Consider the following 144,179-nt stretch of genomic DNA (forward strand, 5'->3'; position numbering starts at 1 on the left):
CCGAGATCAAGAATGAGAAAATTTTGGTCGTGTGAACAGTGCATTTTCTAGAGGCCGGTGAATCCAGAATATCTGATGAGCTCAGCACAGCGAGCGTAGCGAGAAAAAGAGTGTCGTCTGAACGGGCCTTTAGCCTTTGCTTAACTGAATTTTCTACTTTGATTTAAACATTAATTTTTCAAGCTAAGTATAATTTTTGTGATCTAAGTGAGACCATTTTTGTTCATAATATATTGTTTTACTAATAGCTCCTTGGAAGATTGCGTCAAGTGTTGTTTATTTACTACTTTAAGAGGAATTTTAGCTTGACCATTGCCGAGGGTCAAGCAAAACTGTATGAGGCCATCATTAGCCGATATTGTAAATTAACCGATGTCAATATCAAAGCTAAACCAGTATTTTTAACCCAATGAATCTAAAATAACAATATTAATCTTTAATATTCAAAAAATATTCAGGTAGTATTTATGAAATATTAATTAAAAGACGCAGTAATTGTCTCGATTAGTAAAATCAATTGTCGGTAAGTGTACTCGTACAAATGGGCAATTGATTTAAGTTCCTATTTAAAAACTAGTTCAAATAAAACGAAAATTATATATTTCTCCTTTAATATCAGAAAACGTTAAAATTTCCATTTTAGAGTTGAAAAAATTTCGCGAATTAAGCAAAGAATCTGGAAATTTTTGTGTCAGAAAAATGAGAAAATAATAAATTTTATCTTCTTTTAAATTTAAGATGATATATTAAAATTAAAGAATAGCTTGATATCTTTTCCAGTAGATAATTGTTTGATATTGATATTTTTGTTTCATTGATTTTAAATAAATTGGTATTGACATCGGTTAATTTACGATATAGGCCAATTGATCATCACTAATAGTTTAAATGATTTCAATTAAACGGTTCAAAACCTTTAGGATAAGCTTAGTTTTATAATGAGTAAAATTCTAATTTTAAATTAATTTAAATTTAGATAATTAATTTATCGCAGATATTTAATTTATCGCAGATATTTAATTTATCGTAGATAATTAATTTATCGTAGATAATTAATTTATCGTAGATAATTAATTTATCGTAGATAATTAATTTATCGTAGATAATAAATCATCGTAGATAATTAATTTATCGTAGATAATTAATTTATCGTAGATAATTAATTTATCGTAGATAATTAATTTATCGCAGATAATTAATTCATCGCAGATAATTAATTTATCGTAGATGATTAATTTAGTACCTTGGTGTAATTTATGCTGAAATAAAAATACGCAATGAAAGAGGAAGTGACGTACAATGAAAGAGGAAGTGACGTACATATGGGATGGGTAAATGTTTGGCGGGAGATTCAAATGTTGATTTGCATTTGGGTTAGAAAAGTGACTTGTTTGGGCTTCTTTTCGAAATACCGATTGGGGTTTTTTTGGGTTTGATTCTAATACATAGAGAACGGTGGGAAACTGGAAACCTCCACCTCGTATTTTCAGTTTGGTTTAGTAAGCAACGGCCTAGAGCCGATTGATGTCGATTTGGGTTAAAGAAATAAGAGAATAATTTGAGATGGTGAAATGTTTGGCGGGAGATTCAAATGTCGATTTGGATTTGGGTTAGAGAATAAGGTTTTAAGCTCTCTCTTCTTATGGACCAACCCTAATGTTTACATTTGGATTTGGGTATTTAATCATTGAAATTTTTAGAGAATAGTGTCCCTGGATACACTTCAAGTGTTCTGCTTATTTCCGCTCTCGCGAATTTCCAGGAGGCTCAAAGTATTTGACTTATTTCCGCCTCCTATCAACCTTTTCTTGCTGTGAGCATAGAGATACAAGAGGAACAGTTGAATTTTCAGCTTTGATTCCGGCTTAATGGAAGCACCCCTTCGCGTGTGTGATAGGGTGAGTTGGTTGTGGCGCCATCTACATGCGGCGAGGTAAACTAAAATAAAATATTACTAACCCCATGTTAACACTCGAAGTTAAGCAGCTTCGAGCGCGGACAGTACTTGTTAGGGAGACAACGCGGGTTCGAATCCCGCCGGGGGCGTTTTATATTTAATTAATTTTTATTAATTTTCGTATTAATTAATGGAGGGGAAAATGTTTGTAGAATAAAGATATGTTTATTAACAGAGAATTAAAACATTTGCAAGATGAAACATTACGGTATTTATTTTTTGTTCAAATTGAATAGCTCCTTCGCTCGCCGATAGAGGCGCCATGTATCAAAAACCCTATCACACACGTGAAGGGGTCGGATTGAAATTTTCGTAACAGAATGTTGCGACTTGCGAGACCCCCCTCGCAATAGTTTGTCTAGGTTCTTAATAGTGTTCTAAGGTCTATGGCTGTGAGTTATTATGTCGGTTTTATTTTGAGTAGGGACGGAAATAAGATAACTTTGAGACACCAATAGCGGTCACTTCCTCACTGGACCAATGTCCCCTAAATTTATTAGGTGTGCAAAAATGTTATGCTCCCTGGAGCACCTTGTTTTTTTATGAGGTGCTAAACGTGCGCCTGTTATAACGCTATACTATCCGTTTAAATTAACCTTGTTAACTAATGGTACAATCACAAATATAAATTTAAATTTCTTGATATTAATTTTATTTTTGCAAAAATAATTAATCTTAATATAGTCAAGGTTAATCGAAATTAAATTCTTTTTTGATTAAATTCTTGCTTTCAAATATGGTTTACGCGAAACTGTTGCGTGAAAATTTTCTTTTAGGGTTTTCTTTAAACAATTAATACACAATCGAAACTGTACGCCTCTATATCTATAGTCTGTCAAACGAAAGAAGAGCCCTGAGAAATTTGTCCAAATTGGTGTCGCCACCATCGACCCCATAGTACTTTATCAACTTGTTTTGTTTTGTCAATAGTCGTCTGTAATATAGTCTGCTATAAACAGATAGGCTTAATCGCAATAGAACCAATAAATTTTGCTATATATATTTAATATGTTTATGTTTCATGATTTTTTACGATCATCGAGTATTAAATAATAAAAAACAAAATTAACGACAAGACACCAGTTTTATCTTTGTTGAACTGGCCATATATTTTAAGGACATAAGTTTAAGTACTTGTCCATAAGTAGTTCAGCATCAAAGCGTCTTCAGTCCACGTCTTCATCAGAGTCTTCAGTCTTCACTGTCTTCTTGAATATTAATTTTAAGAGGTTCAATTGTGGTTTCGATGATGGGATCTTTTTCCCAATACTCAAGCATTATATTCTCGACGTGAACTTTATGAAATAATAAAGCGTCACAAGTCCAGAACCCTGAAGTACGAAATTGACGAGGTTGCTAAAAGTAGAGGTCACACGGTAGTGAGGATTCCACCGTACCATTGCCAGTTTAACCCGATTGAACTAATATGGGCACAAGTGAAGAACGGCGTTGCGAAGCAGAATTCTGGTTACGAACTCTCGACGGTCAAAGATGCAACATTGAGGGCCATTGAACGTGTGACACTAGAGAATTGGCGTAAGGCAATAGAGCACGTCGAGAATATAATGCATGAGTATTGGGAAAAAGATCCCATCATCGAAACCACAATTGAACATCTTAAAATTAATATGCAAGAAGACAGCGAAGACTCTGATGAAAACGTGGACTGAAGACGCTTTGATGCTGAACTACTTATGGACAAGTACTTTAACTTATGTCATTAAAATATATTGCAATGCTAGTTCAACAAAGGTAAAACTGGTGTCTTGTCGTTAATTTTGTTTTTTATTCTTTAATACTCGATGATAGTAAAAAATCATGAAACATAAACATATTAAATATATATAGCAAAATGTATTGGTTCTATTGCGATTAAGCCTATCTGTTTATAGCAGACTATATTACAGACGACTATTGACAAAACAAAACAAGTTGATAAAGTACTATGGGGTCGATGGTGGCGACACCAATTTGGACAAATTTCTCAGGGCTCTTCTTTCGTTTGACAGACTATAGTTCATATTTACTTTTGTACTATTTTTTGCTTAACTTGAAATCAATACTAACACAAACGAAAATTAATTACGCAAAATATTTCATTAATAAATTTATATCAATTTGAATCGTTTCTGACATTTATTTTCACGCTTTTTCTTGCAGCAGGTGTTACCACGCCAATGCATCAATTAAGGCATTCCGCCAAAATCGCGCGCGCTTTTTTTCCCGCTCAATTTTCTTCTGTTTTTGGCAAATATTTTCAAATTTTGTACCATTTGACGATTAACGGTTCTCGGAAAGGATACGATTAATCATTGTTCAGTATGTAACTAATAAGGGTAAGCTATAAAGTTTATTTTCTAGGTGACGGAAGGGACAGTCGGGTCAAGTCAACTCCGGGCAGTGGGCACCTACAGAGAGGTTCATTTTTGAATGCTATAGGCGTACATAGCCCCGACTCTGTGGTGGTACGCTTTAACGTTCAAATTTGAATAGTTTCTTTGCGTTCAAAATTGAGCAATTCAACAATACATGGTGAACAAGCGTTTGATGTAGCATTGAAATTTAACAGTTATAGCGTTGAATTTTGAATAGAGAAATTTGATTTCAAATTTCATTATTGAATGCCTTATGGCAGGCCATATTATATTAAATGTAGAGTCTGATAAGGAAGAAATCTAATGTGTTTAAAACTAGTACATCTTCTCGGGGCGGGTGAACTTGAAACACATATACATTAATCGTTGTGTTAAATAATAATTCAATTATATGAAGAGAGACTGCACTTTTAAGGGACGTTTTCATTATCAAGTTACCTCCAATTATAAAGGAGTATGTATTACATTATCAACCGATTTGAAGGCCTGTGTAAATATAAGGGAATGGTGAAATACGCCATAATCCGTAACCTTTACTTTAATATTATTATATATAATGATGTTTATACAGACAAATTTATATCTCATTCAGGGTAAAAAAGCAAGTCACAGTAAATTGTCTCGTTTTAAAGCCGAAAACTTTCTCGTATGATCGCCCATAACGCTCTCGTTTGAACGCCCCGATCACACTTGATTGAACGCCCATAACGCTCTCGTTTGAGTGTCATAAACAATCTCGTTTGAACGCCAAAAACATCCTCGTTTGATTGCCAAAAAGTTGTTATTTGAACGCCTAAAACGCTCTAGTTTGAATACTATTACAATCCTAGTAGAACGCCATAACGACCATAACTGAACGCTTCATTAGCACAAAGTGGTTATTCAAAATTGAATGGAATAAAAATTCCTTTTTGAATGGTAGTATATAAGCTGTTCAAAAATGAATGCTACAGTTAAGTTCTGATCGATATGACGGCAGTTTGTTAATTCAAAAATGAATGCTAATGGTTAGTTTTGAACAAGTTAAACACTCCTTGTTCAAAATTGAATGTCTCTGATTAAATCTGAATGCGTCAATAGAGGCTTAGTCAAAATTGAGCGGTCGCCAGCATTTTTGAATGCCAGAAGCACGCTCATTTTTTACACTGTAGGAACGCCGGCATTTTTAGTATTCCCTCAAACTTTGTAGCCCAGAAGTTTGGCTTACAAGAGTGTTCCGTACTATTTATTCAGAAGGTTGGCTTACAAGAGTGTTCCGTACTATTTATTCAGAAGGTTGGCTTCCACCAATTTGCCTCGAAAAAAGTAGAAAACTATAACTTTTATACAACCGGTCTCAGTCTGCCAGATATCTCTTGTCGATAAATACGGGAAAATTATATATGTTTTTCGTACACTGAACGAATATCAAGTGTCTATTCGTTTGAAGTCTTAAGTGCCAGTATGCCACTCACTTTCTATCGCCGAACGTCATCAGGGTTGGCAAGTTTTTGCCAGGGGTGGAAAAAACCGCGGTTTTTACCTGGTAAAAACCGGGTGGCAAAAACTAATTTTTCCGCGGTTTTTACCGCGCGGTTTAAACCAGGTTAAAACCGGTGGCAAAAACCATTTTTCCCGCGGTTTTTTCCACTTTTTAAGGTTTTTTCCAGTTGCTATATGAAGTATTTGACTAATTATTCGTTAAATATTCGCGAAAAACCTGGCAAATTTGAATACTAAAAATTTAATAGAGTAATAACCACCTCAAATTTAAAAATTAAAAATACTATTGTTATAACAATAACAAACATCACGAAAATGCACTTAAAACTCGCTAGTTTACCACTTTGTAACCATGAATTTAGTTTTTGCCGGTTTTTTCCGTTTTTGCCGGTTTTTACCGGTTTTTTCCACGTGTCCCGGCAAAAACTAGTTTTTTCCGGGTTTTTGCCAACCCTGAACGTCATCAGTTAACAAATCAATAACGAGTGACTAAAACAAATTTGCCGTTTCTGGTGTGGTTTTCATGGTTAGGAATACAAAAAAATTGTTTCTCATTTGAAATAACTATTTTTGCATTATTTCGAAGCTCTTCTCTAGGATTGCTGATAATTTTTTTTATTTAATTTTTTTTTTGACCCATGGGACGTAGCCACAAAGTCGATAATGGAAACACGGAGTAAATAAAAGGGATAAGATTTTTTCAAAAACCACAAAATAAACAAACTTTGCTTCTCTAGTTTAGAAATATGTTTTTAAATATTTTTTAACTGTTGCAGTTTTCCTTCCACCGTTAATGAAACGGAGTATTCTTTGTGCGTGTGTTAATGTCCTTACGCACTGTTGTTCCTTATGATTGCATGCGTTTTCAATTGACTTATCAATTTAGCGGTTAAATAATTGTCATAGTACGCTACGCAAAGCATGATCTAAAAATTTCAAAAAGAATAGGATTAAGTAAACGTAAACCCATAACACCTATTTAGTATTAAACAATAGGTAAGATAAGCTGTTTCTCGTAAAAAGTGTATAAATATTTCTAAAGCCCATTGGATAATTTTGTAAGACAATACCGTGATATTTCACTGTTAGATAATTTCTTTATCCAAAAAAAGGTAAAATAAATATTCGCGTGATAATTGTTCTTAACTGCTTCAATATATATATAAATATATATTTGTAGCAGACAGTCCTCTAGTGCGAATAGAAAATTGGACAACGTGTAATGAAAGTGCTTCGATAGAGTTTCAGAACCAATTTGGAAATAAATGATTGTCGACAGAAATCTAAAATTATACTATAATAAATATAGTACAAAATTGGAATTAGTAAAATGTAAATGCGCAAACTAAGCTTTAATACTTACGCTTATATGTAGTTGAAGTTTATAATTAAGAAATCTTACGGACAAATTGATACATGTCCAGGAAAAGAGATTTAATTTGTATTAATTGTGAAATGAGGATAACGTGGGATACAAAAAGAATTTTAGTGAAACTGACAAGATTCATCGACGTTCGAAAAGGGGTGCGATTTTCTTCTTCGACGAGTCAATATAGTAAATGATGATTTCGCAAAAAAGCACGGCTGATGACACAGCAAGTCCACAAGCAATGATCAGAAAAGCCTGGGTTAAAGATCCAACCGACAATGGTCCAATCTGCTGAAGCTGAGACCTTTCATAAAACAAAGCTTTCATTTCCAAGTTTAATTGATATATAGATCTTCTCCTTGGTTCTAATTGTCTCGTCTCAGCAAATCTTAAAACTCTAAAATAGTACGGAAATAGTTTTAGACAGACTTATTCTAAAGGAACGGTAGCTGTTTTAGATCAGCCCTGATGACGACTTCATTGTGTTTAGTCTAATGATTTCAAAACATGGGTTCTACCTTCTGGTTCTACCTAGAGTTCGACATTATTTATCCAAGTAGATGCTAAATCCTATCATATTCACAACGATTTTATAAATATTTGATGAATCAAATATATGCGGATAATAGATAGATAAAGCTAAAGTACAGTTCTACCATAGGATAAGTTCAAGGCATGTTAGTGAAATATTTTTTGAATAAGACCAGAAAACGACTAGTATTATATACTTCCAACAGGGATAGATTTAATTTTAGAAGTAGGAATGGAGAACGGTTTGTATTTACTTCAGTCCGACTCATAGCCCAACACGTAACGAAAAGTTTTAATTATCACATAAACTACGTTTTGATGACGTTCCTGGCGGGGACGGCGAAAAATACGTAATTCCTTTTTACCTCTGTCGCTATGACCCGCCTCTTCTTTCATGCCCCTCCGTCCCGTGGAAGGGGGTCCTGGACTTTGACGCGCGCCCAGATTACTCTTAGTACAGGAAAAATAGGTTTTAACCCGCAACAAATTGAAACAAAGCTGAAAATTTCAGATCTTATAGATTTTGGGCGCTCTTTAACGTGGTGTGGTCTCCCACACTCTCCCATTGGAGGAATTTCCGCCATATTGGAAAATGGCGGACAAATTCGAGAAAACGTTTAATAACTCCGGTTCTACTTAACCGATTAACACGTAATTAGGCTTCAATTGTAGATCGCCTTCAAACACATAATTCACCTATTAAGATATTTTGTCCTACAACTAATCGGAAGTTCACAATCTGACCCTGAAAATTAGCCTCATATAAAAAATGGGGATTTAAAGCATTTTTGGTTTCTATTTTCAGAATACGTTTCCAAAATTAAACATATAGTTTCTATTACTGACAAATTTTGTTTCTTTTCTGACAAGAGCTATATTGTATAGTACGAGAGAGGGTAAAACAGCCTTTTTACCATCATAAAATTTAATGTTTTAATATATACCATTGTTCGCCCACACTTGTCAATACGGCTAAAGTTGAGTTAAAGCGTGTGAAACAAAGTTGACATAACCAAGTGTATACTTTAAATGAAGATTATGGAATTGAGCTTTTGAATTAGCTTCTCTTCCACCAACAAGTGCGGCAGCAAAGCAACATTCAAATAGAGTTTATCACCAAGTTCAAACGTGGCTTGGAAGCAGCCTGAATGCTAGAGAATGGGGTTGGAGACAGGTAGGATCTAAACTAAAACCAATCGTTACCACTCTACAATCTGCTCCAGCTGAGCTTCTGCAGATGATCCCTCGTAAATGCAAGGAAGTCTGTGATTTGAAATGTGAATGCGGTAAAACTGGTCCAGTCTGTTCTTCAATTTGTAGACAATGCAAGGGAGTACCTTGTTCAAATGAACATAGAGATTTTGAGCCTCAACCTCAAGTAGAGGACTATGATTAAACTTAAGCTTAACCAATATTGATAAATATACTAATATACAAGTTGGTAAACCAAAATAAACCTCTCCGATACGAAACGCAATTAATAATATTAAGAAAATAATTAAGAAAATATAATTGATATTAATTACTTTAGTCGTCAGTAGTTTAACGTAATTCTACTGAAGTCGTTTTAAGAAACTTAATTCCTAAAATAATTTTAAACATAGCTATTGTTGACGTTTGAATTCTAGCGTATGCCTCTTTAACAATTTTTGGAAATTTAGGGTATATAAGGCGATTGATTCACAATAAATGATAAGAAATCCGCAATTGCATGAACCTTTGGTCGAAGCCCTGCAATTGGGAGGCTAGACGTTTCTCGTAACCCTAGCCGATCGCCACGCACTTCTTGATCCTAATGTTGGGAGTAGAAGCAAAACGTTTGCTCCGATTTGCCGACTGCGGACGCGGTGACCGACACACAGACAGACAGACAGACACCCCCCACACACACGTGCAGTATAATACCTCTCCGTGACGTCATCGTCACTTAAAGAGGTAAAAATATAGCGGGAATAATATATTTTAGGTTTAAAACCCTCTATGCATTTATTTCGCTTGAAACCATTTCGAAATACTCAAAAATTAGATTTGCCTTACCTTCCGGGCTGGATTGTGAACTTCCGGTTAGTTGTAGGACAACATATCTTTTGGATGAATTATGTGTTTGAAATTAATCTTCAATTGAAGCCTAATAACTTGTTAGAACCATAGTTAAACTTTTTTCTCGATTTTGGAAATGTATTCTGAATATAGAAACCATAAAATGCTTTAAATTCCCATTTTTATTTGAGGCTAATCTTCAGAGTCAGATTGTGAACTTCCGGTTAGTTGTAGGACAAAATATCTTAATAGGTGAATTATGTGTTTGAAGGTAATCTACAATTGAAGTATAATTACGTGTTAATCGGTAAAGTAGAACCGGAGTTATTAAACGTTTTCTCGATTTTGTCCGCCATTTTCCAATATGGCGGAAATTCCTCCAATGGGAGAGTGTGGGAGACCACACCACGTTAAAGAGCGCCCAAAAATCTATAAGATCTGAAATTTTCAGCTTTGTTTCAATTTGTTGCGGGTTCCCTCTATTTTTGGGCTAAAATGACTGTACTACTCCTCAAGTTAAATCTTTCCCTGCTTCTAATAAACCGAACGACAGCAACAAGTTTCCTAAAAAATGGGAAAATCCTGCAAGTACATGATTTCTTAGCCTTTTATCACACAAAACTGTGAAACATTGTAATATTTTCAGTCGAGAATCATTCCGTTTCTATTTAGAAGATAATGTTAGAATTTGAGCTCCATTTGGAAAGATTCTTTTGGTTTTTCAAGAATGAAAGAATAACATATGGTTATTTTTCTTGGATAAACAAAAGATCATATAAACCTTTCTTGATCGGGTCAGGTAAACGTTCAAGGTTTTTTGTTGAAAACTATATCACATTGGCTCTATACCATGGATGTGTTCCAATTTTTAAAGATTGAATGGCACATGTTTTGTTTTTAACTTACAAGAAATCCAGTCGTTCGAGAACCTTGAGAGGAAGCCGATTGTTGAATAGAAAATGTGCATATGCTTCTGCAACAACCTCTTTCCCAATGTATAATTTTCGGTTCAATCTTTTTATATCATCTTCATATACTTCCATAACCATGGGTATCTGTCCGTCGTCGAGAAACAGTACTCCAAGTCCACCGAGGCATTTGTGAATTATTTTGTCGTCGAGTTCGCTGTAGTAAATTCCGTTCTGCTTCATTCGTTTTGAAAGCCGGGAATATGTCATCGTTTTCTTTGCCTTGAGAAGCACAAAATGTATATTTTTTTTCGTTTCAATTAAGGTGGTAATAGTGTAAGATGATTCTGAAAATTCATTGGCCTGCAGTTCATTCTAACGTTAATAAAATCATTTAAGAGAGTCATGTAATGTCGTCAATGAAACAGTTCAGTCTTGAGAAATTTAGGGGTTCTCAAGGTTCTTAAAATGGATGTAGATATCGGTTTGGATAGTGTAACAAAATGAAAAGGGAGATTGCAAAATGACTTTAAAAAATACACGAACTTCTCATTGAAAACTGTAAAAGCAAGTTCTGTTGAAAAACCAGTTCCTTAAAGCATAAGCTATTATCAACCACAAAGTAGCTACAAGTTAATGGGATCTATAGAGGACTAATCTATATGCCTGCATGCAGCCTTCACTCCTACCTGATATTCTAGTTTTAGAAGCACTACCGCCGTGAGAACCCCATGATAAAAAGAAATATCCAAAAATAAAATTTCCGCACCCCTCTCTTGGCAACGAGGGGTGCCATTTTGTTAAATAAGAATTTCTCTTGTGTTTTAGGTGCATGTCTCTTGGAAGCGCCAGGGAGTAAGGAACGTTAGAGGGAGTATTAAAGTGAATAGGCGCGTTCGTTAGATTCGTGGCTAAAATCGTCTCTCTCTGGCGCTGACTCGGGGACTCAACGCGGTGTCCGCGCGCAAGCGTCAAATTTAAAAACCGTCGTGCATCTGTTTTTTAACGAGGTATTTTTCTGTTCTGGCCGTTACGGCAAGCCCGGCCGCCGGCGGCTCGAGATGCGCCGCTCGGCCCCAGCCGATGATATCTAACCAAGGCTTAGTGTAGTTTTCGTGTCTAATTTTATTCTCAGAGCTATATTTATGTTGAAATTTAAAGAAAATGTTATAATATTTAGTTGAAGACTTGGTAAATGTCTCAAAAAATTTCGAAACTTGAGCTTTAAAACGTAGAATATTTTATAACGCCTACCGAACGATACCGCAAATTCGCCTTCCGGGCTTCCCGGTTATCTCGACGGCGAGTCGAACAGAGTGGGCAGCAGTCGATGGAAGCGGAAGCTGGCGCTGGCTGCAGAGATAATTTTTAAATTCTCTCTGCTGGCGGTAGTAAACGACGTCACTCGCGCCTGCGCGTTAGCAAAAATTGAGGAACGGAGATAAAAATTCCTACCCCCCACTTTCTTTACCATTTGCCACTGTATGACGGTTTTTTTAGCATTAGATCAAAACTCCCTCTAACGTTCCTTACTCCTTGGAAGCGCTGAGGTAAAAGAAAAAGGGAGGAAACTTCTCTCTAAACACCCACCTTTTATGATAAAAGAGAAGATCTTTCTACTGAATAGTCGAATATGGTCGCCCATGCACTTACGACAAAATTAGCCTCGTCTAAACTATTCACGTGCGTAAAACCTTATTCGTTCTTACTAGTATTTCCTTGTGAAGTCCAAAACCTTCTGCCACCATCGGTATTAGTTTAGTTTGCCTTAAGACATCCTCAAGACTATCAACGTGTTTCGAATTGTCGATTAGCATTTCGGTTTTGAATGCGGAGGTATATAATTTAGAATAGAATAATTTTAAGAAAACAAAGGAAAAGAATAACCAGCCACATTTTAAAATGACAGACTGCTTGTTGAAGTTATTTGTATCTGTAAAGATTGACACTTAGTTAAAGGGCTATTCTCTCACCAAATTACTTCGCTTATTTTCCGTTTGAAAGTAGTTTATTTTATGTCCTTATGTACGTAGAATTTGAACATAATCTTTTTTTACCCACCATATATATAAATATAATTGTTATAAATAATTTTAATCGTCAGTAATTTACCTTAATTCTAGATAAGTCATTTTAAGAAACTATTCCTAAACTCGTCTTTAACATAGAGCCATTATGATGCAGAATTCATTTAGAAAGAAATTTTACCAGCATTTAATAACCGCGTTCTTACTTTAAAACTCTACCTGAAAACGCCTCGCAACGTCTAGGTAAGTTATTTAAAAACGAATATCACAAGCTCTTCAACTAGAGGAAAAGGTGGACTTAACAGTTTTTGAAGAAACAAGCGGTGAAATCCCAGAGATTTTCGTAGAACAATCTCAACTGAGAACGGAACCTCGTTCTGACGTTTTCTTGAAGAAGTGAGACAAATGCCACAGTCACGATGGATTCAATCATTATAAGCCAAATAGATGTAGTGAATCCTTGCATCAATAAACGTTCTTCATCCATATTCGTGTCGGCATTCACGGTCGTCACTATATTCTCTTGTGTAGCGTAAGAGACAGGTCCAACATGAATGGTTGGAAAAACCTCTGGATATAGCGAGAATGCTCTTATAACAGCGTCCGTAAGCTATTGTTAAAAAAATAACACACAAATTATAAGATCTTAAAAAATAATAAAATAATTCATGGTACATATAATCATCAGCTTTTTATTTTTATTCCTAATATCATTTTAATTATAGCTAATATTGACTTTTGAGTTCAAGAGTATGCATCTAACAATTTTCGGAAATTTTGGGTATACAGGGTGTTTCTGATAAGCATGACATAAATTAAAGGGTGTGTTCTTTGGGTAAAACCATAAGCATATCAAACCACCCGTAAGCGTGAATTCACAATAAGACCACGGGTAATCACCATTGTACAAGGGCGCCAGAGAGAAATTTGTGGTTCTACGCCACCTAGAGGGAGAACGAAGCAATTCTCTCCTTCCCGATTCCCCCTACCACCTTATAACCCGGAAATCTAAGCAGTCATCTGCTTCTGCAATAAATGGCAGCGGTAATCGGTTTAGTACGGGCTTTTAAGACTTAAATTGTTTGTTTAAGATTAGGAACAGCAAATTATCTCGAATTTTTAAAGAAAAACTGGTTTCTTATGAATAGGATAAGTACAAAAGAGAGTAGGTTGCCGCATGCCTTTATTACGCGAACTTCAAAATCCACGTTATAGCCCCACTAGCAGACGACAATGTTTGTTATGATTACAAGTATTAATAGAGGTAGAGCTTATAATAGGTAAGTTTAAGATAAATATTAATCCTTGTATTTATTCCCAAGCTTCCGGCAGCATCCCTTGCGCGATTTGAATAAAGTTTCCCTTTTGTGCCACCAGGAAGACTTGTGTCGCGAGTTTTACCTAGACAATGCCTGTGGCTAATTTCCCGCCGATTCACGCTTACGGGTAGTTTGATATGCTTATGGTAAAACTGAGTGACAAGTGTCAAAGAACATGGGGTCTACAACGCTTAGTTTCGGAGGTACGGGCTCCCAAACATTGACCCTCAAAAGGTGAAAAATGTCACAATTGTGATTAAGACATATCAGCTTGCTCATCTTGTTTAGACAATTCCAATACCCTCCCATCTTAGAATTCTAATGAGCCATTTTCTAGCAGAAGCGTATTATTAAAGGTAGAAGTGTGCAAGGACTGGTCAATTAAAGTTGGTTTATAGTGACAAACAAAGAAGAGTTTAGTGTAACTTAGTTAGCAGCAGTTTTAGAGGTATTGTTCTAATGCCCACCATTAGCATTGATGCAAACATGTGCCCGTCTAACGAACGATTCTTGGACATGTTGAAAGATGCCTGGTGTGTTTCTGATTGTTTCAAACCCTAAAACTATTCGTTGTCGCAAGTCGTCCACATCACAGACTTCACTCTTGTACACCAAGTCCTTGAGATGACCCCAAAGGTAGAAATCACACGGATTCAAATCTGGAGGTCTCGCCGGCCACGCAACTGGTCCTCCTCGTCCAATCCACCTCAAAGGAAATGTAGCATCGAGATGTTCTCGAACCATACGACTGAAGTGTGGTGGTTCCCCGTCGTGCATAAACCACATGTCACGTAGCAATGCTAACGGTATGTCCTCAAGTAGTTGCGGTAAAGTCTCTCTTAAAAACTCGAGATATGCCTCGCCATTTAGTCTGGGTGGTAGAAAATGAGGCCCTAATAAATGTGAGCCGACAATTCCGCACCACACATTTAAACTAAATTGAACTTGGTGACTCCTAACAGTTGTTGCACGTGGGTTTATCTGACGCCATTCATGGTCGTTGTGATAGATGTCCTCGATGCCTTCTTGAAGATCTCGTTCCCGATCATTTCGTGCTTGTAGTTGACCCGTGTCCCTCAAGCGCCGGTCCACAGCCTCGAATTTTAGTCTATCCGTTACGCGACGTTGCGGAAATTGTTCCTGATATTGTCTCTGTGCCTCCATAGGATTACCCCGCACAAGTCCATACATAAGATGCATATCCGCATATTCTGCATTAGTGTACGCCATTATGTCACTACCGGAGGTTTAAGCGACTCTGTGATTTTGTGAACAACAGCATCGTACTTTATACCAATCGACCGCAATTTTTACGATCTGAGTAAAATCTTTTTGTTTCTGATTGTTTTACGTTCACGTAAAATTCAAATCTGGCCTATGCTACATTTTCTTGGAGGCGGTTTGCACAAGGAAGAGTATTCAGAAAGTGCTAGCTCTTAACAATGCAGATTATCTTAGACACCTATTGTTTGGGGCTAGAATTGAAGACCATCACAATGACCATGAATGGCGTCAGATAAACCCACATGTAACAACAAATTCAATTTAGTTTAAATGTGTGGTGCGGAATTGTCGGCTCACATTTATTAGGGCCTCATTTTCTACCACCCGGACTAAATGGCGAGGCATATCTCGGGTTTTTAAGAGAGGCTTTACCGCAACTACTTGAGAACATACCGTTAGCATTGCTACGTGACATGTGGTTTTTGCACGACGGGGAACCACCACACTTCAGTCGTATGGTTCGAGAACATCTCGACGCTACATTTCCTTTGAGGTGGATTGGACGAGGAGGACCAGTTGCGTGGCCGGCGAGACCTCCAGATTTGAATCCGTGTGATTTCTATCTTTGGGGTCATCTCAAGGACTTGGTGTACAAGAGTGAAGTCCGTGATGTGGACGACTTGCGACAACGAATAGTTTTAGGGTTTGAAACAATCCGAAACACACCAGGCATCTTTCAACATGTTCAAGAATCGTTCGTTAGACGGGCACATGTTTGCATCAATGCTAATGGTGGGCATTTTGAACAATACCTCTAAAACTGCTGCTAACTTTTTACATGTACGAATAAATGATACACTAAACTCTTCTTTGTTTGTCACTTTAAACCAACTTTTATTGACCAGTCCTTGCACACTTCTACCTTTAATAATACGCTTCTGCTAGAAAATGGCTCATTAGAATTCTAAGATGGGAGGGTATTGGAATTGCCAAAACAAGATGAGCAAGCTGATATGTCTTAATCCACATTTGTGACATTTATCACGATTTTGGGTTCAATGTTTGGGGCGCCCGTACCTCCAATATCCTCCCATCTAAGAATTCTAATGAGCCATTTTCTAGCAGAAGTGTATTATTAAAGGTAGAAGTGTGCAAGGACTGGTCAATAAAAGGCAGTTAAAAGTGACAAACAAGGAAGGGTACTTGACTCTTGTACACCAAGTCCTTGAGATGACCCCAAAGGTAGAAATTACGTCAATTCAAATCGGGATACTAAATTTCCTTTCAGGTGGATTGGACGATGAGGACCAGTTGCGTGGCCGGCGAGATCTCCCGATTTGAATCTATGTGATTTCTACCTTTAGGGTCATCTCAAGGACTTGGTGTACAAGAGTGACGTCCGTGATGTGGACGACTTGCGACTACGATTTGAAGGGTGTAAAACCATCCGAAACCTGCAAGGCATCTTTCAAGATGTCCAAGAATCGTTCGTAAGACGGGCACATGTTTGTATTAATGCTAAAGGTGGGCATTTTGAACAATAATCCTAAAACTGCTGCTAACTTGGTGCATTTACTAATGAAAGATACATTAACTAGAAACTCTTCTTTGAACTACTTTTTATCGACCATGCAGTCCTTGCACACTTGCGCTTATTAGAATTCTTAGATGGGAGGATATTGGAATTGTTTAAACAAGATGATCTTCCCATTTCTGACATTTTTCACGTTTTGGGGGCCAATGTTTGAGGGCCAGTACCCCCGAAACTAAGCGTTGTAGACCCCATGTTCTTTGACACTTTTCACTCAGTTTGACCCAAAGAACACACCCTTTAATTTATGACATGCTTATCAGAAACACCCTGTATAAGACGACTGATTCACGATAAATGATAAGAAAACCCGCAACTGCGTGAATCCTTGGTAGAAGACCTGTCATTGGGAGGCTCGATCCTAACGAAGGGAGTAGAATCCAAAAATTGCTTTCTGCGAACACGTTTCCTCCGATTTGCCCACAACCAGGAGCAGATGACAAAGGAGTCTCGGACGCTAGCTTCCACAAATATAGAGGGCAATGGCACCCGCGTACGTCACAGCTGTAGCGGTATCGTTTGCCATAGAGGCGCTATCAGACATTATAGCAGACGATGCTTTTGGTGGATTATATCTAGCACCAAAGTCTGCTGGGAATGTTTTTGTAATAACGGAGTAACGGTGGCTACTGAGGTTCGTCTTATCCGATCGCGACATAAATATACACAATATAATTACTTTATTCAAACAGCTGTAACCGTTGGTATTAAGATAAAAGATAAGACTACATTTTGTGAATTTAAACCTACTAAATAGTCAAATTAAGTCCAAACTAGCAGAGAAACCCAGGTAAGGCTTAATTAACAATTTGTGCCCACTGGAATGATTGGGGTCGGGTTTTCAAAAGATAAAAGCAAGGTTTTAAAAGATGCCGAAACACAACGTTATATATGTGTTTTAGGGCCAAAATATTCCGTATTTCTTTTGAATTAATTGACTGCTACAAGAGGTTGGAAACGAAATCACTGTCTCTTACTTTTTGGGCTTTAAAAGATCGTGAGTGATTTCTTTTCCCAACCTCTTGTAGCTATCATTTAATTCAAGAAGAAATTTAGAAAAAATAACTGAAACACATTTTAGTTTTTTAATAATGTACATACGTTACTCGCTGGGCTTTTCATTATCAATTTTAGCCTAAAAAAAGATTAAAAAGCCGTTGAAATCCATTTTTAACTCTAATACTCGTTAAGCCTAGGCTAATTATAAGCAGACGATACGTAATTTTAAAGAGAGGCTCCAGACGCAATTTCCCAGATCTCCTTTCGAGACTTTGCAGCCACGCTATTGGTTGGAAAATAAAGCTCAAATTTCCTACGAGAGGTGGCACTGGCGTAATGATTTTCGTTAATAACCGTGACGTTCGCGGATCTCATTGTCCTCTACATTATGGAAGCTAGCGTCCGAGACTCCTTTGTCATCTGTTCCTGCCACAACGAACGCGGTGACAGTCTCAGACAGACTCACAAACACGTCCAGTTTAATACTACTCCGCGACGGAATCGTCAGGTTTATCAAATTGATTTACGTTACGCCGCATTTTTCGTTTATTTCCATCTCCGAGACCGTTTAACGAGTTACTTGCCCATTTATCTCAATAACATTCCCTGTTTCGCTTTTATTTTTCCCTGCTACAATCATATAAGAATCGAAAATTCTTACCCCATATTCCATAGCGTGATATGCAACGTATCCGTCGTTGTTTGTTGTAACTCCATGGACCTGACGTAGAACTGATTTCACCTCCTCAAACTTCAGAATTTTTAAACTGAAAATATTAAGTACATGAATCTAATAATTAGCATAGTAACATAACAAGAAAAATTAAGACACGGAGGTGTGCTTCCGAGAAAAACCTGCTTTAAAACCAAGCAAAGTCGTCAAAAGGTAGTGCAAGCAACAACGAACAAACCAGTGTCAAGGTAACTAATATTCGCCCTGAACTTTCCCATACTGTTTAAACTCCTAGTGCTAACTAAAGTTTCCCACAATTTCGGTTCTTATCGGTTTTGGTGTAAAATTCAACTGAACTGAAACATTTCAGTTTAGATTAGTGTGAGAACTGAAATATAACTGAAATTCTCACACTATACTACATATTGAAAACTTTTGTTCTGATTTTTACCGCTGATATACGAATATATAGATTGCAACACAAAAGCTAACCGTGCCTAACACCGTTTCATACACCATTTACTTAGCATAATAAGTCGCTTTAAAGTTCAAGTTAAATTGGTTTTAATTTGTTCTTAATGTGTTTTTGTCCAATTTGGAAAGAGAACCGTAAATATAACATCAGACCACCTAACCCATTGACGGGCAAAGTTATGTTAAACCCGCGTTAACAAATAGCAATTTATCGCCAAATGCATGGAAAGAAATAAGGCGGTGCCGGGTGGCACAGGGCAAATTTAAAAATTAAATTAGAGGGGGGTCAATGGTCCACGAGACCACAAATAAAATTCAAGGGTAGCCAGAGTCCAGACATTGAGCCAAATATTTTAATTATTATTTTCTTTAGTTTAGCAGACGACGTGCCCTGGTCAATGGTCATGGACCAGTTCATTTATTCCAGGCCAGGGGGTTGCTGGCCTAGTGTCCAGTTTAAAAAATATCCTTATTTTCCACCTTGGCCAAATGTCCCGTAAAGAAAAATTCGTCTGTAATGGTTCGGGATACTTTATAAACAATACCAGAGTGATATTTACAAGAACGAACTTCATAGATCGTTTATGAATCTTTAATGAGAGAGAGCTCCGGAGAGAGGCTAAAATAAATGAATAATAAAAATTCAAGTCACTTTTATAATTTTGTCAGATTTTCTCACCATATCGGTGACTGGAAACCTCTACTCCTCAAAAAACAATATAGCGCGAATTTTACTATAGGGTTTGGTGAAAAACTTCCAACATCCCCCGTCACAACGCTAGTGTCAGGCGTTGCTCTAAGCAAACCTAACTACCTGTCCATGTGTTAGGTGATCTGAGATATAATTTGAACGTTCTTAATTGTTGGACTTTTCTTTGTACTCAGTTTAGCAGGGATTTTCTTCTTCCTTGGTTTGGGAAGGAACATCAATTTGGGGATACAGTCTGTCAAGTGGAGAAATTTCTCCAATTTCGGGCGATATTTTCTATAAGTGGAGAAATCTTTACACAATTTTGGGGAGTAATGTTCTGTAAGCAGAGAAATTTGTCTCCAATTTTCAAGGAATTATTTTGCAAATGAGAGATTTTGCCTTATGCGCCAAAATGTTGATTATTCTCCTCGTGGCACTAGTGATCAACAGAATCCGGCCGGCCCTTTGTTCACCGAAAGATATAGCTCACATATTGTTCGGTGTCTTGAGAAATTAAGATGTGCACAGTTAAATTAAACAAAAGTAACTTAATTTTTATCAGTTTAATAACTCAAAAAAAAATATTTAAAGTCAGAAACAATTTTTCCTATTATGAGCCGAACGAACCTCTCTGAATAGATTGTAATTCTCAAGTGACGAAAATATGAAAGAGAGAACAATTTGACCAAAGGGATATGTATAGATGTGAAAGAGTCCAACAAAACCCGTTTTCTTACTCTTGCTGTTCTAGTGCTTGTTCCTAGATAGTTAGGAATTTTTACTTTTCAGCGAGGTCTGGATCGAACACATTATTAACAAAAAGTCCTGCGTTTAGGGCAATATGTGATTCTGTCGCATTGTCAACCTCTGGTAGGGTCAATATGGAAGAGCTCCTTGGTTTCACTGAAGCCTTAATTGCATTTTGATTTTATTGATTGTGCAAAAACAATTCCACTGTCTTGGACAATCTACGTACCCGAAAAATTGTCTACCGACTAATTATTGATTTTGAAGTGGTTTCCAGTTGTTCATTTTAGGCAATTTTATTTCTATTTTTTCAACATGTTTATATGATGCGCTACACATTTCATTTGGAAATATCTTTAATACCGTTCTCGAGAACCATTGTTCTTCCCAAAAGGCCAAAATAGATCCATTTGTAATAATGAAAACAAATGTTCATTCATTCATTCGGACAGGTTAGGTTTACATTGAAGAACTGGTCAGTATATAAGCGCGATTAAAGGCAATACATAAAATTATCCAAATTTTTATCAATATCAGAAGAAATATTCAATCGGAAATTTCATCAAAATCTTTGTAAGGTTTAACTAATTTTCCTTGTTCAGTTTAAAAATGTATGTAGTTTTATAATGAAATATCGCTTGTTTCTATCTCGAACTACATTTTTGTTTTGTACATTAGGCGTGTTTGAAGTACCTGATATTGGAAATTTAACTTAAATTTTTAGAACTGACAAGTAAGTCAAATCCAACTTACGTCACGTTTTGAATATTTTGGAAAAAGTAGCAACATTGAACGTAATAGTCATGATCGTAGGGGGAATAGGGCTCTTCAATAGATTCGTAAAACTCTTCATTTCCCTATTAATAAAAAATAAAATATTTCAAACTCAGTTCAATAATTTAGTTGGAAAGTTACGCCTGGAGCATTCGAATACACGCCAAGACCAATGAGAGTATTTAGCACATCTCTGTTCATAGAGATGTGGTTTATCTACATGTGTATATACACAAAAATAAATACGATAGGGATGTGTTATGTCGGTCCAGAAAAAGTGTGTTCGTAAATGAGTATTGAGTATGACGAAAAGCAAGTTTCTGGAAGGAACCCTTTCAGAAAGCAAATCTGTTATGACGATGACGTCATATATAAGGAAACGTGTTCGCAATATCTGGTCCGCGTTCTCAGTTACACAGAAAACCATATTGACTTCTACTCCACTATAATCGTTAGGGTTAAGAAATACGCGGCGAGTCTCGCCGAGTGTATCTTAAAGATTCTTAACGGTGATAATGGAGTTGAAGCCATCGTGACAGATTGTTGTCTATGTGGTTTAGAAGGAAGACTTGTACATTGTGGTGTTGTCAGAAACCAATAAGTACAGGTTGTGTCTATGTGGTATTGACAAAGACCAGAAGATGGTGGTGTTAGAAGCCAATTAGTAAGGATTCTTCAAGATTGAAGGTATATCAATAAGTGATAAGAAAAAGCGCATTCTTGTTAACCTTAGTGGAAACCCCGCTGTTGGGAGGCTAGACGTGTCTCGTAACCATAGCCGATCGCCGAGTGTATTTTAATCTTAACGATGATTATGAACTAGAAGTCAATGTGACAGATTGGTGTCTATGTGGTATAGACGGCAGACTATTAATTAGTGGTGCCTCTGTGGTATAGATTGAAGACTAGTACATAATGGTGTTGTTATAAGTCCATAAGTACAGATTTGTGTCCTTGTGGTAATGAGTATACGTATGCTCGCTAAAATTGCCTTGGCAAATATGCATTTTCTACTCGACTTATAGGATGAGTTCTTAGCGACAATAAATTTAAATAAACTTAACTTTTTCTTCCACTAATTTTTCTTTTAAAACTTAAATTTTATATCTTACTTACTGGTGACATTAGAATCCTGAATTCCATGTTCCCTGTAACGAATTTAGTAATTTTAATAAAATAACGCTAGAAGTTATAATAATTTGATCTATTTATTTTTAAACCAACATTGTCAACACAGATCGCTCAGATACATTAGCGATCCTAACTTAAGGGGGAGGACAACTGACCTAAAGTTCGAATCTTTTTCAAACGATGGCGCTCAGATCTGCGGGGAATAACACAATTCTATCCCCCGTGTAGTAGGTATTATAGTGGATATTTAGAAGTTTTCCTTCTATAAACCATCCCTGTAACGGAATTCAGTTAACTATTTATTATTATTCAACGCTATACTAACGCCGATAGAAATAACTGTCATGAAGGCTTTAATGTATTGACCATAAGGTGAGACGAACCTGATCTCGCATCTTTGAAAATGGGGAATTTTTTTTTTTTCCAAGCGCGGTTAAGATTACCAGTGAAAGGGAAAGGGCGTGCGTTACTGATCAGGGATAGATAGCGACCTGAACAAGAGGGGATGTTCACCTCGACATTTTTTATTAAGGGGGAAGATCACTGAAGACAACCCAAAAGAGTTCGATTCCAGTGTTCAAAATAATAGCCCCATACGGATAAAATTTTACTCACTTATAGTTTAAACCCTCTCGTAGCGATTAAAATAGTTTTCATTATTTTTAACTCAAAATTTAAGTCAGAATATTTTTTCCCGCTGGTGAAGTTTTGGCTCTTACAATTCAATACCTATTTTTTTGCCCAAAATGTCATTCGAAAGACAATTTTGAGCTGTATCGATTGAAATAAGTTTCAATTAAATCCGTCCACCTGACCTGCGAACACCTGAGAATGTTACGGGAATTTTATCTTTGCATAGCGCAATTTCATTCATTGACCACCATTACGCGAGTGGTTTGCCCCTCGCGTGACACCGTTACCCCTTTTTCAATAGAAACGCTTGTAATATCTGTAAAGTGTTTTTTATTGAAACTACAATACCTATAAAACTAGAGCTGTACTTCTCTTCCCTATTGAAATACATTTAGTATAGCTTTGAAGGCACTGAAGTATTCATCTGAAACATGGTGACATTTAACAGGGTCTGGACTAGGCCTAATGCACAATAAATGTAGCGCTATTCGAATGAAGGGATAATTTGAGTGTCAGATGAGGTGTGAGTCTTACTCCTAAAATGTACACGCAGTTTACGGTTAGTGAACCTTTGCATCATTTTAATACAGTAATTGCAGTGCGTATGCAAACGTCATACTCTTCTCTCTTAACTCAGTGTCATGACTGTCATCCCCCTACTAGGCGCGTACAGTATCCCCTCTTACAAGAGCGAGCCCAGATGGAGGGATACACAGTCTACGCCCCTCTCTACCGCCACTAGTAGTCAATTTTGTTACAACGAGATTAGTTTTTAATTTATTTAGCAAAACTTTTCCTGACCAACTTCGAAATTAAAATGCATATGGCAACAGAGTTAAGTCTTCCTTAATCACCCCTAAGAAAAAAATCAAGTTAATAGAAAACAAAAGACCACCAGGTAAAGTTCTTAGTCGCAATAAGCGCCAACGACATTATAGGAAGAAATATTACGGCAATACCAAGAATCAGACAACGACCACATCTCTTTTCGACGCCAGACCGTTTGTGAGCCAAACAAAATGTAGAGAGGAAGGCTAGCAATTCAGTTTCACTCGTTACTGGACAAAGTCGGCTAATTTCAGAGGACCTGACTGCACTGCAGTTAAAGCTGAGAGAGGGGGAGGAAATATCTCTAGCCCTTTTAGTGGAAGCTATCTATATTTAGAATAATAAAATAACATGAAAATTACTTTAAATTAATCTAAATCGATTAAAACTGGTTGTATGACCATTTCTGACTCCCTTTAATTATTAAAAATCCTTTAGTAAAGTAAATTTTATTTGAACACCCGTGAGAGGGTCAGTGAGGCCTAATTTCAAGAAGGATAAACTAGAATTTTGTTGGTGATAAGCGGGAATAGCCCCGAAATCCACGAGCAACAAAATTCTTTGACGAAGCGAATGAAGCCTTTGTAAATCGCATTCAGTCTCCCGTATTAACCCCTCCCCTCGGTAGTTCTGTACAACAAAAGAACTTCAAAATCTCGCTGTGGGGGCCAGCCGACCAGTTTTGCCTTTGCCCTTCGTTCCGCTAGTCTTTATACCAGCATAGAAGGAAAAATTCTACATAGTATGAGAAGTTCAGAGTTTAGCCTATACCCAGATAGGGTGCCCTCTAGGAATTAAGTATTGAAGCTGTCTAAATTTGAAGTTTTTCTGGTGCAGCTCTTTTATTAGTGGACGGATTTAATTGAAAATTATTTTAATCGATACAGCTCAAAATTGTCTTTCGAATGACATATTGGACAAAACATTAGGTATTGAATTGTAAGAGTTGGACTCGAATAACTACATCCAAAACTTCACCGGCGGGAAAAAATATTCTGACTTAAATATTGAGTTAAAAATAATGAAAAATATTTTAATCGTTAGGAGAAGGTTTGAACTATAAGTCAGTAAAATTTTATCCGTATAGGGCTATTATTTTGGGGACTGGACTCGAACTAAAACGGGCTATTTTGATTAGTCTTCAGTTGTCTTCCCCCTTAAAACTGGCGTATAGGCGGACCTTGTTTTAAAATGGAGCCGTGGTCTCTTACACGAGGTCATCGACAGAAACAATAATTAATACAAACACGAATAAAACTATTAGTATACCTATTTCCCTTCCCTTAATTTTAAAGGTCGACTTCCATCTAAAAAAGTTCTAGCGAACTGAAAACCGAGCATGAAGACTAACAATGGAGCGACCGTGCCGATTTTCGAATCCCCGCTGTGCTGAAAGTTGGATGGGTTCTGGCTAACTGAAAGCCGTGCAATGTGGTTCTAGCCAACTGAAGAGAATTTCCTTCAGAGGATAGCGACAATTCGAGAGGAAAAAAATTTGAAAGGCTTTCTATTGTACATCTTCAGTTAGATAGAACTCTTCCAGCTTTTGCCCCAGCGGGGATTCTAAAATCGGCACGGTCGCTCCATTGCTATAGTCTCGATGCTCGGTTTTCAGTTCCCTAGAACTCTTTTCGCTGGAAGTCGGCCTTTAAGCGTCAGTTGCACAAATTATTTTCTTCCACTTCTTTAAAAAATATCGAACTTCTAAACAATGGCAGCTTACAATATTGTATTAATCGTAATCAATATTAACAGATTACTGAAAAACGTTTCTACAAAGACAGAAAATCAACTTCATTTCATAGCAGACAGGCGGCAAAATGATGATCTCAGAAATCATAATTTTGTTTTCCTGTAGTAAACAAATAACGGCGTGGAAAAATACTACTACTTGTAACATTTTTGTGGACTGTCCCTTTAGAATTTTACAACGCTCACGTGGCTCCCTATATGGTTGACCGCCCTAAGGTAGTATTAAAAAAAAAAATAGTACAACTAAAAAATATTTCTGAAACACAATCGTATTTCCCCATAATCAGAAGTTAATGACTTCTTATCCTGGGAAGTATTGGACACTAAGGCTTTATATAGTATCCATCCCTGCTAGTCAAAATTGCCTATGGCAATCGTAAAAGAGTGTCTAAAGTTTCCTCCCCACTAGGAAAACTATCTACTCTACTGAAAAAAATCCCACGCCGAGAGGCTGTGGCACTCAAACTGTGGGGCGTGTTCAAAACTTCTTCAGCGCCAATCGTTGAAAAGCCGTCTGTCTAGAACTCTATGAAAATCCATTACAATCCGTGGGCCTAGGACCCCACACTAGTTTGACCGGAATTTCTAGTAAACTCTATTAACAGCTGTTCTTGTCACTGTTTCTGATTCGTTACCTCAAACCAAAGGACACACCTTAAAGTTTCGTTACTTTCCCGCTGCTGGCGCGCAAATCAGCCTACCAGCTCAAAATGAGAGAAGCGCCGTAGGTGGAGCGGTGATCGGACCTAATAAGAAGTTAGCTAACAGAGATGGTTCCGGATATGGTTAGAGTCCAATACTTCCCAGGATAAGAAGTCATAAACTTCTGCCATAATGTATTATTTCGTCACATGTCAAATGATATTGCTGAAACGAAATTGTACACCCCATTAAAGTATAATTTTTAAAAAAGTTAAAAGTCAAAAAATGTATCTAAAACCGAATCCTTGATCCCCTAGACCAGTAGGCACAATGACCGCAAACCGATCCCTCCATTGAACGAAACCTAACCTAACCTGGCTTGAAATCACAAAATATAGCATAATCTGATCGGAGCCTACGTTAATAAAGGCCCGCGCATACTGGCTTTCCAGGATTTTTTTTTTGCATTTTACTTCGCCGCGTGTCTCCGCTTGGTGCGCTCTTAAGAGTACGGTTTTAAATTTAAAATTGGTTTTCGCGGGCGATTGCAACGTGTGTCGTAATCCAAATCCCGTTTCGTACGGTGCAGAGAGCCGAGAGAGAGAATTATAAAATTTATCTTTCTAACTATAAATATAAAATTGATCTCTAACTATAATTATAATATTTATCTTTCTAACTATAATTATAATATTTATCTTTCTAACTATAATTATAATATTTATCTTTCTAACTATAATTATAATATTTATCTTTCTAACTATAATTATAATATTTATCTTTCTATAATATCTTTCTAATTATAATAATATATAATGAATATTTGCGACTCCAACATTAAAATAAAAATTTCAATCGGAGCCTACGTTATTATAAATTTTATATTTATAATAATAATTATTATAAATTTTATATTTATAATAATAATTATTATAAATTTTATATTTATAATAATAATTATTATAAATTTTATATTTATAATAATAATTATTATAAATTTTATCTTTCTAATAATAATTATTATAAATTTTATCTTTCAAATAATTGTTATTATAAATTTTATCCTTCTAATAATTATTATTATAAATTTTATCTTTTAAATAATAATTATTATAATGATATATAAGAAATGCATGCGTTTCCTTATATAAAAAATATTTTACTCAAAACAATTTTATGCATGATCCCTCTAATCTTCCCGCTCCACAAATTCAAATAAATGGAAGATCCCTTAACATTTACTATCTAAAAGCGCCACCATCCGAGAATCAAGCGCAAAAAACAAGCTGGCGCGTCCTTTCAATGCCGCCCATAGCCAGAAGGCATGCGCGGGCCTTGATTAACGTAGGCTACGATCTGATGTATCAGGCGCACAAAGTGTACGGAAATGTTATGTTGTTTCCTTCGCTGAAAAAGCCCGCGAAATTTCTCTCTCCAATTTATGTTGTCCAGCAGTTTTCTGATTAGCCATACTTGATGTAAAAAAGTTGAAACTAGTTCTGGCCTTCGTTTCACTCTTCAGTTCCAGCAGAAGTTTATGACTTCTTATCCTGGGAAGTATTGGACTCTAACCATATCCGGAACCATCTCTGTTAGCCAACTTCTTAATAGGTCCGATCACCGCTCCACCTACGGCGCTTCTCTCACTTTGAGCTGGCAGGCTGATTTGCGCGCCAGCAGCGGGAAAGTAACGAAACTTTAAGGTGTGTCCTGTGGTTTGAGGTAACGAATCAGAAACGGTGACAAGAACAGAATAGAGTTTGCTAGAAATTCCGGTCAAACTAGTGTGGGGTCCTAGGCCCACGGATTGTAATGGATTTTCATAGAGTTCTAGACAGACGGCTTTTCAACGATTGGCGCTGAAGAAGTTTTGAACACGCCCCACAGTTTGAGTGCCACAGCCTCTCGGCGTGGGATTTTTTTCAGTAGATTAGATAGTTTTCCTAGTGGGGAGGAAACTTTCGACCCTCTTTTACGATTGCCATAGGCAATTTTGACTAGCAGGGATGTAAAATAATGAGATATTTTAGGGGCGACCTAGAAGTTAGTTAATTTGTATAAAGTTTTTGATAATAATAATTGAATGATTTTGTTAAAATTTTAAGTGTTTTGATTTAGGAATATTTTGTTGTAAATTTGCTTGTAATCAATGCTTTAACTTGTAAATATTAAGTTTGTCAAGAGCTATGTTCATTGTTAATATTTTTTAAATTTGTCACGGTGCTATTTTTACCTCTCCGAGTGACGTATGTCACGTGAGAGGTATTACACCGGCCGTGTCTGTCTGTGTGTGTGTCTGTGTGTGTGTGTGTCTGTCTGTCTGTCTGTCAGACCCCACGTGACCGCGTTCGCAGTTTGCGTATCGGAGCAAACGTGTTCCCAATTTCCGGACTGCATTGACAGTTCACGGAAATTTGGGTTTGTCTCCTCTGGCTATTCTACTTGAGTTCCAACACCACCAGCTTTGGTTTTCGTCCACTCCACATGGACACTAGTCTGTACGTGCTTGCTTCCAAGCACCACCAACTTCTGTTCTTCGTCAATTTTACCTTGACTCCAGCTTCTATGCACCACCATCTTCTGTTCTTCGTCAATTCCACATTGACACCAGCTTCTATGCACTACCATCTTCTGTTCTTCGTCAATTTCACATTGACACCAGCTTCTATGCACCACTATCTTCTGTTCTTCGTCAATTCCACATTGACACCAGCTTCTATGCACCACCATCTTCAGGTCTTTGTCCATTCCACATGGACGCCAGTCAGTCCATTCTGGCTTCTCTTCCTTCGTCATCGTTTGGTTTCAAGATATACGCGGCGAGCGGCTAGGGTTACGAGAAACGTCTAGCCTCCCAATGGAAGGGCTTCCACCATCGGTTCACGCGAATGCGTTTTTATCTATTATTGGTTTCAAGATATACGCGGCGATCGGCTAGGGTTACGAGAAACGTCTAGCCTCCCAATGGCAGGGCTTCCACCAAAGGTTCACGCGAATGCGTTTTTATCTATTATTATAATGGAAACGGATCGTATATATACCCCAAAATTTGAAGAAAGCGGGCAAGAAGGGTACCCTTCACTTTAAACGTCAATATTAGCAAAGTTTCGAAAGATATTATGAACAACTTTATTTTAAACGATTTAACTATTTTTAAAGTTATTTACTGGCGATTAAAATAATTAAAAATAATTATATTTATTTAAATATTAAAGATAAACCCAAGTACCGAAGTCGTTAAATCATTGCCTCCTATATCTATCAAGGCCCGTGCATTGCGTTATATTTCGTACATTGTCTCTTATATCTTTTTAGGCCCGTGCATTGCGTTATATTTCCTACATTGCCTCCTGTATCTATCTAGGCCCGTGCATTCCGATATATTTTTGAGAACAACAACCAAAATGGGAAGCTCCTCTCAGAACCATAATAATTTGTTTTCTCTGTTATATGAAATGAAAATATGGATAATATTTTCGGCAATTCGATTTGAATGGCTCTTTCTGATGTATCTTTCTCTCAGCACTGTTCATAATGGACAGGAACGTAGAGATTCGAGACACTTGGAATTACGATAGTGTTTCAAATCCTCTGTAATGAGGGCTTAACGACTTGGAGTGACTGGAAAGATAGATACACATCCTATTTTTTAGTTGTACCATGCGTACCACAATGTTGCCAGGCGTTTATTGAAGGATGATTGGGTACTTGGTACAGACTGTTACGTCTACCAAGTTTCCTAGCATCCAAGAATAAATAGGATTCATAGAAGCCAGTGTTATGGGCATGTCATGGGTCAAGTCGTTAAATATATCGACGCAGTTAAATAGCTGATGGCATTATTTTATCCACTTTCTCATTGCGTTTCGAGTGGAAGTTCAACTTTGGCACGGACGACAGATGGCGCTCTTAACCTTCTACCCCCAAAAATCGCTGTTGTCTGCTCGTTTTCCCCTTCCGCGTTTTTTCGTTATAAACTTATGATTTAACGAACTGTTAAGATAAAATTTCATATTTCCTTAGACAGATAAGCTTCTACTCCTTTCATCTTACTCCCAGTTAGATTTAACCTTGTTAAAACATAATCAGATGAATTTGAGTTATAATGTCTAGGAGTGATAGAGACATTTTTACCGATGTCTAGAGATGTTAAGCTTAAGCGAAATTGTTTTACGTTTGAATAAAAATACCGCTTCCAGTAGTGGGTTTATAGTACTCCTTGTTTGTGTAAGATTAGTGTAGCTGTAGAGCGTTGTTGCTGTTTAGTTTATACGCCCCCTAGGCATATTTGTGAAAGACCTTTTTTACGCACTTTTATCATTCTTTATTTGAAAAAAAAAGTGTTGGCAATGTATATTTTTTAAATATGACGGAATTGCTGTTGGTATGCGCCCTATTCGCGAAAAAAACCTTTTTTTAAACAGTTGATTCATTCTTTGATAGAATTTCGAAGGAAGAAGTTAAGTGTTAAATTTGCTCGATTAATTTTGTTCGGCAAATAATATAATTAAGCCTTACGTATTACTGAAGGAGATTGATTTTGCCAACCTGTGTGAGTATTTAAGGAGATTGATTTTGCCAACCTTTGTGAGTATTTAACTGATTAATAAGTAAATGGAGGAAGATAATAATTTAAGTAAAGAGGAAATCAGAAAACGAAAGGCAAGGGAAAGAATGAGGGCAAAAAGGTCAGATCCTGAATTTAGGAAACGAGAAAATGAAAGGAGAAGGCTGTTTCTGGAACAGGTTCTAGCACGCAAAATGTTGGTCCTACCACGAGGCCAGTTGGCCATGATCGTACGAAAGATAATGCATTAAATAAATGTTCTATTGAAAGTACTGTAGGCGTAGGCATATCTATTAATAAGGAACCCAATAATGTACAAAATGTTAATGCTAATATTAGTGAAATCATCGAAAGCGATGAACAAGTACGAGCCTAGCTTATGTGTGATTGGGTTGTGGCTTCCATGTTTTGGGGACATTTGCTTTTTGTGTGGCGATGTATGATTCAGCTTTGATATGGACAAATGTTACAAGTCATACTGGTAGACTAAGAATACGGTTGAGGTATAGCAAGAGAGTAGAGTTTCCCCAGCAATTGAGAGATATTGAAAAGGCTTGAACAATTGACTATTTTAAAATTGAATTCCTGCACTTGCAAAGAATTAAAAAAAGCGATAGATGCATATATTTAGGTTGTTTAAGGGGTAGTGATAGTCATCTCCACTCGGAGAGGTAATATTTTGGCTTTCCCAACTTGTTGTACATCTCCTTTCAAGTCGTTTTCGACATTCCCCTTTGTAAACATGTTTTTCTCTATCAGAATCGGTGAATAACCGTAAAAAACCCTTCAACGTAGGTAAAAATAAAAAAAACCACTACGTCAGTGCTAGTGCGGGTATGTTTGCCCAAAACAGGTGTTTTTTAAAGATTTGAGCCAACAGGAAAACAAAAACCCCTTTGTAGAAAGGAATTGTGGGTCCAAAAATACACCTAAGAAAAAAAACCAGTAGCTACCAAAAAAAATAAAAAGAAAAAAGTAGAATCTCTCGAGCAGTCCAACAAGTAAGTTGGCTAGAAAATTTGTGAGCGCGCTAGGCCCCCTTAAAAAGGCCCAAGAAAAAAGACTAACTGAGCAACCTGTAAGTGGTTTAAAGTTAAATTTTGTGTGAGCTTGGCCCTAAAAAGCCCTAGAAATAAAAGAAACTTTTGAGCATATTTAAGATTAATAAGAAAAATTAGTGCTTTAATAAGGCGTAATTTTGTGCGAATTTAAACCAAAAAATTAAAAATAAACTGTGCGAGAATTAGACATGAAACAATAAATCAAGTGCGATCTTTAATTCTTAAAGGAAGAATAAATCATTAGATTCTGTTAAGTTTTACCCGTTTGTACCATTTTCTATTTTTTCACCTACCAACACCGATACGAACTCAACCGCGCTTATGGGACCGATGTTTCAGTCCGTCGGAACCGTATCTTCAAATTTTTTAAAGCTCTCCCAAAGCTAAATCAGCTACACATTTTGGTGCCGAAACCCGGGATCGAGGTGTTGGATAATGAGACTTTAGTTCGGTTTAATTAAATAGAACAATGGCGAGTAACGATTTAGCTAAACAAACGGCTAGGCGCGAAGCGGTGAGAAGTCGGATTAAAACGTCGTTAGATAACATTAAAAATGAACTTCAAAACCCTGTGGTTAACGAAGAACAATTGGCGGACGATTTAGCACAAATCAGTACGCGAGAGAAAAAGATTACCGCGTTAAATCAGGTCATATTTGATCTGATCAAAGATGACGATGATCTGAAAAACGAGCTAGCCGACGTAGAAGATTGGGTTGACGAAATAACCTTATGGAAGGATCGAGCAAAGCGCTATATGGATAAGATGCAACGGAACGCCAGCTCAGCCGCCAGCGTAACCTCAGGCCAAGGAGGACCGACTTCGAGCCAATCCAGCAATACGACGCACTCCACGAGCAAGAAGAATGTCAAACTACCTCAGATCCAGATAAAGAAGTATAATGGAGACAGCAACCAGTGGCAACGTTTCTGGGGACAGTTTCGTGGAACCATCGACCAGGACCCAGAACTCTCTGATACCGATAAGTTGATTTATTTACGCTCATTTTTGGAAGGGGAGGCTGAGGAAGCCATAAAAACTGTAATTGACGGCGAGGGTAGCTACGCCTTAGCCATTCACACGTTAGAAAAGCGTTTTGGACGCAGAAGTATGTTAATTAGTACACGCATGAACAATATTTTACAATTACCACCTGTTTCTAAAAGTAATGACATAAAGGGATTGAGGCATTTGCATGATACGTGTCAAATCGAGGTACGAAGTTTAGAAGCCCTTGGAATATTATCAGCTAGTGACGGAGAACTCATGGCGCATATTCTGGGTGGTTTGTTACCTATTGAACTTCTAGAGCGTTTTGGAGATGACCCTTTAGGACAGGCAGATGTCTGGAAAATAGACGATCTTTTAAGTTTTTTGGGAAAAGCGATAGAGGGTAAGGAGAGGGCCATATCCATTCACAGAGCAGGGAGTCAACATAAAACAAGTAGTACCGTGCAAGTTGAAAAGCCCCATAGTAAGCCCGTCCCTAGTTATAGCGGAAGAAGTAGTTCCGCCGCTGCCTTGAACACAGCTGTGTCACCTGTCCCAAGTTCCCGCTTTGGAACGTGTGTATTTTGTGAAGGTCCGCACCCTTATTATACGTGTACCAAATTAACAGTTAGTGAAAGAAAGGAAATAGCCCTAAGAAAGCAGGTTTGTTTCTTATGTATGCGATCTGGCCACGTAGCTGACAATTGTAGAGGAAAAATACAAAAATGTAGAAAATGTCGTCGTAAACACCATCAGATATTGTGTGACGATGAGAAAAATAAAAATCAAGATAACCCAAGTGATATTAATGTAAATACCGCAGCGCAGAGCGAGCAAGTGCAAACAAAAGAAATTATGCTACAAACAGTTAGGGCGGTAATTCGAGGAGATAATGGGCATGAAAGAGGGGTTAGATGTTTATTCGATGTCGGAAGCCATAGGTGCTTTATCAATGAGAAACTTTCTAGAGAGCTAGGACTAGAGAAAGTTGGGGAAGAAAAACTTAATGTTTTTAAATTTGAGAGTAACGTCCCAACAACAATGGTGCGAAATAGAGTAAAAGTAGTCCTTAAGAATGCGCGTAGCGAGGAAACAGTTACGATAGAAGCTTTGGAGACCCCTGGAATAAGTGGTGGAGTTTTCACCGTCCCAAGCGGGGATATTGCTAGTGAGATGGAGAAACGTGGGTATACCTTGTCAGATTCAGAGAGCGAAGCCAGTTCAGGTGCGGAAGCCCCGTTAGATATTTTGATAGGCGCGGACTATTTTTGGGCAGTTGCAAAAGGTCCAGTAGAAAGACTATCAGACAGGTTAGTTGTTATTGACACTAAGCTTGGTTGGACCTTACACGGTACCACCAAGGTCGCAGGAGCAGCGCTAAGCGTAGCAGTTAACGCGATTAACGTAATGAGAGTTACAGTGAAGCCAGAGAGCGAGGACGACCTTCTGTCAGAAAGAGTGAAAGCATTTTGGGATTTAGAGCATTTAGGAATAAACGATACCCCAGAAGCTAGTGATTTTAGCGCAGAAAATAAAGTAATTAAGGATTTTCAAAAGTCAATTCAATTTAACAACGGGAGGTACCAGGTTTCTTTCCCCTGGAAAGATAATGTGAATAATCTAGGCGACAACTATGAAGTAGCCAAGAAGCGAACCCTTAGCTTATTAGAAAGGCTAAGAAAAGACCCCGTTACGTTTAGAGCTTATGACGCGATAATCCAAGAGCAAATAAAGACTGGTATTGTTGAGCAAGTCCCAGAAAACCACGTGATTGAGGGACCCCTGTATTACCTTCCTCATCGGGGGGTTGTCAGAGTAGAGAGTGTCACGACAAAATTAAGAATTGTTAATGATGGTTCGTCTCATGCCAAAAACGTTCCCTCACTTAATGATTGCATAGAATCTGGTCCCAATTTACTCACAGAGCTGTTCAATATATTAGTTCGTTTTAGAGAAAACAAAATTGCAGTGACAGGAGACATTGAAAAGGCCTTTCACCAGATAGGGATAGTAGAGCGAGACAGGGATTCTTTGAGATTTCTGTGAGTAAAAGGTTTAGAAAGTCCTGACAACCAAACCTTAGTAGAATTGAGGCTGACTAGAGTCCCTTTTGGCGTAACTGCTAGTCCGTTTTTGCTAGCCGCAACAATTAAAGTCCATGCGCAGAAATACTTAGCCGAATACCCCATAGCAAGTGAAGCGTTGTTGAGAGACTTGTACGTCGATGATTTAGCAGCAGGGGGGAAGGGAGTAACAGAAGCAGATAACTTAATCAAAGAAACTAAAGCAATCATGACCAGTGCAGGTATGAATTTGAGGAAGTGGCACAGCAATTCCCCCGAAATTAGAGCAAAATGGGGCAATGAATCGTTGGGCTTAGCCGGTACCCATCCTTTACCCAATCCAGGACTAGTCAAAGTTTTAGGGTTGACCTGGGATGAAGTTGGAGATTGTTTAATGTTTGATGTGGAGCCGCTCTTAACGTTTTTACTAAACAGATTAAATACTAAAAGGTGGGTTTTAAAAGCCGTAGCCAGGATTTTTGACCCCCTGGGTTTTATTACCCCGTTTACAATCTCTGCCAAGATGCTCTTGCAAGAATTATGGGGAAATAAAATAAACTGGGACGCAGAATTAGGGCTTGAGTTCTCCGAAAAATTTAATTCATGGTGCACAGAGTTAAGAAACTTAATTAAAATTAAAGTTCCCAGATATTATTTTCAAAATTGTTCAGACGAACCGCCTATCTCAATTGAGCTACACGGTTTTGTAGATGCGAGCGTAATTGCGTATGCCTCAGTTTTTTATTTGAAAAATGTATATGCAAATGGATTAGTTAGTACTGTTTTAGTGGCTTCTAAAGCCAAGGTCGCCCCACTGAAAAAAGAGTTAAAATCACAATGTTTAAAAGTGCCAAGATTAGAATTGATGGCAGCCGTTATCGGTGCCAGGTTAGCTAATAGCTTAGTTGAAACGCTAACAGTAAAACTGGACAAAATACAAATGTGGACCGACTCCACCATCGCGTTGTGTTGGATTCGCGGAGAAGCTAATCGCTGGAAGCCGTTTGTGCAAAATAGAGTCAGAGAAATTCAGGCGCGTACTGACCCTAAGTCATGGAATCACGTTGCGGGAACAGAAAACCCGGCCGATCTCCCTACACGCGGAAAATCGTTAAAAGATATCGCTTCGTGCGATTTATGGTGGCACGGGCCACAATGGCTTCAGGAAGAAAATTGTCCAATTGAAAATTTCGTGCAAACAGAAACAGTACCTAAAGAAGCCACGTGCGAGCTTAGAGCGTCAACGAGAGAGTTTATGGTAAACATAAATTCAGTCTCGAAATCCAGAGAAACGGTCTTCGATATCAAGAAATACAGTAGCCTACAGCTAGTCGTGCGATTGACCGCGTGGATATTCCGATTCGTAAACAATATTAGAGCAAAAGATGACAAAACAGAAGGGGCGCTAAATACAAAAGAGCTAGAAGCCGCGGAGGTGTACTGGATTAGAAATGCGCAGAGTGAAAGCTATCCAGACGAGATTATAAACTTAGAGAAGGGAGAAGATGTCCCTAAACAATCACCAATCCGGTCCCTGGACCCGAAGCTCGATGATCTCGGGTTACTTTGCGTGGGCGGGCGTCTCGGCGCGGCGAAAATGTCATACAGGGAGAAGCACCCATGGCTTCTCTCGTCGAGCCATCATATAGCGTACTTAATAGGCTATTCGAATCATATCAGACTAAAACACGCTGGCCTGAATGACGTATTAGTGGAAACGCGTGAGCAATTCTGGATACCTAGAGGGAGACAACTGATCAAGAAAATAATCACGTCATGCCCGCGGTGCAAAATATTCCGTGCAAAGCCAACGACGGCAGTCATGGCTCCGTTGCCAGATGTCAGGATAAATCCTTCTCCTCCATTCGAGATCTGTGGCATCGACCACGCGGGCCCCATCTACGTGAAGCCAAACAAGAAATGTTACATCGCCCTATACACGTGCGCGGTGACAAGGGCGGTCCATTTAGAATTGGTCACCGATTTGACAACTGAAAGTTTCCTCATGTCTTTCAGAAGATTTATAGCTAGGCGCGGCATAGTGCGAGTTATCTATAGTGACAATGCCGCGACCTTCAAAAGAGCGGATGAGGATTTAAAAATTTTTCTAAACAATATAAGAAGTCCAAAAGTAACCGAATTTCTGGGAGGCCTAAAAATCTCTTGGAAATACATCGCAGAGCGCGGAGCATGGTGGGGAGGGTTTTGGGAGAGAATGGTAAAATCGGTCAAAACCTCCTTAAGAAAAGTCCTTGGACAAGCCCTCCTCACCTATGAAGAAATTGAGACTCTCCTCGTAGAGATAGAAGCAACTATAAACTCTAGACCGATTACGTTTGTTTATGATAGTCCTGGGGAGCCGCAACCCCTTACGCCTTCCCATTTTTTGGTGGGCAAGCGCCTAACCGTACTTCCATCACAAGTATATTCCACTAGCGAGCTCCCACCGGCCGGCAAAAGGGAATTAGTGAAGCGATTAAAATATCGCCAAGCGCTTTTAGACAGATTTTGGGTTAGATGGAAAGATAATTATCTTCTAGAACTTAGATCCGCTCATCATCTCAAATTAAACAAAGGTCAACCGACCAAAGAACTCCAAACAGGAGATGTAGTTTTAATTGAAGATACTAAAAGTCCACGGTGTATGTGGAAGTTGGCTGTTGTGCAAGAACTAACGAAAGGGCGCGATGGCATAGTTTAGTAAGATTATCCAATGGTAACAAACGTAGTAGGGCTGTTCGATACTACTCGATGCCAACTTGGTATCGAGTACTTCAGTCTTTCGATACCGGTATCGAGTACCGTTTTTGGGATCCGATACTGGTATCGAGTACTTTCGAAAAATCCGAAGCATCGAGTACTTTATCCCCCTATAATTTCCCCCTGGAATCGAAGGAACGTTTCTATTTGAAACTTGCGGCCAATCATTTGCTTTATATTTTAACACGTGAATGTTTCCCTCGTCGACATAGTTTAGTCTCAATACTCCATCCCTAGACCTAAAGTAGACTGACGTCAGACGTAGCTTCTTCAACCATAGCCCATTCGATCGACACAAGCTGCTTGTGCTATAGAATCCCGTTCAAAGAATTGGATTTACATATATAAGCGCGACTTTTGAAGAAAATTCGGAGTAACCGAAAATTAATATTAAGTTTTATAGGAGGAGGTATGTTTTTTGGCCAGTTCCTTCGTCCTATTGATACAAATGACCTGAAATTTAACTTAGACGCGTTTCGACGTGTTTATTATACTTAAAAGAATTTAAATACGCAAAATCTATCATAGGTGGCGCTTTAAAAAAAGTACTCGATACTTTGGGTATCGAGTATTTTTTTCACCGATACCGATACCCGGTATCGAGTACAATATTCAGTACTCGATACCGGTATCGATACCAAAAATCTTCGATACTCCCAGCCCTAAAACGTAGGAGACCCGTCCAGTTATTATATAACTTAGAACTGTAAAAAAAAAAAAAGAGGCTTTGTCTTGAACTGTATAGACAGTTCAAGGGCGGGGAGTGTGTAAAATAATGAGATATTTTAGGGGCGACCTAGAAGTTAGTTAATTTGTATAAAGTTTTTGATAATAATAATTGAATGATTTTGTTAAAATTTTAAGTGTTTTGATTTAGGAATATTTTGTTGTAAATTTGCTTGTAATCAATGCTTTAACTTGTAAATATTAAGTTTGTTAAGAGCTATGTTCATTGTTAATATTTTTACCTCTCCGTGTGACGTAGTCCAGGAGAGGTTCTGTAACGGCCGTGTCTGTGTGTCTGTCTGTGTGTCTGTCTGTCTGTTGTTACACCCACGTGACCGCGTTCGCAGTTTGCGTATCGGAGCAAACGTGTTCGCCATTTCCGAACTGCTTTCACAGTCACGGAAATGGCTCCTCTACTTGAGTTCTCACACCACCATCTTCTGGTCTTTGTCCATCCCACACGGACACTAGTCTGTTCTTACTGGCTTCTAATCACCACCATCTTCTGGTCTTCGTCCATTCCACTTGGACACCAGTCTGTACATACTGGCTTCTAACACCACCATCCACTGGTCTTCCGTCTATTCCACATAGACACCAATCTGTATCATTGGCTTCTACTCCATTATCATCGTTTGGTTTTAGGATATACGCGGCGATCAGCTAGTGTTACGAGAAACGTCTAGCCTCCCTAAGGTGGGATCGACCACCGAAGGTTTTCGCAATTGCGCTTTTTCCTTACTATTATAATGGAAACGAATCGTATATATACCCCAAAATTTGAAGAAAGCGGGAAGAGGGGTACCCTTCACTTTAAACGTCAATATTAGCAAAGTTTGAGAAGACAATAGGTATAACTTTATTTTAAACGATTTAACTATTATTAATGTTAATTATTGAAGATTAAAATAATTAAAAATAATTATATATAATTATATTTATTTAAATATTAAAGATAAACCTCTCGTGCAAAGAGAGAGATTATCATTGCCTCCTATATCTACCAAGGCCCGTGCATGCGATATATTTCCTTCATTGCCTCCTATATCTATCAAGGCCCGTGCATTGTGATATATTTCATTCATTGCCTCCTATATCTATCAAGGCCCGTGCATTGTGATATATTTCATTCATTGCCTCCTATATCTATCAAGGCCCGTGCATTGCGATATATTTTTCAAAACAACAGCAAAAATGGGAAACCCCAACTCAGAAACATAATAACGTTTTCATTGGATACTTAAGTTTATATAATCTTCTTGACACGGAGAGGTAATATTTTGGTTTTCCCAACTTGTTTAAATTTGTCACGGTGCTATTTTTGTACATCTCCTTTCAAGTCGTTTTCGACATTCCCCTTTGTAAACATGTTTTTCTCTATCAGAATCGGTGAATAACCGTAAAAAACCCTTCAACGTAGGTAAAAATAAAAAAAAAAACCCTACGTCAGTGCTAGTGCGGGTATGTTTGCCCAAAACAGGTGTTTTTTTAAAGATTTGAGCCAACAAGAAAAAAAGCCCTTTGTAGAAAGGAATTGTGGGTCCAAAAATACACCTAAGAAAAAAAACCAGTAGCTACCAAAAAAAATAAAAAGAAAAAAGTAGAATCTCTCGAGCAGTCCAACAAGTAAGTTGGCTAGAAAATTTGTGAGCGCGCTAGGCCCCCTTAAAAAGGCCCAAGAAAAAAGACTAACTGAGCAACCTGTAAGTGGTTTAAAGTTAAATTTTGTGTGAGCTTGGCCCTAAAAAGCCCTAGAAATAAAAGAAACTTTTGAGCATATTTAAGATTAATAAGAAAAATTAGTGCTTTAATAAGGCGTAATTTTGTGCGAATTTAAACCAAAAAATTAAAAATAAACTGTGCGAGAATTAGACATGAAACAATAAATCAAGTGCGATCTTTAATTCTTAAAGGAAGAATAAATCATTAGATTCTGTTAAGTTTTACCCGTTTGTACCGTTTTCTATTTTTTCACCTACCAACACCGATACGAACTCAACCGCGCTTATGGGACCGATGTTTCAGTCCGTCGGAACCGTATATTCAAATTTTTTAAAGCTCTCCCAAAGCTAAATCAGCTACAAGGGATGGATACTATATAAAGCCTTAGTGTCCAATACTTCCCAGGATAAGAAGTCATTAACTTCTGGTTCCAGTTAATCTCCATTCATATTATCAGAAGTAGGATAAGGGATTATAAGTAAAGAGCTCTAGCATTGGTAATAGACCCTGGCACTAGTGAACAAATTTGAGGATTTTATGCCGCTTCCATCGCGCCTACACTAGAGAGAAAAAAAATTGGTCGAGTTCCAAAAAAAATTCCTACCCCCTTCCCCTCAACCTAAAGCCGCGGAACACAGACGCGGATGCTTGAATCTAGTTCGGCCGTCTACCACCACGAGTGTCTCACGTTTTTGAGGGAAAATTTAGAAACCGCTACCAGATGGCCGACCGTTGGTGTGTTATCAAGAATATTCACTTTCGCAAAGTGAAGAATTTGGTAACCTCGATACTTCAGGCCTAGTCTCTTATCTTACTTCTGATATTATTTTATAGGAAACTAGCTAAGCTACCCGTCATTTTCTGGTTGTTTTGAGGGACTGGAAAAAATTAAGTTTCCTATCTACTTAGCCGCCTTTGCCAACACCCTTTTGAAATACCTGCATGATGTCGTGTTTTATAAATTTTAAACTCAATAAAACGATATGTCATTAAGGGTTATTCCTAAACATTAACTCTTACGAGTCTAGATTAAGGCGTTCTTTACGGGTTTAATGGCTAGTGGTTCGTGAACCCAATCGTGAAGAACTCAACTAAGTCACTTCTAAAACCTTCGCTAAGTCCATAGACCATAGGGTGCTACCGTTTAAAGCTAATACCGCTGAAATGCAGATCCAAAACTTTAAATACTTTAAAAAATCGATGTGCACTAATTTTATCAACGGCGGTTTTAGTGCCATTAAGCAGAGCATATTTTTCTGGCTTACCCCAATTTAACCCCAAACCCTTTCTTCCATCCTATTTTGACCCAAAACCATGGGTTATTTTCCACATTCATATTATACCAAAATTAGTATAAATAATATCTTATGGTTTGCAGAAACTCGATTGATGTTTTAGTATAACATTTCCATGTAATTTGTTGAAAAATAATATCAAGTCTTCAAAAAGAAAGGTAAGCGACACGCTAGCTCAAAAAACCTAACATAAGCAATCCTAACATAACCTTAATTAACTTAACATAACCAATCCTAACTCACCCTTAATTAAGCTAACCTAACTTAACCAGACTTATCACAATTTAAACTAACCTAACCTGACTTAATATATATTAAACTAACCTAACCTGACTTAATATAAATTAAACTGACATTAACTAGGCCTAGCGTGACTGAACATAAATTAACCTAAGCTTATCATATTTAACTTAAACTAACATAATCTGATCTTACCTATCCTGACTTAACATAAATTAACTTAACCTAAAATTGCTTAACGTAAATTAAGCTAACCTAAAATTGCTTAACATAAATTAAGCTAACCTAAAAGTACTTAACATAAATTAACCTTACCTGACTTAACTTAAATTAACCTTACCTGGCTTAACTTAAATAAACCTTATCTGACTTAAATTAACCTGACCTGACTTAAATTAGCCTTACCTGACCTAATTTATATTAACCAAACCTTACTAACATAAATTAAATTAACCCTCCGTAACCTAAATGGAATCAGGAGTCGTTTTGAAAGTACCATGGGATTGTAAAAACTTGCAACATGAAAAATTAGATAAGACTATTCAATTGGGAGAAATCAGAATCGGATACTTTGGTTAGAAAAATCCTATTGGGAAATCTAGGATTGGGATAAATGTTAACGTACCATTTTGGGCGCCTTCACCTATTTCGTGGTATCTAATTGCACACAACTATTGCACGTACTGTATTGTATAAGGTAAGAGGAATATGAATTTATAATTTAACTAGATGTAGCCCGCGTATAATTAGAACTTATTTCAAGACATCATAAGAAATAGGTATAATTTAGTGATGGTTAATATTAATATTTTGACAGTACTTCATTGACACGAATATCGAACCATTTGGTGAACGCACCACAATAAAGCAGCTAAGCAACCCTTTTTCTTTAGACCTGATTTACAAATATTGAGATTTTGAATTAAAGACTTGTTTTTATCAAAATAAAATATGACTTATATTACTCAGTGTAGTTTTATATTAGTGAATACAGTATTTCCACGTATGTCCAAATATTTTCTGAGCGAACACCAATAAAGCAGCTATACAGCTCTTCGAAGTTGATTAACAAATATTGAGATTTATATTACAAACTTATTTAAGAATTTAGGTTATGACACTTGATGTAGAAGTTATACGGTTGTGTCGAAAGGTGATTAAAGTGAATGAGGAGTGCCCATAGTTTCTAATAGCATTTCGGCCAACATGATCAAAATTATTGATATTCTTAAATAAAACCTAGTCCATGTTAACAAATTTTTCGAATCGATTTAGTTGTTCCTGCAGATATTGCCAACTACAAGTAAACAAGCGAAATTTACCTCTTTATATTAGTATAGTTATAGACAAACCAGGTCTCAGTGCATGTAGCTCGACAGTCAATTACCCAATGTTCCGAAGACAAGTTTCGTCTTATATATATATATAAATTGGACATTTACTTTAGTCATAACTCGAACTCGTTCAGCCCTAGATGATAAATAAACAAATGAACTCATTTTTCCGAACAAACATTATTCAGTCGATAAACCGAAAGAAAAAAAATAATAAAGGAAAACGTCAAGCTTTCTCTAACATTATCTTACTTTAAACGAAAACCTATATACCATCTGAAATTATCAGAATCACTGATTTCTTGTTTTAACTATGATTAATGTTCAATTAATTATCCGTTATATTCAGCAGTATATTTTCTTAACATGGTACAAAGCATGATATTTTGTACTGAACATGCGCATTGAATGTTACAAATTGTATATAGCATCCTTAATATAGTTTTCGCTATCGAAAGTTAATTTATTAGGTCTTATATTTATGAGGTGTTATTTTGGCCATTAATGTATTTCGTAGCTTGCGATATTAAACTAGGAAAGGCCAAAAATCTAAGATTGTCGTCGACTCAGTTGTTTTTGCAGGCGTCGAAGAAACAAAAAGACAATGTATACTGGTAATTGTCAAATTCATATATTGCATCAAGAGAAACATCATGAGCATAGCTTGACTGGGGTCATTAGAGCAATTATTGCTTGACATGAGCAAATTCTAGAAAAACTGAGTTGTCTAAAGATAGCCCACTCAATCACTCGCTCACGGACGCAAGCTGCTCGCGATATAGAAGCTACGAATTCGATTGCCGTGTATAAACGCGACTCTGGTCTCAGATAAAAGGCAGGAAATGCAAAGGAACCTACAATTAACGTTAAGTTCTACATGCGGTGGTAGGTTTCTTGGCCATAAACTCTGTCCTGTTAATTCAAATGACCTGAAATTTTAATGAGAAAATTTTATGTTAATTTCACGTTAATCTAATTCCCCGCCGATAATCCAAGGGTATTGAACGGGCGAGCAGCTTGCGTCCGTGAGCTTGTGATTGAGTGGGCTATGTCTAGAAGCAAGGAGACTAGGGGATCGAGAAATATTCTGCATTTATTAACATTTATATTTTTACCTCTGAGGAAAAATCAAGAAACCGCGAGAAAAATCTCAAAACCCATTGAAATCACTTGAAAATTTCAAAATCTAACAAAATCACTCGAAAATCTCAAAATCCAACAAAATCACGAGGAAAAATCTCAAAACCCAACAATATCATGGGAAAAATATCAAAATCCAGTGAAATTGTGAGAGAAATCTCAGAATCTGACGAAATACGTTGGATTTTTAAGATTTCGCAATCAAACGAAATCTGGCAAAATCAAATTGGATGTCGAAACTTTTCAAAACATTTCGGTCCCTCGGTTAAGACGGAACATGCGGTGTGTGGGTGTAAAGACGTTAGATATGGTTTCAAAGTTACCAGTCCGTAAAAGTCCCTTAAATTGAAGGTATATCTAACCGTATCATCTACGGGTCAGCTGAACAAAACCGCGTTATTTTCCGACCCTGACGTCAAAGGTAGAAGGGAGGGGTGGGGTAGGTAGCTCCAACGGCTCCCCCACATTATCATAAATTCTCTGAAATTTTCCTTTAAATATTATTAAAAGTACCTTTAGTCCGGAAGCAACTTAAAGCCTTGTTTACATTGAACGATTTTGGGATCAGCTAATGTTAAACTTACAGGGTGTTGCTATAGTGTCTACACATTTTAACAAGTGTTCACTTTGCCATTTAAAATGATACTTCTGTAAAAAAAACTCGAAGTGTGTTACAAACTAATTTGGCTTAAAGGCCAATTAATACTTTTTTTGTTTTGTTTTGTTTTTGCTTTATAAGGACTGGTGATAGCGACATGCGCAACCTGGTATATTGTTAAGTAAACTGCATAAACTGGAACTTACATTTACAAGGGAAAAGTTAACGATGTTCATCACAATGGTTTATTTCGATAATTTAAAAGCTTTTTGAAATGTTTGCATTCAAGCTTCCCTTATCCTATTTTGCTTTAAAGTAGTAGTGTTTATCTTCATTATTTGTGTTTTCCTTAAATTCAAACTTCAATTATTTCTGATAATTTGAATTCTGATTGCCGAATTTTAAGTTAAACAAGATTAAAATTATGTGTACATACTAATAATAGTACTCAACGCCTGGTAACTCAATTAGGGGGAAACATTTAAAGATATTTTAAATTTTCAAATAAAGTTACTAAGAGTAATCAGATACAAAGATTAGCAGAGAAGTAAACGAATATCTAAGTAAAGGAAAAGACAACTACTATTACATGTCAATTTTAAGTCAAAGGACATGACATTATGGTCTAAAATTTGCTAGTTTTTACCACTCAGAGTGACGTATGTCACGGAGAGGTTCTAATTTCGACGTGTCTGTTGTAACACCTCATATCAGGGGACCGAGTTCGCAGTTTGCAAATCGGAGCAAACTTAATCTCAGTTTCAGGAAATTTCTAAAATTGTATTCCACTTACTCTGGCCATTATCCCACCACTTTATGTGCTTTGTCTGTCCCACACAGACACCTGTCTGTTCTGACTGGCTTCTAAACTCCACCACCACATTCTGGTTTTTGTCCATCATACTAAGACACCAGTCATGCGCTTAATATTTTCTTTTTTGATAATATAAAACGAATATATGGAAATATTTTTCGTAATTTCGATGCCATTAGTAGTTTTCTAGCTGTAAACCATAGACCTGTGCACAAACATATTCCATAGACCTGTGCACATGTGTCATACAAGCACTTGCGCAAAAACATGTGTCATACAACGCCTTGTGCACAAACAGATGTCATAGATCTGTACACAAACAGATGTCATAGACCTGTGCACAAACAGATGTCACAGACCTGTACACAGAGGTCATACACAGACTCACAAAAGATTCCATAAACCTGGGCACCAAAAGATTTCGTAGACCTGTGCACATACAGATGCCACATACTTGTGCGCATACAGACGCCACAGACTTGTGCACAAACAGATGCCATATACTTTTGCACAAAAAGACGTCATATACTTGTACACAAACAGATGTCATAGACCTGTGCACAAACATTTGTCATAGACCTGTGCACAAACAGATGTCATATACCTGTGCACAAACAGATGTCACAGACCTGTACACAGAGGTCATACACAGACTCACAAAAGATTCCATAAACCTGGGCACCAAAAGATTTCGTAGACCTGTGCACATACAGATGCCACATACTTGTGCGCATACAGACGCCACAGACTTGTGCACAAACAGATGCCATATACTTTTGCACAAAAAGACGTCATATACTTGTACACAAACAGATGTCATAGACCTGTGCACAAACATTTGTCATAGACCTGTGCACAAACAGATGTCATATACCTGTGCACAAACAGATGTCACAGACCTGTACACAGAGGTCATACACAGGTTCACAAAAAGATTCCATAAACCTGGCCACCAAAACTTTTCGTTGACCAACTTGAACTGTGCACATACAGATGCCACATACTTGTGCACATACAGACGCCACAGACTTGTGCACATACAGATGCCACAGACTTGTGCACATACAGCCGCCACAGACTTGTGCACATACAGATGCCACATACTTGTGCACATACAGACGTCATATACTTGTACACAAACAGATGTCATTGACTTGTACACAAACATATTTCATAGACTTATACACAAACACATGTCATAGACTTACGCACAAACATATGTCATGGACTTGCGCACAAACATGTGTCATACAAAGACTTATGCACAAACATATGTCATAGACCTGTGCACAAAACAGATGTCATAGACGTGTGCACAAAACAGATGTCATAGACCTGTGCACAAACATATTCCATAGACCTGTGCACATGTGTCATACAAGCACTTGCGCAAAAACATGTGTCATACAACGCCTTGTGCACAAACAGATGTCATAGATCTGTACACAAACAGATGTCATAGACCTGTGCACAAACAGATGTCACAGACCTGTACACAGAGGTCATACACAGACTCACAAAAGATTCCATAAACCTGGGCACCAAAAGATTTCGTAGACCTGTGCACATACAGATGCCACATACTTGTGCGCATACAGACGCCACAGACTTGTGCACAAACAGATGCCATATACTTTTGCACAAAAAGACGTCATATACTTGTACACAAACAGATGTCATAGACCTGTGCACAAACATTTGTCATAGACCTGTGCACAAACAGATGTCATATACCTGTGCACAAACAGATGTCACAGACCTGTACACAGAGGTCATACACAGGTTCACAAAAAGATTCCATAAACCTGGCCACCAAAACTTTTCGTTGACCAACTTGACCTGTGCACATACAGATGCCACATACTTGTGCACATACAGACGCCACAGACTTGTGCACATACAGATGCCACAGACTTGTGCACATACAGCCGCCACAGACTTGTGCACATACAGATGCCACATACTTGTGCACATACAGACGTCATATACTTGTACACAAACAGATGTCATTGACTTGTACACAAACATATTTCATAGACTTATACACAAACACATGTCATAGACTTACGCACAAACATATGTCATGGACTTGCGCACAAACATGTGTCATACAAAGACTTATGCACAAACATATGTCATAGACCTGTGCACAAAACAGATGTCATAGACGTGTGCACAAAACAGATGTCATAGACCTGTGCACAAACAGGTGTCATAGACCGGTTCACAAAAAGATTCCACAGACCTGGGCACAAAACAGATGTCATAGACTTGTACACAAACATATGCCATAGACATACGCACAAACATATGTCATAGACTTATACACAATCATGTGTCATAAACCTGTGCTCAAAAAGATTCCATAGACCAGGTCTCAAAAAGATTCTATAGACCTGGGCTCAAAAAGATTATATAGACCTGCGCTATAAAATATTTCATAGACCTGTACATAAAAAGTTTCCATAGACCTGTACACAAAAAGATTCCATAGATCTGTGCACAAAAAGACTCTATAGACCTGTGCTGAAAAATATTTCATAGACCTGTGCTTAAAAAGATTCCATAGACCTGTGCACAAAAAGATTCTAGGCACCTGAGCACATGAAGATTTCATATCCCTTTTCAAAAAAATATTCCGAAGATTTCTGCACAAACAGGTAATTGACTTTTGCACAAAACGATTCTAAAGTTGAGGACAAACATGTGTCATAGACCTGTCCACAAAAATATTCTATAGTTGAGGACAAACATGTGTCATAGACCTGTGCGTAAAACTATTCCATAGCCCTGTGCACAAAACATTCCATATACCTGCGCTGAAAAAGATTCCATAGACCTGTGAACAAAAAGATTCCATAGACCTGTGAACAAAAAGATTCCATAGACCTGTGAACAAAAAGATTCCATAGACCTGTGAACAAAAAGTTCACAGGTCTAAGGAATCTTTGAAAAAAAAATGTTTTGAGGGGGGAACAATTTATTTTTCATATATTTAACATGCTAGAAGAAAAAATGTTGAAATATTTAAAAATTATTTCTCTATTTATACGTACTATGTTTAATATAGTGTTTACAATCCTACAACTATAGTTAAATAATTATATTTAAATTGATAACATAATTAATAATATTTATTTCCACTCTACTGTCAGCCTTTAAACTTTGGGCACTGCTTTGGGTGACGTAGCCATACTAGAAATAGCGGAAAATACGATCTAACTTTTCTCCAATTCCCCTTTACGCTGGCAGCTTTAGACGATCCAATGAAAGTTGGTGAGAACCGGATATACTAGACCCTAACCTCTCCTAGACCATGCCTCGGTTTCTGTTTCCCGCCTATGAAGGATTTATAAGTTTCAACCAATCAGGAGCTCGAACGCAGACGCTACGTTCTTTTTTGACCCTCAAAACTACCTCGTTCCCACGCCAAGAGGAAACATTTTTATCAATGAAAAGAGTTTAAGGAATAGAAAACATCTCCAAAAAAGCTTTACGATTCAGAGTAAATCCAGTCTATGCATTTTATGTTATATTACACGTATGTGGTGATAACTTAATTTAACTGGAAGAAATCTTCCTGGACTTCTGTTTAACATTGTAAATAAAGAAAATTAATGGTTCATAAGTTCGCGAAAGGAAGGGAGTGCTTCTATTCCGTACTCTATTTTCTTTTGCAAAAGTATCGTCTGCAAGCTCAGACTGCTCAGTTTGGCTTTTACATTGAACTTCAACGGTTGAGGTGAACCATACGCGTGTCTTCCACTATAAGCGGTTGGAAGTATTTGTTGAATTATGCCAAACAGAAGAATTTTTAAGATAATAAAGCAACGGTGTCATTGGAGAAAACAAGTGAATGACGAATGGTTCCTAAATATCGCAGCGCATGATCAATATGGAAATGACGCGTTTCACGCGTGGAGATTGAGAAGTTCCTGTATTGGAATCGGTGGATTTTATTTCCTCTGTGTGAGCGGTTCCGTACGCTATGAAAACGTGGTTTACGAAAAATGCTATTGCGACGTGGATATCTTGGTTGACGGAAACGAGAGCTTAGCCATCCGCAAGGGATACATGAATGAACCATTGTTCAATAACTTTCATTTCACCCTCATAATCAGTAATTCGATTACTGTAAACCAAATCGATATCGTTATACACGTTTCCCCATGCGACGAGAAAAAGGTTGTTGAAAAGCAAAAGACCTTTCTGGACGAAGGAATCTTAACGGACGTGATTATCAAAACCAGTGGTGAGGAATTTCCTTGCCACAAGTTCGTCTTGGCGTTGCATTCCGACTACTTTAAAATGATGTTCTTAAGTAACATGCGCGAAACTCAAACTAATTTAATCGACTGGACTGAGGTATTCGATGCCCCAGTTGTCAAGGACTTGTTGCATTTCCTCTACACTGGACAAATGCCACCCAACATTGACGAAAATCAGATTGCATTATTGAAAGCCTCGCAGCTCTGTCTTCTACCCGATTTGAAAATCATGTGTGCTTCAAACATGGCGCGTAATATTTCTGTGGAAAATGTGGCTAGCATACTTCAGTCAGCGGAATTATACGAAATAAGCTATTTGAAAAGAGAAGCCATCAAATTTGTGGTTGCCCATTGGGATGATGTAATGGCCACTGATTTCTACCAACAACTGAATCCAGATATTTGCAAGAGACTACTCAAAAGCGTTTTCGAAATGTTTAGGGTTAACATTCGGAACGGCTAAGGACACTGAAAACTCTGATACAGGTCGTATTATTCGCAATAATACACATATTCCAGTATTCTTACTATTTTTGTTTTTCAAAATGTTCCTTTTTTTAAATAATTACTTACTTTAAACATTTAAAATACTTTTTTCAACATTTCGAATGCATTTTAAAATTTCGAAGTTCAGGCAGGGACTTTGAAAACACCGACATTCGTCGTGTTAAAAACATTTTCCAGCATTCCTACTAATTTTTTTTTTCGTTCTTAATTTTCATTTTTAAATAATTACTTACTTTAAACATTTAAATACTGTTTTCAACAGTTCGAATGCATTTTAAAATTTCGAAGTTCAGGCAGGAACTTTGAAAACACTGACATTCGTCGTGTTAAAAACATTTTCCAGCATTCTTACAAATTTTTTTTTCGTTCTTAATGTTCATTTTTAAATAATTACTTAGGTTAATTATTTTAAATGCTATTATCAAAAGCTTTGTATACATTTCAAAACTTCGATTTCATATTAAAATAAATATGAATTTTCGTGGTTTTTCTTCAGGTTTCATTAATAAAAAAATATTGATTTTTTTTTAATTATCTTATTCAAAACTTTTGAATGCATTTCATAAATTCTGTTTCACAAAGTTAAAAACATTTATTTTGACTGTAACTTTCAATTATTCATGAACATCTTTAAAATGCAGAAACATTCTTACTTAGTTCTTTTTGTCATAACTATTCATGGTTAAAACATATGTATTCAGTTTTAAGAAAATCATTAAAGGCATGTGCTCTTGAAACTTGAATAATCAGTGCTTTGAACGAATAAAATATACATTACTTCGAAGTGGTCAAGGTTATGAAAAGACACCGTGAAAGTGTCCTTGATAAGTTAGGTTAAGCTGAGGCGTAGTTATGTCCTTTTAAGAAAGAAAGAAGTCCTGATTTAGAGTTATTGCATAAACCAAAAGTTTATAAGATATGTTCCTTAATTCGTAAATCTAGATAAGTACTGAGAGCTACTTCGAGAACGACAGGCGAGAATTGACTACAGTCGCTTTTTGCAGTCCATCTTCCTATTTAGTTTGTACTAAGACTTTGACAGCACCTAATTAGGCGTCGCATTACGAGAATCTATGACGTTTCACCTACGTCACTTCGTGACAATTCAGCTTTCGGTAACCATTGACAAACTTATGGAACATATCTTTTGATGTACTGTATAAATAAGGTTATTTGTCGAACGTGGAATTCACCTTAATTCGAAATGCTTAAAGTAAAACCTTAATGAAGATATTTTTATCGAAACTCGTAACATTACCATGAGCATAATCATTAATTCACCTAGTAACAATTTTCATATACAGGGTGTTTCTTATAAGTCTGTCAGAAATTAAGGGGGATGTTCTTTGGGCGATTTCTTCCGGGCCACTGTTTTCGAGTTACGATTTGAGTGATTACGCGTGTCTTAAAATGAACAAGAAAAGTACTATTTTCTTGCATCGGTCCTCGAATCGACCAAACCGGGAAGCTCGGAAGCCGAATTTGCGGTACCGTTCGGTAGGCTTTTAAAAAAAAATGAAAGTTTTTAAAGCTCAAGTTTCGAAAATTTTCGAGTCATTTAATAACTCTTCAAATAAATATTATAAGATTTTTTTTTAATTTCAACAGAAAAATAGCTCTGCGAATAATATTAGACCCGAAAACTACCCTAAGCCTTGGCTAGGTATCAGCGGTTGAGAATGAGCGGCAAATCCCGGGCCAGCCGCAGCTGCAAGAACAGAACACATTCCTCGTAGAAAAACAGATACACGGCGTCGCCAATAACGGAGTGTCTATATCTGCCCGGGGCCCGGGCAGAAATAACCGCCCATTTATAGCATTCAGTGAATATTTTATTAGGCGCTGCACCTAGCTGGGGGGCTTATCAGCGCCCCCCATGGTACTTACGGAACCACCGTCAAGGCACACGGGCCCGGCCAGCGGACTCGACTAACGCCCCTTGAGCAGGTGACGAGAGCGCCACACCGTCGGCAGCGAGCCTAGCCAGGAGGAGGTCGGTGGCAAAGAAGGACTAAGGTAGCAGAAGGCTCAAGGGGGAGGTCCCTCCGAGCACAGTAGTGCCATACGGTCCAGGAATGTATCTGCGGCCCCCAGAGGGTTGCCAAGAGCTGGGGATGAGTCATAGCAACAACACCTGGACGGGGGCGAGGCGGCCGAGCAAAACGTTTTATTCATGTTCTTTACTGGGGTGAAAGGGTTTTTCGATCCATAGATTGACCTTTGCGTAAGTCATCCATAATTGGGCGAATATTTCTGCCCGAGTTGGAAAGAACACTTGAGCACCTGGGCAGAAATAGCCATCCATAAATGGATGGCTATTTCTGCCCGGGTTGGAAAGAATACTTGCTCACCCGGGCAGAAATAGCCATCCATAATTGGGCGGCTAGTTCTACCCGGTTTGGAAAGAACACTTGATCAACCGGGCAGAAATACCCACCCATAAATGGGTGACTATTTCTGCCCGGGTTGGAAAGAACACTTGAGCACCCGGGAAGAAATAGCTGTCCATAATTGGGCAAGTAATTATTTCTGTCCGGGCTGGAAAGAAAAATTAAGCACTTGGGCAGAAATAGCAATCCATAATTGGGTGACTATGTTTTCCCAGGTTGGAAAGAACACTTGAGCTTCCGGGCAGTTTTAAACGGCCCTTAAATAATCCCAGCAAAAGCTACCCAGATAATGCAGAATGATAAGATCTTCTTGCCTATAACTCCCAAAGAATATTTGGTACTGTGAATAGTTTTATCTAAGAATATTTTAGTCACCCTACTCAGTCTTTGTTGTAGTTCCCTAATTTATGTACCTGGTAAATCGGTTATTAAGGCGGAAGGACATGTCAGAGAACTTGATTAGGCGCAGCACCTATAGCTGGGGGCCTAATCATCACATTCCCAATTGAACCTGCGGAACCGCCGTCAAGGCACACGGGATCGGCCAGCGGACCCGACAAACTCCCCTTCAGCAGGTGACAGAAGCGGGACGCCGTCAGCGGCGAGCCCAGCCAGGAGGTGGTCGGTGACAGTGAAGGGCTAAGGCAGCAGAAGGCACGAGGGGATGGGGTATTCCCTCCGAGCACAGCAGTGCCATACGGCCCCCAGAAGCTTGCCGAGAGCTGGGGATGAGGCAAAGCAACACGCGGGCGGTCGCAAAACAGCCGAGCAAAACGTTCGCGGACTGGGCAGCTAACGGTCTGAATCAAGTGCGAATCCAAGAAACTCCCAAACCGGCACACCGAACTCGGGCCTCCTCCGCTACGACAAGGCCTTTTGCTCTACTCCACAACGATGGAGCGGGAGGGGTTTAAGGCGGAAGGAGTCGCTTTACCGATGTAACTAAGAGGGAATAAAACTCTCCCTTCCATCTCGCTTTTTGGCGCCTGCGCTGCGGTCTCTTTGTATCATGAGAGTGCGCAGTCTATCAACCCCATGTATGTCCCGATACTGAGGTTGCCTACCCTCTTTTTACTTTTTAAACTACGAAAAGGTGTATTATTTATAAGGGAGGTTCTTTCCTAGGAACTCAGAAAATATCGTGTAGCTCGCCCCGGCACATGTTACGTACTTCATGTGTAAAATCGGCTTCTGTCTTAACTTGAAAACAATGGCCCGGACGCAAAAATGTCATAGAACATTTTCGACTCAAAATATCCCAAAGATTTATGCCAGACTTATCAGAAACAGGTTTCAATTCAAATCTCGCGCTTAATTTCACCAATTCAATCAAATTGAGATTACGTGATTTTTCAAACTTTTTGGGCCTACTTTTTGTCTTCCCAATGATCACAAAGCGGGTAGCTGGAGAATTTTTATAATTATTTTGTAATTATCGGACACTTCACGCGGTTTCAACGAATATTTAGCATAAAAGGTTTTATACAGTGTATTGTATATTCCGACCATTCCAACTGTAAGTTACGATTCGGTCAAGTATCATCCCATTATGGTTCTTAAAAAATTGGACGACTGAGTTTGACAATTCCAGAACTAATTTTATTTCCTAAAAAACGGTTATCCCCAAAAAGGGACGAGTTTTGCTTCGCAGTCCTTAAAAAACTGCACGAGGGGTCGGACGTTTGTTAAAATCTCTCTCGAAAATCTCGAAATCCCGAAATCTTACCCTTAAAATCTCAAAATCCCGAAATCTCACGTCAAAATCTAAAAATCCCAAAATCTCACGTCAAAATCTGAAAATCCCGAAATCTCACGTCAAAATCTGAAAATCCCGAAATCCCTACCTTAAAATCTGAAAATCCCGAAATCTTCACCTAAAATCCCTAAATCCCACATTAAAATCTAGAAATCCCGAAATCTTAACGTAAAATCCCGAAATCTCATCCTAAAATATCAAAATCTGAAAATCCCCACGCTTACAATACACGTTTTGCATCTATTTAAGAGGGGAAGATACGGGGGTAAAACTCTGCCTTCCATCTCGTTTTTTGGCACCTGCGCTATATAAGAGTACTGTATTACAAATTAGACTATTTTTGTCGATTTTTCTCGGGTGTTCGTTACGGTAAATTAAAACAAATTTAAAGTCTATATTTCAAAATCTCGAAATACCCTTTGAACACCGGAAGTTAATAGTAAATCTTGATATCCCCTGCAAATATCCAAAATTTCATCAAAAATCAGAAAATCTCCTCGAAATCTGAAAATCTCCTTCAAAATCTGATAATCTCCTTCAAAATCCCGAAATCTCCTTCAAAATCTGAAAATCCTGAACAAAATCCCGAAATCTCCTTCGAAATCTGGAAATCGCGTTCAAAATCTGAAAATCTCATTGAAAATCCCGAAATCTTAAAATCTTGGACTAGATTTCAAGATTTCTAAAATCTCAGTCAGAATCTCAAAATCAGGGGAAAATCTCAAAATCTTGGTCAAAATCTTGAAATCTCAAAATCCCGTACACTAAAATGCCGAACGTCCGACCCCTCGAAACTGCATTTATACACAATCCTTGGCAACACTTTTTCAAATCCACAAAGAGCCAAAATTAGAAATTGTTATATGCATTGCAATTTGAATCTAAGTTTAACCGATATAAGAAATTTGGTTTTAATTGCGTAGTTCAAACAGTTGATATGATGGAAAACTTTACTTTAGCTCGCACATTCAAAATACAGTTCTTCCAATAAATATAATTTCTTGGACATTAATTATATGATAATTAATTACATTTAAGTCGAGGAAACTAACTTAAATCAATATTTTCATGACCATAAAAACCCGACCAGGTCCTTCTTCCTAGCCAGCAAAAACCATAGAATATCTAAAAATATAACCTAACCTAACCTCCCCAAACCTAACCTATAATATGAAGGGTAAAATATAGAAAAACATGGAAAATATATATTTTAATTAATTTCCGCACCTTAATTTTAACAAATTATCCTATAATTAACCTTGAATAAATTATATTCATAGAAAAAACTGTATTTTGAATGCACGAGCTAAAGTAAAGTTTAGCCGTTATGATTAGACATTTTACATCAAAAACGGGTATAAATTCGTAATTTTGGACCAAACAGCTAAAATCAAGGACGATTATGACTCAAGTTCAAATTGAAGTATAAAACTCACACAAGGTGTAACAACACACATATAAGAAACCCATATTCTGAATGTCAGAAATACGACACTTGTTTTTAAAGTCGCAAGTAAGAATGATGGATCTCATTTTAAGAGTAGTAAAGCGACATTTTACTCGAAATAAGTGTTCTTCTTATCTGTTCCACCCTGAATAATTAAAATCCTAAAAGCTCATTTTGTATTTGCTTGCCTTATTTATTTGACATGGATAAGTTTTTACGAGAACAGATTCTATGAGATTTTATATAAGAAAATCTGAGCTCCCTTTATCTCGAAACGCCCCATTTATACACGAATTTGTTGTAAAATGTCGAATCATAACAATTGTTTGAACTACGCAATTAAAACCAAATTTCCCATATCGATTAAACTTGATTTTAAACAGCAATACATATAATAATTTCTAATTTCTGGCCCATTGTGGATTTGAAAAAGTATTGCCTAGGATTGTGTATAAATGCAGTTTTTTAAGGACTGCGAAGCATAACTCGTTTGTCTGTGGAGGCTGGATAGACGAAAAGACCTTTTCAGTTAGGTGTGGTAAGACCTCCCATCTCGAATATTACCTTAGCGAGTTTGAAAACATGAATACTGTACTTCATTAGCCCATACGAAACTAACACGCCCACCCTAACCCCAACCACACATAGCTAATACGTAAATTTTTTACGTGACTTGTATTTACTCTTATCAAAACGCTAAAATGATGCCCAGTCCCACCCTTCACCTTGGTACTGGTGAAAAAGCGGCTAGGAGTACGGATTTTTGCTTTTTGGGCCTTTTCGGTTACTAGTTTTACGCGCCATCTATTAATTTATTATGATAATTTTGACATGAACTTAATCACTTATAATTATCATAGTAATAACCTCATGACTCTTAACGATTTAACTACAATATAAAATTTAAATATTTTCTAAACAAATATTATATCTTTTTTAACGTCAAAAATGCTTAATAGGTGGCATTAGAAACATATTATAAATATCCATACAAAAAACTGTTTTTTAAACTTAAATGCAGAGTTTCATGCTTAGGCTTAAGGCAGGGATATTAGATGTTTATAGCCAAGAATACGTACCTATTATTTTCATATGGTTTAGCTGATAAAAACAAACAAGAAGAGCGAAACATACTATAAAACAATTTGAGTGATTTCAAAACTTTAAGTTCATAAGATATGTTTCATAAGCTTGTCCCTGGTTAGTGAGAGCTTTTCATGAAGTGACGTAGGTGAAACGTCATAGATTCTCGTAAAGCGACGCCTGGTGAGGCGCTGTCAAAGGCTTAGTACAGAGCAAATAGGAAGATAGACGGCAAAACCTCAAAACATTGGATTACCTCCTAGGGTTTTCCGTATTTTTTGATGTGCCAGAGGCGAGAGTGCTATATCCATATGTAGTCGTATTTAACACAAGTCAAAACCGAGTGCAGTCAATTCTCACGTCTTTGTCAAAGTAGCTCTCATTAAGTATCTAGTACTACGAAGTAGTGTCATGCTTATGTAAAATGTCTTATAAACTCATGGTGTTAAGTTACTTTTGCCATTACCCAACGTGAAATAACTTGCACAGGAATAAATAATTTTTTAATTATTTTTGTGCACATGAAACGTTTTTTTGATCTCGAAATGTTGTAGACAGGGCTCCAAGCTAACAGTCCACCAAAGTCCTTTCTGCTTGAAACCATCCCTAACGTCTTTGGATTCATATACGGGATGTTTCGTCTCAAGAAAACAAGGTGGTCAAACACCAGACTCTATATAACCCACAATAGACCCTTTTGAAAGGGTCTGTCGTGGTTTTTATTTTCATAGACCTTACAGACGTATTATGAGATAGATACGAAAATCCCCTTGAATAAAATTTATAATCTCAAAACGCCCAGCTTTGGGGAAAAGTATTTTGGACGTCTCTCAATTTCGATATGACGATATAGCAACCAGTAATTTTATTCAGATTTAAAATTACAGCTAAAGCCGTCTGCATATCATTCAAGTTTACGACGATTTTCACGGTCAGGTAATAAAGCGAATCAAAAGGATTTAGAAGGCGCGTTAAAGGAAAATTAAACCTCAAATGTTTACTTTTCTCTATTTGTAAGAATAAAAGTATTATTCAGCCTTTTATAAAGTGTGATATTTTTGATTCAAATGGTCATAAGTAACCCGTAGTTTCGTTAAGTCTCCTTAAAATATAAGTGAAACAGTATCCTGAAAATCGTGCTAATCTTGCAGGGACCCTATAGCTCGCATCAGGGATAGATTTAATTTTTAAAGTCGGAATGGAGAACGGTTAGTACTTCAGTCCGACTCATAGCCCAGTATAGGGCCCCTCCCTCCAACACGTAACGATAAGTTTAAATTATCTTATTGACTCACTTAGGGCGCGTTCAGTAACGCTCAACGGAGGCTCCGTTGAATGCGCATTCGCCACTGAACGATTTTCCGAACTTCCGCATTGACGTCACGATTGTAAGCGAAGAGGCATCGAAGTCATCGGCTGTAAGAGCCGATTACTTCGTTGAGCAACGCATTTGTGACGTAGCAGCAATGGAGGAAACTTATCTCCCTGAATGATTTCGAGAAGTTAATTTGACGGATAATTTCGGAACTATTTATAAAATCGGTGTAGCAGCGACTGAATGCGAATGAATAGTGTCTGTTAATTATTTTATGAAATATTTTCGATTATATCTATGAAGCTTAAAAAGTTATTGGGTTTTAAAGCTTAAGCCTTGGCTAAGTTACTGGTCAGAGTTTTCTCTTATTTCGGCTAGCAGGCCCTCGCATATCCATTTCCATGAACAGTAAGCAGACGATACAACGTAAAGTTTGCAAAAAACCGATCAGTAGCCTAATACGTCACATGACATCACGTTGATCAACGGAGCTCAACGCGTTTGGTCTCCGTTGAGCGTTACTGAACGCACCCTTAAACTACGTTTTGATGACGTTGTTGATGGGGACGACGAAAAACACGTAATTCCTTTTTACCTCTGTCGCTATGACCTTGAAACTAACTAAAGCTTAGTTAGTTCCATGCTATGACCCGCCTCTTCTTTCATACCCCCCGTCCCGTGGAAGGGGGTCCGGGGACTTTGACGCGCGCCCACATTACTCTGTTCTCCATTCCTACCTAAATTAAATCTATCCCTGCTCGCATGTTAAGTTGTTTTTTGAAGTTTTATTTTTATTATAATAATAGCTTATCATCCTGAAGTAGATCGCGGGTATGGCGGCCACACCTGAAGGACCAAGGCAAAATGTTGAAACCTCTTACGTCAGGTGCAATCGTTAGAATAAAACACAAACATGGCTGTGGAAGACGAAGGTTGTTGGAGCTCAGACCACCTACCCATGGACAGCCATCCCCGTGTTAAACCACGGTTTTTGAATTGAAACGCGTAGCACGCGCCCTCATGTGTCGGCGGACCGCAATATATCTCCACAAGTGACACGTGATCATTTAAAGAGACAAAATTCGTTTTTTTGGCCAAGGCTTAGTATTATATTCGTCTTATAAAGTAACCCAGAGTTATATTTACTAAACTATTATAAATATAACGTGTATAAATCTTTAATGAGATGAACTAAAAATAAACGAATGATAAAGGTGTACTCACTTTGGCACATTTATAAGATATTTGGCATCTATTGACGCCTATTAGGCCACTGTTCTCGAGGGAACAAGAATTAATATTTTTCACGTGAGTCTGTTTGTGGAGATGAATTTTCAGTAGCCGCCACCGCGGCGCTTTCGTCAGGCGTTACACTTTGCTAACCTAGCTCCCTATCCTCATGCCTGTCCATGGGTAGGTGGTCTGAGGTTGGAGGGATTACCCTCAGGTCGTATGAAGTGTTAACATGAGATGGGAAACGTCAGCGTAAAAATGGAAGACATCTCGAATTGGTCAACTAACCATTCACGAACTGTGGGACGAAACTGGTGTATCGCGAATTCTCAAGAGACAAAATCGAATCCATAGTGTATGGAGTATTAATGAAGACTAACCAATTAAGTTCAAGCAGAACCGCAGTTGGTACAACCGACTGAAGTTGAGCCACAACTTCTTGATGACCCAGTATCAGCCGACCAACCATTTGTTCCTCAACGTATATGCAAGTTAGACGCATCAGCACTGAAAAAAGCTGGGTCCACAATATAACTAAGGTAGTTATGAACCAGATAAATTTAATTAGTTCAATTTAACGTATAGAGACATTAATGTGTAAAGCTGTAACCGGTTAAATTTCAGTTCTTATAGTCTTTAATGTGTAAATTTGTATAAAGAAGGTTGTAAAAAAAATTTCACTTATTGAAGAAAAACTAATGTTTCTGAAAAAAAGAAAGATAAAGTGATAAAGAATTAGACAATCTTTTATTATTATCAATTGGCCAACAAGGCATCTTGTAAAAAAATGTCCTTTAATTTTTAAGTTTTTTCCTTGTTTCTTATGGGGCATTATAACTTCGGACGTGAGCTGAATAACATTGTTTTAGAAATTGACTACAAGCATCCAGTAATCGTCTACAGCCCATTTTTACGTTGCGAAAGGCCTAGTGCAACAGGGTCAGGTGAAGCTAAAACTTGTCTTTTAGCTGGTGAAAGACTTTCACCAGCTTAGAGTTGTCACCCTTAAGGGGAACCAACGTAGCAACTCTTTGCACTTGACTGACAAAAAATCGGCGGAAATCTCGAAGCTGACTGGCGACTGTAGAAATTTGAACTTAATACGACGGTAGACCGTTCCCACTACGACTGAATTTTGAGTTTGGCGGTAGATATTTTCGCCTTTCTGCCGGGTTTCCGTCGTGTTTTCGGTAGAGTGGGAATCTAGCTTTAAGCCTTAATATCTGACGTAATTTTATTGTGTACAATTTTAAAACCCCTACTAATTGTACCAGTACTCCATAAAGGAGTGGCTTCGTACATGTACAATTATTTCTACTACTATACTACCTTACGATTACAACGCTCGTAAAGCTACTACTAAAACACCTCACTACAAACTTCAAAATAACGATCAAAAGACGCGCAACGATTGTGTATTTCTAGTTACGCCATACCTTTCCTTTATGACAGTGCCTCAAATACGATTTTGCGGTGAATTATAATATAAGGACAAAAAATTCATATATTTAGAGGAAAGTTTGGAAAGAAAATAATCAAGTATGCAACAATTATACGGGGTATTAAATTTTCAACTAGGTAGTCGGATTTAGAGAGAGAATGTCGCTTTTAATCTACGGATGGAAATTTATCACGACGGGTTCGCCGCGTTTCCGACAAATAGTTAGGTTTAAGTCCAAAATAGAAATGTCCATCGTCGAGCCAGCGAACGTGAAAAGCCCATTGGTCAACGCTCGAAACCGACAAGTCGTTTTCATCTTAGGCTGGACAAACAGTTCCGTCAAGAACTTGAAGAAATATAGCGTAAGCACTGTCTAGTTTAACATATTTGCCAGTTTCTTACATAGGGGTTTGTGCACTCACACTTCCTCAGGTGCAAAACCAGTTTATTAATTGCTTGGACTAGTTTTTTAATTCAAAAACTGGGGGTTACTGGTCCTCGGGACCAGTTTATTAATTGCAAATGTACAGTAGAACAAAGGTGGGGACCAGTTTATTATTTCGGACACTAGGGGGGTCACTGGTCCCAAGGATATAGTTTAAAAAATATTCTTATTTCCCAGACTGGTTTCTACTCCACCCTGAAACATGTTGATCAGGCTAATTTGTCGATTTTAAACACATTTGCCCTTGATACTTTTTTTCTTGCTAATTGTTGTTTTTAAATTTCGGTATGAAGAAACCGAGATACTAGATTTGATATGGAATTTTAATATTCGGCTTTCTTCTCAGGGAAATTTGTTCTCCAGCTTGTTTACCATTAGTTTGAAATTACTGTTTGTGCTTTGTGTGAAACGTACGGTACTCGTATAGAGTTGCTTGGAGTCGAACTATCCAAGGCTTATATAAGAGAAAATATGGAGGTGAACTATAGTGCACTTGGTTCTTGTTCTTAGCTAGAAGGATTAAGGACAAGAGTGTTAGTGAGGGTTGTGTGGGTGGAGTGTGGTTCGCGACACATTGGAGAAAAAAAATCTAGGTTTACACCGCGTATCGAAGTAGACTCACCACATAGAAGGGAGCACGAGATCTCAGTTTTGTATGCTTTTACCATGGTGTGCTCTATAATACGCTCATCATACGAGATTTAGGAGAGGCATTTCAATGGGAAGGTCATGAGCAATTTGAGCGCTTTAGTTATTGGCTCACATAACCTATTGGTACATCACTTTCCACACCCTTGACAGTACAAGTCTCCGAAAAGAGTAACCATGCATTAGGAACCGATTAAAGGTAACGTAGGCTTTTACAGAAATTCCAGCACCAACATTTTTATATTTCATATGCTCTCAATAAGATTTCATAAGTATACAGGGTACAGGGTATATATAGTGTCAAACTTATGGTAATACTTTTTGCCAAGTACTGAAGGGACGTGGCAAAACGTTTCCCTAAAATTCTTGTTCTGTGAAATGCGTGGAACAGATGGCTTGGGTTAATTTGTGATTGTATACTCTAAACGACAATAACTCTTTGTGAAAATATGACTTAAAATTATTGCAGGAATTGTACGAGAGAGAGGGTCACGCGGTAGTGTCATGGTGTCCGCCTGCTTCGATGGTATACGGTTTGGACCCACGCAAAAGATGGGAGAGTCAACGGGACACCCTGATGAGCACACTAAGATACTTGCGGAACAAAATGGGTCAACCAGAGCCTACAGTGTTTTTCCACATTTTCAGCGGTGGAATTTTCGCCTATTATTTAATGTGCAAATGTTTGGAAGACGAACGGTATAAAGACGTTCGGATCAGCGGCGCAGTTTTTGACAGTACCTTAGCCAGTAGCAAATTCTTCCTGGTGTACCGGGCCATGCAGGCTGTCGCTCCCGGGAAAGTCGTTGCAAAGTCTGTCTTGGCTTTTGGAGGAGCAATCGTCACATATTTTGTCATTCTTGGTAACGTCCTCAAAGGTATCGTCACTAATCAAGTATCTTAGCACAATTTAAGAATGAAGTTAATAAACAATTAAAATTTGTTTAAAGGAATAGCGACGTGATTTAAAAATTATCTCAAATCTAAAGAAAACCTTACTTTTTTGAGAGTTTAAACTCTTCTGATTCCAAAAATATGCTTGATTAATATTTAAATATGAAGGAAAACACAGAAAAAACACTTTGAAAACTTGAAATTTGGGGGGCAAAAGCAAATTTGCGAAGAAGATTTTTGGCGGGTTTTCTCCTTGCTACGTCACTCACGGCATCTCGCGGAAAAGCCAAGCGCGCGCGCCCGAGACTCCCGAGTCTACTAATGCTGCGCGCGCGCGCGAGCAAAGAAAATATAGAACTATCTCTGCGCGCGAGTCTGAATAAATTAGGCTTAACGCGGCGCGGCGACATTAACAGGCGCGTCACGTGAGCGACATCTAGAGTGAAAGTTTCTCCTTACTACGTCATCAAGCGAAACAAAATTTTAACTAGGCCTTTTCCAAACACTAAACTTTGATTGCAATTTTACAAATTTCTACGAAACCAAATACAAAAGTAAACATATCATAATAAACTAGATTTTGAAGGATTTTTTTAGCATTTTAAGTTTGTGGGTGACGAAAATTATGTCACTAACACTTTAAAAACTAGAGGAGCGCTAGTCCAAATTTTTAGATTTCGAGCCCGAGTCCTGGAAAAGTGGACTCGTCGAGTCGTCGAGCCCATCGAGTCCTTAAAACATGGTTTCGAGTCCAAAATTCTTAATCGGGCCCGTCAAAATTTACTATTTCTTTACAAAAAATTTACTGGTTTAATTTTTCAAACTGTTCAAAAACTAGAAGTTAATAATTATTGTACCTTCTTTAATATGAAAATACTTTTATTTTTATCACTAACTGATAAAGTTGGCTATTAAAAAATATTCGCCCCCTTGTAGTTACACTGCCAAGTGTGGACTACAATTCGTGTTGAGTATGGAAACTAAAGATAAATCTTAGCCTTTGGTAGTGTTGTATATGTATTGACAAGGGACAATGCACCCAATTATAGACGCAGAGTCACGTGTTCACGACCAAATATGATCTCTCTTGTTATAGAGTTAGTACCTTTGCCCCTCGTGAAAAAATTAACTGGTTAGTAAAGAAAAATGGACTTGTTCAGCCTTCCTCGAGTATTTTTAGGCCTTAGCCAAGGACCCGTGTACCTGTTTGAGATTTAGAAAACCGAGATTCTAGTCCAACTCAAACTCCAGTACCCACACACGCCTAGTGAAAGTTTTTAGAAAAAAATTTAGACATCAACAGTTGGGATAAATTTGCTTGTTCTCTCCAACTATTTAACCATGGACGTATATAAATACTACGTATTATGGATTAACATATCTTGGGTTCCACAAGGAATTTCGCTTAGGCGCCCGTTCAGTAGAGAAAATATAAGTTTGGTAACCGTCAAAAATCAAACCCACCCACTCAGGAAGAGCTTTAGTTACATCAGGGATAGTTTAAATTTAGGAGTAGGAATGGAGAGTAGAGTAATGTGGGCGTGCGTCAAAAGTCCCGGACCCCCTTCCGCTGGACGGGGGTATGAAAGAAGAGGCAGGTCATAGCGACAGAGGTAAAAAAGGAATTAGGTATTTTTCGTCATCCCCGTCTCAAAACGTAGTTTAAGTGAGCCAATAAGATAATTTAAACTTTTCGTTACGTGTTGGAGGGAGAGGCTATCAGTCGGACTGAAGTAAATACTAACCGTTCTACATTCCCACTTCTAAAATTAAATCTATCTCTGGTTACATTTCTCCGTGTAACCTAACTACTACCGACTCACTTTAGAACCACGCCACATCTTCCCCTGGTGTACCACACATTTGGTGGTCAAATTGCAAATCCATAATACCAAAAGTTTATAAGATATGTTTCATAAGTATGACACTACCTGTGCTTCGTAATGCTAGAGACTTACTGAGAGCTCGTTCGAGAACAATTGACTACACTCGGTTAATTTTTGCAGTCCATCTGCCTATTTAGTCTGACATACTAAGCCTTTGACAGTGCCTCACCAGGCGTCGCTTTACGAGAATCTATGACGTTTCACCTTCATGAAAAGCTCTCAGTAACTAGTGACAAACTTATGGAACATGTCTTATGAACTAATGATAATACGTAGTATTTTTACATATCCATGAGTTAACTATATTTAACAGTTCTAATCGATAAAAAATAGTTGTGGAAAATTTTGTTTGGTTCTTGGTTAGATTTTATCCGTGGTGATGCGTCGACGACAGAGAATTACCGGTTTTTCAACTACGCCATGATCTGTTCTCAACCGAATTTCGGACCTCAAATGTTCCTGTACTCGAAAGTGGACGTTGTAATGGATCACCGCAGTGTCACCAAACTAATTGAAAGACGAAGAGAACAAGGAGTCAAAGTCTTTTATAGATTATGGGAGAACTCACCTCACGTCAAACATTTTCACGTCCATCGCGAAGAATACGAGGAATTGTTGAAACAATTCAGGGAATACTGCCAAAGAGAAAATCCAGTCTCGGTTTACGAAGTTGTCAATAGAGACATCGCTAGACCATTGGGACTGATGGAGAAATGGGAAAGAAGATAAACTATAATCATAATTTGAGCTTTAATCTTGAATCGAATAGATAAACATTTATGGCGTCCATTTTGTTAGGATGAAAATTACAGTACTTGTACCAGAAGTAAGATGAGACTAGAAGTACTGAGCTAACCGAATTCTTCACTTGACGAAAGTGAATATTCTTGATAACACACCAACAGTTGGCCCTCTGGTAGCGGTTTCTGAATTTTCCCTCCAAAACGTGAGACGTTCATGGCGGTAGACGGCCGAACTAGATTCAAGCACCCGCGTCCGTGTTCGGGGCTTTAGGTTGAGGGGAAGGGGGTAGGAAATTTTTTGGAACTCGACCAATTTTTTTCTCTCTAGTGTAGGCGCGATGGAAGCGGCATAAAATCCTCTAATTTGTTCACTAGTGCCAGGATCTACTACCAATGAGCTCTTTACTTCTAGTCTCATCTTGCTTCTACTTGTACTTCTAAAGCGATCGTCCATTGACCAAATTGAAATTCCAGTTTTGACTTTAAGCTATTGGAGTATTTTTAGTTCGGACTGGGACTATACAGGGTGTTCTAATAAGGCTGATACAACCGAAATACAAGGGGTTCTATGGAAGATTTTCAGTCGAAAATGCTCTATGATATTTTGCAGGAATACATAGATTTCTTCTTGGAATCTTTAAGAGGCTATAGAGCCCATACTAACTGATTGAATGCAAGGGGATGGGCTTAAAACTCTGTAAAACCGCCCGCTCCTCCTTACTCGTATTTCATTGGCTGTTCACATGAATAAGAACAAAAAAGAAATTTATAAAAAACCACAGAAATAAAACTATACCTAATGAATGAAACAACAAAATAAACCAACCCAGCGCCCCTGATACCTCATATTCATAGAAAAATACTTCTCCCGTTATCAATAAATATAGCCATTAAAACAAACAAACAAATAATAATAAATTTATTTTAATAGAAAAAAGTAGCTCAGCACACGCAAAGAGAATTTGTTTTCGGCGCTTAGAAGTCGCGGGAATCGCGCCCCAGCTACGTCAATATCATGTGGTTTCTAAGTTCAAATACATTATGCATGAAGTCAGGGGTGACGATTTCTACACCTCCCATTTAATTCAAGCAGAAAGACCCCAAAAAATTACCTGTCAAATATTCCAAGTAGAAATTTTGTTGTCCGAGCTACCGTTGTCAAGTTACTATTGGGTTTTTTATGGATGACCCCTTATTGAAATTAGAAATCATTATCTTTGCGTTTCTTGCTTAATTTAAGGGGTTACACTTAAAACACTCCAACCACAATGTGAAAACAGTTAGAAAATGCCATAGGACATTTTCGACTTAAATTTTCCATAGAACTTACTATACTTCGGTCCAAGCACCCTTTTGGGTACACTCCGTAGGCCTATAGTGTTTTCATTACTTTATAAAACGTCTGAAGCAAAATTGAGAAATTTATCTTTGAGGTACAAGGTGTTATTTTAAAGTTGGAACGCCAGCTTTTTCAGTTCTCAAAACAACAAAGTCAGCATCTTCTTCGACAGCAAGTACAATCTAATAAGCCATATCGTATAAAATGGGATTTAAAGGACCAAACTAGTTTAAATAGTAAAATTGAAATCTTACGCTTTAGTTACGTGAAATGTCATTAAGTCGTCACGTAGGTGGGTTTTCAAGTAATGAAGATTAACGGTTAACGCGACTAATTAGTTACCGAGAAAAATTGTGCGGGTTTTCCAAGAACTCGACTTAAATATATTTCGGCATCACTTTCATCCTAAATATGACATAATGAATTAAGTTTCGAGAATATGCAAAGATATGTTCCTGGGATTTCAATTCTTGAAAAAAAAGAACAATTTAACCGTCTACTGACTCTATTGCACATACCGTTTCTTTTATAGGTCATGCTAAAAGTAAAATTGTACATATAATTAATCTTTTAACTTCTGAGAAAGCGATTGAAAAAATTTAAATGAAAGTTTGCTATAGCATTTTCAAAATGGGTATATAGAAAAGCGATTCTAAATATGTGTCATTAGTTTATAAGATATGTTCCATAAATATAACACTACCTATACTTCCACGGCTAGAGACTTACAGCTCGAGCTAGTTCGAGAATGACAAGTGAGAATTGACTACACTCGGTTAATTTTGCAGTCCATCTTCCTATTTATTCTCTTTACTAAGCCTTTGACAGCGCCTCACCAGGCGTCGCTTTACGAGAATCTATGAAGTTTCAACTAGGATACTTCATGACAAGCTCTCAGTAACCAGTTACAGACTTATGGAACATATCTTAGGATCTTATGATATGTGTAGACCTATATATGACACATGAAAACATAAACAATACAGAATGTTTCAAAAAAGTGTGGTAGGACCAAAGCACAGTGAGTCACGTGGAAAATTGCACATATGCTTGGATCGACTTGGTTCTTAATCTAAATGTGTGAATTATAGAAACGTTGAATTGTCTGCGCATAAGATATAATTTTTATTAAACTGAAAATCAGTGATATATTGGTTGTAAAATTTTGCAAGGTGTTACGTAACCGCACCTAGATTAGCGATAGTGTTTCATGTGTGTGTGTTTGTTGGTGTATCCCGGGTGCACGAAAAACAATCGTGAATAGAAACCGATTAAGGGAATAGTTAATAGTTAATAGTGAGATAATACTAAAGATCTACATTTTAGGACTCGTTCAAAGAGATCGTCACCCTTGTGCAACGTTCGCACTTGACCTTAAACTTTGGCGTTGCGTCAAAAAATTGGCTTTTACGCAGGCGTCCGACGGCAAGATTTTAGTTTGGTTCACACATACCACCGAAAAGTGCGGTCGACCAGTAGTCACATGGAATGCGTCCGAGTGGATTCGAAGCCAAAAGAACTTAGTCCTTGACCTTCGATTTTTATCTTTGGTGATTGAACACTCAAATGCGGCAAAAGGCGACACTCGGTTAGAAAAAATAGGGCAGATAAAGAAATTCCCCCATTATGTCGTCAAAACGAACGAATAAATAATTTAACGTCGGCCTCTGCGTAAAAATAGAACACCAATTCTGTTCGACCAGAGATAGATTTAATTCTAGAACTAGGAATGAAGAACAGAGTATTGTGCGAGCACGTCCAAGTCCCGGACCCCCTTCCACGGGACGGGGGGGGGGTATGAAAGAAGAGGCGGGTCATAGCGACTGAGGCAAAAAGGAATTACTTATTTTTCGCCGTCCCTGTCAGCAACGTCTTCAAAACATAGTTTAAGTGAGCCAATAAGATTAATTTAAAGTTTTCGTTACGTGTAAGAGGGAGGGGCACTATACTGGGTTATGAGTCGAACTGAAGTAAATACTAACCGTTCTCCATTCATATTTCTAAAATTACATGGATCCCTGGTTCGACGGAAATCACTTACGATTGAGTTCTGTACTTACGCACTTTCTTCGGTCAAGTGGAAACTAAGCTTTACTTTAGTTTCCGCTTAACGTTAAAATTAATTGAACACAGAAACTAATTTCAAAACATTTGTGTAATTTATCTAATTAGTTGGACACGCTTAAATCGCGTAATTCTCTTCGCGTGCAAAATTTCCCAAAAATTATTTCCTTAAAACCCCAAAAAATGTACATGTATAGAATAAATTAATTTTTTTTATTAAATAATAATGATAAAAACCCAAAATTTCGTAGTTCTGAATTTCATTCAAAGGGAGCGGAGCTTTAAATTTCAATCAATTTCAAACAATATGGTCAAACACCGAACTCTTATTTTACTCCCGACTTTTGAAAATGTGGAAATTGAACCTAATTAGATTTTTTATCTGAATATCGATAATATTTCGAAAATGAAAAATAAAAGTTGTTATTTCGCTGAGTGATGACTTCTTAACTGTGTCGTCCTCTGGTGGGAAATATCAGAAACTGGAGATTGACATTTGTTGCATCTTGGGCTAATTATAGACAACTAGCTGTTACCCGTGGCGTCGCTCGCGTGTAATAAGAACTTTCATCAAAATGATATAAAGAAAGGGTGATTTTACTGATGACTAATATTTTTGTAGCACCCTAGGAGCGAAGGCACTCGGCGTTGCCCGTCAGCCCGACGGGATGCATTTTTTATTACTTTTCACGCGGACATTATTTCATAAAGAAGGGTTTTTTAGTTTTTGGTCGCCATTTAAAAAGATGGCAACAAATCGAACCCAAAAGACCATTCAGTCTGTCTATAAGGTTAAAGGAAACCCGTGTACTAAATATCTGTGAAATCGGTTGAAACGCGCGAGAAGAGAAGAGTTTTTACATTTCTGGGCGCCATTTTTTAAGATGGCGGCGGATTGGAAAAATCTTTCTTAGTACGCGTCTACTACTTATGAGTAACGTTCCTGCAAATTTTCATCCTTCTAGGGCAAGCGGTTTGGGCTGGGCGTTGATTATCAGTCAGTCTGTCTGTCAGTCAGTCAGGACTTTGATTTATATAGATATAGATAATAGACAAGTTGGGAAACCAAAATAAACCTCTCCTAGTCGAGACGAGAGATGTCTACCCAATTAAGAGGTTTTTCTTAAATAATTAAATAAATATAATTTAAATTAATTATTTTAATCGTCAGTAATTTACCGTAATCTTAGTTAGGTCGTTTTAAGAAACGTTCTTCCTCAAATCATTTTAAACATAACTATTGTTGACCTTTGACGTCTGATAGCAGTCTTCCTATGCAATAGATTTCAGCTCGTGGCACTTCGGGGTGTCTATACTCTTGTTGGTGTGAGGTGGCCAGTGGGGTACGTACACACAAAACACACACTTAATAATCTTTGGGCTAAAGTGTAGCAAATATCTGTATGATTATTATTACTATTTTTTTTAATATATAAATTAACTATTTTTACAACTTTCAAATTGAATAAAATAATACTTAATTAATAAAGCAAATGTTAAGGGTCTAGAATACTGTTTCGCAGACCCAACCTTGTGGAACTCCACCAAATCAGTTGTAAAACATTCCTCTAATATTATTCATATCAAGACAGCTTGATTTACAACTTTATGAAATATATATAACATTTTTTTTATTCTCAATTCGATAAACCCCAAGTTGAATAATCAGTATACTATCCCTTTAATAACTTCCACAAATTATACCTTTTTGAAAAGAGAAATTTAATGTTTTGGGGTCAATAAACTTTGAAAGAACAAGAGGTTAGGTTAAAAGATAACTGCCGTTGGTATCGTTTGTCATCAAAAAGAAGGTTAATTGAGGTTTTGGTTTTGACACTCGGATGGGGAAAGTTACTGTTACTCCCTGATCTAAAAACGACAATTATAAACAAATGCTTCTAATTTCTTTAATCCTACACTTGAAATATTCATCTCAAACCAATATATAAAACAAATTGGGGCCAGAATATTAACGAATGCGAATAATTTGCAAATCAATGCAATATCTATGTCGAAAACACGCGGGTAACTTTATTCAAATCCGGAATTTAAAATCAAATTCGCGACCTTGAAATTGATAGGCCTAACATATTTTTGCTTAACAAGAGAACTATCGCATTAATTATGTATTTTTTTTAAAAAAAATTCTTTTTTTTTCAAATTAGATTAAAGCATAAGTTCATAAGATATGTTCCATAAGTTTGTCATTGGTTACTGAGAGGTTGTCATGAAGTGACGTAGGTCATAGATTCGAGTTAAAGCGAAGCCTGGTGAGGTGCTGTCAAAGGCTTAGTAATGCAGACTCAATAGGAAGATGAATGTCTCTAACATTACGAAGTATAGGTAGTGTCATACTTATGGAACATATTTATAAACTTATGATTAAAGTTATAAGCTATACTTATTTATATGGTATTCTAACCTTACTCTGAGCGAGTTCGCTAATTCTAAAATCACAATTTGGACTAACTAAAGTTACATATATATTCGAGGGGCGTTTAAAATGAAAACATCGGTGTTTCGTTAAAACGGCGTCATTAACAAAGTAGGGCTGGTTTCTTTCAAATATGGAACACCGCAGTTTTAAGCCAGTTTATCCAAAAATATAAAAAGAGGAGTTTCCCAGCTTTACAAAAATGATATTTCGGGGCCAGTACATTCGTATAAATACAGGCAAGCAGCATTCGAACAACTCATTAGTTTCCCAAAGTTCAGACTTGAATCCCACCAAGCTCTAAGGGATTATCATTTTAAACTTAAACTCAAAGATTAAGTCATGGTAAGATAATAACTTGTAGAGGTTAACGGTAATAGTTAGTATAGGGCGCTGTCGGTTAGCTGTGGCATAGGGGCTAGCCACCACCCCTCTATGCATTGTAAAGGCGTTAGATAAGTGGCAATAAGTCGCAAGATGACTTGGTCCAATTAGCTAGCTGAACTTAACTTAAAAAATCAGAATATTTTCTAGTATTTTGGGGAAAAATTAAAATATGAAAATTAACCCTTTTTTGTAGAGGAATCAAATAAAGCTTGCCTTATTGGCTTCACTTTGCCTGACCGTCTACGGACATCATTATGGCCAACCTCGATTGAGCGGTCACAGCCAAGCCGGGTACTATTCATCTGACTTGGGTGCCGGTGCAGTAACCGACCAATCAAATGCATCCCCTCACGATCCGCAGCCCGAACAGCCAGCCGGTCATCTCCCGAACTCACCGTCTCAACCTCAGCAACAACCACAACCACAAAAACCTCTGATTCACCAAACGCAAACCAGTCAACCTCCCAAAATGCAATCGGGTTTTCAACCATCTGGGGCGTCATTCCAACGCGGAACTGAAAAGTTTACCGATAACGTGCGTCAAGGTTTGGTACAAGGATTGGAAGAGTTCTTAGGTGTCCATGGAGGTCCGGTAGTCTCGCCTAATACCAATACCAAGCCCTCATCAGTGACTTACGCCAATCCATCGGCGCTAAGTTACCACGCTCCCGGACCCTTCATTTATGGAAATTCTCCAAGCTACGCATCTCAAACAAGACCGGCTTATACTTACGGTAGACAACAATCTGTTCAAACTACCTACGGACAAGTTCAACCTCAAGTAGTATCGAGGGGAACACCGACTAGCAACTACCAAGGACAAAGAATACTTAACCAACAAGAGCCACAACAAGTCCGAGTATCCCAACAGTCACCAACCCACACGTCCTGGTTCAGACAAGACCACGGATCAGTTACTGGAACTAGTTCATTGGGAAGGTACGCTCCCACAGAATATCAAACTCAACCTCAAATTGCCAGCGGTTCCTCACCAGTTACGACCTACGATGATGGCTCCAGACAGTACCAGGCTTATTCCTACCAGTAAATATAACTAAAGACCTGTTGTGAAGATATATTTTTAACTCGCTTGTTTGAAATTCACATGATAGGTGAGTAATACGGCGTAAGACACGTAAGAGGCAAAAAATAATTGTGCCAAATATTGTCTCTGTGATTATGTAACCGATAAATTTAGGCAGAAACTTTACAATGGTTTTATGGTTTATTTTGTTGTAAAAATAAATTAAATAATGATTCTGTATTTGAAAATTGTTCGTTTTATTTTATTTAAAGGGAGTGTTAAGATTCATATTTTTAAGTAGATAATTTCATTACCCCTAGTTTAAACTATGTTACTCTTATATGGTTCAATTGTAAGAATTGTGTTTAGACTATATCTATTTTGGAATAATAATTAAATTAAATTCAAATAAAAATATAAATTTGAAAATCAAACAATCTTCTAAAAATATTGAAATTCAACCAAGTTTTACATATTAGCAGGGATAGATTTAATTTTATAAGTAGGAATGGAGAACGGTTAGTATTTACTTCAGTCTTACTCTTAGCCCAGTATAGAGCCCCTCCCTCCAACACGTAACGAAAAGTTTAAATTATCTTATTGGCTCACTTAAACCACTTTTTTTATGACGTTGCTGACGGGGACGGCGAAAAATACGTAATTCCTTTTTACTTCTGTTGACCCGCCTCTTCTTTCATACCCCCCGTCCCGGGGAAGGGGATCCGGGACTTTGAAACGTGCCCACATTACTCTGTTCCCCATTCCTACTTCTAAAATTAAATCTATCCCTGATATTAGCAAAGCTAGAACTACATGCTTAGAACTGCAGTTAAATATTTAATGCATTTTTATTTAATTGCTACGAAAAAAGGAATAATAACTGTTTTTAGCCACATCGTATATACGATGGGCTATTAGTTTGACCTGGTGTGTAGAAGAAGAAGAAGATGATGATGATGATGATGTTTCGTTCGCTATTTTTAAATAGTACTTCGAAAAATCACTTCTAGGTGGCGCTGGCTCCATATTTTTCATGTGAACGATTTTTAAATTTATAATATTTATTTTCTTCTCCACCGCCACCGGGAATCGAACCCGGGACCTATGGCATGCCAGCCTGATACTAAACTGCCTTCTCTACAGTCGCTTGTTCAAAGATGGTTGCAGAGATAGGAGAGACAACGAAAGTATCTACGAGCTGTGCTGAGTGAGTTCTAAGATAGAGAGAGAGGGAGAGAGGAATGGGATGGATGTAGAACCCGTCCAAGCGGGCGAGAATTCTAGAAGCGCGCTTTGGAAATTTTTTGGTTTCTTCTTAGCTACAAGGTATCGAAGGGACTAATAGTTTTACCTGAGTAGTAGTAGTAGTGGTATTAGTAGTAGTATTAGTAATTTAGTAACGGGCGTTCTCGATATTTGATTCTCTTTGGCAAGCAGCCATTGAAAAATTATTCCCTCTGACCGGTATATTAGGGGATATTTCACTAGAAGTATATTTATTGTAGTAGGGATAGCGAGAGTACCTTAACGATGTGGCTTAATTATGGGCTAGACCATCTTGTTAAGATATGTTTTGATTCATTGTATGCAAGTTGTAACGTTATTATAAAACACCCAACAAGGCTGTTCTATAATAAAATCACGTCCAAGAGACATTAGGTTATTCTTTGTATTTACATTAAATATATTTTCCAACTATCTTTTAATACTTTGTGGCGGTAAAATTTACTTATTTCGTACAACCGAACCGTTTGCCACGCATATTAATCAGTTGGAACGTTTCCTAAATTAGACTATAAGTGTGGCCAGGTGTGGCATGAGATAGTTTTGGATTTTGGCCGAAAACCGTGTACAGAACTTGTATCTTGACAGGCGAAAAATCTTTCGGGTATGTCGCCAGAAAAATCTAACGTACTTATCGAGTTTAATATTCAAATTATGGATACAGCTCTCCAGCCTTCGGTAGGGCAATCGCCTCGGGCACATCGAAACGTACGAAAAATCCTAGGAGGGTAGTGGGAGAAGGGGAAATAATTTTGGTGTGCCAAGAAGTGCGTTAGAAGAAAAAATTGACTCGTGCTGTTGGCAGTTGATTTTGAACCACGATTCAAATTAAAAACACGCGTTCTCATTGGCTATTACAGTTTCTACCTATGACGTAGGCTTGTCACACTAAATCTACAATTCCCCATTTCCCCCCATGCCATTAGCCAGCCCTAGATGGCGCCCCGTTTAAGGGACAAACTGTAGTGAAGTTTTCGGGGGAGAGTTCTATCCATACGTAGTCGTATTTAATCCAAGGCTAGACCTAAGACCATTAACAATTAATAATGTTAATGGTCTTAGGCTAGACCTTGACGAGCACTTTTTCGGTCGATATGGAAACAAAAAAATATAATTGTCAACGACAGATGGCGCCTACCGTCTATCAAGCTTAATCCGTATCTTTAGCTCCATCTATGAAAACTTGTTTTAATTATTTTCTGCCCTCTTATAGAGGATTACTGTAAAGTTGATTTTAACCGCGTCATGTATTTATCGGTCTATTTGCTATATAAGAGCCAAATTACTTGATTTTATGTAAAATCGACTCCTTGGCTGCAACTTAACTTCGATAAGGCGAGTGTCTCGGCGACATAGTTTTGAGGAAGTGTGACACTTGTCCGTCACCACCGCATGAAAGTTCATGTACTTTCCTCATTAATCACACACTTCATCCCTGATTAATCATACCCTGGCAAAATTAACTGATGTAACATCTCGGCGTGCCTTGAAAATTATAAAAAATACAATTTCTTCTCTCTTTTTTTCTTTTTTATTCATTAGTATTTTTTGGAAACGTTTCTTTAAAAAACCAAAGAAATTTTCTTTAAAGTTGGCTGGCATTTTTCCATAACATCCACTATGCCGCACAGCGTCTAACGTCAAATTATCACGGAAATAAACGCCAATAAATTACTATTAACTTCGTCTCACTTTCGGAAAATATTTGTTTTAAAATGGAGAAAATTTCATCTTCGTAATCGTTGCGTCACTTATTCTCAGTAATATGTGACGTAGTTCTACGGAAAATGATCATTTCCCTACGAGAGTCATAAACCGTCTCACTTACAATTTCTATACTCTTATTCATAATCAGCCCTTTATCCCCAAATAAATTGTGGTGTATAGTGAGCTTGAAACGGAATGTATTGGCTTGTGGCCTTTTCAGCCCGAGATCTGCGCGCGTCTCTAACAAACTAGTATACGTAACCAGAATGCGTGAAAAGCCCACTTTCAATCAACTGTGTTGGCTTGTGGATTTTTAATGTGGAATTGCCTAGAGCTTACTGCTCGTATTTAAAACTAAAGCCTAAAGGTCCGTGCACTCGAGCTAAATAACTCGCGGATATTTTAAATCCGGAAGATCCTCGTCTCTTTTCAGCACGCACAAAGCTAGGTTACATAGAGACCTAGCTTTGCGCGTGCTGACCTCTGTTGTAACAGAGTATATACAGGATAAGCAGTCGTTCGAGATAGGGAGTTGCCTATCCTATAGCGTGAAAACAAATTCCTCACGCATATCCTTCATCCATGGTTTAACTGATCCATCTAAGTTGCGTAATATATATAAAATTTATCCTGGATACGTAGTCTACATAGTATATTTTTGGAGGCGCGAGAGGCGAACGGAGCGGGAGAGAACGACGCGGTTGCTATGACAACGTCTTCTCTCCAGTACAGGCTGCTGCAGCCTAGTACGACCCAAGGTAAGGCCACGCAACTTGGTTGGAGCGGAAGCGACTGTACCAATTTCATTTCCCAACGTGCGCGCTCGGTAAAGCTTCGCTGCTGTCGTTACGTTCTGTACCATGAAGTTCTGGCAATAAGTACTTAAAAAACCGGCTTAGCTTCTTAAATATCGTTAGACCAACTAATTCCCTCAATCTTAAAAGTTGAATTACGTTCTAATTCGTAGTCGAAACGATCTTTAAAGACGAAAATCATTCGTTTTCGCTAAGCCTAACCTAGTCTCGCTCGGGTAGCGGCTTCAGTCAGCCAGTGAAGGAGAAATAGGCCTTGCCTCTTTCCCTCAAGAGTTCACCCGGTGTTTTTTTGGCGGTTAAGCCTCGGTTTCTCTCGAGGTTCCCAGCCGCCCACATGTCTATCGTTTCTTCCGTTCGAGCCGCGGACTTTGACGAAATTATTTGGGAAAGGTGAAATTGGATCAGAATGTCTCGACTTCTCAGATGACACCTCCTCGGGCCTCGCTTAAAAGAAAACGGAACAGAGCGATCAATTGAAAATAATCGCCCTTTAACCGTTGAACAACTCGTAACCCGAGAACCGTCCTGAGAGTCGAAATTTCAAGGAATACTCGAAGATAAAATAATAATCAAGCCTACACGATCCCAAAGAGAGGAAGGAGTTTCAATTTATTGAAGAAAATATGTCTCAAAGTTTGGAACGAGTTTTTTCGCTTCTTGGTTTGAGATCAGGAGCTGAATCAGGCGCTCGGCGTTTGTCGCCTTGCAGGGAAAGTGCCGCCTCCAGTTCGCGTTCGAGTTCATTCGCCAAGACATCAAACGGCGCCGGTCAACTTTCTCCTCTCAGCCTTGAACCGGAAGTTTGCGCATTGTTACCGGAAACGCGTCGTACAGGTAAGATTTCATCTAGTTGTAGCGTATTATCTTACAATTATTCGTCACTTGATGAAACATATTTTAGCCATTGATTTCTTAAAAGAAGTTCACCGGTGGTTTTTAGCTAGGAGTATCCTCCTAGGTTTTAGAAAGGCATGTCGGGCGCCTTGATGTTTATTTTTAGCCACATCGTAGTATACGATGAAGCTCTTAGTTTGACCCGAGCCGTAGTAGTAGTAGTAGCAGTGGCCGGGGTTGTCGCTTTCGTTATCGTTAGATTTTAGCTTAAAAGGAACTCGATAGTACCTCAACCCACCAATAGGGGTAGCTGAGCTCAGTTAGAGATTGTATTTTAATTAAAAAAATATCACATCGCACCCGGGGATTAAACCTGGCGTAGCAGTAAAACACGCTACCACTGAACCATAAAGACTCGAAAGAACTTTCGAGTTTTCATCGTTTAGTTTATCTCTAAAGTGGCGGGGATGGAGAGGGTACCTCTATCTGTGGGGTCGGATACTTTTGAATTTTTATCTGTGGGGTCGGACACTTCTGATTTTTTTTTAGGTTCTTTGATTTCTTTTTCTTTTTATTTTTGTGCTAAATAAATAGATAACGATGTGGCTACTATTAAGGCCCAGCCCTTGGGCCATCTTGTTTAACTTAGTAAATAGAGAAAGGGAAAGTGTGTTTTTACCAATGCTCGCTTCGCGTTCGTTTTTCTGGCACTGAACCAGATTTAAGATATTTTTTTTAAGATGTATTGATAGGGAAGACGAACGAAGCTCAAAAATTATACGCCGTACAATTTTGGGTTTTCTTACTTTTAAGTTTCTTTTTTTTTCTTCTTGAAAAATTCAATGCCTCAAAAATTGGGCTTGGTTAACCTCGAGATTTACATTGAAATCCAGTTTGTTCAATTTTTTATTTAAGTTGTTGGAAGGCAGTAAAACTATTTTAATTATATATTATTTTTGTAAAACTTTCCCTTTTAATTTTTATCCGAATAGTAGTAGTAGTAGTAGTAGTAGTAGTAGTAGTAGTAGTAGTTGTAGTAGTAGTAGTAGTAGTAGTAGTAGTAGTATAAGAACGTAGTTGAAGTATTAGCAAAGACAAATAGAGATAAGATAACAGAAATAAGGAAGTAAATAAAGCATTTTTTTTTCTTTGCGCCTTTAAGTCGGCTTTACCCTTAAAGGGAGGGTGAAGTAGAAAATCAAGTGATTTTTTATCTTTTCTTCTACTAATTATACGACCAGTCTGCATAGTGAAACATTCAGGAAATACTTCCGAATGAGTTTAAAATTCGAATTAGGTTCACATTTTATTAATAATTTGTAATAAGGACCTCCGACCAATCGCGTAACGCCCTCCCTTTTTATTAACAAAATTCTCGTGGATCGATCCGTGTCGAAAGAAATTTATCACGAGATTTGATAAACTTTGCGCGCGGCGTGACAATCGTGGCGCGAGACATGGAGCATGCCACGAGAATCGATAAAAAAATCACTTGATTTTCTACCTCACCCTCTCTTTAAGTTGGCTTTACCCTTAAAGGGATAGTAACATACACACCTTGAAAATCTAGAGATCCTGGAATTGTCAGGGAAATAAATTATTTACGAAAAATTCATGGAAAACTATAGGAACTTTTTTATTTTTAGTAATATTCAAAGATATCAGAGAAACATCTGGGGCTTGAGTATTAAGTAATTTGCGCAGAATGGGTTGCGCCAATTAAAAATAACCAATTTCGTAGTTATTACTCCAAAAATCCTCTAGGTTGCCTTGGACCTTTAAATATCAGGGAAATTTATGGAGTAAAACCTGGAAATGTCAGGGAAATTAGTTTCCGAAAAGTTGTATGAACCATGTAGTAGCACCTAAACGCTATCACTATAAAAACACTTCAATGCGTTTTATCTTGCAAAATATAGCAATAACGTATTTACGGTAATATAAGAACATTGAAACAATGTAATAATGGCGCCCTACGCTTCATTCAGTAACCGTTGCCTACGTTAATCAAACTCGAAATGCCATCTCGCGGTAAAATAGGGAGAAAATATGAAGTAGAGTTTATTATCACTAATCAGGCACTGGTTTAATGTATTCGATTAAAAAAAACAAGTTGGCTAAGGGGCTGGGCTATAATAGTAGCCACATCGTTATCTATTTAATTAGCACATATAAAAAGAAACTAAATATAAAGACCCCGAAGATACAAATTCAGAAGTATTCCAACCCCACAGATTAAAATTCAAAAGTATCCGACCCCTCAGATAAAGAGGTTCCCCCCATCCCCGACACTTTGAAGATAAATTAAAAGATGAAAATTCGGCAAATCTATCGACCCTATGGCTCTGTGGTAGTGTGTCTTACAGCTGCGCAAGCGACCAGGGTGCGATCTGGTAAAATTTTAATTTAAATAGAATCTCTAACCGAGCTCAGTTACCCCTATGGGTGGGTTGAGGTACTATCAAGTTCCTTTTAAGCTAAAATCAAACGATAACGAAAGCCGAAACTCCGGCCACTACTACTACGGCTCGGGGCAAACTAAGAGCCTCATCCGTATACTACGATGTGGCTAAAAAGTCTGTTTAAATAGTAGACGACATTTTACTATAGTGTCTACCGAACGTTTTGGTCGATTTATGAACTCAGACGTCACATCCTGGTTACAGTCACGTTTTCGTGAATGTCGCCCTCTAACAATCTGATATTCTTAGCGAAAACCAAAAAGTCACTGTCCGTCAAGCACGTTTCAACTTAATTTCTCGATTTTATAAGCTTCAAAAACGTTTCATAAAGCTTAGTTAAGCGGCACGCTTTTTAGGTTTCAACATTGTCACACGAAAACCTGAGTCTAATCGCGCGTGAGATTCAGATTTCAAAAATGTGCGAAAGAACAAACAAACCATTTCAATCGGAAGGAGGATCAAATTCATCCTCGCTAATATTAGTGGCGAATAAACAGCGACATTAGAGAGTTTCAACTGACACTACACTAAGTTCATCTGTGATTCGATCTGTTTTATTTTAAATGGGCTGTTTAAGTTGGTTACACGTACGCGCAAGTAGGAGATGCTTAAATTTTCCACAATTTTTTTAGCGATGATGGAGTATAAAGTTTGGTAAATTATTGTGGACTTCGCTCCCATTGTGAACTTTAGAATGTAGTCTTTTTCTTCAATAACAAAAGGGAGCCAATTTAAAAAATTTAAAATGTGACGTCACGAATGGAACAATCCCTTCCTCCCCCTTGACACTGACCGTCACAAAAGAGTTTGACGTAGTTTATGTACGGTCACAGGTAGGTTTGTAATTTATTGGGAAAATAAATTGCAAATCGGAAAAATAGAAAACCGTGGAATTGGCTTTGAATGATAGAATTTCATTTATTCTTTTTTTTTAATTGATATAAAATGTTTTTAGAGCTTTACACTATATGTAGAATAATATCAGGGATAGATTTAATTTTAGAAGTAAAAATGGAGAACAGAGTAATGTGGGCGCGCGTCAAAGTCCCGGACCCCCTTCCACGGGACGGGGGGGGGGATTTGAAAGAAGAGGCGGGTCATAGCGACAAAGGTAAAAAGGAATTAGGTATTTTTCGCCGTCCCCGTCAGCAACGTCATCGAAACGAAGTTTAAGTGAACCAATAAGATAATTTAAACTTTTTATTAGGTGTTGGAGGGAGGGGCTCTATACTGGGCTATGAGTCGGACTGAAGTAAATACTAACCGTACTTCTAAAATTAAATCTATCACTGATAATATTTTAATTTAATTGATTGAATCTAATTAACTATCGATGAAATTTCAACTTCTACTGTAAGCCTAAAGTAAAAGTAAATCTGTTTCTCAGTCCCTTCAAAGCTAACGCCGTTTTTTAGAAGTTGGCTGGGTCTAGGTTTAATGTGATTTTATATGGGCCTGACCCTGAAAGAATTAACCAGAGTGATGGAGTTCACAAAATACAAAAAAATTGCGAATAAAAATCATATTCGGTTAATTATACTGTATATACGGACAATTTTAGGTAAAAATGCCTCGGTAATATTTCCGAACAAGTATGGATTTAATTTCAGAAGTAGGAATGGACAACGGTTAGTATTTACTTCAGCCCGACTCATAGCCCAGTATAGAGCCCCTCATTCCAACACGTAACGAAAATTTTAAATTATCTCATTGGCTCACTTAAACTACGGTTTGATTTCGTTTGCTGACGGGGACGGCGAAAAATACGTAATTCCTTTTTACCTCTGCCGCTATGACCCGCCTCTTCTTTCATACCCCTCATTACTCTGTTCTCCATTCCTACTTCTAAAATTAAATCTATTCTTAGTGATACCGTAGGGAGATAAACTATATGGGAACCACTTGAGCCCTGTAAAATTAGAATTAAGGATCAGCCCATGGGCCATCTTGTTACATAACTTCAATATTTATTTTCCTCTAAAAAGCCTAGAAACACAGGGGGTTTGGTTTGAGGTTCTGCTATCCTTTTGAAACGGAATAAATATTTTTTTCTAATACTTTAAATTTTGTATCAATTTCTGTTCAGTCTTTAAAACATTATCGTATCATTTCGAAGTGACCTCGATTGATTTCTATTGACTTAATTTGAATATTTTCAATTTCAGAGGCAACTCGTGCTGGGAGAAAAGCGCATAGTGGTGAGTAAACACAATTTTGATTAGTAGTCTCTTTAAAGCTATAAAAGATTGGAATTGAAAGCGATCCTCTTATTAGTTTGCCCCACTTCCTATCAACACAAATTAGAAATGAATATCCATACTGTCATAAGGTTACGACTAGGGGTCCCTGAAAGTTTCCTTAACGATATTTGAAAAGCATGCTGGTGGGACAGGTTTTTAAGAGTGGGGAATTTCTAAAGGGTCTGCGCGATAAAATGTTTGTGAGATTCGTTGCATCAGAAGTAAGATAAGGGACTAGAAGTAAAGTGCTCTAGCATTGGTAATAGATCCTGGCACTAATGAACAAATTTGAGGATTTTATGCCGCTTTCATCGCGCCTACACTAGAGAGAAAGAAAATTGGTCGAGTTCCAAAAACATTTCCTACCCCCTTCCCCTCAACCTAAAGCGGCGAAACACGGACGCGGGTGCTTGAATCTAGTTCGACCGTCTACCGCCGCGAGCGTCTCACGTTTTGGAGGGGAAATTCAGAAACCGCCACTAGAGGGCCAACCGTTGGTGTGTTATCAAGAATATTCACTTTCGCCGAGTGAAGAATTTGTTTACCTCGGTACATCTAGTCCCTTATCTTTCTTCAGGTTGCATAAATTTTACACTGAGACCTAGTAGTAGTGAAGTGATATAGGTAAATCGTTATAGATACTATAAAAGCGAGGCGTGGTGATTCACTTTCAAAGGCTTGCTTTCGTCTAAAATCACAAAATAGGAAAACTGCGTGTAGTCGATTATGGCGTCCTTCTGGAATAGCTATAGCTCGATCGCAGTAAGATTGTGACAAAGCTAGACTTACAGAAAGGGTATTATAAACCTATGGTTAAAATATTAATCTGAAACGGTCCAAACTCCGAATGCCCTCTTTCCAAATATTGGAAATCTATTTTCAAATATTCGTATGGTATCATTCTGCTATTGCTTTCAAAGTAATCGGAATATCTCAATACTAGTAAAAAGTATTTTTATGCGTAGTTGTCCCTAAAGAGACCCGTGCGCCGTTGCTGCGATTAAGGCTAAGCAGAATTGCAGTTTTTAGCTAGGTGTGGTTATAAAATAACCAGACTAGCTTTTGCTGTACTGATATATGTGTCCTTGTCTGTCTGTGTCTGTGAACGTTGGGTACACTATAAAGCATTTGACACGGTCCCGCACTCGTTGTTACTTCGAAAACTAGAATTTCATGGTGTGCCCTTCACGATTGTGACCTGGATTGCGGCCTTTCTCCTCCACAGATTTCAGCGCGTAGCACTTCGGGGTGTTTACTCCTCGTGGTGTGAAGTGGCCAGTGGTGTCCCTCAGGGTTCGGTACTGGGGCCCACGCTCTTTATTGTTTACGTCAACGACCTGCCGCGTGCTATCCGACACTCGTTTGTGAGCCTCTTTGCGGAAGATTCACACGCCCGCTGACTTTCGCGCGCTGCAGCGGGATGTGGATGCTCTCGCGGTGTGGGCCAGCCCGAACGGCATGAGCTTCAACCCCGCCAAATCCGTGGTCCTGCCAAGGAAGATGGAGATGGGGAAGTTTCGTGTAACACTATAACTCCGGTCGCCCAAAAATCCCGTTTTCGGCGTGGATGTGTATGTGCGCACGCGCCGCACTTTTCTCGCGCATCGTTCTGAGGATAGGCGGCACTACCGGTTTCCTGCGCAGTTCAAACTAACGCCGAATATAAGTCATGTGACCTGATACATTTCGTGAAGAGATTCCTATACTGACCAAACTTCCCTATCTCCATCTTCCTTGGTCCTGCATTGCGGAAAAATAACCCTCGCTTTCAGTACCGTTTGGCCGGTAGGCCTATTGAGGGTCAGTCTGTTGTGCGGGGGTTATGTTGGTGGGAGGTATTTTGGGGTATACCCATAGTAGAGTGGCGGCGTCCCGTGGCTTCCGTGCTCTTTACATTTTAAAGTGCTCCTTTTCGCATTTTAGCGTCAAGTCATTTCGCATCCCCTATAAAACATACATCCGCCCTCATCTTGACTACTGTTCAAGTATATGGTCTCCCCACCTCGTCAGAGACATTAAGAATATTGAACGGGTCCAGCGCAGGGCCACAAAACTTGTTTCTGGCCTACGGACTTTGCCCAATCCGGAGCGCCTCAGAAGGCGGGGCCTTATGTCCCTAACTGATAAGTGGCTGCGCCAAGATTTGGTGGAAACCTTCAAATTGGTCCATGGCCACTACGACGTGGATGCCACCCCATTCTTTACCGTTCGCTGGACTGGGAGGAGAGCGCCCACTCTTTCAAAGTTCCGCTGTACGTCCCTGTACAGCCTTTGGTTTTCTTCTTACACGTCAATAATTATTATTATTATTATTTATTTTAATCTTATGTGGTCGGTTTTTACTTTTTTTTCTTTTCAATTTCCGAGTGAACTTCTTTGATTAACAGTTTGAGTATGAAAAAAAAAATTGAAGCGACATCTGGAGTTTCGCTCTTTCCGTAAGTTCACGAGAGATGTCGATTAAAAAGCATATGATACAATTGCATCACTTAACCGCAAAAATTCCCTTGTAACTGTTAGTCTACATATCTTTTCCCTGTTAAAGGCCATTCGAAAGTTGAAGTTCCGAGAAGCCTGCAGCTCTTTTTCAATTTTCATCACTCCTCGTAATCGATTAGCCTTGAGGGAAAAAAGGAAATACCTTTTCTGTCTTCTTTTGTTAAGCTTCGGGAATGCTACGTCACCTTTTTTCACCATCTCTTGTAATCGGTATTTTCCAATCGGCATAATCAGCTCATTTTCCATGAACTGAAATACTTACTTTGCCGACCGCTTTGCGATTTGGCGATTTGTAAGGCTTCCCCTTAAACGTCCTACTTCACCATTATAACTAGTTTTTGAACCACACTCGTGGAGCTATCCCTTTAAAGTGTCCCTGTAAGGGTGTCGGCGGGAGGTTGAATTTTATTTTTTTTTTTTTTTTTTAAGTCACCCCCCCCCCCTTCCAATCATTGATGTCAAATCTCTCTTGTGATTGGTTTTTAGCCTTCCCGCTTCGGCGTTTCCCCAGTCCTCGCCTCGAGAGTTCGAGACCCCCGCTGCGTTTGCTAGAAGGAAATACTTTAGTTTCGCTTGCCCCCGGGGGGATTGGGACGTCAATAACGACTTTTTCAACAAAAAAAATCCAGCGGTCCACCGACAACTTTACAGACCCTTTAAAGTTAACGTTTTGTACTGTGGGTTTATGTTGATAGGTGGCGACTGCGTCTCGCGCAATAACTGGGGCATTTTATCTGAATGCGACTATGCGATGCATCCTCCAAGTTGAGCACTCCGAACACTTTTCTCGAAGCAGCTTAGGCATTTAGAATCCACCTGTATCTTCGTTGTGGTTTGTAAAGGTGGTAGTCTAGAGTTTCCCTTACCAGTTACCAGAAGTACTTACTGGACCTGCTCCTGCCCCCAAGTTACAAGTTTATACCTAATGTAGTTTACGAAATATCTCTAGTCAGATATTGAAACTTTAGATAGTATTTAATTTATAATGAAAGATAAAAATTCCAAAAAATTCTGAAATTTTTAAGTTTTGTCTTTAGAAACTAGATGGCGATGTCGTTATAGAAATAATACCACAAACTAAAAGAAGGGAGATATTAATAAAAACATTAACATGTAAAATTCGCCAGCTTCGGTTTGCAACTGCTACACCGTAGAAAGTTCTGAGATCCAATGTTTAGCCAAGTTTCTTACAGCAAAAATTAAATAATTATAATATTACCTATGAACGTACGTGCGATGGGCATCTGACGATATGATTTATGGTTTTATGTACAAAAAAATGTATATAATTTGACTATACATGGGATTTCGAAGTTTGGCATATTTTTACCCGTTAATATTTCTGTTAGGAGTTTACTTTGATATATAGGTTATTAACTCTCTCTCTCTCTTTGTTCGGGTACGGTTTTCCCTAAACACATGTTAGTAAATACGTAGAGGCACAAGGCAATAATACCGTGTGCTTGAGTCGAGGGGTCGGTCACTCCAAAAACTCCCATACGCTCGCGAGAAATCTAAAATCATTGTATTTTTTTTTCTTTTGAGCAATCAAGAACCACTCAAAAATCTCAAGATAAATGAAAGACCTTGATATAGAGCCAAAAATCCGCTATAAATACAAAAAAATCTTTAAAAAAAAAAACAATTGATAAATATCTAAAAATATAGAAAATATTTTTTAAATTTCAAGAATTGAATATCCATTCTTTTTTATTTATTTTTTAAATTTGCTTATGATTTTTTATATATAATGATAATTTCCACAGATAGTAGCAGTAATTGAGAACAGTTAGTATTTAGTTCAGTCCTACTAATAGCCCACTATAGAGCCCCTCCCTCCAACACGTAACGGAAATTTTAAATTGACCGCCTCTTTCAACCCCCCCCCGTTCCAGGAAAGGGGGTCCGGGGCTTTGATGCGCGGGTCGCACGCCCAGATTACTCTGCTCTACATTCCTGCTTCTAAAATTACATCTATCCCCGGCCTAACAAAATCCTATATTTTCCAATAATTTAAATAATTAAAAATTAAATGTAAGGAAATTTATTGAACTTTTTATACGATTTTAGGATGTAACAAACACTCTAGAAAGTCCAAAAATTATCTTTAAAAACTAAGTCGGTTTTGTTTTGAGTGACCAACTCCTCGCGTAGAATTAACTAACTCATCATCGATTCTAGTATTATTTTTCCATATAGAATGTAGTAGGTGTCGTGGGCGCAGATTTTAGAAAATGTAAAACCTTTTTGCCTGTAGCTCTTACGTCACAAATGATTATAATCTATATGATTGAAAAATAATATTTTAAATAAAGATTTTAAGCAATCGCGAGGTCCGCATTTCACTTTTATTTATTTTTTTGCTTAATTTCCCGAATTTCTTTCTTATAAAAAAAATGAAAATAATTTCACGGTAAAGAGATTTGAGTCTGTTTAGTTCAATGTGTACTACGTTCTGGTTTGTTGTCTGGCACTCCCGCTTCTCGCGTTAAACGTTTTTTTACCTTTGTCCCTCCCCCCTCTCCTGTCCGCGAGCATAAAAAGAGCTAAGCTCTTATCAGGCTGAACTTAAAAAGAATGCTTGTAAATTTTAACTTGTTTGCGAAAGTATTTTGCCGCGCGTCATTGCGCGCATTTTAACGAGTGTTTTCGGGGAGAACGGACGTCTCAGGTTTTGGTTCGTGAAAATTAATTTTGGTAATGTAGGAAAGAATCTAGGCTATTTATGTTATATTGAACTTGGAATATTTTAACTCGAGTCATGACTGTCAAAAGCCTCGAAGACAATAATGGTAATTGAATTTTTATTTATTTCTTTGTTTTTCTTTGTAATTATTTTTGGTAGTCAACGTTGGTGACTCGCCGTTTAAAGGTCGACTTCCAGCGAAAAGGGTTCTAGCGAACCCATCGAGACTATGGAGCGACACTTGATGATTTCCGAATCCCCGCTGGGGCAAAAGTTGGATTGGTTCTATTCAACTGAAAACCGTGCAATGTGGTTCTAGAACCAATAGAAATCCTTTTAAAAAAATTTCTCCCGAACTTTTTGCATTCCTCTGAAGTTAATTCTCTATTGTGTATCTTCAGATCGCTAGAACCACATTGCACGGCTTTCAGTTAGCTAGAACCTTCCCAACTTTTGCCCCAGCTGGGATTCGAAAATTGGCACGATCGCTCAGTCCATTGTTAGTCTCGATGCTCGGTTTTCAGTTCGCTAAAACCCTTTTCGCTGGAAGTCGGCCTTTATATGGTCTCAAATGTCGATTGACGGCGTAAAAATCATGGACGATGAATTATAGAGGACCAGAAAATATTGGCTAGCCTTTAAAAGTACAAAACGTTCTACCTCGAGCAACAATCAGCTCGAGTAAAGGTAGACACGGGGTTTGGGGGAAAAAACGATCATTGTCCAAGGTCGTTGATACCACGTTATGTTTGGACCTTTTCATGCCCTCTTCAACCCTTAGCATCTTATACACGCCCACCACTCTGTTTGTTTCTTTGTATGTCATTTCCGAAATAGTCTATTATGATACATATTTGGAGACCTTGTACGAGGATATCGCCCGATCGCAAAGAAGGGGTTTAAAAAACGTGTGCTTTGCCGGTCCTCCGTAATTTACCGTCCGTCCTTAGTAAAATATACCCTTTTCAAAAGTTGGGTATTTAACAAACTTGTTGTCTTGCGATTGAACATCCCAACCCAAAGATGTTAGATATGGTTTCCAAAAAATAAATAAGTACATAAATAAATAAATAAAAAAGGAAAAATAAAATAACCTCATACAATTGTACTAAAAATGATAACATAAAGAAAATGATAAAACAAGACGACCCAAGGGTTGGGCTCGTAATAGTAGCCACATCGTGCCGTACTTAACAGGCGTACAGAAAATTTGAGTGGATAGCCTCTCGAGACCCTGCCTTTAACTGTTTTAAAATGATTAATTTCTTTTACTTCTGGCATTATTATAATAGTGTGACACTAACGGGAAACGTGAGTGATTACCCCACGATGCGCGGTGGTAAATGTAAATACGCATTAAATGAAGTACAGAAAATCAGAGTCAATAGCCCTTCGATGCCCTAACAAAAATTATAACCCTTAATCCTTGCTTCAATAAATTTACAAGCTAGTACCTTCTTTTAAAATTCTTCTCGATTTGTGGAGAAATACACGTGACTTCTAATAATAAAGACCACTTGATGATCATTCTAAATATAAGGTCGGTATATACTTGCTTTTGCTTTTTAAAAATTTCCCTCGATTTCTTTGAATTTGGAAATATTGGAGCAGGATTTAAAGCGTGAAATCCTTATTGTCGACGGGTGACAGGAATTTTAAAGGGAGTATTAAACCTTCCATTTATATTAAGATAATGCCATAATTCTCTCTCTCTCGTTTTAAATATGTCTAGAAAACGTAAAACACAATTCAAAATGCTTAACCTTGTTAGTACAATTAGATGCAATGCTCAAACTTAATATTATAATCCCCTTCATTTTAAAATGTACAACGAAAAATAAAAACCTGCCCACAATTCTCTCCCATTTACTCTCCCTTCAATGACGAAGAAAAACTTTCATACTGCCACTCTTACAACAGGGCAGGTCAAACTAAGAGCCTCATCGTAGGTGTACATCGTACGATGTGACTAAAACGTTCCGCTTTTTAAACTTTTTGCTATAACTAAAAAGCACTATTTTTGAGACTTTGGTGAACTAGTAACATCCAAGTACCGGATATTTCGTCTTAACCCTCTATCAAGTAAAAAAAAGAAAAAACTCTGCGACCCCTCATCCCGTTTGAAAAGGGTTCTATTGCTTTACGTGACTGAGTTTTGACCAGGGTGTTGTGGAACCCTTTAACCTTTCAACCGTGAAACGGAGTGTAGTTAAAATTGCAAGCAGCTAAAAAGAGTGTCGTTAATCACTGGCTGAAGTCCAGATATTTAATTTTATCTTTCTATTTAATAAATTTTGAAGACATGTTTACATAAGAGTGAAATTTGTGCTTCGTTGTCAGTAAATTAAAAGCTTTAATTTAAACTTCAATCGTTATTTTAGATAAACAAACTAGAAACAAACAAAGACTATAATAATCAATGCCAAGTTCAATCTTTATTAAATATGTTAAGTATATTCGAGATACGTAGACGGAACTTTTAATAAAATAATAAAAGAAAGTCTTCGATATATGAAAGTCGTATGTTTTGGGATATCGTATTTTAAACTATCAAAAGACCGTAGTAGTCGAAATCAATGGATATTCTATTCAGCAAACTCCTCCTAGATATTGACAGGGATAGATTTAATTTTAGAAGTAGGAATGGAGAGAGTAATCTGGGCGCGCGTCAAAGTCCCGGACCCCTTCCACGGGACGGAGGGGTATGAAATAAGAGGCGGGTCATAGCGAAAGAGGTAAAAGGAATTGGGTATTTTTCGCCGTCCCCGTCAGCAACGTCATCAAAACTTAATTTAAGTGAGCCAATAAGATAATTTAAACTTCTCGTTACGTGTTCGAGGGAGGGGCTCTTTACTGGGCTATGAGTGGGACTGACGTAAATACTAACCTTTCTCCATTCCTACTTCTAAAATTAAATCTATCCCTGATATTGACGATGTCCATCTAACTTGAAAAGTTATGGCTCGATTTTGAACAAATTCTAATTCTACATTCGAATGAAAAACAAACGTCGTTATCTGCTTTTCTTCGCTACCTCGTTAGCTTTGATGTAGCTGTGACCTCGGGTATGCATTGCTAAAGCTAAACTATTGTCAATCTTAGCAGATGACGGCAGGGCTGCCCTTAAAAGGCGGTTTGTCCAGAATAGAGATGGCCGATACCCGGCTTAACCCGATACCCGTGTAAACATGAACCGATACCGATATTCACTCACTATGATCCAAAAACCGTTACTTCAACCGATACCGATATTTTTAGCAGTACAGTGCCATTTACATATGTATTAACAATACTAGCAAATAATTATAGAGTAATTTCAAGAATTACACTACTATAGCGGTACATCCAAAATAATATCACGACTTGTCTTTTTTGACATATTGCTGAGAGGTCCTTTTATCCTTATACTTCTAGCAGAAGTGAGATGAGACCAGAAGTACTGAGCTAACCAAATTCTTCACTCGGCGAAAGTGACTATTCTTGATAACACACCAACGGTTGGCCCTCTAGTAGCGGTTTCTCAATTTTCCCTCCAAAACGTGAGACGCTCGCGGTGGTAGACGGCCGAACTAGATTCAAGGAGCCGCGTCGGTGTTCGGCCGCTTTAGGTTGAGGGGAAGGGGGTAGGAAATGTTTTTGGAACTCGACCAATTTTTTTCTCAGTAGTGTAGGCGCGTGGGAAGCGGCATAAAATCCTCAAATTGGCCATATGTCTAATCAGCGCCACTAGCGGATGGTCTGAAAACTACTCCCATAGAGTCTAGGTATATTTAAGCGGGTTTGCAGAATTTCCGTCAGATGGCGCGGCGTTCGAGCCACCTGGCGGAAATTCTGCAAACCCGCTTAAATATACCTAGACTCTATGGGAGTAGTTTTCAGACCATCCGCTAGTGGCGCTGATTAGACATATGGCCAATTTGTTCACTAGTGCCAGGATCTACTATCAATGCTAGAGCCCTTCACTTCTAGTCTCATCTCACTTCTGCTTCTAGTAATTGTTAATAAATCAAATGATTGAATAAAAATAAGTTAAATTAATTCAAAACTTGAAAAATGTTTGCGAAACTAACTTTTAGCTTTTTGTTATTTCAAAATATGGTGAAATAGAATTTTATTTTTATTTTTATCAACAGTTTTATAGCTAATAATAATAATAATTTTCGCTTATTAGTTATTAGATGAACTAAACTCTGGTACTTTTTATATAAATGAGGAATCATCACGATTGAAATTCATAGAAATGAGATTATTACCATCAATACGTTACTGAAAGACCTAAAAATGCCATATAGCGCCATATAACGCATTTTAAATGAGTATGGGTTTAGTATCAGATTAAACCAACCGATACAATACTACCGTGAAACCCCGAGCATCAGCGCCGATATGGTATCGGTACCGGTTCATCCCTAGTCCAGAATCTAAAGGCTTAGTTTCTGTATTAGTTTCTCAAATTTCATAAATCCACTCGCGGTCTAATTTCTGTATCGCCAGAACCCCGTTAGTCCTGTATCTTGTTAGCTAGAATTTGTAGCATTCTTATACAACAAAATCACACACACAGAAATCGGAAGTTTAAAAATATCTTTGAAAAGTAAGATTTCGAAATCTTCACCCTAAAATTCTATCGACTAACCTCCTGTTGGCCTTTCGCATTCAAATGTCAGTCGTGGAGGGTGATTAACTTAATCTCTCTATTTAGCTTGTATGGAAGTAAATAACGCGTAAAATTACTCAACATTTTCAACGGATTCGCGTCGCTAACTATCCTTTGTTAAACCGGGCTAAATTAGAAATAGTTTACTGTGAAAATTTAATTCTTGTGAACTTTATTATATGAATCTTTTAATACACTAGGAGTGAAGAAATATTTCTCTCATTGACAAATGTTTTTGTAAAAAAGGATTTTTAAATGCACCAACTTCTGTCTTAAATAGGGTGCTTTATATCAACAATAAAAGCTGGCAGTAAATGTTACCTCTAAAATCTTGAAATTAAGAAATGATACCGCTTAAATTTTTAAATAAAGAAATGCCGCTAAATTTTTTAAATAAAGAAATGTTCCCGCTAAAATCTTGACATAAGGAAATGTTCCCGCTAAAATCTTGACATAAGGAAATGTTCCCGCTAAAATCTTGACATAAGGAAATGTTCCCGCTAAAATCTTGACATAAGGAAATGTTCCCGCTAAAATCTTGACATAAGGAAATGTTGCCACTAAAATCTTGACATAAGGAAATGTTACCGCTAAAATCTTGACATAAGGAAATGTTACCGCTAAAATATTGACATATAGAAATGTTACCGCTAAAACTTTGACATAAGGAAATTTTACCGCTAAAACCTTGACATAAGGAAATGTTACCGCTAAAATCTTGACATAAGGAAATGTTACCGCTAAAATCTTGACATAAGGAAATTTTACCGCTAAAATCTTGACATAAGGAAATTTTACCGCTAAAATCTTGACATAAGGAAATTTTACCGCTAAAATCTTGACATAAGGAAATTTTACCGCTAAAATCTTGAAAATAGGAAATTTTACCGCTAAAATCTTGACAATAGGAAATTTTACCGCTAAAATCTTGACAATAGGAAATTTTACCGCTTAAAATCTTGAAATGAGGAAATTTTACCGCTTAAAATCTTGAAATGAGGAAATTTTACCGCTTAAAATCTTGAAATGAGGAAATTTTACCGCTTAAAATCTTGAAATGAGGAAATTTTACCGCTTAAAATCTTGAAATGAGGAAATTTTACCGCTTAAAATCTTGAAATGAGGAAATGATGCCGCTTAAAATCTTGAAATGAGGAAATGATGCCGCTTAAAATCTTGAAATGAGGAAATGATACCACTAAAAATCTTGAAATGAGGAAATGATACCGCTAAAAATCTTGAAATGAGGAAATGATACCGCTAAAAATCTTGAAATGAGGAAATGATACCGCTAAAAATCTTGAAATGAGGAAATGATACCGCTAAAAATCTTGAAATGAGGAAATGATACCGCTAAAAATCTTGAAATGAGGAAATGATACCGCTAAAAATCTTGAAATGAGGAAATGATACCGCTAAAAATCTTGAAATGAGGAAATGATACCGCTAAAAATCTTGAAATGAGGAAATGATACCGCTAAAAATCTTGAAATAATTTAGTGTTGCTTTGAATGTCTTGAAATCTCGAAAAGCTGCTTTAAAATCTTGATATAATTAAATGTTAGTATGTTACTTTGAAAACCCCCAAAACTCGCCTATAAAACTAGAAATGTTATCCTAAAATCTTCAAATCACGAAATCTTATCCTAGAATCTTCAAATCACGAAATCTTATCCTAGAATCTTCAAATCACGAAATCTTATCCTAGAATCTTCAAATCACGAAATCTTATCCTAGAATCTTCAAATCACGAAATCTTATCCTAGAATCTTCAAATCACGAAATCTTATCCTAGAATCTTCAAATCACGAAATCTTATCCTAGAATCTTCAAATCACGAAATCTTATCCTAGAATCTTCAAATCACGAAATCTTATCCTAGAATCTTCAAATCACGAAATCTTATCCTAGAATCTTCAAATCACGAAATCTTATCCTAGAATCTTCAAATCACGAAATCTTATCCTAGAATCTTCAAATCACGAAATCTTATCCTAGAATCTTCAAATCACGAAATCTTATCCTAGAATCTTCAAATCACGAAATCTTATCCTAGAATCTTCAAATCACGAAATCTTATCCTAGAATCTTCAAATCACGAAATCTTATCCTAGAATCTTCAAATCACGAAATCTTATCCTTAAATTCTTCAAATCACGGAATCTTATCCTTAAATTCTTCAAATCACGGAATCTTATCCTTAAATTCTTCAAATCACGGAATCTTATCCTTAAATTCTTCAAATCACGGAATCTTATCCTTAAATTCTTCAAATCACGGAATCTTATCCTTAAATTCTTCAAATCACGGAATCTTATCCTTAAATTCTTCAAATCACGGAATCTTATCCTTAAATTCTTCAAATCACGAAATCTTATCCTTAAATTCTTCAAATCACGAAATCTTATCCTTAAATTCTTCAAATCACGAAATCTTATCCTTAAATTCTTCAAATCACGAAATCTTATCCTTAAATTCTTCAAATCACGAAATCTTATCCTTAAATTCTTCAAATCACGAAATCTTATCCTTAAATTCTTCAAATCACGAAATCTTATCCTTAAATTCTTCAAATCACGAAATCTTATCCTTAAATTCTTCAAATCACGAAATCTTATCCTTAAATTCTTCAAATCACGAAATCTTATCCTTAAATTCTTCAAATCACGAAATCTTATCCTTAAATTCTTCAAATCACGAAATCTTATCCTTAAATTCTTCAAATCACGAAATCTTATCCTTAAATTCTTCAAATCACGAAATCTTATCCTTAAATTCTTCAAATCACGAAATCTTATCCTTAAATTCTTCAAATCACGGAATCTTATCCTTAAATTCTTCAAATCACGGAATCTTATCCTTAAATTCTTCAAATCACGGAATCTTATCCTTAAATTCTTCAAATCACGGAATCTTATCCTTAAATTCTTCAAATCACGGAATCTTATCCTTAAATTCTTCAAATCACGGAATCTTATCCTTAAATTCTTCAAATCACGAAATCTTATCCTTAAATTCTTCAAATCACGAAATCTTATCCTTAAATTCTTCAAATCACGAAATCTTATCCTTAAATTCTTCAAATCACGAAATCTTATCCTTAAATTCTTCAAATCACGAAATCTTATCCTTAAATTCTTCAAATCACGAAATCTTATCCTTAAATTCTTCAAATCACGAAATCTTATCCTTAAATTCTTCAAATCACGAAATCTTATCCTTAAATTCTTCAAATCACGAAATCTTATCCTTAAATTCTTCAAATCACGAAATCTTATGCTTAAATTCTTCAAATCACGAAATCTTATCCTTAAATTCTTCAAATCACGGAATCTTATCCTTAAATTCTTCAAATCACGGAATCTTATCCTTAAATTCTTCAAATCACGGAATCTTATCCTTAAATTCTTCAAATCACGGAATCTTATCCTTAAATTCTTCAAATCACGAAATCTTATCCTTAAATTCTTCAAATCACGAAATCTTATCCTTAAATTCTTCAAATCACGAAATCTTATCCTTAAATCTTCAAATCACGAAATCTAATCCTAAAATCTTCAAATCAAGAAATCTAATCCTAAAAATCTTCAAATCAAGAAATCTAATCCTAAAAATCTTCAAATCACGAAATCTAATCCTAAAAATCTTCAAATTACGAAATCTTATCCTAAACCCTTCAGATCACGAAATCTTATCCTAAACCCTTCAGATCACGAAATCTTATCCTAAACCCTTCAGATCACGAAATCTTACCTTTAAATCTCGAAATATTACCTCAAAATCTCGATACCTCATCCCATAAAATTCTTTAAAACATTGTTTACAAAATTCCGAAAAATTATAATCTCTATTGGAACTTCAAAATCTAGTTTACTATAACGCTGAAAGTTCGGCCCCCATATGTAATAGTCCTTTAACTTTTAGGCAAAACTATTCCTTTGCTATTTACTTTTGTCAAAGAAAGTAACTTTGTGAATCGAAAGTAGAAAAGTGGTTCTTGCTTGACTGAACCTCGTGTAAAAGATGCATTGTTTTGAGACGACAATTCGTTTTTTATTAAATACATTTTCAACGTCCTTGACTCGATAACCGTAACTCTGAGGAGACACTTTTAACGTAAAAAATTAAATTAACGGAGATTTGAAAATGACAGAGTCGCGAAGGACGAGTTTAACTGTACCCTAAAGACTCGTTTCTAAATTGTTAAATTACCAGGGCAATTATAATTTCAATTTTTCTTTTGTACCTTACGAAAATGATGATCGTGTAATTAATTTAGGATGGTAATAGGACCTAAATTGAGGTTTACAAGGAAAGTAACGTAGGATTTCCCAATTGAACACACACATTTGAAGGGAAACAAGATGCCCAAGGGCTGGGCTCATAATACGCACATCGTACCGTACATATAGGCGTACAGAACATTTGTGTGAATAGCCCCTCGATGCGCTTCCTTTAACTGTGCAATCCTAACTTTTGTTGTAATTATAATAGTGCGAAACAAACTGAAATGAAAACGTGGGTGAGTAGCCCCACCATGCACAGACTTTAACTGTTCTTAATTGATATATATAAACATATTCCTAACCCTTAAAAGGCGTACAGAAAATCAACACAATCCTCTCCCATTCATTCTCCCTTTAATGACGAACGAAAAGTTTTATACTGCCAAAGGCTGGTATTCTGGCACGACGGGGACTACCACAACAGGGCAGGTCAAACTAACACCTACATCCCTAAATGTATCCATCATACGAAGTGGGTAGAAACTGAACATAAGATAAGATTTAGAAATTTAATTTAATGATTTTCAATACGTTTTGTTAAATACAATAGTTTCCAAAATTATTTTATGCTTCCCACTCTTAAAATATTTTTAGCCACATACAGGGTCCTCCTGAAAGTGTGTGTTCTATGGTCAGTCTTTAGTTAATAAGGTTCTATGACACCGTTTTCAAGTTTTGATTAGATACATTTACTGATGATCCCTTACTAAGTTACAAACTGAAAGACAATACTAATTAGCTGTCATCCGTAAAACACTCTAAGCGTAACTTGTAAACGGTGGGGCTTATGTGGGAAATATGGCATAGAACATTCTCGACTCAAATTAACCCAAAAAACCAGCTGTACTTCGGTCCTAGCACATTTTTTGGAACACACTGTATAAGTCTTGGTAATGATTTTAAATTGTTTTGATTGTGGTAACGTTATCTGATGAAAGGGTTGGGGAACTGCCTTAAGACTAAGGTTAGTTTCATCAGAAATAGATCCGTTGAAGGTAGTAATTAAACTTAACTTTCTAGAGAAGTAATTGGAATGTGGGAAGGTTAACAGAAGAATCGGTTGGAAGGTGGAGTCTTAGTTTCGAATTGAAGTAAGATTAGTTTTCATGGGAAGTAAATCAACTGAATTTTTTAGTTATTGAACTTAGGTATACCGGATTATGTAGGTTTTATTGGAAATGTGGTTGGCTTATTTTATATCGAGGCGTTCTTTTAAATATAGTAAATGTCTTCGATTTCGTTATTTAACTTTCAATAAAGCCTGAAATTCCTGCCAGAATTATTAAAATATTTTAAGCGGTCCACCGTATCAATTAATTAAAGTTACTGTTCACCACGAGTAACCTAAATTATTTAAAAGAAAGCTGTTGTTTTTTTTTCACAAGTAAATCAGTTTAAGTAAAACCAGTTAAAATAGAACTTACAGAAGAAAACCATTTAAATAAAAATTTGATTTTATTCTAAATTAAGTAATTAAAAGTGCTTTCAATCGGTTTAAACACTGACTAGTATTATAGGTGAACCCTTGAGTCATCTTGTTTAATTTATGTGACGTATTTAGATTATGTCATTTTGAACCGTTTAAATAAAAATTAGCTTTTGTTCGAAATTAAGTAATTACAAGCGCTTTCGATCGGTTGAAACAATGTGACTAGTATAATAGGTGAACTTTTGAGTCATCTTGTGTAATTTATGTGGTGTAGTTGAATATGTCATTTTGAGAGCGTACGATTTTTTATTATCTACACCAAAATTTACATGAAACGAGCCAAAACAATGCGTCGTCTGCTTCAGAATTGAACCAGTTCAAAGCAGACTTAGAAATAGCACACGTCCACTGGTCCAAAACCAGTTTATTAATTGCTTGGACTAGTTTTTTAATTCAAAAAGTGGGGGTTACTGGTCCTCGGGACCAGTTTATTAATTGCAAATCTATAGGAGAACAAAGGCTGGGACCACTCCGGAGACCAGTTTATTATTTAGGACACTAGGGGGGTCACTGGTCCCAAGGATTAGTTTAAAAATTATCCTTATTTCTAAGTCTGGTTCAAAGTTTACGACTCTGAAGCAGACGACGCGTTATTTTGGCCAAGATTTGCCAGTTAAAATTGCGTGTGAAGCCTCGGCACGTGCATTGGGAATAAGGTGGATTCCGCATCTATTTATTTTGTAGAGCAAGGATACGATACTATTTGAACTCAAATTATTGAGTATAAATGCAGAGTATCGGCTTTTACGGATAGAAATAGGAAAAATTAAACGTCACCGCTTGGGAGATTTGTTGGTAAAAACCTTCGGAACTTTTCATACAGAGGTTTTACAAGCAAAATTCTTTATACAGGTGTTTGTTACCGTATAGCATTGCAATATCGCGTTTCAAGTAACTGTATTATAAATATAGAATAGAAAGGTGAAATAATAATTTTTGTAGGATATTCGTTATAATTAATATAAATGCGTTCTTGACGCGAAGCCGTAAAGGCTGAAATATCAACGAATCATGGATGAACAGGGAAATTCTGGTTGTTATATTAATTTGCATCAATATTAGAAATAACAAGGAGGATCTAGATGAGGAGAGGAAAACCATAAATTTTTATTGTGAAACTTGACCGATATGCAGCGTGATTTCAGGCGCTTGGCTAAAAATTTAAACCAGAAATAGCCACTTTTTAAAATTCTTGGCTCACGCCTGAAATAGAGTTAAACTCTTCCATAGCCCACTCGATCACGCGCAACACGACGCTAACTGCTCGCGGCGTGCATTTTCGAAAGCTTGATCGAGTGGGATATGACTCCTCCAGTTCATTGGTCAATTTTCAACTATAAATATTTCCTCTCCCGCTGGATAAACAGGGTGTTTTGAAAAATGTGTAAGGGTCGCTGTACAATGGCGATTTTGAGTGGAAAATTTTCTTTGATATTTTACAAATTGTGATTTGAGTTTTTTACGGACAACCCCTTAAAATTAAGACAAAAACTGAAAGATAATTTTAACTTAATTAAAACCATCGTAACTTGCTTAGGGTGGCTCCTAGGGTAAATGCCATAGAGCATTTTTGACTCAAAATCGCAGATATAATCCACTGTACTTTGGTCCTACCATTCTTTTTGAACCACCCTGTATAGCTCGATTCTTCCACATATTTTAAGACCAGTCTGCATCCAGGAAATATCTCCGAACGATTTTAAAATTAAAATTAGGTTGAGATTTTATGGATAATTTGAAATAAGGACCTCTGACCAATCGCGTAACGCCCTGCCTTCTTGTTAACAAAATTCTCGTGGCACGCTCCATGCCAAATGAAATTTACAGCGAGATTTGAATTTGCGCGCGAGATTTTGTTAACAGGAAGGCAGGACGTTACGCGATTGGTCAGAGGTCCTTATTTAAAATTATCCTTAAAATCTGAACCTAATTTTAATTTTAAAATCATTCGGAGACTTTATTTTCTGAATGTTTCACTATGCAGACTGGTCTTATAATTAGTGGAAGAATCGATAAAAAATCACTTCATTTTCCACTTCACCCTCCCTTTAATGTCTCCTTTCTTGAGCTGTTGTTATTATTTTTGTTTCTTTGCTGAAACATGAAAGTATTTGATAAATTATCCCGTTTACGACTTTTAAACAGCACGATCTTGCCATGAGGTCGTTTGATTTATTATTGAGGGTTCATAAGACATCCTTGGAATCAGTAAGCCTTCTGTCAAAGGGCTTTTCCACTTCAATTTGTTTTTCGCAAAGTGTCTCGTGGAATATAAATTATAAGATTAGCGATTTTAGCATAAGTTACCATAAGTCATCTCTAAAAATACTTGCCTCAATAAGTCCTAGTTCCAGAATCGTTCTAACGTAAAAATTTGTCTTTTTGTAGATGTATCGAAAACTCGCAAGTTGGGGCCTCCGCCCACCAAACCGGGATCAAACTACGTTAACGTTAACGAAGAGGACCAAATGGTGAGTAACGAAAGAAACCCTAAAAGTTTAATTTAACTTGATTGAATATTAAATGGTTACATCAGGGTGCTCAATAGGTTTTCAAGGTCAGTTAGGAATCTCAAACCATTTCATCGTAGTCGTATTTTTAACCCCAGTTGATCGCCTTATGCCCCGAGTGAATCTCATTCCAATTGATTTATTGATGATGGCCTTCATGATTGTATCCCTATTTAATGATAACTTCATGGCTCTAATAATCGAATATCAATTTATCTAACCATTACTATAATCATAAGTTTATAAGATATGTTCCATAAGTATGTCACTACCTACACTTCATAATGCTAGAGACTTACTGAGAGCTAGTTCGGGAACTTGACTACACTCGGTTTGGCAGTCCATCTTCCCATTTTGTCAGTGCTAAGCCTTTGACAGCGCCTCACTATCTGTGACCTACGTCACCTCATGACAAGCTCTCAGTAACCAGTAATAAACTTATAGAACATATCGTATGAACTTATGCTACAATTAAGATGGAAAGCCTTAAAGATTGCCGTCATTTGTACACCAGTGCCATCGCGTGAAATCGTGCATCATTTATAACGATTTAACGCTAAGATATTTATGGATTAGCAAGCGTATGTACCTTTCCATAGAATTAATTTTATATATAGCTGATGAACGTTTCTTTCTATTAAGAAGCTATATGTTCCTTTCTAAGGATTCTTTTCTTTCGAATCATTAACCCCGAGCTAGGCAAAGTAGATTGTTGTAGCTGCTATCTGGCTAGAAGATGTTGTCCTAATTTCATCCTGTATTACCAAAGGTTTTTCTCTCAGGGAAGAGGTTTTTGAATAGGAAGTATTCCTCTTGGCTAGTCGGCTTTGAGGCTAAATCTTCAAATCGCGTTGGTTTTCTTTCTACGCTCGGTTAACTCTGGATGGCCCGAGGGTCACAGGCTTACCTTTTCTTATTAAAAATCCGCTAAACATCCATTAGTTTATTTATGCCGGAATTAATTCTCGCGAGATTGACTAAAAAAGCTAAAATAACTTTGAAAGAATATCGGGAGATTATTCTCATTTTGACTTAAAGGAATTATACCGGGAGTAGCGGATCGAGCAGAATAAAACCACCCGCAGCAGTTATCACGCGGGTATATTATATTTTATGTTATGTTGGGGGAAATTCTCCATCTTTTTAAGCAAGTGATGACTATCAGCTAAAGGGTTGTGTCCCCCTCGCGCGCGTGCTATGAGTGCGCGAGGTCTGTATAGACCACTAGCTGTTACCCGCGGCGTCGCTCGCGTGTAATAAGAACTTCCATCAAAATGATATAAAGAATGGGTTGATTTTACTTATGACTAATATTTTTGTAGCACCCTAGGAGCGAAGGCACTCGGCGTTGCCCGTCAGCCCGTCGGGACATTTTTTATTACTCTCTACGCGGACATTATTCCATAAAGAAGGGTTTTTAAATTTCTGGCCGCCATTTAAAAAGATGTCAACAAATCGAACCCAAAAGACCATTCAGCCCGTCTATAGGTTAAAGGAAACCAGTGTACTAAATATTTGTGAAATCGGTTGAAACGCGCATACTTTGTTGCATAGAGAAGATTTTTGACATTTCTGGGCGCCATTTATTAAGATGACAGCGTACTGGAAAAATCTTTCTTAGTACGCCCCTACTACTTGTTATGAGTAATGTTCCTGCAAATTTTCAGCCTTCTAGGGCAAGCGGTTTGGGCTGGGCGTTGATTATCAGTCAGTCAATCAGTCAGTCAGATTTATATAGATATAGATTATTTATGCGTTTCATCAACCCTTGAACGAAAAACGGCTGATGTCTCGCGAATTCCCGTCGTGCTAATAAAAAACAAGGTGGTTAAGTTAAATTTTACCGTCTTTAGTCACGAGGGGAATTCGCGAGACATCCGCCGCTTTTCGTTCAAGGTTTGATGACACCTATCAATAATCACCTCTTTAGATTTAGCGCACTCATAGAATGCACGAGGCTGACACCAACCCTTTAGACGATAGTTATCACTTGCGATAACTCGCTTAAAAAGTTAGAGAATTGCCTCCCCTCTTTGTTAGTTTGTTATAATAAAAACAGAGCACTTTCAAGTTTAAAGCAACGAAATTATTATTTCATTCACACGTCATTCCAGTTAAAAACTGTACCTCCCTTTAGTAATTTCTCTTAGATTTTGAAAAGTGAGAAATGTATATACGATTATTTATAGTATTGTCATTCGTGCGTGATTCATAAATAATTGCTATAGGTTTTAGGATATTATTTTCACTTTCAATTAACCATCAGTCAAACTTTTTTTTTCTTTATAAATGATATTGGCCGGGAATACAGATAGCTAATTGGAATCATTGTGCCCCCATGTATCGCGTGTTAATTTCTACGCTAGTTTTGTAGGCCGGGTTTGTATACTCCGACCAGGGTTACCACGGTACCTGGAAAACCTAGAAAATTCAGGGAATTTGAAACAGGTGTCAAAAGTCAGGGAATTTCCGTTGCATACTGACTAGGAAAAATGTGTAGTCACGGCCAACTAAGTGCACCAGCTCAAGGGATAATGAGAATGATAATGTCCTATAGGCATACATTAACATAATCCCTGATTCTAAAGCTGGCGGCCAGTTATAAGTTGGCCATGTAGTCTACTAGACTTGATATTACTAAATAGTAGTTTCAATTAAACCGTGATAAAATTAGCATACTTGTAAGTACAAAGCTGATGATAAATATGTTATTTTTAAAGGCCGCATTCTCACCTTTCTGTTAGTGTAAGTTTGAAAATTGGTCAGGGAAATTGGCTATAGATGGTCAGGGAAATTGGCTTTAGATGGTCAGGGAAAACCTGGAAAAGTCAGGGAATGAATTTTGAAATGGAAAATCTGTGGTCTCATAATTCTAACGTCGTTCCCTTATATGGGTTTAGAAAATGGCTGCACAATGATTCCTATTAGCTATATGTATTCCTTCTTTCATCCGTGTTTCATCTATAAATTGTAATATCTATTAAAAGAACAATAACCCCGTATCATTTAACAAACAGAAATATTGAATAAAATACATGGATTTAATTACTCGTTTTATGGAAGTTTTGTTTGGTTCTTTAAAGTAAAGGCGCAATAAAACTGTGGTTTTTTTCCCTAATTGTTTAAGAGACTGAGATAGATAACCATGTAAATGACTAGCGTAATTAATCCGCACTTTATTTACCCATTTAGCTCATTTTGTCATAAATATTTTATTCAACCAGTTCTTAAATAACAATGATTTTATCTCATCTCTTATCTTAGAGATTTATGGTTCTTTATCTTTCTTTAAACGTTGGAAAGAGTAAACATCGAAACAAATTAATTAACATATCACGCTCGAATCACGTAAATCTTTTATAACAGTCAAGGCTTCTACAGTTCACTGGTACGTGCCAGTGCTGTAAAAAATATTATTAATAAAGGTGACGGTTAAGGTTTAAAATGCTCTATCGCGTCACTACGTCAATATCGTAAATTTGTAATCTTTCTGTTTATTGGATTCTGTTGCCACTCTGAGAAAAAGTCAAGTTTTGCCTTTAAAAAAATCGAGGGATTTCTTCAGTCTTGTCCAGAGATATTGTTTAATTCTCTTACCGAAGCAATTGCGAAAATTTTAAACTGTAAAATTCTAAATAGAATTGGAAGAGAGTATGAGAACTGTGAAATTAAAATGGACAAAAATAGCTAACTTAAGCTGGAAAAAAGAACAAAATTTGGCATGTGAGTCGGTAACCGAATACCACGGTAAAATACAGATTTTGAAATACCGTATTTTCAATAACCATATTACAACATTGAACGGCGAAAAATTTCGATAATTTTTGGTTTTACTGAATACATCAGTGAAGTTTTTTCATTTTCACACATGGATAATTTGACAACGGCGGACCGTTCGTTTTATTTAGCCACATCGTATGATGAACATCTACAATGAGTGCATTACATTGACCTGCCCTGTTGTCGGTGGCATTCTAGGCGGCGTTGTCGGCGTGCCAGAGTACCGCCTTTGGCAGTATAAAATTTTTCGTTCGTCTTTAAATGGATCCAAAAATAGGCAAAATGAAGTGAACGTTTTACAGGGACTTTTATTTATTTCAAGTCTTGATTGTTTTCCCAGTTATCCAATCATGAGATCGGTCTAAAGAAAATATCATAAATAAGCGTATTTAACCAATTTTTGTACAATTTCTCATCTCATTTGGAATATACAGTATATGATAATTTTAGAATTTAGCTTAAATTTTGTCATATTAAATCTATTTACAGAAAATTTTCTTATCTCAAATTGAAATTTATTTTTATTGAACCATATGCCACGTTTTCGCTGTAAACTTGTAGCTTAAGCGTCAATTTCCTTATTTTTTGTTTTTGAATGGTATTTTTTTTAAAAGATAATAACCCCTTATTAAGTTGTAAAAGACGTAGTTGTTAGTTAATAACTGTATTACTTTATCTCTGATAGCGAAACCGTCAAATAAATACTTTATTTATTATATTTATCAAAATATAAAAAGCAATTTGCAGGGATAATTAAACACAAATTTATATATATATTATTTTTATTTTATAATTGTAGGAAATCACTGGATATCGGGCAAATCCTGGCTATACTATTTTAACGTGGTTTGTCATTATTTGTACGGGTGGTCTATTGAGATTGGTGTTTCACTGGCGTCCAGCTTGGATGCTGTATTGCACACACAGTTCCTGCCCCCTGGATAAAGCTGTCAAGATTCTGTTAGTGGTAGGTATATTCTTTTAACATTACCAATTTCGAATTTCGAAACGCAGATTTTTATAAGAACCGTGTCATTTTGGTTTCTAGGATCAATACGGACAATTATTCGTAGAAACTGTTAAGAAAATTTATCCGTCAAGAGAGCTTGAAACGTGCGTAAATGTTAATTATTATTACTTTCTTTTATAAAGGGGTAATTAACGCTACTTTATGGTCCCCCGTGATAAAAGAGTCAGTCGTACATAATTTATCCCAAAAAGCTTGTTTTGAGTGTGGTGGTATTTTTTTTAAGTACACTTAAAGGCCGACTTCCAGCGAAAAGGGTTCTAGCGAACTGAAAACCGAGCATTGAGACTAACAATGAAGCGACCGTGCCGATTTTCGAATCCCCGCTGGGATAAAAGATGGAAGGGTTCTAGCTAACTGAAAGCCGTGCAATGTGGATCTAGCGAACTGAAGATACACAATAGAGAATTTCCTTCAGGGGAAAGCAAAAATTCGAGAGTAAATAAATTTAAAAGGATTTCTATTGTTCATATTCAGTCCGCTAGAACCACATTGCACGGCTTTCAGTTAGGGAGAACCCTTCCAACTTTTGACCCAGCGGGGCTTCGAAAATCGGCACGGTCGCTTCATTGTTAGTCTCAATGCTCGGTTTTCAGTTCGCTAGAACCCTTTCCGATGGAAGTCGGCCTTTAAATGGTCAAATCATGCAAAATTTCAATGGTCCAAAGTTCAAGTCCAACAGACCGACTTTTGAAGGTCCTGTACCTTAAAGAAATTTAATTGAACATCGAGGTCATAATCTCGTTTTTCGATTTAAACTCCATAGACGAGTTATACTGTAATCCCTAATCAATACTGTTGGATCAAAAGATTTTACTATATTAGTTTCAAATGACTAGGGTTAAATCATACTTAAAATAAAGCGTTATAGGGTCTTATCGTCCCTTAGATATATTTTTGCATTATTACAAAAAATAAAATTCGAAATAATACTTCTCTTCGAGAGAAGTGTACCACAAAGCGGGGTAAGTGTAACGTCACTCTTCCCAACATCGGAACATTTAGAGCAAGGTTACTAAAACGAATCACATACGCGATAAATAGTTCCCTCATCATTACTCTATTAGCGTTTAAATATTTGGCAAGACGCGCTTGCGCATTTTTGTCCCTCGTCAAGACGAGGTTTGTGGGATGATTGCTGGGGATTTAGTGCCAAACAATTATAGAATTCACCCTAGCACGGTGCAATGCCCATTTGTAGTTTGATGAGCGGGAAAGCAAACTAAAAGGGTGAGCCTGGGAAGCATGACGTTACATATCTAAAGCATTAAGAGGAGACAGAGTGTCATCCTTCTTCTATTATCCCCTTCTGATCGAAATCATTAATAAAACCATATATTGATAAGATACATTCCATAAGTTTGTCACTTGTTACTGATAGCTTATCATGAAGTGAAGTAGGTGAAAAGCCATATATTGGCGTAAAGCGACGCCTGGTGAACCGCTGTCAAAGGCTTAGTACGGACTAAATAGGAAGATGGACTGCAAAACCGATTGTAGTTAATTGTGGCGTCGTTCTTGAACTAGCTCTCAGTTAGTCTCTAGCATTACGAAGTATAGATAGTGTCATACCATAACTTATGGTCATACTTATGGAACATCTTGAAACTTGGGATAATATTTACCAAATCCGTTCCGTTGATTTTACACGGTTAGCCTAACTGTAATTTTTGAAAAACGAAGACTTCCCTTATAAAAATCTTGGTAAAAACTAGTAGCTAATCAACTTATTCACTTGGTTTTAGCAAGTTTTATCAGTGATTTCGATATTATTTTTTCAATATAAATAGATTAAAAAAGTTGTCTGACCATTTCATTCTCACTTTAAAACTTCATAAACGAAAAGGATATTCTTTATTACAAAATATATTGCTAATGAAAACTCTTCTCAATATTCTACAATAGCTTTACGTAATAAAACATTTCACTTATCATTATTCTCTCTAGGGTGTTTCGGTTGAACCGCTACATTCTTGGCAGGTGTAGAATGTTCTAACTATTGGGATTTGTTGTTTAGAATACGTAATTTATTCTTCTCTTATAAGGTTCTATAGGAGCGTAACAATTTTTTACTCCGTGTGGTTATGTAATAACCAACGGAGTTATAGGCTGATAACCAGTTATTAAGTTAGTGTGATGGCGATAGTATATGTGAGCCAGTGTACCTTAGCGCATTGGAAACCACACGGAGTAATGCAAAATGATTCTTGCCATTGTTTTTTCTAGAATTTTGTATTTGAAAAGATAAACATTTTCGCGTTCTTAGTTTCTTACCATTGATTATCGGAGATAAAACCATACCATTGTTTGCAAAATGTGTTCTGTGATAAATGTTAAGATAAATCGTGGGACAATTTTGATTTTAAATTGATATTGACGTTTAATATTTTTCAGTGACGACTCAAACGTAAAACCTGTGATAATCGGAGATAGTAAATATAATCATTTAGTTAGCAATGGTCATTCGCGCAAAGAACAAACCCCCTCTCATTCGCCTCTCGTCAGGCCGGGACCACAGGTAAAATTTAATTATTAATAATACTGTACCATGGTGTAAGTCCAGGTAGATGACGGTCTAGGGCATGTAAATGTTGTTCCAAAAAAGGGTGGCAGGACCTAGTACATTGGGTTCTATGAGCTATTTTGATTCGAAAATGTTCAATGACATTTCTCCCCAAAAGGCCAAGTTATAATTAGAGTGTTTTACAGAGTACCCCCAAGAATAGATGTAATTTTTAGAGCATGAATGGAGAACGGTTAGTATTTACTTCAGGATAGAGACCCTCCTTCCAACACGTAACGAAAATTTTAAATTATCTTATTGGCTCACGTAATTAACTACGTTTTGATGACGTTGCTGACGGGGACGGCGAAAAATACGTAATTCCTTTTTACCTCTGTCGCTATGACCCGCCTCTTTTTTCATACCCCTCCGTCCCGTGGAAGGGGACTTTGACGCATGCCCAGATTACTCTGTTCTCCATTCCTGCTTCTAAAAATTACATCTAGCCCTGGTACCAACTTATTAAATTAGTATTGTCTATCAATTGCTTATTAAAATTTAAGGGGTCATCTGTAAAATACTGCAATCATAACTAGTGAATGGTGACCCGGAGTGCGAAAGGTCCTAGAACATTATTGACTGAAGATGTCCCATAAAACCCGGCCTTTGTAAAACCCTTTTAGTAGCACCCGGTACTATCTTTCAACGTCCTTACCACGTTTATTCGAAGACCGCGATGATATGGCGCGAACAAACCCTTTGAAAGACCATCATTTATGAGGGGCTTATGGTACAGTTGTGACGAATTACTTAACGCTTCATTTGTTGTAGGGAGAGTTTCTTGCCACGAAATGCCTTATTTTCTTTGAGAATAAAAAGATGCGTTATCTGTGGGACTCGGAAACCAAAGGCTTTAGTAAATTGCGAGGCCTGGATCGGCGCGTCCCTTTTTCTTACTTCCAAAGACAGAAAGGCCTCGATCAAGAAGATCAAGCCACCAGACTTATTTTGTATGGCAAAAATTCGATCGTAGTTAAAGTTCAATCTATTCTTCAAATTCTATTTCAAGAAGTAATCAATTCTTGCTAATAAAGACTAAGGGATGTGTGAATAGGGGTACCTATTTCAAAAACGATTCGTTCATTCATTTAGTGGTGTAACTACGTGAAATGAGCTCTTGGAGGCTTTTGCCCCCCGCGTCGTGTCGCCGGTCTGTGAGGGAGGTAGTTACACCACTGCACTTATTGTAAATACCTATTTCATACCCGATACACTAATTATGAAAGTCTAACATTTTCGAACTGTCCTCTGTTAGTCGAAACAAAATTCGATTAATCGTTAAGTTTTCTAAAGAACGAATAAAATTAGATATCTTGAATATTCGCACACCCCTAATTATAATGTCAAAGTAAATGAAGGGTAAGGTATGAAACAGAGTTAATATTCGCAGAGATTAAATTCGCGCCAAACACAATATAATTGAAAATACATAACATTATAAGTATATTATGGAGTGCAACTGTGTCTACACACAAACGGTGGACTTCTTGAAAAGCTACCGCGCTAACAAGCCTCCTGTTGCAGCAACCTTTACAGGGTCTGTTAAGGAGGCATCGGCGGGTGGGTTAATATTATTTGAAATACGTCATAGCACAAGCCAAGGAAAGGCGTGGTTCAAAGAAGCTTAGTTTCTTTTTATTTCGAAAACTACCACTTTGAGGAATTGGTGCTGCAAGCTCGCTAGAAACTAGGACTAGTTTCCAGTCCCACTCCATGTGGTGTATTTGTATCTTGGCGTCACGTGGTCCCTATGACATTTTTCAATTGTATCATTCCCAAACAGACAATTGAAACTACACATGAACATTCGGTTATATTTACTAAACGCGGGATAATAATTGCCATAGCTCTTTTTCAAACTTCTCTTTATTTACTTATGTCCTATGGTAATATGAAAGTTGAGCAATTAATAATAATTTTTACTTTCATTTTTCATTCGTGGCTAGGTTTTGGGACCTTTTTACGTTTTTCAGGTGTTTAGCGTTTTAATATGGTACTTCGATAGCTACATTTATTACGCTTCGTGCATTATTGTCATGTCGGCCCTGTCACTCACCACCAGCGTCTACCAAATTCGAAAAGTAAGTATCTAGGGATCTTCAACTATAACATCATTATCAGGAATGCATACAGCTAATAGGAATCATTGTGCCCCCATTTATCCCATATTAATTTCTATGCGGATTTTGTGGGTCGAGCTTCAAGGGGACTGACCAACCCCTCTCCTTTTTTACCCATCCGCTATGCTATAAGCTCTGTGAGGAAGATCGTCGTTTGTCCCATAGTCCGAACAGCCCCTTTCAGTACTCCATCGCGCTTCGTGGCCTCTTACTAACTTTGATTTCATTGGTTGGTAGCAACGCGAGGTCAGGCTAGGTGCAAGGCGTAGCGAAATGGATTATTAGCTATGTAAGTTCGTCATACATAATGACTAGTCCAGGTCTTCCCACAAAACCCGCCAAGATGCCTTGAATAAATGGCTACATAATGATTTCTATTAGCTGTATGTATTCTTGCTATTATAGTATTGCTATAACGTATTTTGTGTATTTAGAACCAAAAATCCCTGAAGGACACGGTTCACGCCTCTGACGTTGTTCAAGTTTGCAGAGCAAAGAATCGTAAGTTCAAACGTCTTATTTCCCCTAGCTCTTTTGTTTAAAGGGTCCTCAAGACAATGCAGGGTCATAAGAAAATTTAATTAAAAAACGATTTAATAACCTAATGTGATTGACTTTAGGCGTAGAAGATATTCCTTCGGAAGAGTTAGTTCCTGGGGACGTGGTGATAATCCCCCGTCACGGATGCTTAATGCATTGTGACGCCGTTCTGGTCAGTGGCAACTGCATCGTCAATGAGAGCGTCTTGACAGGGGAGAGTGTCCCCGTGACGAAGACGCCGTTGGGAGTATCGGATAAGAACTACGACACCAAGGAAGACGCGCGTCACACGCTCTTCTGTGGAACTCGCGTCATCCAAACACGATACTATGACAACGAGGCCGTCAAAGCTGTCGTCATTCGAACTGGCTTCTTGACAGCCAAAGGGGAGCTTGTCAGATCAATCATGTTCCCTAAACCCGTCGATTTCAAGTTCAATAGACATATTCACAAGTTCATCCTCGGATTAGCTGGCCTGGCAGCCATCGGAATGGCCTTCACCATGGTTTATATGGTAAGCAATTATTCATATAAAGTTTATTAATTGAACCATTAAGGGTTTTCGTCCTTTAAATTACGCAACATAAGATATAGTTTGAACCATGGACCCAGAAATATTAACAAAGATCTATATAACGTATAAATCCCCTTTTTCATATCTTATTTCCTTGGGGCTTCTTACGTTATTACCCTAAACGTATTCGTTTTATTTCGTTATTTTTAGGTACAAGATGAAGTGGCGTACCACGAAATTATTCTTCGGGTTTTAGATCTAATAACTATAGTAATCCCACCCGCTTTACCAGCTGCTATGACCATCGGAATTGGTAATTTACCAATGTAGTTGGTAAAACTTAAATGCGTTTAATACAACTTTAACTTATTGCGTGCTCAGTTTTCGCTCAAAGTCGTCTGAAGAAAGCTTCGATTTATTGCATCTCTCCTCGCTCAATCAACATCAGTGGTTGCGTCAATTGCGTCTGCTTTGACAAAACGGGCACCTTGACAGAGGACGGGCTCGATCTGTGGGGGGTTGTTCCTGTCAACGACAACTCTTTCGGCCTTCCTGACCATTCTCCCGCCCGTATGGGTAAATGCCCCCTGCTTGTTGGAATGGCCACTTGTCATTCTTTGACCATCATTGACGGATGCCTCACCGGAGATCCCCTCGACTTAAAAATGTTTGAAGCCACCGAATGGGTCAGTTCACATTCTTACACTAACGTACTTGAAGATCGTTTATTTCAACTGTCAAATTTAATATTTATTCAGCAACTAGAAGAACCGGAAATTGACGATACAGCTAAGTATGATATCATCACTCCGACTGTGGTTAAACCGAAAACGGTTCAGTCAGGTGACGAAATCACCGACGAAATTGAGGTAAATCTTATCTTTCTCTTTTTGCTATTTGCGATGTTCGTCAAGTGCTCATTCGTTCATTTCTTTAGCATTTGCCTTACGAAGTGGGCATTGTACGACAGTTTCCATTCTCGTCAAGTCAGCAGAGAATGAGCGTTATCGCGCGAACTTTGGGTGCTGAGAACTTTGAGATTTATTGCAAAGGAGCTCCCGAAACCATCATCGCTCTATGTGATCCATTAACAAGTGAGAATGCTAACTTTTTGATTGCATTTATTGTCAGTGTTCAGGAATCAGCAACGCAAACTTATTTAATTGTGTTATTTTTGTCCATAGTTCCTGAAGACTTTGGGGAGACGTTAATGACGTACACTCAGCAAGGATATAGAGTTCTTGCTTTGGCTTTCCGGCCTCTGCGTCTGTCGTACACGAAAGCGCAGAGGATAGCGAGGGAAGAGTTAGAGACTGACATGAGCTTCTTGGGTCTGTTGGTGATGGAGAACCGTTTGAAGGAAGAAACGACACCAATCTTGGAGACCCTGAAGACAGCCGACGTTCGCTCAATTATGGTCACTGGTGACAACATGTTGACCGCTGTCAGTGTAGCCAGAGACTGTCGCATGATCGAGCACCATCATCGAGTCGTGGTTTTATCGTCCAGCCACCAATATAGAGTCATTCCTCGACTCGATTGGCATTTCTCAGAAACAGCCAGAAAAGATATGTTGGAGAGAAGAGCTTTTCAAAGGGTAAGTGCCAGAAAATTCGACATTTGACGAGATATATTTTCCTAAGATTATTTAAAACATTGTGTTCATAGGACGTAAGTATCATCATGGAGAAAACGGACAAAGTTCACGTGGCCATTTCGGGCAAAACATTCGCGGTTTTGAGGGAACATTATCCAGACTTGTTGAAAAAGGTGGCAGTTCGCGGAACAGTCTTTGCACGAATGGCTCCCGAACAAAAGCAGCAGTTGGTAGAATTACTGCAAGAGCTGGGTTACTTTGTCGCTATGTGTGGCGATGGCGCTAACGATTGCGGGGTAAGTTTAACTTCGACTTTTAATAATAATTAGCGTTAGAGTTAAGCTGCGTAGTCACTATACGTGGTCCAACTCTATTCTTCTCGCTATTGTTAGCTAAAACGAGATAAACTAGTATCTTTATCTCAAATCAAACTGAAGAACATATGTCTTCTGCTTATTTGTTATATTGTTTTGTATTTAAGGCTTTGAAAGCCGCTCACGCCGGCATCTCGTTATCGGAGACTGAGGCGTCTGTGGCTTCACCGTTCACTTCAAAAACTCCGAATATTTCATGTGTTCCTACTTTGATCCGAGAGGGTCGAGCGGCCTTGGTAACTTCCTTCGGTGTCCTTAAGTACATGGCTCTCTACAGTCTCGCTCAGTTCATGTCCGTCATCATCCTCTACGTCGTAAGTCATTAAGTTCTACCTTCTCCTTAAAAACAAGCATTTTAAGGCCTACCTTTGTAGGCTTACTAAAAGCGTTAAACCAGAAACCTTTGTGTTATCCAAGATTTATGGCTATTTCAATTTTTCGGACTGACTAGCATCTTAAAGTGTTAGAGTCACCAAAAATCGCTATTTTTAAAACTAAAAGGTTTTAATCCCATCTGAAAGATCAAATCTTTCTGATTCAGAATATCTATTTATATAATGCATTATAATTTTCCAAATATTATTAAAACCCCGGCTTTCGGAACCTACTCGCAGAATTTTTTCAAACTATTTTGACAGTTAAATTTCGCGGTACTCCATATACCCCTGGTGACGTCACGATTCGAGCGCGCGTGAGCACGCGGCACGCGCGACTCCGTAAGGGCTCGTTTTCATAGGTGCGAGTTGCGTGAAAATTTCGAGCGAAAGCGGAAACGTTTGAAAAAAATACATTACCGCGCGTATTCAAGCTCGTGAAGCGTGAGCGTTTTCGAATTTTCTAGCTTCTATGAAAACGAGCCTTTAGTCCTATTTTTTTATTGATAGGTGGTGCTTTCAAAGTGATCGAATTTGACGCGCGCGCGATGTTTAAAAACTAGGCTTAGCTCTCCTAATGAAATCTGTCTCGCGCTGGTCAACCTCTTATGACGTCACCAGGGGTATATTTATAATTCCGTTTGAATGAGGTATGTGAAATATCAATTTTCTTTTTCATATTACAAAATGAATAAATTTCTATATGACTTTTTACCTTGGATCTACTGTTATTATAACCCAATTGATGTTTTAAAACGAAAATTAGCCACTTTTCAAAAAACGTGGCACTAACACTTTAAGAGTTTTTTTTTTCTAATTGATACAGTCCCTCTAGTAGCGAACCTTGCTAGGTCTTTGATTTTAACGAGGTTTCTAATTGCAACTTCGATCATTATTAATTTATTTTAGTGTCGAACGAACTTAACGGATATGGAATTTCTGTACATTGATTTGTTTCTGATTACCATCTTCGTGGCCCTCTGTGAGTCCCGAATTTATTTTATTGAGCTTAGAAAGGATTTTGGTTTTTCTAATACGTATAATTCTTTATAGTTGGCCGCACGGGTGCCTTTGAAACTTTGAATAAGCGTCCTCCTCCTTCGAGCCTGATTGGGTTGGCACCTCTGGCTTCAGTGGCCGTTCAAGTCCTTCTCTGTTTAGCCTTTCAAATGGCTGGCATCTCCTTCCTCTGGTCTCGGTCTTGGTAGGTGGTAACTAAGAAACCTCTGTCGCCGTATTTTAAGGCTAATAACGAATTAATTGGTTCAGGTATAAACCTCACGAGGCGGTGATGAACGAGGACAACCATAAGTGTCACGACAACTACGCGGTATTCGCCGTTTCTGTCTTCCAGTATATTGTACTCGCGGTGGTGTTCTCGAGCGGCGCCCCCTACCGAAAATCCATCACTTCCAACAAGGTCTTCTTGGGTGCTCTTTTGGCCATGACTGCCTTCACTGCCTACCTGGTCCTGGAACCCACACCGTGGCTCGCTTACCAGTTCGAGGTAATTAAAACCTTCCCCCCTCCCACCTAACACCATTGTCTAGTATTAATGTAATCAAATGTGGATGAGAGGGATAGTATGACAATGGCCATAGAGCCTGTGTTAAAAAATGCTGACATCAAAGTTTCGCCAATAACTATTTAGTCTACTAGTGACTGATGGACTTGCAAACTCGCGACTGAAAGTAGTTCAGACATTTATGCTCCTTGGTTTAACCATAGCCCACTCGATCACGCGCATCACGACGCCAGCTGCTCGCGCTATAGCTAAATTACCGAGATTTGTTTTAAACGCATCTAGTTTTATGTGTTCTTCTATTTCTTCGATAACCTTACTTAAATCCATATTATACCTTCAAATACCTTTTAAAACATTACCAGCTACTCTGTCCTGACTACAAACACAAATCGAGGAAGTTCTAGCATACACCATAGCAGACGACGGTAACCGCGTAACCGCGAATTAACACAAGACCTATTTTAAGGGAGTGAACAGACCCAGTATAGCTACGCCACTAAAACGGTCAACTACGGCGAAACTCCGATGACTCGCGACTTTTGGCCATTTTCATACTTTTGCTCTGTAATGTTAAAGGGGCTGTACGACCCCCTCCCGCCGATGCCCTCTATGAGGATGATCGTCGTTTGTCCCACGGCCTGGACAGCCCCTTTAAGAACTGTACTGTGAACCCTTTAATAATAATTTTTTTATCTTTCGAAATTAGTTCGATTTGGAAGGAGTGACTGTTACATTTCGAATCGCCCTGGTGGCTATCGCTGCTGGTCATTTGATTCTGGCTCTCCTCGCAGAGGTAATTGGCACTTAAGATCCAACCAAAGTTTCACGTCTGATGTTATAATGAAGGCTGAACATAAATTAATTACTCACGTTTTAGCTTTCAGTATCACCTCAGGTGCTAATTTTATTTTTAATCATGGGGTCCTTTGTCTCGTTTAGAATTTTTTGATCAACTACATCTTGTTCACAAAGTGCCAAAGCTCGAAGTCTATGTTGAGCGAGTATCAGTTACTGGAAGACGAGACGGGGGGTTCTCTTGGCTGGTTACCTCCCCCATTGTCGCCATCGGACAGCGACGTCTATAGCAACTCTCGCTCAGACCTCCAATCGCCCAACACCCTCGTTTCTTCCGCCGCCTTTGAGTTCTTCAGTCAGAGTAATGGCGGGGGCCCAGATGGTGATCGGGCCAATGGGATAGGTGATCCGCCTCCTGCATTCCAAGAAGCCAATTCTGTCTCCTCCTTCGAACTCGAGAAACTTCCCGCGGAAAACGAGGACTTAAACCATATCGAGGTAATGGACCTTGAAACGCCCATCAGAGACGATCAGCCTCGGGATGGTAAAATAGATAACACCTTGACTTTAACACATTTGTGACCAGCGTATGTTAAATTTTATGGACAATTATCTAATTCAGAAAGGGCATTGTTTTAAAAAAAGTAATTTTAATTTACTTCAAAGAATGAAATGGAAGCGCGAAAGTAAGATTTCCAATAAATAGGCCAATACCATCTTGTAATCGTAGAGCAAATACAATCTTGAAAGTGTATTTGTGACGTCATAGCTACCCCGTAACGGTAATTTGCCGTCAATTTACTAGACAATTTCAGTAAGACAAAGTCGGAAGTGTACTCTTTCATCAAAGGAAAGATCTACGATATAATTTCCTCGCTTTTATTCAAAGAGTAATAGGGACTTGGCAATTCGGACTTAACTCCGCCCCCAGCGCCATTATGGTATGTTTTTTTAACAGAATGAAAGCTACATAAGCCCCTCCTCCTGGTATGTTTTTTAGCACTAGTGGAAGGTAGCGTGACGTTGCATGACGTAGTATTGCCAAGTCCCTATTGGAAATATATGTGTATCTACAATATTATAAAAGGTTCAAGAATAAGTTTACGTACTAATTTGGCTTCAATTTTAGGTAGATGGCGTTGAGTTAAGAATTATATGAGACGACACTGAAACAATCCAGCACGTGATACTAGTCGTCCAATAGAATTCCTTAACTTAATGCTATTGGTTCACCAAAAACGGATTTATGGGATAAGAACGTCGGATCATAGCTTTAGCCTCTAGTACCATCCTCGCATACTTTATTGAGAAACTTCGTCTGCTTATATTTTGACTCCACCCACAAATTCGATCTCTAGAAGTAGCTATATACAGAATTTGTGGGTGGAGTCAAAATATAAGCAGACGAAGTTTCTCAATAAAGTATGCGAGGATGGGGAGTGAATTCGCTAACTCCGACGTTCTTATCCCATAAATCCGTTTTTGGTTCACAATGTGGCTTAATGAGCATTGCCAAAACGTAAACTTATTGCTTGTATCTTCCTTAATAGGGACTTGGTAGTACTACGTCATGCAACGTCAGGCTACCTTCCATTAGTGCTAAAAAACATACCAGGAGGAGGGGCTTATATAGCTTTCATTCTGTTAAAAAAACATACCATAATGGCGCTGGGGGCGGAGTTTAGCCCGAATTGCCAAGTCCCTATATCGTAGATGGATACATGGTTCCGTTTTGAAAGATTATTTTATTTTATATGCTATTTCGAATAAAAATAAATTTCAACGGTGGCCCTTTCGATTAAATGGTAGTATTGGGCTATTTTCTGGTTAGTTTTTGAAAATGAACAGCAAATTTTGGATTTTAATTTGAATTATAGTTAGTAAATGAAGTTACTAGCTAGCTCGCATTTGCGGGAAGAAATTAACAGTACGAAACAAAAAGAGGTGTCGACTCGTCGTTTGAATTTTTCCCGCCAGGGTTTAATTTTTTTTATACTTAAAAATACTGTAAGAAACCAAAAAAAAAATGTATACTTTTTCTACTTATATCAAATTTTATAAGGAAAACCATAAATCACGTAGAATCCCTAGAAAAGGCTCATCATTTCAATCATCTAGTCTCAATGCGTAGAAACGAGTGGCATGTATCTAATGGGGATGTAAGGATGATAAATTTTCGTTGCCTTAGATCTCCATTAAAATGGATTAGAACTTAATTTAATTTAATTTAACCTGATGTACTTAATTTAAAAAATTGCGGTTATTATTTTGTGTTGAAAATGTTACTATATTTCGTTATATCAGATGTTAATCACCATTTGATTTTTATCTAGTTATGGCGACCCTTTTATTGTTAGAAAAAACGGTCGCCGCGTGATATGGAAAATAATAATTTCAATGGAAAAAAACAAGTACTTAAACTCTCTAAAATTACGACAATCTCCGTACCACAAACAAATTGTACCAAATTTAGCATGAGTTTGGCTCGTCCCAGCCATCCTGTTTTGGTAATTCAATAAAAAATAAAAATATACATAAATATTAATTGGACCATCCTTTTTTGATTGTAAATTTTTTTAATTTAAGAGACAAATTTCGAAACTGAAATAATAAAGAGAAATTAACTGTACAGGTTTACGAAGGTATTTTCATTCAGGCTAGGATGCACCCTAGAAGCAGCCTTATTTCACCACACGTGAATGGGAGTTGAGCTGTTCAGACTCAGCGTTGCCAGACGTACGATAATTATAGTACAATGCGATAATTTTAAGAGTTTTTTCGAAGCGTACGATAATTTTGAGGCTGTACTATATAGTACGCTAAATTCGATAATTCGGCTTAGGCGTACGATAATTTCGAATTCAGCGGGAAATTGAACTAATCTGGGCAGAGAAGTCTCGCTAGGGGTAGAAAAGGCGAAATTGGAGGCAGCGAATCATGTTCATCCCATAGTAATAATACACTTAAGACCAAAGGCAGGATGTGAGAAACGCTTGGAGACGTTATTACCCTATCTCCTTATGACCCTTGTACTGATTTTAGTATAAATTCAAGGTGAATCAGAACACTCGCATAGGTTTTACTGCTATTTTGGAGGCGCTCAGAGCGTACGATAATTTTGGTTGAAAATCGATAATTTTTTGGCTTTGGTAAGATAATTTGGTAATTTTCATCTGGCAACGCTGTGTTCAGTGTTGTTCCTTAGATTTTAGGGAAAGTACTGTGCGCAACTATCGACTTTGTTTCCACCAACTTGACATTCAAAATCAGACACTTCAAAACTGGTTTGAGTCTCCTTGCATTGAAAAGCCCTAACTGATGTTTGTGTACTAGCATCAACCAATACTAATGTATGCAACATTGGGGTTACTACGAAATTGGGGTATGAGTGGTCTACTTCGAAGCTTGTCATATTTTCGTTTATAAGCCCCTTGTGTGCTCCCAAAACATGATTAGAGGATGCTTCTTGGCCCGACGTAGAACTATGTGCAATTTCAGCAACACTAACTTGGCAAATTGTCTGCGATATTTCAGCTTCCTGCATTTTAATTGCCGATTCAAAAGTGATATCCTTTCCCTAGTAGAAATAACTTCATTGTCAACTGAATGCCATTATGAAAAATAATAGCATTTAGTACATCTTTCAGCCTTTTCGTGTATGTAACGTTTCTAAGCATCGCACGGTTTTTCTTACGCTTGTATCTTTCAAGAGATTCTGTTAGTAAATATTCGCTAGCATCACACCCATATAAGTTTTTATTTGGAATCCAGTCTGGATTCGTTTCATCATATAGCTGGGAAGGTGCGCCTAAATTGCCTTCATTTTAATGATTTTCCCACATAATATTAATTAAGATTCAAATTAGACAAAGTTTTCAAACCAGAGAGGAAATGTTTAGCGCAAACTCTTGAATGTTTCGATATTGAATCGGGTCCAAGGCCTAGCTTTTTCAGCCACAGATGACGCCGTTTCAAGGATAATTCTTTTGTTTTTTCACCTTGGTTAGTTATCACACATGGTATGCTGTAGAAACTTAGTTTCTCTTTCGTGCTAATACTTTTACAACGTTTTAAACAACACGTCCTAACCATTTTGACGCGAGTAACTCGGATTTCTCCCCAGTTAACAAATAGCTCCGCTCCACAATCATGGCGGACGTGTCACGTCGTAAAGGATAAAAATGTAAAACAATCTACTAGATGGCACTTTCATTCGCCCCGCGATATTTAATTTTCAAACATTATGACGCCACGACCAAGTGGTAAAACGTACTACCCCAATGGGAGGAGTTTTGAAAACTTGCTTTTCCCCCTCGGGGCTATTAAAATGTCCGTCCCCCTCCACGGCTTTTAGCGCCATCTAGCGGCGTTATTTTCGTCCCATAGACGCTAATGTAAAAATGGAATTACAAAATGTACTAAAAAAGTACAATGGTACTAGTCAGAACATACAGACTGCCTCTATCAGTGGCTCATTACGTGAACGAAATCACCTACTGATGAGTTGACATCACACGCATTTTTCTCCCAAATATTAAAATTAGTTTAGGAAAACAGTTGCTAGTGTTTAGAAGCAAGGTTATTGCGGTCTAACACCGACTTTTTATACTGCGTTTTTATATCCTCAACGAAAGTGCATGCGCATGAGTACATTGGCTTTTTTCGTCAATGTTGCCTCCATGTGACTGAGTTAGTGGTGCCATCTCTGATCAATTGCCCAGTTGAGGGTAAACGAGTAGCGAATCATAAGTGGTTTTAAATTACACTCGATAGCGCTAGTTATGCATTATAGAAATTAGAACGCGGATATTATTGAAGCCATAAGATGCTTCAGTCTGATTTCCATATTTGTTTCGTCCATTTTAGATTAACTTGGTAACAATGGGGCTAGGCTGTCGAAGTCGTAAATTAAAAATGTTGAACTTATACTTTTAATGTCACCAGATGGCGCTATGTTGACATCACCTATAGCTGGTCAATAGGTCATAGGCTATACTTTCTGCAAAATCTATAAAGAGCTTTGGGGGAGGATCTAAGATTGGTAAGATTAGATTCGCGCCATAAGTTACACTAGTGGGTTGAATGCGCGGTGAAAGCTGAAACCCACCAATTTGGCTTGTAAAACCATGGATAGATTTTGAGGGTGTGACGTAATACAAACCCAAATGAAAGTACTCTATATTCCAATATCAAAAGGAGTGTCGAATGCCCTCGCGGCAATTTTCATCCAATTTCCGTTGACGTAGTACGGTAGAGAGTACTCGGTTTCAAAATTCAAACCGGATGAACCACCTTCGACTCCCATTTTCATGCATATTTCGTAAATCCCTTTACAAACATCGGTGTAAAATAGTCTGGTGTTTGGCCACCTTGTTTTCTTATTCCTTGAGGACCTTATTTAAGTTATTTCCTATATGTGGATCCAAACACGATAGATATGGCTTCAAACAAAAAGACTTTGGTGGACTGGCTACTCTGAAGCCATATATAAGTTCTTTGGATTCACATTCCGGGTGTTCCATCTCTTAACCCTTAGCAGACGATTCTGTAACTCCCCGAGTCCCCCTCTTTTTGAAAAGGGTCAATAGAAATATCTGATTTCACGAACCGAAAGTCGAGACCGTACTAATTAAGCTAATTTACGTCATTATACACAATCTCTTTCTCATATTATGTCTTGTAAATTAACCCGATGTTGCATATCTACATTTGTTTCAAGGCGTCAAAGTGACCTTAAGATATACTTGTCTGGTTGTTCGCAACTTCTATATACGTATATAGGAGATTAAACAAAGTGTATTAATCTGGCCAAGATTGTTGCTCTATATTGCGAACTATACTAGAACAAAACTATATCAAAGTTTGAGCCTAGAGGGAGTTTATATATATGAGGCTGTTAAGTTACCAGTAACCACGCTATTCTATTATTAAAGTCTCGATTGACGTTGGAGCTTAGGTTACAAACCCAATCCCGGGGGAGAATCCCCTCCTCCTTTTCCATTGGGCCCCCTATCTACCGCGGGCGGGTTAATGTTTGTTCGAGGGATCTCGAGCCCCGTCTGGACAATATATACTCATTCTCTCGGATGTTGAATCCAGCTCTCTTTCTTCCGGGGGAAGCTGACTTAGATTTTCATCCCCGCAGAATGGAGGGGATGGGGAAGGAAGGCTCGTACGGTCGATTATCATCCTCAAACTCCTTTCCTAGCTCCTTTTTCCCTGATCCGTCCCTGTTCAGCAAAATGCTAATCATGTTTCCCATACGTACAAGCATAAGTTTATAAGATATGTTTCATAAGTATGACACTACCTATACTTAGCAATGCTTGAGATTTACAGCTCGAGCTAGTTCGAGAACGACAAGCGAGAATTGACTACACTCTCTTTTCATCATGGATTTAGTAGAAGCTTACGCTTCATGGAAAAATAACTCACCTTAAAACACGCACCACATTTATTCCTCGTCTGAAATGGCGCGAACTGGTTTGTGACGTAGAATTTGAAGCAAATTCAGAGGAGGGAGGTGAATTGCTCGTGCGCCGAGAGAAAAAGAAAGTTTAACTCAATTTCTACGTCATCAACCAGCTTGTACCCCTACCCGCCCAATTTTTATGACATTAATGTGGTTAAAATCGAATTGCCTTACCGAAGGCTACAGTGATATATCCATGAAGCGTGAGCTTCTATACTAAATCCATGCTTTTCATTTTCCTATTTAGTCTGTATTAAGCCTTTGACAGCGCCTCACCAGGCGTTGCTTTACGAGAATCTATGACGTTTCACCTACGTCACTACATGACATGCTCTCAGTAACCAGTGACAAACTTATGGAACTTATCTCAATATCTTATGGTACAAGCCAAATAAGTAAAGCTTATCGACTGACAGAACTTCAAAATCTTTTATGTTTGAGCAAGAAGTGATATCTAGTTTATTAGGGAGAAGGTATAAATTCGCCACATTTCCAGCTTTATCTCCAGTCCAAATGTAGGGCCGGAGTTATTCCCCGCCTCTAAATTGCAAACAGCATCTCATTGGTTCTTGAAAACTCATGTCAGCGCGACGCGAATGACGAAAATTACGTATTTTCCGACTGAGGAGAGGCGAAATAACTCGGCCTCCTTTTACGTCCCTCCTTTTAGAAGAGGGACTGGGGCTGTGGCGCGCGAATACTTAGCCATCTTTTACCTTCTCCCTAATAAACTAGATATCACTTCTTGATTTGAGAAAGTGGTTTGTTTGTTTGTCCGAACGAATGATCTTCATGCGCACACTAGGGGAAGTTTTTTAGCAGAGGTTTGGTCGAGTTCCTCAAGGTTGGGTCCGCTAAAACCGAGCCATTAAATCAGTGACAAACATCCTAATTTAGGCCCATAACAGTTCAGCTTTAGAAAAAAACCCTAATTTAATATGTTTTTTTTTTATTTAAATGCTGTAAAAAATAAGTTTCTACCATCAAATCTCTTACCTGTGCAAGGCTTCATACTCTTCGACAGAGAATCCCTACTCTTGACGTCATAAACGAACACGAAAAATACACCCATGGATGAAAAATAACTAACAGGGATCAGAGTCCTGCACGGGCCGGGCTCAAGCCCGGTCCGGCCCGAGGCCCGGCCCGATCGGGTCGGGCCGAGCCGGGCTTTCCACTTTTGAAAATTGTATCGGGCCGGGCCGGGTCGGGCTTTTAAAATTTTGAAAAATTAACAAGCCGGGCCGGGTCGGGCTTTTAAAATTTTGGAAGATAACGGGCCGGGCCGAACTTGATTCTCATTTAATCCAAAGTTCAAATGAAAGATTATTTAAATGAGTATAAGTTTCTAAGAACAAATGTAAAGAACAATTATCAAAAGAAATGAATAATACACGACGCTAAAGCAAATATGAATTCAAATCATTGATTTTATGTAAAAAAATATAAAAATTACAACTGAACTACGTGTAACGGGCCGGGCCGGGCCTGTTCAATTCATTCAATGTGTCGGGCCGGGCCGGGCCGGGCTTGGTTAATGCATGTAACGGGCCGGGCCGGACCGGGTCGAAAAACCAACTATGTACTCGGACTCGGGCCGGGTTTCGGGCTTATTTAAAATTCTAAAACCGGGCCGGGCTTGGGTCGGGCCTGAAAAACTCGGCCCGTACAGGTCTCTGACAGGGATAAATCTCAGAGGTAAAATGCTTGCTCGAACCGCAGCCTCGCGACCGAAATTACTAATCTAACCGGAAACTTTCAATTTACCGATTCACCGGAATTTATTGGAATTCAAACAGGAATCACAAGTAATCTGCTGCAATAACGGAAAATCAGTGTAAAGATTATGAAAATCAAGGAATTCGTTCAGAAATCATAGGAAATCACATAAAAATTCAGAAATTAGTAATCAGGTGTGCAAAATTTTGGCGAATGACTAGCCCCTCGGGTTCCCTGTCATGAAGGTAATCATCGGCAAAGGGGGATCGACACTATTTTGAGAGGTAAAGGGTTCTCATATTACGCGCTGCAATTAAGCTTCAATAAGGTATACATTTTGTTTTTATCTACGAACGCGTGGATTGATACCCCTCCAATGAAAGATAAAAATTTCCATATCTGGGCATGAATTTATTCTAGGAATAAGAATTCTACAACTACCGTACCGACTTGTTGATAAGCTCCCACACCCTCTCCTAATAATAAAATGCAAAAAATAAAACGGTTCAAGCTTATCTCCCATGGAAAAGAAAAACATGGTGTTCGTACGTGCTTCGTTTATTTGCATGTAAAAGAAACAACTGCGAGGTTATCAAAAGGGTGAGGGGGCTTTTTACAGCTCCATTGGTGAGGGATAATCAAAATTTAGACTTTAAGATGTCGCTTGAGTCACAAATTAATACGACCTTCACTCGATTCAAATAGTAACAATTTACTCTGCCTTTCTCTTAATTCCCAAAAGTGGAGTGTAAGGCCGGGTCATAATTTTCAGTTTTTGCCCTAAACCCAGGGAATTCGAGTTTTTTTAATGAATCATAACATGTGGGTTAACTATATTAAACCATAGATTTGATGGTAAGCGGGTAGATCCTTAGAGGGTGTTTTTTTATTTGATGGTCCAGCTGGTATATAAACTCATTCAGTTTTTATAATTTTCAGGTTAGTCGGTTCGATTTCATTTTCGGCAAATGTGCTGCTACCTTATATTACATCAGGGATAGATTTAATTTTAGAAGCAGTAATGGAGAACGGTTAGTATTTACTTCAGTCCGACTCATAGTCCAGTATAGAGCCCCTCCCTCCAACACGCAACGAAAAAATGTTGGAGCCCATTGTAATTTCTTACACTTTCAGCTTTCGGAAGTATTGGGAAATAAAAAACAATGGCATCGTCAACGAATTCACCCCGGTATATTGTGGTAACCCTCAAGTTTTCGTTTAATTTGATGGGCAGCTGTATCGAAGCCAATTTATTGGAAAGTGTATCAAGGGGGATGTATAAGAGGGGAGGTTGAGAGTCAGACAAAATGTACGTAGCTACCCGGTCGTAAACGTACTGTGCCGTTCCCCGGTTACTACGATTACCACTACCGCCTCACGACGAGAGAGCGTACGTTCTCACTTTTAGCGTTCAAGCCTCCTTGCTCTAGCTTCATGAGCTTGTTTATAATTTTGAATATACCTCGTTTCCACCAAGGATCACGTGACGCGTGCCTTTACTAGCGGCTTGCGCGTCGAAGTTGCGGGCCACTGCATGTGGTATCTGCTTCGTTTTTCTTTACCTCCCCCTTCCAGAGCAAGTCTCCCCTCTGATACATCCTCCTTGAGTGTATACCAAAGAGGAGGGAAATTTCCCTTCTCTTTGTGTATACAGTCAAAATATTTATTTTATATACCGGTTCCTAGGGTTGGAGTGGAGGGATGAGGAAAACGGGCGCAAAGGCTAGAAAAAGACTCTTAAAGGACACTATTTATACAGGCTTCGTTGGTGTTATCAGGGATAGATAGACTTTTTTAAGACGGAATTCCCAACGGTTAATATTTACTTCAGTCCGACTCATAGACGAGTACATAGCCCCTTCCTTCAACACGTAACCAAAAAATTAAATTTTCTTATTGGCTCACTAAAACTACGTATTGGTGACGTTGCTGACGGGGAGGGCCAAAAATACGTAATTCCTGTTTACATCTGTCGCTATGACTACGACCCCTCTTGCGTTGTACAAGAGCCCACTCAATCCGCGCTCCCGGGCGCTGCGCTGCTCGCGCTATATAGCGCGAGCAGCTTGCGTCGTGATGCGCGTGATAGAGTGGGCTATGGTTGTACAGATAAGCATCTTTACAGGGGTTCAAAATGAAGCCGTCTCAAAGCAAGGGTAGGAAATTATTTGGGAATTGTTTTTAATAGCAATTAAGAGGTAGGGAATTTATTGCCGGTGTTTTGGATTTGGAGTACATCTGTAAGGGTGAAAAGTGTTCGCTAATTCTTTCTAAATCCAATCATTTCTACTATCCTCATAATTTTGTAAGCGAATTTGATGAAGTTAACCAAGGCTTAGTGAATGGCCAGGAGTTTTGCGAGCTTAGTGTTTGGTTAAAACCTGTTCGTGTTGTAATATCTATGAAGGCTTTTAAAGCATCACTACAACTTCATCAAAGAGAAATAAATCGTATTTCAAAATGTGTTTTGGTTTCAAGCCCTATGTCTTGTGTTACTTCCATTTTTAAACAATGTTCTTTCAAAAATTACAATCGGAGCCCAATCCATTCCAACTTGGCAGACGACGTTTATTTGACCCGGATATACATACAACGCCATAATGAAAATAAGACCCGCCTCTTCTTTCATACCCCCCCGTCACGGGTAAGGGGGTCGTGGACTAGGACGCGCACCCGAATAACCCTGTTACCCATTCCGTCTTAAAAAAGTCTATCTATCCCTGGTGTTATATATTAACCGTTGGACCATCTCGTAAATTACCTTAGCGAGTGAGAAAAAATAGGTATTGTCTACGCTAGCACATAAGAAACTATTATGCCCTTCTCACCACCAACCACACCTAGATAATTTGGAAATCTTAATTTGCCTAACTTGTACTAAAGATGTTGGGTACTTGTACACAATTCGATTTCTTAAAATCTCTGAAGTGGGATTTGTTTATAAAAGTACGCTAACACGTGTAGATGTAATATTTGGGTAATCATAATATTTCTGGTTCAAGAAACTGGGAGGAAATCTATGTGAATCTTGTCGAGTTTAGAATGTTTATCCATGGAACTAACTAACGCTAGGGACGGTCCGCACCGATACAACTTACATTAGTCTCTCTGAAAAACATTCGTTGATAAACCCTCCCGATTTTAACTCCCCCCTCCTGAAATTTGGTGATTCAAAACGGAATTGGGCTAGATTCTTAACGCCACCTATAATTTAGTTTTCGTACTAATATACGGGATCCGCTGTAAAAGCCGACTGCTATGTTGGGCGTAGTGTAACCTTTGTGTAAATTGTGATACTATAAAACTAACCAACGCTTAGATATTCACTTTATCCCTAACCTTAAAACATAATTTATTTACGGAACTAAGTATTTAACACTTTATAGGTTGTACCGTTGTTTTTAAAATACTCATAAATATGGTGAGACCTAAGAAGATTTGTGTGTTTAGCGCATAAACAGTACATGAAAGATGTAGAGTTTATCGCTTTTCCTAAACCTATGCGTAATTATGAAAATGTTAGCAATGGACAGAATGGTTATGTCGGAAAGACTACCCAGTCTTAATTGGAAATATAGCAGACTGCTTTTAAGGCTTTTTGCTACCCCCCTTTTAAAAATTGAATCACTTTTCGGGTTCGCACCAAATGCTCGCTAGGGTGCGTTGACACCAAACATTTCTCAGATATTCACGCTTGCGGACCGTCCCTAGCGTTAGTTAGTTCCATGGTTTATCCATATTACTATACAGCTAGGCCACCTAGTTTAGTCTTTCTTTCACGCCTTTTCATCGCATCTGTTAAAATATTTTAAAACCATTTTAAAGTTTATTAATTCAAATAATCTACACGAAAATGTTTCCCTATTTTCTTTATAAGCTAAATTAAGGTTTTTTATGTAAAAAGATTTTTTAAAGATCTTTTTTCCAAAGCTATACTATGAAATAACACACTAATTATCCACTTTTGAATTGTTTTAAAGGCAATGAAGATAAAATGTAAATAAAGAAACTTTAACAGCATTATTAAGACTAAAGAATGCGTTGCGGTTAATACCGCCTAAAGATAAGTTTGGTCGATCAGCAATTGCTAATTAGTTCTTAACTATAATTACGAACTATTTTCAATTATGCAAAATCCATATTAAGTGCTTTTTTTAAGAAAATACATTCTGTGGAAATATAGGACTTTATGTGACATTCTGCTAAAATGAAGGATTTTATATGACCAAGAACAAGAAGTGATATTTAGTCCAAAATTAAATATCACTTCTTGATATGAAATTCTGGGAAATATAGGGACTTGTATATTATATAGGATTTATGAAATCTCTGGGGGCGCTGCATTGTATTACCTAAAACGGAATTTTCTCAAACGTGAATATCTCGGGACAGGGGTAAATAACGAAAGGAGTTAGAGACGCTAGCTTCCGTAGTGTAGAATACAGTGGGACTTTCAAACGCAGACACAGAAAAGAGAAAACGCCTCGGTCGCGCCGCCTATAATTCAAAATAAGTATGATATTTTCCAACCAATAGCGTGGCAGCAAAGATTCGAAAGGCATGCTGGAATATCGATTTTCTCCTGTCTGCTAGTGTTCGTCTGCTTACGACTGAGTGGCAATTAGGCTTAGAGTAAAGTTTATTCATTAAGACGCATTTGAATTAGAAACATGCAACTTTAAAGTTGGTAAATTCCTTATTCGATAATGAAATGGAATTAAATGTCGTTTTTGCATCCTTCAATACAGTTTTAGTTGTTTTAATTTCTTTAGTCACAGATACAGTCGATGATCCTGATCCCACAGTTCCCACAGTTCCTACTAAGCCTTGGCTCACTGGGCCGACTCTGTAACCGCGCACTTACGGCAAAACAAGTTTGATCACATTTTGAGCATTTCCCCGGCTTCAAATTGCAAATTGTTGACTTATCTTTCTTCTTTAAATCGCTGTTTACTCGCGATTGAATATAATAATTATATTGGGTTGATTTATGATACGACTTCACAACATCGACACCCGCCATTTTACTTTACCCAGAATACCTTGCGGCGCGAGATTTTAAGGCAAAACTTTTAAGGTTCAGGTCTTATTTACAATACAGTTCCAAAGATGGCACTACGTTAGTTACAAATTCTATGACGTTTCAAGGTCCCACTGTATTCTACACTACGGAAGCTAGCGTTTCTAACTCCTTTCGTTATTTACCCCTGCTCGGGATAACTTGACTTAGCATTGAACCACCGACTTATTCACTTTATCCCGGTAAAGAACAGGAACGAAGACTTTCAATTAAAAGAGAATTATAGTCTGAATAGGGAAGGCAGCATCCGAGGGGTGAGGCAATTTCCTTTTTTTTTTTGGCACATCGTTTATGTACATCTCAACATGAGGCTATTAGTATCACCTGTGATGAAGAAGAAGTTGTTGTAAAATTTTTTAATTCGTCTTCTAAAGGGAGAGTGAAATGATAGAGATTGTGCAAAGGTGATATTTTTCGTTCATTGGTGATTTACAGTTCTTGATAAATATGCGCGCGATGTGACAATCGAGGTGCGAGACATAGAGCCTGTCACGAGAATTCTGTTAACAAAAATGTAGTGCGTTACGCGATTAGTCGGAGGTCTTTATTTAGAATTATCCTTAAAATCTGAACCTAATTTGAATTTTAAAATCATTCGGAGGTATTTCCTGAATGTTTCACTATGCAGACTGGTCTTATAATTTGTAGAATAATCGATAAAAAGATTACTTGATTTTCCTTTTCATCCTCCCTTTATTTTTTAGCACTATCGAAGGGGTAATCAGTAAGAATTTCTGTACTTATATTAACGGTTACGTGTATAATTATTTTAGCATTGTTAAAGGTAACACATAGAGGGTATACTCAGTATGCTGTGAACTAAAACTTTTGTAAGTGTATTATTTAAGGGTTACGTGTGTGTAAACATTTTACGACTGCTACAGGTAACGCATCAAGGGACATACAGTTGACCATACAGCTTACAGGGGGAGTAATAATATTGGCTTCGTATTGAGTGCCTATTGACACATATTCTGTACATCAGTTAAGGGTTTATTTGTTTTAAAATGATACGTTTCGTTCAGTGTCGATTTTAATTGGTGATTTAAATGGGATGGGGATTAAGGGCTGTGTCTGGGTTAAGTGTAATCATCGAGGGACTACTCACTAAAAACTCATTGGCGATTTTAAAAGAGATTGCTATTAAGGGTTACTTATCTTAAACAGTAAAATATTCTCGATAGCTGAAACCTTACAAACAATGGGGCTTTAATCTATCCGAGGCCATTTTGTTCCATATTTTTACATTAGTTACGAAATGCGACTGATTAATGTTAAGGAGTCTCTAGTGTCTAATCTTGTCTTCAATAATTGGTTACGTGAAAATTTGTAATTGTATTTTATTTATATATTTAATTTTTTTTTTCTGTATGGTTCTCTTTATTGTTGTCTCGTGTTGTCCCGGTAACCACCACATATAGGCTTGCCTCTGTGGTTGCCAGCGATTTATTTTTGCGAAATAAATATTATTATTATTATTATTATTATTAAATGTCAAGCGAGATTCGGTCAGAATTTGCGATTTGAGAAATTAAGATCCAACAGAGTTAGCTTCGCAAAATACCAACGTTTCCTTAAGCCTGGGTGAATAGGGTGTTTTACCTTTCCCTGATGTCTTCTAGCAAAGCAAAGGCTCCCTAGTCTTGCTTCTAGGGAACTTTAGTAAGTTGATTTTCGATCGATAAGATGGGAATCGTTTCTCTCCTCTGCCCTTCTAAACACGGTAGATGGCACTACTGTCCAAACATTTTAAGGGTAAGTATGGGGGCTCGAGGCAGGGAGATTCTATAGGAGGCTAATTTGTGAAAGTATAAACTCAAAACACGTAGCTCATTCTGTTACATCTTTCTCCTTCGGTGAATTCCGTTAGAAGAGAGAACGCGTCATATGATCGTTGTTGGAATGCTTGAAAGAGAGGAAAACTCTATACCCATGCTAAAACGTTGCCTCTGAACAGGGCCTGGGAAATGGAGGAAAACGTGAACTCCCATCAAGACAACATTACACGCGGCTCTGACCAGTGAGCACAAAAATTTGTGCTCCCTGCCCTGACCTCCTAGCAGGTACGTCCCCGTCCTGGGCCCAGGACACTTTTGCCCCGCATAACTCCCTCAACGCCGGCCCTGCCTCTGTGACCAGAGAGAATTAAGAAAGGGAGTGAAAACTTTGGGAAAGATGTAGTTCTAAAAGCCACGTGATGCAAAACGCTAGAGCGCTCGTTTTGAAATGGCAGTTCATCTATTTTTGCCTCTCTCCATTTCACCTCCTACAGAGTGTCGCTGCTCGAGGGGTGTTGAAACTCGATAAGTCTGATTCTCCCCCCAATGCAGAGTACTGTACTGTTAGCAAACTCTCCTCTAGCGCGAGTTTTTGCCAACCTTCAGTTTTACCAAGGGTTTTACCGAAAGTCATGTCGTGTCGTTTCCACTCATTCTTCTCTATAGGGAAGCTGCTCAAGGCGATTATAGGCTCGCTTTTGTCAACAATTACTCTTCATTCCCATCTTATCCCTCTCCCGGCATTTTTGAGTCTTGATTTTGAAGGCCTCGCTAGAGCGTTCAAACGTACCACACGGCACCACTAACAGATGGGGATATATTCCACTTTGAGCTACCCTACAGTTTATAATTAAGTAATCTCTAGTCTAAAGTGTTTTCCTGGCGTTTGGAAACGTGAATTAGTAGGTAGCGATTAACCGTTCAACTCGGTTGTTGAGGAACTGACCGTTATTTTTACCCAAACAAAACATGATGCCTCATTCTGAGAACATATTTTGTAACAAGATGATTCAAGGGTTGGGCCTGGTGGGCCATAATAGTAGTCACATCGTTCGCTAGACCTACCTTATTAGAACATATTTTGAAAGAAATAAACATTCCACCCTCGCATTCCACAAATCACATAGTCTTAAGTGATTCCATATTCATCGGGATATGTGAATAACTTCAAGACTCAATGGGGTCTCGAATGAAAAAAATCCCCACAACGGTAAGATGACTCTAATTCGGTAGAACGAGGGTTTATTGTCTCAAGTGAGATTGTTATAAACACCGCGTTAACCCTATTCTAAAAATAACATCGATACATTCTTACTTTTTCTTTCAAAACTTCCCTCAATTTCGAGCAGAAATCAAGTGACTACTGATGTCGTAATGAAAACGCCTTGAGTCCTTTAAAATTAACGTCAGTACATACTTGCTTTTGCTTTTAAACACAAGCAAATTTAAATATAGCCTAAACGTTTTTTGGACGTTGCAAGGTAGAAAGGAATTTAATGCTTATTTAATGTTGTATATGTTTGTAGTGGGCTGAGAATTAAACCCTCACGGTCCAAGATGAGATTAATTGATATTTATGTTAAAGTGTCCTCTATTATGAGACATTAACGGCTGAAAGTTAAATAAACATTAAAATTAACAGTTTTAGGTCCTTTGATAGAATCAAGTGTCGTGACGTCAACTAAATCACAAGAGTTTAAGGTCTGATCGTAACTGGGTTACGCCTATAGCTTGGGAGCATTCATTCTCTTTTTGTACGGCTAGAGATATTCGACTTTTAATATGGACATGGTTAACAGTTATGCTGGCAAACTAAGAATGTTCTTTGAGGAATAACGAGAGGAAAGTGTTTACACGCCATCCTAGTTGTGGATAGAGCTTTGATTAAAGCTTGATTAATTCATTAATTTTAACTTCTGCAGTTGCTTATCAGTATAAACAGGAGTTCATAATAACCCCCCCTTCGGGGGGGAAGTATGAAACTGGCCATAGAGCTAATGGTAAAAATCGCGAACAACAAGATTCTGTCGTTGCGCATAGACAGGATTAGCCTGTTTATGGACATACAACCTTACAGTATATCGTAGTGGTATCTATGTTCCTTGGTTTTCGTTCCAAAACTTCCGTTGGCTGGGATCTTCGTCGAAAAGAAAAATGGCGATATGGTCACTTATGGTGGACGTAGAAACACGTTGCAATTCTTATATTAAAGATTCTGGGAATAAATTTGTCCAAACCCTTTTAATTTAACCACAAAATTCTCACTCACACATATCACAAGAAAACATCATTGACGATCGCTTAAATGTTTCGTAGAAAACTAAAAACCCCGACTAAAACCCAACTTCTTAGCCAAGGCTTAATTTACACCGTTCCGACAGAAGCAGACGTGAGCCATTTTCACTCCCAAATCACAAGATAAAAATAGTGCTAAACCGGAAGTGTGTAAGTTAATGCGCGTGGGCGCTAAAAAATGAGGTAACTATTTCTTTGGGAGTTAAGCGGTGTATGAATCCGCTGAGCTTTACGGCGAAACTTTGTTGTTACGGGCTTTTTAACCAGTTTCGTACTTCGGGTTATTATGAACTCCTGGTATAAAGCAATAATAGCATATCTAGGTTCCCCATCTTTTCTTGTTTACCCGACGACCAGTTTGACCTTGACACGGGTAGAAGGACCAAACTTTTTGTGTCCGGGTAGTTTCGGGTAATTTGAAAAGTTAATTTCGGGTAAATGTCTTGGCAAAGGCTAGCTTTCAATACACAATTTTTAAAAGGGGAAAGCATTATCGTCTGGTTAATGAAGGTTGAAGACGGAACCTCCGGTATGTGGAATCAAAAAGTTTGATAGTGCTTCAAAGTTACCAGTCCAATAGTTTGAAGCATAAGTTCTTAAGATATGTTTCATAAGTTTGTCACTAGCTACTGAGAGCTTGTCATGAAGTGACGTAGGTGAAACCTCATCGATTTGAGGTAAAGGTGTTTCCACTCGAAGGTTAGGATTTTCGCCCACTTTAGGTGCAAAAGTGCTGTTTTTCGCCCCATCTATAGTAGATTTTCGCCGCAAAAAATCCCCTAATTTTTTCTCTTTTTATTGGTTCAACCACAGCCCACTCTATAGGGCTTAGGCTGGAAACGCTATGTAAAAGCCCGGATCAGAAATTTTCGCTTTTAATTTTCATATCTAATATAAATATATATAAATCAAAGTCCTGACTGACTGACTGACTGACTGACTGACAGACTGACTGATAATCAACGCCCAGCCCAAACCGCTTGCCCTAGAAGGCTGAAACTTAGCAGGAACGTTACTCATAAGTAGTAGGCGCGTACTAAGAAAGATTTTTCCGATCCGCCGCCATCTTAAAAAATGGCGCCCAGAAATGTAAAAAATTTTCTCTATGCAACAAAGTCCGCGCGTTTCAACCGATTTCACAAATATTTAGTACACGGGTTTCCTTTAACCTATAGACGGGTTGCTTGGTCTTTCGGGTTCGATTTGTTGCCATCTTTTTAAATGGCGGCCAAAAACTTAAAACCCTTCTTTATAGAATAATGTCCGCGTGAAAAATAATAAAAAATGTTCCGACGGGCTGACGGGCAACGCTGAGTGCCTTCGCTCCTAGGGTGCTACAAAATTATTAGTCATCAGTAAAATCTACCCATTCTTTATATCATTTTGATGGTAGTTCTTATTACACGCGAGCGACGCCGCGGGTAACAGCTAGTCTAATATAAATTTCAAGAAATATGAACCAAATTTTTTAAAATAAGGGTCAAAAAGTGGTGTTCCTCCCATAGACGATCATGTTAAAAGCTGACTCCTTTTATTATTCGAGCTAAAAAAGCCGAAAATTCCTGATACACGCTTTTACACAGGAAAAATTGTTTGAAGGGGCTTTTATGGCGCGATGGAGTTGGCTGTGCTTGAGAGAAACACAAAGCGTAGCCAAGTTGAGCCAAATCGATCACGCTTGTTGTGTCCCATTATAATTTAAGACCGCCAAGCAATGACACCAATCTCTACCACTTAAAGGGGCTAACCGGCGCTGTTGGGTTGAAGTCCGCCCTTAGTTCAGGGGGAAAACACCCAGCTCTTTGGCCATAAGGAATGGCGCCACCGTCGCGATATGCTTACCAACAGCCCCTTTAAGTGAGCCTAATCAGACCCTGAGCCCATAGCCTACTAGATATTATAAAAACTGAGCAAAAATGTGTGATGAAACGTAAAAAAATATCTAAATAAAGTTTTCGCCGTTTTATAAGGTTTTCGCCGCATTTTCGCCTTTTCGCCGCTTTTCAATATTTTGGTGCTCAGAGACTAGATTTTCGCCGAAAACGGACTTTTTCGCCGCAAAGTGGAAACACTAGGTAAAGCGACGTCTGGTGAGGCTTTGCCAAAGTCATAGTAAGGACTAAATAGGAAGACGGACTGCAAAACCGCGTGTAGTCAATTCTGGCGTAGTTCTCGAACTAGCTCTCAGTTAAGTCTCTAAGATTACGAAGTATACGTAGTGTAATACTTATGGAACATATCTTATAAACTTATGTTTGAAGTCATATATAACGTCTTTGGATCAATATAATGGTTGTTCCATCTTTAGAACCGTTTTTTCAAAGGCGTAACCCAGTTTTAAATATAATTGCATTTTCTCACAAAAATAAGCATGGTTAACAACAGAACTAAATGAACCATTTACTTCTGTTAACAATAAAATGACATATTTCGACCTTTTCCAAAACGTTTGAAAAGTATTTTAATTAAAGGCCGACTTCCATCGAAAAGAGTTTTAGCGAACTGAAAACCGAGCATCGAGACTAACAATGGACTGAGCGACCCGAGATTTCCCAAAACGGCACATTATTAAAAAATGTTGGCCTAAAATGGCACATTTTTTGTAACCAAAAACGGCACATTTTTTTCGTAGGTTTTCTGAAATCTGATTGTTTACTGTAGCCCAAAACGTCATATTTTTATAGCCTCATTTGGACAAGTTGTAAGCCGATAGACTAGAAAAATGGACTTCAAATTAATTGCTAGTAATAAGGGTGGCCAGTGCTTAATATTTGACCAATTTAAATTTAAGTTGTTCCGCACACTAAAGAAAAGTAGCGATATTGTATGGCGATGCACATTTAAGAACTGTAACGTAACTATTACAACCGACGTTAACAAATCAATAATAAAAGGTAACAACAACATGGACCATGCTCATGACAAATTAAAGACAAATGACCTACAGCGACAAGAGCTTCGTGTTAACTGCAAAAGGAAAGCTGTTGAAGACTTTTCTGTCCAGCCTTCGAAACTAATACGGAGAGAGGTTCAAATTTATGACAATAATTCGGATTTGGTGGCCAGTGATATTTCGAGCGTAAGAAAGTCGGTGTACAGGGAAAGACGAAAGCTTATACCAAGAATACCTACTTCAATATCTGAAGCATTGATTGCGATCAAAAGCGCGGACTACAGTTTTAATAGAGATTCAGATAACGACAGACTTAAAGAAAAAATAAGTGGCGCTAAAAAAATTAAAAGAAAAAGAGACCGAGAGAGAGAAGCTTTTCTCGAAGAAAAATATTTATTGCTAAAAAATAGGGAAATCGATGTACAAGAATATATTAAAGTGCTAGGACACAGGTTTAAAGGTTTTAAATTGCAAACCATAATCCAAGACCAAGTGTGCCGTTTTTGGTTGTCGGAAAGTGTGCCGTTTTAAGCTATCTATTTTTTGAGGGTGGCGAACAAAAATGTGCCGTTTTGGGCGACCTCCGAGCGACCGTGCCAATTTTCGAATCCCCGCTGGGGTAAAAGTTGAAAGGGTTCTCGCTAACTGAAAGCCGTGCAATGTGGTTCTAGCGAACTGAAGATACACAATAGAGAAAAGCAAAAATTCGAGAGGAAATAAATTTAATAGTATTTCTATTGTTCATCTTCAGTTCCCTAGAACCAAATTGCACGGCTTTCAGTTAGCAAGAACCCTTCCAACTTTTGACCCAGCGGGGCTTCGAAAATCGGCACGGTCGCTCAGTCCATTGTTAGTCTCGATGCTCGGTTTTCAGTTCGCTAGAACCCTTTTCGCTGGAAGTCGGCCTTTAAAGTGAATGTGTAAACGCGTCTTTACAATCATTAGCAAACTAACGCGTCAACGAAGGGAAACTAAACTGCGCCTTTTGCGTGTCTGGCCGACCCCTCTCGCGTCCTATATTCTCTCTGTAACAATCAATTAAATGCATCGTGCATTGAAAACAAAACAAAAGGGCAATCGGCTTTTGAAGGGCTTATAAACTCGAGGCCATATATTTGAATTGGAACGAAGGGGATTAATCCTGGAATATCCGCTCTATTAAAGACACTCGCTCTAATGAGTTATTATCCATTGATGAATATTAACAGCCCCAATATAGTCCAACCGAGAGTGAGAGAGAGGGAGAGAGTAGATAGAGGGCGCTGCGCTGCGCGGAGGATAGCTTGAATTAGGCAAATATTGATTCCGGGAAACTAATGGACCACAAATTCGAAGTTTGCGCCCGAGGGGGAAGAGACGAACATATGAAACCCTCCCCGCCTGTCTCCCATTTGCTTCAAGGCGCCTGACAAGTGACAATAACGAGAACAGAAAGGCGGCGTTTAATTTTATACCTAGTCGGATGGCTGTGAAACTTTCTATTTTATTATTTAGCAGCTCTTTACCTGCCAGGAGTTCAAATAAACACGGACATCAGCCATGTCCCTAATCGTTTCGTGTCACAAACATTTCATTTTCTAACTTGATCTAATTCCTCAAAATCACAAGAAAGATGCGGTTGCTACAGGGGTTAAGATGACAACTTGACCCCATAGTATTCATAGTGTTAGGCTTCGGAGTCTGGTACTTAACGATGCAAATTAAAAATTTATTTCGGCTTAAAAGAATACAGAAAAATTGTCTGCTATTGCGGCTATAATGTGTCTAGCGTCAGGATAGTTCTAGTAATCAGAGCCGGAAATAAGCACAGGACACTGGACATTGTCCAATAAAATTTTAAAATGTCCCATAATTTTTTCAAAAACTAGGGGGGTCACTGGACAGTTTGACCAATAATTTTTCCCAAGTTTTGATAGCTTGACACTATTTTTGCACACTCCAGTGGACAATGTCCTATAAAGTTAAACCGGGGGTCACTGGACACATGTCCTACATGGATTAACTAACGCTAGCGTTAGTTAATCCATGTGTCCTATAAGAAATTTTTCTTATTTCCGGCCCTGCTAGTAATGAATTCCATCCGGAAAATTTTTATTTTTTAACTGTAGTTAACTAAAACCAGCTTTAAGTACATTACAGTAGTAGAAAACAACGATAACTGGATGCTTTATCGTAGCAGACGAATTTTGAAATGCCTTAAAACATTTTATTATTATTTTTTTCAATTGATACGAGCATAGCAGCCTCAACTCTCTCATCTCCGTTTAATAAATACGTTTAGTTTGGTAGAGAAAGGGAAGGCAATTTTCTGGGTGATTTTTCCCAAATTGGTATTTAGTTTATAATTTCTCCTCTAAGCGTGTCGTTCTATAACGATACTTGCTATATCATATATAGACAATTTAAAGGTTTAGGGACCGTCCATAAACTACGTCACGCAAAAAAAGCATTTTCTGACCCCCCAGATTACGCTTCGTCACGTTTTCTCAGACCCATTTCCAAAAAACCACGTCACGTTTCTATGATTTGTATTAATGTACAACTTAAATTTGATTAATTTGAAAAGAGGCCCCTTTTTCTTAGTGATAGGCGTTCCACTCAAAATGTTAGTTAAAGCGGCACACTTTAGGCCCATAGGTTTCGACATTGACACACGAAAACCTTAGGCTAGTCGAGCTTGGGAATTGGGATTCAGATTTCAAAAATATGCTAAAGAAACAAATCATTTCAATCGGAAGGAGGATCCTCGCTAATATTAGTGGCGAATGAACAGTGACATTAGAGAGTTTAAGCTGGCACTACGCGTTCTCTACATTAGCCATTCTTACGCGTACGTGTAGCTACCTAAGTTCTGCAATTTATTTTAAATGCGCTTTTTAAATTAGGCGTAAGTTGGAGATCATTGCTTAAATTTTCTACCATTTAAGCGATGATGGAATAATTTTTTTTTAAATTATTGTAGAGGTCGTTCCCACGGTGGACTTTGGAATGTTGTGTTCTTTCTTCTATAACAAAAGAGAGGCAATTAGCCTCTTACTGACTTCGTGAAAAAATTAATGTTTAATGTGACGTCACGCATCGAAGAACCCCTCCCTCCACTGTTGTCACGTACCGTCACCATAGATATGATGACCGTCACAAACTTACCAACACCCTCCCCCCATAAGAGTGTGTCGTAGTTTATGTCCGGTCCCTTAGAAACAGCTAACTGGAAACGACCAATTCAAATTTCCTGGATTTATTTCATTAGATTTTAGCAGGTATAGACCCTGGTTTTAGTATGTGATGAATCGGAGAATGAAATGAGGTTTACTTGGAAGGTGACGGAAGGGGTGTTGGCATTGTTGGGGTCAAGTCACCTCCGGCGAACAGCACCTGTAGGGTACGATCGCCGACATGTGTCGTATTCCTTCAAATTTTGTCACCCAGAAGTTTGGCTTGCAGGAGTGGCGAGTGCGCCACACTCCAGACTTCAATGGATGTTGTGGCGCAAGGTTCGTAAAAAAATTGACATGATTGTAGCAGATGACGCTTCGTAAACCGCTTATCACAGCGATGTAGTCTCTTATCTTATCAACGCTGAGTTTGAAATTAATCCTTTATCGATCGTAATGTTTGAAAACGTGCTCTTTTAGTCCCTTAAGCATATGACTTTGATTTTTTCAATTAAATATTTGATTTCTATACTAGTGCCTGTAAATTCCATACAACTTATCCTTGCATATCACCAAAACCATAAGTTCATAAGATATGTTCCATAAGTTTATCACTGGTTAGTGAGAGCTTGTCATTGTAAAAAATTGATTACGCAAATTCAAATTTTCCCCCAAAACGTCTACTTCCCATAAGATAAAGGATAGCGTTTTTCCTTGAGGTGAGCGCGTCTTACATTGACCCAGTCGCTCCCTCCCGGATTGATCCCAACCTCTCCGACGGAGCGACCAAAATGGAGCGCCTGATGACGTCACAAAACCGCTCTGAAAAAACTTTTGTCTTTCAATGGGAGCAACTACATTCGTCCTCCGAGCTAGAGCGATGACGAATCAACAAAATACGGAGCGATCTTGGAGCGCTCCCATGCTTGACCAGGCGATCCCAATGGAAAACGCTAGATTATTCTTTAGCCATTAGGCTAAGCCTTATTTTTTTAAAATTTTTACGTTCTACCTCCCATGGAATTAACATGGATAAAGAATGCGCGTGAGTAAATTTGTTTTCACGCTACAGGATAGGCAACTCCTTATCTCGGACGACCGTTTATTCTGTATATACTCTGTTCCAGCTTCGGTTGTCAGCACACGCAAAGCTAGGTCTCCATGTAACGTAGCTTTGTGCGTGCTGCCAAGAGACGAACGAAATACTTATTTTCAGGATAGTACAATATCAGTCAAATTGTTAAAATTCTTAGGAGTGTAAAAAATAGTCATGTTTTTAAAGGGTAGTAGAATAAGTAATAGTACTTTTCAAAGGAGCTGTAGAATAAGTAATAGTACTTTTCAAAGGAGCTGTAGAATAAGTAATAGTACTTTTCAAAGGAGCTGTAGAATAAGTAATAGTACTTTTCAAAGGAGCTGTAGAATAAGTAATAGTACTTTTCAAAGGAGCTGTAGAATAAGTAATGATACTTTTCAAAGGAGCTGTAGAATAAGTAATAGTACTTTTCAAAGGAGCTGTAGAATGAGTAATAGTCATGATTTCAGAGAGGAAGTAAAATAAGTAAAAGTCATGTTTTTAAAGGGGTAGTTGAATAATTCTGATATTTTAAAGGGGTAGTAGAATAAGCAGTCATTTTTAAAGGTTGGTAGAATAAGTAATAGGCATTTTTAGCCACATCGTATGATGGATATCTACGATGGGGCTCTTAGTTTGACCTGCCCTGTAGTAGTAGTAGTAGTAGTAGCAGTAATAGTAGTAGCAGTAGCAGTAGTAGTAGTAATAGTAATAGTAGTAATAGTAATAGTAGTAATAGTAGTAATAGTAGTAATAGTAATAGTAGTAATAGTAGTAATAGTAGTAATAGTAGTAATAGTAGTAGTAGCAGTAGTAGTAGTAATAGTAATAGTAGTAATAGTAGTAATAGTAGTAGTAGTTGTAGTAGCAGTAGTAGTGCCACAGAGCGTCGAAAGAAAATATTTTCCTTTTTAGTTAACGTTATAGTTCACAGGTGGAGTTTTAAACTTGATACAGGCCAGGAGATATAATAATATAACTTCGCGGCAGGAGAGGCAAAATATTTCTTTTTAATCGACCGACCAGAAAATTTTCCTTCTCTCCGGTTGGGAGCCATACTACGAAGAGAGACATTAGTTCTTTGGTATAGGCTAACATAAGTATATGAAGATGTTAACATCGGGGAAATGTTTCCCTCGCAGTTCTTCGGTATAGGCTAACATAAGTATATTATATAAATTTTAACCGACCGGGAAGAAGTTTTTCCAATTCATCTTGTTGTTCTAATTTATGTACGTTACGATCATACGATGTGGCTAATATTTTTGTCTTGACAAACTTGTTAAAGGTTAGTAGAATTAATAGTCATTTTTAAAAGGATAGTAGAATAAGTAATAGCAGAAGTATATAATACTTCTCTTCGAGAGAAGTGTACCACAAAGCGGGGTAAGTGTAACGTCACTCTTCCCAACATCGGAACATTTAGAGCAAGGTTACTAAAACGAATCACATACGCGATAAATACTTCCCTCATCATTACTCTATTAGCGTTTAAATATTTGGCAAGACGCGCTTGCGCGTTTTTGTCCCACGTCAAGACGATGTTTGTGGGATGATTGCTGGGGATTTAGTGCCAAACAATTATAGAATTCACCCTTAAGGTGCAATGCCCATTTGTAGTTTGATGAGCGGGAAAGCAAACTAAAAGGGCGAGCCTGGGAAGAATGACGTTACATAACTAAAGCATTAAGAGGATACAGAGTGTCATCCTTCTTCTATTATCCCCTTCTGGTAATAGTCATGTTTTTAAGGGGGTAGTAGAATAAGTAATAGTTTTTTAATGGGGTTGAAGAATAGCAAAAAGTCATGTTTTTAGAGGAGTAGTGTAATATGTAATAATCAAGTTTTTTTTTAAGTAATAGTCACTTTTTTGAAATGAATAATACTGATTTTTTTAAAGGGGTACTAGAATAATTAATAGTCATTTTCAAAGGGGTACTAGAATAAGTAATAATCATGGTTTTCCTGGTAAAAAGATATGTATTTTTAAACGAAAAGTTTCAAGTTAAGTTTGTAGAAATAAATATGAATGTATAGGGAGCTAACAACTGGCTGGGGGGAAGAGATAATCTGACGTCACGCAGCCCCTCTCTGGTTGGCATTTTTGCGTGTAGAATACTGTTTCAAACCGTTAGGGGGGATGAAACTCCAGTAAGAGATAGAAGGGTGTGACGTTTCAGGGTCAGAACTGTTAGCTCCCTATAGCCAATAAACTGTCGAGAGGAAGCTAATATTTCAGTTTGAATCAGTACTTGACTAACTTGTCTCACAGAGGGCTTGTTAACACTGCACTGAAGTTAAAGCTGAGAGAGGGGGGAACAATTTTCACTATCCCCTTTATTGAAAACGATTGACTTTGTGTAAAGTGGTTTATCAGTAAAGTATACACCATGACCAATACCTGTAATATGTGAACAATGGGGGGTTTCATCAGTTTAGGCCATCTTGTTATTTCTGGTGGCGGTCGCCGATTTAAGATGACGTTTATCCAAACGGTTTTCACGTCTTTCAAAGATCCAAACTTGGCTTGGGTTTAAGCGTAAGCAATTTCAACTGGGAGAAGAACGTAAAGATGTAAGGGTCTTCCCGCCATCCTTAGTACGCACCGCCGACTTTGTTACTAAACCTACGCTCGCCTTTGCGCGTACTAGTTTATAGATTTTCCGGGTCAAGGTTTAAGACCAGATACAGTCAAAGGCGTACGAAAAATTGCTCGAACGATGCTCCGAAAAGGTCCGTGTATGGCGTACCAGGGGGAACATCCCTGAGTCGGTCCGTTCGTGCTCGAGTGGCCGTCGCCTTTTCTTGACTCATTCGATCTCCCTCTATCCGTCCACCCACATGAACAGAATTGAACTGCAGGCGTCCAGAGGATGATTGCGATACATCCTGTTCTTCCCAACTACTTATTAACTGCGTTTCAACTTTGTCTGGTGGACGAATGGGGTCGTCGACGAGGCAAGAGATGGAAAGATATGTAGCCGTTGGGGGGCTGGGCAGTATGGCAGGCTGGGTTGCTGTTTCGGAAGCACTCTGGTGGCGAAAACTCCTGAAAAGAAATAGCGTACATACACTGTTGTACTCGTAACGAATAATACTCGAAACCACTGCCAAAGGCAGGTAGACCCTCGTATTTCTATTTTGAAAGGTTCACTTGACGTTGCATCTAAGTTGAAAGCTAATATATAGTAGAGGACACGGCCTGGGCTACGGACAGATGAATGTAATTACAAACTAAGTGTAAAATCGAAAGGTCGTGATTCGAAGTGTTGGTTGTTGAATGAAACTGGGCGTTCCTAAAATTCCAAAACCAGGGGCATGTCACTGTTGTAATTTAGCTCAGATTCGTAACAACTTCACTCGAAGAGGTTTCTAAAAATTAATTCTTTGTCTCAAATGTTCAAGTTATTTACCCCTCGACGAAACTTTTATAATTGCAATAAAAATATTTCCAAAACCTTTAGTGTCCCCTTTAGCCTTCGTAAATGGGAAATGAAAATGAAATTAGCACAAGAATAAAGATTACAGTTTTAACAGTTTATGCGATGAGGTCTCTCAAAATTTAAAATGATTACGGTGATTACCATAATTTCCATACGCTGTCCAAAATTACGAACTGATTCAACTAAGAAATTTGGAGATTTCTTTCGAATGATTTTGATTGTCTCTTGAGTACTGATGAGTATTCTTCATTATTTCGTGAGTATTGGCGACTATTCTTGATTGTTTCTTGAATTCTGGTGACTATTCTTGATTGTCTCTTGAATTCTGGTGACTATTTGCGATTGTCCCTTGAATTCTGAATACTATTCTTGATTGCCTCTTGAATACTGGTGATTAATAATCTCGATTCTTTCTTGAATACTGGTTACTATTCATGACTGTCCCTAGAATTCTGAATCATATTCTTGATTGTTTTTTTGAATAATGGTGATTAATAATCTTGATTCTGTCTTTAATACTGCATGGTGACTAACAATCTTGATTCTGCCTTGAATAACAGTGGCTAATAATCTTGATTCTGCCTTGAATAACAGTGGCTAATAATCTTGATTCTGCCTTGAATAACAGTGGCTAATAATCTTGATTCTCTCTTTAATAATGGTAACTATTTTTGATTCTCTCTTGAATAATAATAATAATAATAATCTAAGCTTGGTCTAGGAAGGGATGTCCACACTAAGTCAACTCGCGACTTATTTACAGGTGGGTCCCTTTATATTGCATAGAGGGGTGGTGGCTAGCCCATATG

The 144,179-nt window shown here is 37.9% G+C and overlaps 5 protein-coding genes across 6 annotated transcripts; 3 read left to right on the forward strand and 2 right to left on the reverse strand.

Annotated features, from left to right (window-relative positions):
• Nucleotides 1–12,834: 12,834 nt before the first annotated feature.
• LOC149710275 (uncharacterized) lies at nt 12,835–18,557 on the reverse strand. Its single transcript, XM_089856013.1, has 2 exons — nt 18,484–18,557; nt 12,835–13,299 (listed from the first exon to the last, which is right to left on the reverse strand). The coding sequence occupies exons 1-2, from the start codon at nt 18,493–18,495 to the stop codon at nt 12,988–12,990; spliced, it is 324 nt and encodes a 107-aa protein (XP_089712139.1). The 5' UTR covers nt 18,496–18,557; the 3' UTR covers nt 12,835–12,987.
• Nucleotides 18,558–32,264: 13,707 nt separating this feature from the next.
• On the forward strand, nt 32,265–37,550 carry LOC149710276 (uncharacterized). The gene is made up of 3 exons (XM_089860781.1): nt 32,265–34,828; nt 34,913–35,457; nt 35,521–37,550. Exons 1-3 carry the CDS (start codon nt 32,265–32,267, stop codon nt 37,548–37,550), a joined length of 5,139 nt encoding a protein of 1,712 aa, XP_089716907.1.
• A 23,526-nt stretch (nt 37,551–61,076) lies between these two features.
• LOC149710277 (transmembrane protein 53-like) lies at nt 61,077–65,520 on the forward strand. Its single transcript, XM_089860782.1, has 3 exons — nt 61,077–61,280; nt 62,481–62,889; nt 65,156–65,520. The coding sequence occupies exons 1-3, from the start codon at nt 61,077–61,079 to the stop codon at nt 65,518–65,520; spliced, it is 978 nt and encodes a 325-aa protein (XP_089716908.1).
• An 11,027-nt stretch (nt 65,521–76,547) lies between these two features.
• LOC149710278 (polyamine-transporting ATPase 13A3-like) lies at nt 76,548–118,005 on the forward strand. Of its 2 annotated transcripts, XM_089860580.1 has the most exons (22): nt 76,548–77,422; nt 82,050–82,082; nt 100,130–100,212; nt 104,831–104,998; nt 105,080–105,144; nt 107,453–107,576; nt 108,393–108,632; nt 109,568–109,702; nt 110,176–110,242; nt 110,362–110,795; nt 111,006–111,108; nt 111,177–111,481; nt 111,554–111,664; nt 111,733–111,889; nt 111,980–112,392; nt 112,464–112,688; nt 112,874–113,080; nt 114,050–114,122; nt 114,194–114,344; nt 114,410–114,647; nt 115,372–115,458; nt 115,605–118,005. In XM_089860580.1, exons 1-22 carry the CDS (start codon nt 77,212–77,214, stop codon nt 116,040–116,042), a joined length of 4,068 nt encoding a protein of 1,355 aa, XP_089716706.1. In that variant the 5' UTR covers nt 76,548–77,211; the 3' UTR covers nt 116,043–118,005. The 2 variants fall into 2 exon arrangements, with proteins under 2 accessions (XP_089716706.1, XP_089716707.1); XM_089860581.1 differs by lacking the exons at nt 76,548–77,422; nt 82,050–82,082 and adding an exon at nt 87,008–87,415.
• On the reverse strand, nt 117,992–119,640 carry LOC149710279 (uncharacterized). Its single transcript, XM_089860582.1, has 3 exons — nt 119,342–119,640; nt 119,099–119,268; nt 117,992–119,037 (listed from the first exon to the last, which is right to left on the reverse strand). The coding sequence occupies exons 1-3, from the start codon at nt 119,550–119,552 to the stop codon at nt 118,669–118,671; spliced, it is 750 nt and encodes a 249-aa protein (XP_089716708.1). The 5' UTR covers nt 119,553–119,640; the 3' UTR covers nt 117,992–118,668.
• Between the last annotated feature and the right edge of the window lie 24,539 nt (nt 119,641–144,179).

Source organism: Phalangium opilio, unplaced genomic scaffold (genome assembly GCF_054372755.1).
Source record: "Phalangium opilio isolate 3A_F unplaced genomic scaffold, DU_Popi_V2 ptg000011l_1, whole genome shotgun sequence".
NCBI lineage: Eukaryota > Metazoa > Arthropoda > Arachnida > Opiliones > Phalangiidae > Phalangium > Phalangium opilio.

Excerpts from the sequence above, each read along its gene's own strand:
- LOC149710276 (XM_089860781.1), top strand. The coding sequence starts at position 32,265 with ATGGCGAGTAACGATTTAGCTAAACAAACGGCTAGGCGCGAAGCGGTG. Across the intron at positions 34,829-34,912 it reads AGGGATTCTTTGAGATTTCT|TCCGTTTTTGCTAGCCGCAA; the intron begins GTGAGTAAAAGG and ends CGTAACTGCTAG. Across the intron at positions 35,458-35,520 it reads CGAAAAATTTAATTCATGGT|ACGAACCGCCTATCTCAATT; the intron begins GCACAGAGTTAA and ends AAAATTGTTCAG.
- LOC149710277 (XM_089860782.1), top strand. The coding sequence starts at position 61,077 with ATGTCGCTTTTAATCTACGGATGGAAATTTATCACGACGGGTTCGCCG. Across the intron at positions 61,281-62,480 it reads AGAACTTGAAGAAATATAGC|GAATTGTACGAGAGAGAGGG; the intron begins GTAAGCACTGTC and ends AAATTATTGCAG. Across the intron at positions 62,890-65,155 it reads TCTTGGTAACGTCCTCAAAG|ATTTTATCCGTGGTGATGCG; the intron begins GTATCGTCACTA and ends GTTCTTGGTTAG.
- LOC149710278 (XM_089860580.1), top strand. The coding sequence starts at position 77,212 with ATGTCTCAAAGTTTGGAACGAGTTTTTTCGCTTCTTGGTTTGAGATCA. Across the intron at positions 108,633-109,567 it reads TTCAAATTCTATTTCAAGAA|GTTTTGGGACCTTTTTACGT; the intron begins GTAATCAATTCT and ends ATTCGTGGCTAG. Across the intron at positions 111,890-111,979 it reads TCTATGTGATCCATTAACAA|TTCCTGAAGACTTTGGGGAG; the intron begins GTGAGAATGCTA and ends TTTTGTCCATAG.
- LOC149710279 (XM_089860582.1), bottom strand. The coding sequence starts at position 119,552 with ATGGTTAGGACGTGTTGTTTAAAACGTTGTAAAAGTATTAGCACGAAA. Across the intron at positions 119,269-119,341 it reads CGCTAAACATTTCCTCTCTG|GCGCACCTTCCCAGCTATAT; the intron begins GTTTGAAAACTT and ends AAGGCAATTTAG. Across the intron at positions 119,038-119,098 it reads ACACGAAAAGGCTGAAAGAT|GGAAAGGATATCACTTTTGA; the intron begins GTACTAAATGCT and ends TATTTCTACTAG.